At 33.5% G+C, this 144,179-nt stretch overlaps 2 protein-coding genes across 2 annotated transcripts; both read right to left on the bottom strand.

The window, feature by feature from the left end:
• Positions 1-47,900: 47,900 nt before the first annotated feature.
• LOC114327839 (uncharacterized) lies at positions 47,901-50,004 on the bottom strand. The gene is made up of 2 exons (XM_050656840.1): positions 49,561-50,004; positions 47,901-48,722 (listed from the first exon to the last, which is right to left on the bottom strand). Exons 1-2 carry the CDS (start codon positions 50,002-50,004, stop codon positions 47,901-47,903), a joined length of 1,266 nt encoding a protein of 421 aa, XP_050512797.1.
• Positions 50,005-77,113: 27,109 nt separating this feature from the next.
• On the bottom strand, positions 77,114-137,933 carry LOC114327841 (alpha-tocopherol transfer protein). The gene is made up of 5 exons (XM_028276547.2): positions 137,626-137,933; positions 106,854-106,951; positions 106,614-106,767; positions 86,508-86,812; positions 77,114-77,356 (listed from the first exon to the last, which is right to left on the bottom strand). The coding sequence occupies exons 1-5, from the start codon at positions 137,708-137,710 to the stop codon at positions 77,177-77,179; spliced, it is 822 nt and encodes a 273-aa protein (XP_028132348.1). The 5' UTR covers positions 137,711-137,933; the 3' UTR covers positions 77,114-77,176.
• Positions 137,934-144,179: the final 6,246 nt, after the last annotated feature.

Raw genomic sequence — 144,179 nt, 5'->3', positions numbered from 1 at the left:
ACTAAATAAAAGTTTTATTAGGAAGAAAGAAGTAAGCCTGAAAACAAAAATGAAATTATTTCAAACTGTATACGAGCCGGTGCTACTCTACGGTAGTGAAACAGTGGACAGTGAACGACAACATCCGTAGTAAAATTGAAGCATGCGAAATCCGATATTTACGTGCGGTATCCGGGGTCACCATACGTGATCGTATAAGAAATGAAGACATACGTGAAAGGTGCGGTGTTGGAAGGACCTTAGACAGGCTAGAAACAAAACAGTTATCGTGGTTCGGACATATGGCGAGAATGAGTGAAGGCAGAACTGTAAAGAGGGTATGAAAAGCAGCATCTGACAACAAACGACGAAGAGGCAGGCCAGCAAGAACGTGGAACGCAAATATTGGAAAGGCTTGCATAAAAAGAAATATTGGGTGGAGAGAAGCAGAAATACTAGCTACTGACCTAAAGGCATGGAGACGTCTGACTTCTCCACTTACCTCGACACCGTAAGGTACAATAGGACGGTTTAAGTAAGTAAGTAAGTAAGGAAAATTTTATCACAAGCATATTGATTTTAATAGGATTCTAAAACTAACAATTTAAAAATTTTTACTCAAAAACTAATTACTACGAACAACGCCCGAACATAGAATCAGATAACATATAGAACTATTGCACAAATACACAGAATTTGATGTACCATATGGCAAAAACATCACCCTAATTTATATTTTCAGCCAAAGCTTGTTGTTGCTTTGAAATGAAAAACTACAATAGACTACCCCAGCTATGCGAAATACCATCCGAAAATAATATTTCAACCAACCAAGATAACTATCGTTCACCCCATCCTAGCTCAGTCTCTCAAGGTGTGTGTTCGTCTTGTCCTAATCTTAGATATGAACTACAAATTTAGAATGTAAGCAAACAAAACAGTATTTTTAACCAATTATGTTTATTGTTCACTAAAGATATAATAAAAATATGACTTACTAAATGCATTAACAAATAATATATCCAAATTCTTGCCAAAAACCAACAATTTGTAGATTATACTTATGGCTTTTGGTATCTGGTTCGATGGTAACTTCTTGATGTCGAATGGTACTGCTGTTGGTTCTGCAACGGGCTCTGGGATTGTAGGTGTTTAGGGCCACCAGGCCTACAGGTGCTGGTTGGTTGCAATCTAGATGTAGTTCATTGTTGCAGTCTAGATGATTTTGTTCTCGTTGTTCTATCGCCGGCGATTGAGGGTTGTTGAAACTTCCGGAGGGAGAACGGTGATCTTTTATCCCAAAAACCTAAGAGAGATAATTAATGAAATATAAATCTTTTAATTTTGAAGCTTCGGCTTTTATACCGAAATTAATTTTACACCATCATACTGAGAGACGAAGACTGAATTGAGAGACGAAGTGTCACTGCCATGACAGTGGGACGTAGGAGGTGGCAGGCATGTTCCATATTAAAAGACAGATATCTACAGAGTAAGAATATACGGGGTACGTTCAGTACGTTCAGTTGATGATTTAAATAAAAAAGATATAATAAATATAGAATATAATAAAAGAGGGCGCCAACGAGTTTTTAACGAAGAAAACTGGTAAAACAAATAGAGAAGATAATTATTAATGAAATATTAAAGAAAATAAAGTAAAATAATTATTTAAAAATAAAATATTAAAGATGTGACTTCGGCAACGTTACAGCTTACAACAACTTACTATCATAGGCATAGTACATTTAAACCTCAGTAGTTGTTGACTGTTGTATAATATAACCTCAATAGCAACTGTTGGTTATACACACCTTTTCAACCTCTTACTTTTGTTAATATAAACATAATAGTCCTGTCTCCAGGGGGTACAACGGCCTCCTTTATTCAAATGGACTTACCCAATATCTTTTTATGTAAAAAACCCAAACATGAAGTAAAAACCATTCTATGTAATTGGTATATTTATTAAATATTTTAAAAATCCTAATGGATTGAAAAAATGTGTCAAATTCAGAACGTTTTCGGACCTATCGGTTCATCATCAGTGAATTCGAATACTTGCTAAATAGCCCCAGAACCAAACAATGGTTGAAATTATAATTTAATCTACATTATGTTGTAGTGATATTGAACAGGCTAAACTCCAATCTTAAAAGATATAACCTCCGGGAAAATGGTGAAACTCTACCAGGAAACTCAATCGATTGCGATTGAGTTTAAAAAATTTTATTAGAAGTTTTTTCGTGGGATGCATAGATTTCGAGATAAACGCGGTTAAACTATCAAAAAATCGAAAAATTGCAATTTTTGAACCCGAATGACATTTGATTTAAAAATAAAATAGCAATTCTGCTTACCGCATTTGAAAGCTCAAGTCAAATTCTATCGGTTTTGATTATTTGCATTGCTAAAAATTAATTTTTTTATTGTTAAACAAAGCTATAAACACATAGTGCTTGAGTGATGTTTTCAATGCATCTCTAATTTAAAGTCCAACGAGTAGGCGCGCCTAAATACAGCAATTTCTACGTAGCATGTATTAAAACGGACGCATTGGGCACGGGAAACACTATTTGTTTATAGCTTTGTTTTACAATAAAAAAATTAATGTATAGCAATGCAAATAATCAAAACCGGTATAATTTGACCTGAACTTTCAAATGCGGTAAGCTGAATTGCTATTTTACTTTTTAATCAAAAGTTATTCGGGTTTAAAAATTGAAATTTTTCGATTTTTTGAAAGTTCAACCGCGTTTATCTCGACATTTTTTGCTTAGAATGGCTCAAAAAATACAAAAGATGTTCTGTTTTACGAAAAATCGCTGTTATGTAATTCTTCAAGTTCTTTGTTTATGACAATCTTATCGACATCCGGATCGATCAAAAAATTCGTGTTCTACGGATCAAAATATATAAAAAAACTTGGGTAAGTCGGATAAACTATACCAACAAACATCAAAGCTAAGAAAAAAGAACAAGAAGCAGAACAAACAGTGAAATGACATGTGTTTGTATCTAGCGAAATAATAAAAATAAAAGTAATACAATAATTCAATTTCTGTAAAAATAAATACTTTTCTTAATAAAATTTGCTCCATAAAGTAGGTACTAAACGCATAACGCCTACCCTGTACTACATATTTAGACAAAAAAGCTGTTTACGCCAAACGCAAGTAAAAAATCTTTTGTTAGGATTCATCAATAGTGTTTGCATTTTCTACAGCATTGACACAGAGACAATAGTGTACCGGTAAAATTCATTTAAGATTCGATATTTAGAGTAATAGACATAATAACCGTGTGTGGTGTTATATTAGATAAGATGTGTAACATCGTGAAAAATACTTGTAAAAACGCATAAATTACTATTTTAATACGCCGTTTGTGCCGTAATTCTATTCATACATGATTTACTTTGACAGGTAAGTTTTGTTTTATAAAATATTTGTTACTGATATGATGAAAACTCGTCGTTTATACCCCGTTTAGGCTTAAGCCTCTTCAGGGTGAAGGATCCTCCGTTTCAGGAGTGTGGGGAGATTTAGTAAGCTTTTGAATGTTAGGTGATGTGTGGAGAGGCAAAGTTGCCAGTGGATGGGGTTAGAAGGTGGTTTTAGCACAGAAGCTGTAGAAGCGAAAGATAGAAGTTGCCGTAGCCCAGTAAAGCGACCAGTCAGTCAAGGAGGTTCCAAATCTGTCACCATAGAGGAACGGCTCTTAGATCAGCGTGGGGGGATGCAGCTTAGTTATCTGCGATACATTAAGGGAGTTTGTTCTAGAATTTCGTAGTACTCATCGGGTAGTTCGTTTCTGGCCAATTGTAGAAGATTGGCCGGAGGGAATGGAACTTTGTTTTTGGGGATCCCGGTGAGTATGTGACCTTGCCGATTGCAAGGGGTAGTTAGGACATATTTTGCTCTGTGGTTGTTACCATTAATCGTACGAATGACGTATTTGTTGCTGAGAGAACGTATTCTCTCGTTGATAGGGGGCATTTTTGCGAGTGGGTGTACTAATACCGACGGATATCTCCAGTGCCCCCTGAGGCACTTTCTAAGAATTCTACGTTCGCATCCGAGGATTTTATTGGTATATATTTGATTTAGCGAGGCATAGAGGAGCGCCCTGTATTCGATAATGGGCCTAATGTAGGTTTTATAGGTGTGTAGGAGAATCTTGCTAGATGTGCCTCCAAACGTTCCAGATAATGCTCCAAGGAGTTTAGCTCTGTTTCTTACCTTGTTTAAGGTGTGTTGAATGTAGTGTTACTGATATGAGACCTGACCAACTAATAATAAAATGTGTTGAATATAATAGAATATATTACATAGACAAAATATTTCTTTGTGTTTGATGAATGGTAATTAACGATTTTATTCTAATTTTAATTAATAATTAATAGACGGGGCTGTACCGTTGCCCCCCGTTAGCGAAATTATTCCGATTCGATTTTTTTGCACAAATTTACTCAAAAAGAGGTCCTTATAAAAAATCCACAGGGTGTCAGGCGGTGCCGTGGTCGAAAAATTGTTTAAACAATTTTTTTAAACAAATTCAAAAAAAAAAATTTATTTCGAACAAATTTTTTTTTAGATAATCCAGGTCATTTTGAGCAAAAAAGTCTGTTGTCATTTTTTTCTAAAATTGATTGTTGTAGAGTTATATGCGATTTAAAATTTGAAAAATGCAAAAATGGCTATTTTCAAGGCTTAATAACTCGATTAAAAATTATATTATGAAAGTTAGAGAGTGATCAAATCAAATCTTGAAATCCCTCCTTGAAAATCCTGAAGAAATTTTTGTCATTATTTTATCACAAAGCTATTATTTTTAATTATTAACAATTAGCGTTATACTTCAAGCCGTATCTTCGCCCCCGTTTCGTAAATTATTCTGATTTGTTTTTTTTTTGCACAAACTGACTACAAAAGAAGTCCTTATAATAAATCCACAGGGTTCCGGGAGGTCAGAAAATTGTTTAAACAATTTTTTTAAACAAGTTCAAAAAATCAATTTTTTCATTTCCTACATGTTTTTTTAGGTTATATGGGTCATTCTTAGCAAAAAAGGTCACTTGTAATTTTTCTCTAATCATCAATTATTATTGATTGTTGTGGAGTTATACGCTATTTAAAATTTGGAAAATGCGAAAATAGCCATATTCAAGTCTTAATATGTAACTCAATTAAAAATTATTATTATGAAAGTCAGAACGTGACCAAATCAAAGTTTAAAACCCCTCCTTCAAGAGCCCGAAGAAATTTTTGTCATTATTTTATTACAAAGCTGTTATCTTTAATTATTAACAAATAGCGCTATACAATAATAATTTTTAATCGAGTTATTAAGCCTTGAAAATAGCGGTTTTCGCATTTTTTAAATTTTAAATCGCGTATAACTCGACAGCAATCAATTCTAGAGAAAAATCAGAAGAAACCTTTTTTGCTCAAAATTACCCAATTTATCCAAAACAAATCTGTTGGAAGTAAAAAAAAATATTTTTGTCAATTTGTTTAAAAAAAATTGTTTAAACAATTTTTCTACCAAGGTACCGTCTGGAACCCTCTGGATTTGTTATAAGGATCTGTTTGTAAGTTTGTGTAAAAAAATCGAATCGGAATAATTTCGCTAACGGGGGCTACAGTACAGCCTGGATTATAGTGCTACTTGTTAATAATTAAAAATAACAGCTTCGTAATAAAATAATGACAAACATTTCTTCAGGATCTTGAAGAAGGGGTTTTCGTCTTTGATCTGGCTACTTTTGGACTTTCATCATAATAATTTTTAATCGAGTTATTAAGCCTTGAAAATGGCCATTTCCCCATTTTTCAAATTTTATATCGCATATAACTCGACAACAATCAATTTTAGAGAAAAATGACAGGCGACCTTTTTTGCTTAGAATGACCCAAAAAATACAAAAAAAAATGTTTTGTTTTGCGAACAATCTCTGTTAAGTAATTCTGCAAGTTCTTTTTTTATAACAATCTTAGCGACATCCGGATCTACTGTTACCCAAAAAAACTCGTGTTCTACGGGTCAAAATACATAAAAAACTTTGGTAAGCCCATATAAATAAAGGAGGCCGTTGTACTGGCCTTGTATATTTATCTATCAACGGAATTATTTATATTATTTTAAAGGAGGCATGCTCCACTTGTTAACTAGTCCCTGACTGTGTCCGTGAACATACTTAATTGATACATATTTTCATTACGATACAGATTTTTAACCAATAAAATAGCGAGATGACATTCTGTCTCGAGGATGGCCCATGCACAATGAACAATGTCATGTAAAATTTATTCGCTTTAACAGATTATAATTTAAACAACCAATGAATGTTGAACTGAAATGGTAAACAAATTTAAAAATTTAATATTAAATAGTTTTAAGAAAATGTTTGAAGACGAAAGCGTTATTGAAAATTTAACATCCCCAGAAATAAATCTCCGACCAAAATAACGTCAGAAAAGTTACCTTATCCCCAAATTTATTTTAAAACATTTTTATATACTTGGCTTGGTCTTTGTAAGTATGTCACCATATCTGCAAATTCTGTAACCCATTTTAAAAATAGTTATATGCTACCTGGGCACCTGAATATTTTCAGAATAGCTCAGAACTAGCTAACAATGCAATATTCAATTGCTTTTATATGGATAAATTGTTTTTTAAGTCCAAACTATTTTAAAAATCTTACTAATGCAAAGACATTTAGATTCCATTTTAAAGTACGTTATTAAATCGATAGGTGGTGGCTCAGTGGTAGAGCATTAAACTACAGATCGAGAGGTCCTGAGTTCGAAACCGGCTATTGCGTACATTTTTAAAAATTTTTAATAAATAATTAAAAGTTAATATAATTAAAATTCACATTTTATAAGTTAATTATTGAATATAAATATTATATATACCATTTTAAATATTTTTTTTATTTATATGATTTTAAATCCACTAGAAAAATTATGCCTCTAAAAAAGTCGATTACAAAATTCTAAGTCGATGACATAGAAATTGAAACAACAAAAAAGTTTATAATTTTATATTGGCTCCTATAAATATTAATGAAACAATTTTATTATAAAAAGTTTTTTTTATAAAATTGTAACTATTATTAATTATTGTAGCATTCAACATATAAACAATATCAACATAATCATTGATTATCTTTTCACGTTTCTGTCAATTTTTAATAATCAAATCAAACATTTTCTATACATATTCCTCAGATAATTTTAAGACAATTTAACCCAATTCATCTAGTCCGAAAATGCTTCCTAAAGGAGCTAGAGCTATTTGAAGATGGCGTCTAGTAATCCTTTTTTTAATACCTCTAGAACGCTTCGATGTAGAAAAATGAAATCAGGTACGTTTATTTATGTTCCAGATATACAGGGTGTCCCGAAAAGATTGGTCATAAATTATACCACAGATTCTGGGGTCAAAAATAAGTTGATTGAACCTCACTTACCTATATACACTCGGGTGCAAAAAAAATCGGTCCACTGAAAATTTGGTCATTTTTGATGTCTTAAATTTCCTAAACCTGTTGTCCGATTTAAGTGATTTTTTACCATGTTATAGCCTTATTCATTAACAATATCGCTGTAATAATATTGTTGCTAGACAGGTAAACTGTCATTGTATACCGGGTGTACGAATCAAACTGTGTTTTCTTCTCAAAGTTCGCATCACCCTGTGGATTATTCTACCGTTTATAAAATACTGAAATTAAAACCCAACTATAGCCTCAGGTTTTCTTAACATTCTGTTTTTATGTTGGAACATAATGGATAATAAAAAAGTTAGGTACTTTAACAACTGGGCATGTTGGTCATCAGTACAGGGTGTTTCTAAATAAATGCGGCAAACTTTGAGGAGTAATTTTGCACATGAAAATAATGAGAGTTTTCTTTATAATCATGTCCCCAAACGCTTCGTTTCCGGGATACGGGATGTTCAATTCTTTTTTACAAACTGACAATTTATTTATTGCTTTAATATCAGTTAAAATATGCAAATCAAATTTGGTTGGCTTTAAGACGTAGTTATTACACATTTTTTTGACATACGATTAAGAATTTTATATTTACCATTCGCGTGCATATGGGTAATATGATCGGTCATAATACCCGTTTGCGCGCTAATGGTGAACATTAAATTCTTAATTGTATGTCAAAAAATGTGCAATAACTACGTCTTAAAATCCACCAAATTTGATTTGCATATCTCAACTGGTTTTAAAGCAATAAATAAATCGTCAGTTTGTAAAAAAACTTGAATATCCCGTATCTCGGAAACGAAGCGTTCGCGGACATATGATTATAAAGCAAACTGTCATTCTTTTCATGTGTAAAATTACCCCTTAAAGTTTGCCGCACTTATTTCGAAACACCCTGTACTGATGACGAACAAGGCCAGTTGTTAAAGTACCTAACTTTTTTATTATCCAACATAAGCGAATGAATCTAAAAACAGAATGTTAAGAAAACCTAAGGCTATAGTTGGTTTTTAATTTCAGTATTTTATAAACTCTAGAATAGTCCTCAGGGTGATGCGAACTTAAAAAAAACACAGTTTGATTCGTACACCCGGTTTACAATGACAGTTTACCTGTCTAGCAACAATATTATTACAGCGATATTGATAATGGATAAGGCTATAAACATGGTAAAAAAATCGCTTAATCGGACAACAGGTTTAAGAAATTCGAGAAATCAAAAATGACCAAATGTTCATTGGATCGATTTTTTTGCACCCGAGTGTATAATAGTGCACACAAAAAAAGTTACAGCCCTTTGAAATTACAAAATGAAAATCAATTTTTTTTCATATATCGATAACTCTTAGAGATTTTTTATATAAAATGGACATTTACCATTCTTATGGCAGCAGCATCTTAAATAAAAATTAAAATGAAATTTGTATACCCCATAAAAATTTTATGGGGTTTTTGTTCCCTTGAACCCCCCAAACTATTTTATACGTTCCAATTTAATTATTATTGTGGCACCATTAGTTAAACACAATGTTTTTAAAACATTTTTGTCTTTTAGGACTTTTTGATCCCACCCAGCCACCACCCATTTGTGTATGGCTAAGTACAATTACAGAGACCTGTCAGTAAACTGAAAATGTATTTTTTATAATTTACATTTTTAGGTATATTTTGAAAAAGAAGCCACATCTCGATAAAAGGTGACATCAAAAAAAACTAAGAGGCAAAAAAGTTTTAAAAATACTGTTTTTAACTAATGGTACCACAATATTAGTTCAATTGGAACATACACAAACATTTGGGGGGTTTAAAGAACAAAACTCCCATACATTTTTTTTGTAAATATATTAAAAAAGAAGCCGCATCTCGATAAAAACTAGCTTATTGAAAAAATACTGAGAGGTGAAAAAGTTTTAAAAACGTTGTGTTTAACTAATGGTACCAAAATAATGAATTAATTGGAACTTACAGACAAGTTTGGGGAGGATCAAAACCCCCATAAAATTTTTATGGGGTGGACAAAATCTCACTATATATTTTTTAAGATGATCTTGTCATAAGAATAATACATGCCCATTTTCAATAAATCCTTTAATAGTTTTCGATATATTGAAAAAAATCGATTTTCATTTTGTAACTTCAAAGGGCTGTAACTTTTTTTATGAGCACATTTGTACTAAGGTAAGTTAGGTTCAATCGAACTATTTTTGACTTCAGAATGTGTGGTATAATTTATGACCAACCTTTTCGGGACACCCTGTAATCGATTCCATTAATTATTAATTTCTAGTACGGGCAGGGCACAATTATTTTATTGCATTTTTTTTGTCTTTAATTTTTAAGCATTTTTGAAACTGGATTATTAAATTGTAAGGTGCTCTAGTACTAACAGTTAGGTTATCTAAAAAAATCGATTTGAATTTTTTTTTTCATATAATTACGGGTCATATTAACCGTATGCACGCCAATGGTGAATATCAAATTTTTAATTGTATGTCAAAAACGCGCAATAAAAACTACTAAGTTTCATTTGCATATCTCAACCGATTTTAGAGCAATAAATTAATCGTCAGTTTGTCAGAAAAATTTCAACAATCCGTATCTCTGAAACGAAGCTTTTGCGGACAAGCAAACTGTTTTTATTTTTTCATGAAGAATTATACTTTAAAGTTTGGCATACTACTTATTTAAAAACATCCTGTATTGATGAAAGACGTGGCTAGTTATTAAAGTATCTATCTCTTTTATTATGCAACATAAGCGAATGAATCGAAAAACAGAATGTTAAAAAAACCTGAAGCAATAGTTGGGTTTTAATTCAGTATTTTATAAATGCCAGAATATTTCTCAGGATGTGGTGAACTTTGAGAAAAAACACAGTTTGATTGGTACACGCGGTATATAATGATAATATACCTGTCTAGCAAAAATAGTATTACAGCGATATTTATTAAGGAGAAGGCTATAGAAACAAGTCACTTAAATCGGACAACAGGTTTAGGAAATTCGACACATTAAAAATTACCCATTTTTAAAGCGGTGCGTTAATTTCTTGGAGAAGTGTATCTATTACATAATGTATAGTAGGTAAACTTATTAAGTTTGGAAAAAACAATTTTAATTTTATTCAAAATATGTCAAAAATTAATTTTGCTATTTACATTCAAAAAATAAGTAAATATTCGAAATCATATTGGCTAAAAAATATTTTTTATTCTGTTAACGAATATAGACCAATTTCCAAAACTTATTTTTCGTAAACCTGTAATAAATCTAACAAACAGCATCAGATACGCTGTATATTGACTTCACATCTATCAAATACAAATATCGATCAACAGGTGGATCGACGACAAGAAACGACAAGTAGAACATAATGGCGTCAGGTGATAAATCAAAACAAAACCGACGAAGTTTTTTTTTACTTTTATATAAGTACACTTCGCGTCAAAAAAAACTGGTACAAGTCTTATAACCGAAAATCGTGTTTTTCTAGTTGTGTAAATTGGTCTTGTCACATATGTCATTCTTATTTCAAGGCAACGTTGCCAGTGCAACTAAAATATTATATCAAACCAGGTAAAATCAGGGCTGTGCGGCAGATCGCAAGTTTTTAGTAGGTTTACTAAAAATTAAAACAACATCGAGCATTCTCGACTAGTCAGTCACATTTATTTAAACATGGATACTAAAAACTTCTCTTATTTATTTTGTAATGTTCCATCATCTCAATTAAGTACCCATAAATTAATTCGTGTTCTATTATAATTTATGACAGATATGACATGAATGACAGATAATAACTCTAGACATGACATTAAATTATTCTTCTTCTTCTTGTAGTTTCATGGCCTCCACCTCTTAGGTACTTGGCCAGTCCTCGTATTTAGACTAACTGGAAGGGAATCCTCTTTTCAAAGGGTCTGGATTTTTCCATATTCCCTTTAATGTTTAATTTAAATTATTATGTTTAATTTAAAATCGAGAAGTGTGAAGGGTTTCTCGGCTTTCTCGTAAAGTGTAGCACAAAACTCTTTTAGAGTTGTGGGATACTAATAAATAAAACACACTGGAAAAATTAAAATTTGAAATTAATACAAAATGAATAACTTTTACAGTGAACAAGTAGTGTGGAACTGAAATATTATGTATTACAATAAAATTCGAAACTGCTGAAATATTAAGGACATAGGTGGAAAATTTCGGCTGTCAAAATGTTCAATGTGTTTTATTAAATGTATTCATTTTTTTCGAATCATAAGAAATATAATGAATATTTTTGAAAGATTTAAACGCAGAATGAAAGATTACATTATTACTGAGGGCCGAAACTCCCTGAAAACTTCTATGTTTATTTTAATAAGTTACAAGGGGAAAATAAATGAGAAAATTTAGTGGTGTTTAATTGCAAATATTTCATTCAAAAAAAAAACATTTTATTTATTCTAAGGGACTTTCGGCCCTCGGTAATGTAATATATTTCATTTTGTGTTTAAATTTTTAAAAAATACTTATTAGTTTTCTCAGGATTCGAAAAAAAATAAATACATTTAAAACAAATAGAAAATTTTGACAGGCGACATTTTGCTCCTTTCCCCTTAATATTTTGTCATAGCTCCATTATTATTAATAACTGCCTGTAATCTTCTGGGCACTGAGTTAATTAAATTTACTGCTAAATTTTCATCTTCAGCCAAGCTTTCCCAGGTTTCTTCAATGATGGTCGACAAATGATCTCTGTTTTGGGGAATTACATTCAATTTTTGTATTTTGTTGACCATAAGTCCCCAAACGTTCTCTATTGGATTAATATCTGGGCTTTTAGAGGGCCATAGAAGAGTTTCAATGTTATTTTCCATAAGGTAATCCCGTACACGGTGAGCTGTGTGGATTGAACAGTTGTCATGCTGGAAAATAAAATTATTGTTGGGGAAAATTTGCCTAACCGATGACAACATCACATTATCTAAAATATGTAAATAATTTCCAGCATTGAATCGTTCTCCAATTTTCCAACACATTCCTAAACCTCCCCTATACATCCAAGCCCAAACATTTATAGAGAACCGCCCGGATTTATCACTTGACGAAATATAGTTTTCGTTAAACCTATTTCCAGGCGGTCTATAAACCCTAATGCGGCCATAATAACGAGATTGAAATACTTTTTCACCAGAAAAAACTACACGGTCCCAAAAATTAACAGGATCATTTAAGACATAATTTAGAGCAAATATGAGTCTACTTTGCTTATGTTCCTCGCTATACTTGTATTTTCGGGCGGCTGCACAATTTTTTAAACCAGTTGTTTTAATCCTCCTTAATGCTGTAGTTATAGATCCAATAAAGTTTGTATTCACTTTTGCTTGCCTTGCCGTGTGGAAGAGATTCACTCTTAAATAATTAGATAATGTTTGATCTTGTTGGTCTGTAGTAATAGCTGGTCTCCCGCTCCCTCTCCTTCTATCCAAAGGCTGCTCGTTTTCCCATCTTTTTTTAATGTTGATAATTGTTGTTTTGCTTCTATTGAACTCTTGAGCCAGTTGTCGGACAGACCAACCATCTTCTATTTTCGAAATTATTGTAGTTTTATCACACTTACTTAATTGACTTGGCATTGTTAAAAATTTACTTTGACGAATTTGTCAAATTTGACTGATGTCAAGTAATTAAATAAGTCATCGAGGACTGGACCTAGTCCTTTTTATATAATGTGTTTAATCGTTTAATTTTTCAGTTATGTGGATTTTTTAATATTAACTCAACCGTCTCTCTGGATATTAAATCTATTAGATACGGTTTTTTGTTGTTAATGATAAAAACAATACCTGTCTAAAAATTTTAACAAGAATCTACAGGTCGAGCAAGTCTCGTAAATTTCACGATTGCGAGCCACGCTTCACGCAACCGTGTTTGCGTACTTGTGTTTCGAGTTGCGTGGTCGTGCGGAGTTATATTTACCAGAAGAGTGGGTGGGGCCAAATTTAAATATAATCGTTTCTACTGATTCATAATAATAATATGTAGGCATAGAGAAATAACAACAAGGTTATTTGTTGTTATTTCTCTATGTATGTAGGTATACTATTCTCAATATGGTTACTGGGTGTAAAAGATAAATCTTATTCTATCTGTTCTTCATGAGTTTTAGATAATTTTAGTTGTATTTCTTTGTAATTTTGTGTTGTACAAAGATTAATTTAACATTTTCTCTAGAAGTATTAATTTAGAAAGATAATATGCTTCATTGGTGTTGTGTTTTGAAGTGTGAAATGCAAAGTAATTGTGATAAAGTCAAGATAAAGTTCACTTTTAAACTGAACTAAATAAGGTATCTGAGAGACAACAATGGTTAAATGCAATACAATGTACAGGTTTTACTAGCGAAATGAAAATTTTCCTGTCCTGTCTGCTGTAATCATTTTATATCTGGTAAGTTACAATTACAACAGTAACGATTTTTGAAGATGTTAACATTTTAATCTTATAGGAAAATAGGAAAACCAGCCGACTTAATCGATAATAACAATCTCCAGATTGGGTTCCTTCAATAAATATGGGCTAAAAACACAATGAAATAAGTTCCCCAAAATCTAAAATGGAGTGGTATCAAAGGAGAATTAAAGGAAAAAATATTCATATTGAAATTATTTATAAGGCACTGGACTGTCTTAAATTCTACAATAATACTAGGTGGGTAAATGATTTTAGACATTTTTCATTAAGAGTAGATTAAGATTAAGTAGATTTTCATTCAGTAGATTTAAGACTTGTTTACACGGGTAGAGTAATGATGCAAGTACTTGATAGAGTAGAGTAACTCTACCTGTAAAAATGCTCAGCACAGTAGAATAGCTGGTAGAGTGTATAGTTGGAGTTAAAGTAGAGTGACTAGCAACCTATGGCAAAGTAACTACTCTATGACCACCACTACTGCCAAAATGTCTACTCAGCTGCACACTCTACCCATGGAACACGCTCAATTACGGCAGAATAGAGTAGGTAGGAGAGTACATGGGGGCGCTGTCATTCTGGCTGGAATTGTGTTTTGTGTAAATAGTGAAAATGAAGTTCACCGAAGATGAAACTTTAAAACTTGTAGAGCTATAATACGGCGAATACCAGTGTTTATGGAATTTAGGTAGTGTATACTACAGAAATAAAAGTTTGCAGCAAGCTGCGCAGGATGAAATCGTCGAAAGAATGGCAAAGGGGGCTTTGGAGTAAACGAGCTTAAGCAAAAAATTAAGAATTTAAGGTGCACTTATAATCAAGAGTGTTTAAAAATACAAAAATCGGTTTCACTATACTAGCATCAGTACTATACTTGTACTCTCCTCATGTGAATGGTATCAAGCCATTTTTGGTAGAGTACTACCTCTACTCTCCTCAAAACTCTACCCATGTAAACAAGTCTTTAGAAACAGTGGAAAATGAGGTAGCTAGTAGAGTAGTAGTAGAGTAAAATATACTGGTTTAGCAAATTACAATGTTTTAAGTTAATACAGTAGCGATCAACAGGTAGCCAAAACGTGTTCCTGTAATTTTGAATATTTTTTCGAAGTATTTGGCACACGTATTCGTAAAATAATGAAGAATGGCGGTACAGAGCCCAATTTGAAAAATATATTAATATGTGGAAATTACTCTGTAATTATACAATATTTAAAAAACAAGCCTGTACCGCCATTAAGAAGAACAAAAAAATACACTTTCTTCAAATAAACTTTTTTATCCGATGCCTAGATTTTGTGTAATTTTGGAACTACTAATGAAATAAAAAATTTTAGTAGTTCCAAAATAACACAAAATCGGATAAAAAAGTTGTATTTGAAGAAAGTGTATTTTTTGTTCTTCTTAATGGCGGTACAAGCTCGTTTTTTTTATATTTATTTATTTATTTATTTATTTATTTTCAACGGGACACTGCCCAATAAGATTACAAGTTTATAAGTCCAATATACATAATACATGTGTCAATAATAATAAAACTACAGTAAAATAGTAATAATAAAACGATAATACAATAAAATATAAATATCACAAACTTAAACACATAAATCAGTTTCATATATCACAATAATGAATATCCAACAACTACTCAAACAAACAAACGTCTGAGGCCAGAGATGAATTCAGACTTCGGTGCAAAGAAATCTAGATCAGGTTGAGTGTTTGCCCATCTTAGTGCTCGAGATAAAAAGTTGTTATATGCATAGTTGGTTCTATGGATAGGAACATAGAATGTTTGATTTAATCGAGTTCTGCGGAGAGGTACATGGAGACCAACCTGCTCAAGTAGCTGAGGACACAAAACTGTTGAATTAATTATGCCATAGAGCATCCTTGCATCCTTAATTACTCGTCGGTCACGCAATGAGAGAATACCCAATTGGGTTTCAATTTGATAATAATTTAACTGATTTAACTCAAAAGGTATACCCAGTTTATATGCTATGTACCTTAAGAACTTGTGTTGGACTGTCTCGATTTTTGTTATGTAAATATTGTAAGATGGAGACCAAACACAAGAACAATACTCTAGATGAGGTCTAACTAAAGAACAATATAGTAATTTAATTGCATCAATATTCTGAAAGTCTCTAGTGCATCTTTTTATAAAACCAAGCATTTGTAAAGATTTGGAAATTTTTGATGTATAATGTGATTCAAATAAAAGTTTACAGTCTAAATTAATTCCCAAATCACGAATTTCAGTAACCCAGTCAACAGGATTATTCTGTATATTATAATTATATTCTATTGGGTCTCTCGATCGTCCAAAAGAAATAGCATGACACTTAGATTCATTCAGGGCCATGGCATTCAACATACACCACTCACTCAACCGATCAAGATCATGTTGAAGATTAATACAGTCTTCTGTATTGTTGATAAATGTATAGAACTTTAGATCATCTGCAAAAAGCAGAGGTGAACTGTGTCGGAAGCAGTGGTGTATATCATTGATGAATATGTTAAATAACAGGGGCCCCAAATGTGAACCCTGAGGTACTCCTGAATGAACCTTAATCTCACTGGAAACAAAATCCCTGATACGCACCATCTGAACTCGGTCAATCAAGTATGTTCTCAGCCACTCAAGAAGTGGACCATTAACACCCATTTGTTTAAGTTTAAATATTAAAATATTATGGTTGACCCGATCAAAGGCCTTGGAGAAATCGGTGTATAGTGCATGTACCCTACAACCTCTCTCCAATGCCTTCCTCAGGAAGTCCACAAATACTAGTGTGTTACATTCGGTTGATCTGTTATTCCGAAATCTAATTCCGAAATTTAATTACAGAGTAATTTCCACATATTAATATATTTTTCAAATTGGGCTCTGTACCGCCATTCTTTATTATATTAAGAATATGTGTGCCAAATATCTCGAAAAAATATTCAAAATTACAGCCGCAATCTTGGAACACATTTTCGCTACCTGTTGATCGATACTGTTTCCTCTTAAGATAGTTTTAATAGTTATTTATGATATAAGTATTAAAAGTACAATTTTAAGACGCGCATGTGAAAGTTAACTTGAAAAAATAATTTTATTAATGTTTTGACTTCCACATCAGATGTCATTGTCAAAATACAAAATATTCATTATTATTAGGTTTATTCTAGCAAACAGTCAAACTAGTCAAAAACCGTCAGCAAACAGTTGGTCAGTAAAAGAACATAATACAGTCACCAGTGCGATCCCCTCTACTCGCGCTGGTCCACTATTCGCTGATGGTTTCAAACTGTTTGAAACTGATGCTAGAACAAACCTATTATTATTATGCATGTCATTATCTGTAAATAATATTTCTTCTGATTGTTAATTGTAAAGGATAGAAAAATTACCATTTATTTTATTTTTTTTTTTAGAATCAGCTGAGAGAAGTGGTCTACAAAAAACCAGGAAGGAAACGGAATATGTGGCTACGAAAGGCAAAAGAAAGGTTTACAAAGCAAATGTGACACATTTTTTTGAAATATTTAGGAATATCAGTAAATTGCATTAAAAAAATGTATGAAAAGATTTTGTTCAATAAAAATGTTTATATTTATCAAGGATGTATTATTTGGTATGGCCACATATCGTCAGTGATGTAATAATACATCCTATCTGTTTTTTTTCATGAGTTTTGTAAGAGAAACTAAAAACTTGTCTTAGGGTCACCTCCTGTTTTCATATGATATTTTTTGACTTGTTTTGTAGTAAATTAAACTATCTATGAACTACAAAACAAGTCAAAACTTACATATGAACACAGGAGGTGACCTTAAAACATGTTTTTCCATCTCTCATACAAAACTCATGAAAAAACAGATAGGAGGTATTGTCACATCAGCAAGGATGTACAGTGATGAGTGCCCTAATAACCGGCAAAATATGGGCAACATATTTAGTTGTGAGATAAAAAGAAATGAAACTAGTCGAGCTGGGAAATTTAGCGAAATTAACCTTTAAATTTACGTTATATTGATCCCACCTTTACACATATCGGAGGAGTATGTCAACTAAACTTGTCACTGTGACAGTGGTAGTTTCCAAACTCGTCTGATACGTCTGAAGGTGGTACACAATCAATACAATCTAAATGTATACAATGTCTTTTTATCTCACTACTTAATACATCTTTTGTGCTATTTTGCCGGTTATTAGAGCGCTCATCACTGTATTTCTGGTATATCCAGGGAATGTCTACAAAATATATTTTGAATGTCCAGAGAACATTCGTGGACATTCATGGAATGTTCCAATAAGACATTCAGGTAATGTTTAAAATGCTGACACAGGATTTTCCTGGGATGTTCAGGGAACATGTTTTCGGGGATATTCCAGGAATTTTTCAATGTCTGTGTACCTTCTATGGACCTATATGGAATATTTTGGTGTTATTACCGCCGCACTCCACTTGCGATTTGTAATCAGGAAGATTGAACACATTGTTTCAAATACAAGTCAATCCATTTGTGACTAAATAATCATGGATTGACTTCTATTTGAAAGAATGTGTTCAATCTTCACAACTACAAATCGCAAGTGGAGTCCGGCGCTTAGGGCTACTTCCTCTTTGGTATTATGTATTATACTACATAAATCAGGAACTTTCCTTCTAAATATATGTATGCATCTTGGCCATCAAACATATTCTTCGAAACATTTTTTTAAGGGGTTACATAGGTCTTGTGGGTAAAAAAAGTGACTTTTTAAAAAACGATATCTCGAAAACTAAAATTTATTTTTATTTATAATAATTGGAACATGTAAAAGTATAGTACTTAAGGTAGTCTCAAAAAAAGTTTCAGCCAAAAATATTCATTTTTGTATAAGTTTTTTTTTGCGTTGGCAGCATAACTAAGTCCAGTCTCATCTGAAATCAAAAAGTTTCTTGTAGTTTATACCTCTGGCTAGAATATGAACGAAGGAATTAAAAAAATGAAATTTGAAGATTTTACATAAGTTTAAACACATTGACCCCAATTTTTCTCATTTTTAAAGTAGTTTTTTTTATAAAACAAAAATGACCTCAACTAATAAAAAATCCTTTGTTCATTCACTAGCCAGAGGTATAAACTACAAGAAACTGATTTCAGATGAGACTGGACTTGTTATGCTGCTCACCGCAAAAAAGGGCTGTTGTCGAAAAATTGCAGTCAACTCTACAAAAATGAATATTTTTGGCTGAAATTTTTTTGAGAGTACTATACTTTTACATGTTTCAATTATAAATAAAAATAATTTTTAGTTTCCAAGATATAATTTTTTTAAAAAGTCACATTTTTTACCTGCAAGACAACAACTTGTTGATTTCAAATTGTAACAGTTGTTTTGCAAAGTATGCTGCCCTCTTGTATTTTCTGTGTTATCTTCATCATACAATTACTTCATCTAAAAATTTTCTTCGAAAAAAAATAAACCAAAAGTTTAACCACCTTCACACCGCAGAATCAAGTTACACAAATTTTCAAACACCTCACCTGACACAGCGTCTCAAGTACGATTGCGCGAATTGGTAAATATAACTCCGCACGACCACGCAACTCGAAACACAAGTACGCAAACACGGTTGCGTGAAACGTGGCTCGCAATCGTGAAATTTACGAGACTTGCTCGACCTGTAGATTCTTGTAAAATTTTATGCCGGATGGTGAATTGGAAAACGGGCCATATTGAATGTAAAATTTTAAACTGGTGAATTCATATGGTGAATTCACTGGTGAATTTTATATCAAAACACATAAACAAAGAGGATTGAAATCTGTATTTAAAACAACTGTTAAAATTGTTCTACGAATTAAACATAACAAAATTTTGTAAAAATATAATAATTTTTCACAGAAATACGCCAAAGCTAGGCCACACACATTACCATAATGTGTATCGGTTGCGTTCGGTCACAGTAAATTTATTATAAATATTGACAATTTGAACTGTCAAAATTTTTATTTTATCATTTCTTGTTTAAAAAATAATAAAATTGATAAGATAGCCTCAGTTGAGGAGAAAGTAATAATAATAAAGGTGTTTTATTCAGTCAATAGTGTGGCAAATGTAGGTATTTTTCAAAATTTTGGAATGTGCTTAAATCCTAGAACAATTTTAGCTTTTGTTTATAATAGATTTTAATCCTCTACAAATAGCTTCTCATGACTTTTGTTGTAAAATGATTAGGGAAGCAGGAATTTAACAGTTTAGAATTTTACACTGAGTTTCCTATGGCCCGTTTTACGATTCACCACCCTGTATATTATTGAAAGTTATTTTTTGTATTTAGATTTAGTGCAATTCCATTATCTGAGCTGGCAACAACGCCGTGATTCACGAGCCATTGTGTCCAGTCTGAACACAGGTTTACATTGGGAAAAAAAGTGTACCAGTTGAAACCTCTCTACTCTGGGTATAGAGATTTTTGAAGAGAAGAACTTAATAAAGATGGGTAAAAATAAATGAGAAGAGATTTAAGACGAAAAGAAGAGGGCTTAGCTCAGAAGGGAAAAATCAAAAGTGCAGAGAGACACTAAATCTCAAGTGAGTATTCGGGCTAGCTTCAATACACCGAATATTGGCTTTGGAGATATGAGAAAAAAAATTGATAATGAAATGAGAGTAACTAGGATGAAAATGAGACCTGTTAATACAAAAATGGAAGAAAAATAGATAAGAATGCTAGAGATAAAATAATATCGAGATACAACAAAGAAAGAAGAAGAACAAAGGGCGCCAACTCGAACGAAAAACTCGGCTCTCAGAACCTAGAAGTTGGACAGGTTCGAGATTTTTGAAGTAACGAACAACAGGAACTCTATGACGCTGGTTCCAACCACCTGAAATACAAAATACTAAATATTAATCTTGTCTTGCTATGTTATATACTGGTAATACAGACTGAAATAAAACACCAACCTTAATACATACAAATATATTAATAATAAATATTAAATGTTAACACTTTACATATAACGCAACGTAATAACAGTGATAGTGGATGGGGAAAAGATAAAATAGGACCGCAAAGGCCACTCAACAAGCAATTATCCACTATCACTGGCCAAGCAAAAGTATTAAAATCAAAATCCAAATCAAAAGTCCGTCAGAATAGCACTAAGTCCTTACAACTAAAAAGTTAGTAATTATTTCCTAAATTGAACTCGTCTAGTGAGATACGTACACGACAAGAACGCTACGGTTACCAAAAATTAAGTATCTCATCTAGCAAAAATACTAATTATTATATAATTAATTTATATAAATGAGCTGGTCAGACTCTTAATATACAATGTAAAAACCTACAAGACATATTCCCTATTTGAAATCCGCGACAAACCTTTAACGACCCCTTCCCTATCAAATTTTCAAGATACAATTATTATTTATAATGATTATTGAACAAGACCTAATTTTATTTATTTGAAACTACTACTTATATTAAATAAAAAAAAAACCAACGACCTAAAACCCTATCTATCAAGAAATATGTACCTAGTTTACCTCGACTGTATGCATACAAGAAGTTTACACTGCAAGCAACTAGAGAGTACCCAAAATATGTAAATAATATAAGAAAACAACTTATCTTAACCACAGTTCCTATTTAAAAAATGTTATAAAGTCCAGATAGGAATGAATTTCCTCTTGGCACGGCAAAAACTAGTGGGCTGCTGTGGTGATAAATCCAATCCTGGCTGTTGTGAAATGGGTAATATCCAAGATATCCAATTAAAAGTAACTCTAGGGGTAAGCCATATCTGAGTTGCTTACAGTTACTGGCACATAGTTACAAGTAGTTTTCCCAATTTACGTACAGTGACTAGACTAAGTGTCTATGTGACTAAGTGACGACGTAACTAAGTGACTAAGTGGCGGAATCTACAATAAAGTTTATTAAATTTAGTTATTATGTATTTCAATAACAGTAGCAGTACATATTGAACAGGCCCAAACAAAAACATCAAATATTAGGTAGGTTAGGTATCCATATGTCATGTCAAAATTTCTGAAGTTTACTTCAATTCAGACATGACAGGGACGTGCGCATTAGATGGGCGTGACAGAAGGCTGTATAGATACTCGTTAAAACTTTTTATAAATCACAGATAAAAAAACTTAAGTAAAAAGCGTAACGATAAGGTATAAAAGATATTAGAATTTAGGTTTGGACACTAGAAAAACTTGACCTTCAATGTTCTTTTCAAATATTTAAAGGATAATATGAGCTACAATTTGGAATTTAAATTTAACACTAAAACCCTGTGGCCTTGATTGATTTTTCCTTTGTAAATGGAAATGAATATCATTATTATAATATGGATTATATATGAACTTAACTACAATGATGCATTACCACGAAAAATAATGCGAAATATATCAACAGTTTACTTACTTGGAAAGACGAAACACGCTGGCCTTAAACTTCTTTTATGTGAAAAAACCCAAAGATAAATTGAGTTTTGATATCATCGCTATTCAAAAAAAATGGTCTTAATGTTCCTTGATTTTAGTGATATATCTGCCCCATTTTACTGAAAATCTCGTCCAAATCCGCCACTTAGAAAAAAAACACAGCGTGTTCGCTCTGAGTCTGACCAAAACTGAGCTCCCGATTCGGATCGACAAAATCGACCGCCGAGGTTTTCGCGCGTGAGCAGAGAGATATCGTTCTTAAGTCGATCGACGGCGTCGCACACGGGATTTATTTAGGGGTATTTGATGAAATTTTATTGGGATTTATTTAGTTAATAGCGTAACTGCTACATTCTCCCTCATCTCCAGCAAAAAAAAAGGAAAACTCCCAAAAGTTTCCTTTTTTTTTAAGTTTTCCTGAGCGAACTAACGCTAGGGCGAACCCGAGGATGGACACAGTAAAGGAGAAACGTGGTGGTATAAAACCATAATAATGGTAGGCTCAACAGCCATACTATTTGCTGAGGAGGCGGAACAAAAATCAGGAACGAAGTCATACAGACAGTATAAAGGCCACGCGAGATATATTTAATCATATTTGCAGAAAGTATAAAACATAGAAGGGATATGTAACTGACCGACAAAGGTAACTGACCGACATAAGTTATTCAACGCGATAATTTTAATTTAGTAAAACCAAAGATTGAAAAAAAAAACAAACAATTACGCGTTAATCGCTTACATTCTAATATAATTATACAACCTTATAGAGTAAGTTAACTCTTAACACTACTTACTATCTACATTCTCATGTGTTAGTAAATCATCATTAAAACTAAATTACAGGTGTTTATTAACAACCTCTAACACAATATTACCAAGAACCATACACAACAATCAAACTATCAAATTTACCCAACACTGATACTAGAGCGAACAAATTCTACTAATCACCCGAGAATTCAATGAGGGACTAATTCATCAAGACTAGTTGAAACTACATTACTACAAAGCTAAACATAAATAATGATATGGTTCTGGATATCAACAACAACTAAAAATCAAGGTAAAAGATAATCCTTAACATCTACTCTCTTGAGCAGTGATAGGAAGACACAATCTAGGTAAAGATATGTACTAGCAAGCTCACTATACTCATGGTATAGGGTATGCTAAAAGATAAAGATATTGGCAAGCCCGCATCTACCCGTGGTAGAGGGTATGCACAAAAGGTAAAAGAGAATAAAAATCCTAACTGTAATACCTAAACTGTACTATTGACGTGGTCCAATTCTTTACTCACGACCAGCACAGAGAAGGACAGATTTTTAGGACTTTATAATAATCAAGATAAAGATAAGATATACATTCAATCAAGATATAGATAAGAGATAAACTCATCATGGTAAAGGTACGAGATAAACTCAAGGTAAAGATAAAGATAAATACATCAAGGTAAAGGTACTAGATAAACTCAACTAAAGGTAAAGGTAAAGATAAACTCACTTCTACCTTTGCATACTTAAGGCAAGAGAACATCTACTAACATAATGCTCAGTAGGGAGACAAATAAGGTAACTCACATACTCACATCCACTAATCCAAGCAAGTGGTAGAGAGAGGTAACCAAATTTAAAGTAATAAGATATGTTAAAACTCAAATCATTTAAAAGATAACAGCATAGGAGATGACAACCAAGTTAAACAGACTTACTTACAGCTGAATATCAGAACGATCCAATTCTATATGACACATTCTAATTTCAACCTAAGAGACACTCTAGGAACAACTTATAGATATTAATAGATTTCTGAGCCAAGTGAAGTGCACAAGTCCAGGGTGATCAGTCCTGAACCCACGCTAAATCCTGACACAGTTAAGTGAATACATAAGCTTTATGGGCATGGTCCGCGCGCCTGAACCATGCGAAGCCATAACTCAAAGAAAATGTTTAAATGTTTTAACAGTGTTTTCTAAGTATCCCTATAGATACTCATTTAACCCAGAATTCAACATGGGGAAAATTCCCATTTTCCATCCTGTACTCCTATGATATGCTTTCTAAAAAAAAATATATATTGCCAACAAGAAAATGAACAAGTTCATAAACTAAGATATTAACCAACATTAAGGTAAGATAAAAGGCACAACAAACAGAAATTAACCAGGTAAACAAAATAGATAGACATATCTTAAATAACAAACTGGCCCTCACAATTTAATCTTCATCTGAAAATGAACCATCAGAATTATCAGACAAGTTATGTGGACCTACAGTCTTATCCTCAAGTAAATCTTTGACATGAAACCTTCCTAGTTTCCTGCCAGTGGAGGTTTACTTCAACTCATAAATCAAAGGAGAGATAACCTTAATAACAGTGCAAGGTATGTATTTTTGACACAGCTTGGCAGATTGGAAATTCACTTTATCTGATTTGACAAAATTTTTCTTCAAAACGGAATCTCCAACTCTGAACGATAAGGCTCGCTTTCTCAGGTCATAACGGCACTTATTTCTGTCATAAGATGCTTTCAAATGTTTGCGAACATCCACATATATGTCAGGAAGATGCTGAATATCTTCTAAGCGGTGTAACTTATCTGATATTGCAGGAAAATTAGTGGCATTTTCTGAGATTTTACCAAAATAATCACCAGAAAGAGGAACATGACGACCAAACATTAAGTACGATGGAGGACATTTGGTTATTTCGTGAGAAGAGGTCCTGATAGCTTGTACTACAGAGTGGATATGAGTATCCCAAGCTCTCTGATCAGGAAAAGAATATGATCTTAAAGCAGTCACGATTGATTTGTTAACTCTTTCAGTCTGATTAATCTGAGGATGATAGTTCGCATTGTACCAGATCTTTTGTACATTATATTTAGACATGAGATCGCGAAAAGCCTTAGCTGTAAACTGGGGTCCATTGTCGCATGACACGATTTGTGGAACACCATAAATTAGGAAAACTTCATTCTCAAGATACTTAATGATCGCTGAAGTAGTTGCTTTAGACATTGTATGAACCAAAGGAAATTTTGTAAAGTAATCAACAACTACTAAGGCATATTGAGCACCTTTATACGACCTAGGATAAGGACCAATAAGATCTAAAGATATAAGTTGGAATGGAAAATCAATCCGTCGATAATTACCCATTAAACCTGGTTGGGGAAGATTTGTCGACTTACACGTAGCACAAATTTTGCATCGAGCGAGATAACTACGACTAGTCTGACGCATCTTTGGCCAGTAATACAGTTCAGATATACGACAGAAAGTTTTGTAGAAGCCAAAATGAGCTGCAGTAGGATGGTCATGAAAAGTGGCCAAAACCTCTGCCCTATTTGCTGTTGGAACGACTATCTTCCATTCCGACATTCCAGTAAGGGCATCCATAGAACTTAACACATGTTTATACAACACACCATGCTCAACTTTAAAATCAGGAAATTTACCTGGCACATTCTGGACATCATACAACATTTTTCGATACCAGTCATCTGGTTGTAAAGTAGATAAATCTAACAAGTTAATATCAAAAGTTCTAGAGAGTGCATCAGCGACTACTACACCTGCAGCTTTACGATGAACAATTTTATAATCATATTGTGCCAATTTTAAAATCCACCTAGCCAAACGAGGAGATGGGTTCTTCATACTCTGTAACCACACCAAACTACTATGGTCAGTTATGACCGTAAACGAACGACCTTCCAGAAAATATCTGAAATGCTCAATACCCGTAATTATGGCTAACAACTCTTTTTCAGTTGTCGTATAATTTTTCTGGGCTTTATTTAATTTCCTGCTGGTGTAGGCTATAGGGTGTTCTTCTCCATCTACAATTTGATAGAGTACACCACCAGATGCTGTGTTTGAACAATCAGTCATTAAATAGAAAGGCTTAGTGAAATCTGGGGCTACCATAACTGGGGAGTTGGTGAGAGCCTCCTTGATTTTAATGAAAGCTTCATTAGCTTCAGGAGTCCACACAATATTTTGTCCCTTTTTCCTATTTTGAAGTAAGTCAGTAATAGGGGACAACAAGGTAGAATAAGACTTAACAAACTTTTTATAGTAACCCACCATTCCTAACAATCGACGAACCTGGGTGGTATTCTTAGGCACAGGAAAATCACGAATAGCTGACACTTTGTCAGGGTCAGTATGTAGGCCATGAGAATCAACAACATATCCTAAAAACTTAATAGAGTCACGACAAAAGCTGCTTTTATCTAAGTTAATAGTCAAATTTGCATCTTTTAGACGCTGAAACAACTGTTGCAATACAGAGATATGAGTGTTGAAATCAGGAGTAATGACTAGAATATCATCAAGATAATATTGACAATAGGGATCTAAAGCAGGGCTTATTACCAAATCCATTAATCTACACATAGTCTGTGGAGCAGACACCAGACCAAAAGGCATTGTAGTAAACTGGTACAATCCTTTGCCACTTACTGCAAAGGCAGTAAGCTTCTTACTCTCTTCACTTAACGGAATCTGGAGAAATGCTTTCTTTAAGTCAATGGATGAAATGTATTTAGCATTTTGCAGCTTAGTCAGGATGATGCCTATACGAGGTATAGGATAAGCATCCCTATTCATCGTTATGCTGTTAAGTTTACGTCTGTCGAAACAGACACGAAAAGTTCCATCCTTCTTCTTTGTCAACCACAAGGGACTACAAAAGCTCGACGAGCTCTGCTCGATAATACCAAGCTTAAGCATATCATCCACCTCCTTAACTAAGCTTTCATGCCAGGCTTGTCTGAAGGGCTTGGACGAACCCACATCAATGTGATGTTCAATGAGATGAGTTCTACCTAACTGATTCTTCGAAGAGATAGAAGAGAAGGATTTGATGACATTATTCAACTGCTCTAACTCCTGAGCATTAAGTCTACTCATATCTTTAACTGCATCAACACAAGAGATATTAAAGGAAGAGACAGATAAAGAAAATTCAGTAAAATTCAATTCACTATTAAACGTTTTCAGGAAATCCATCCCTAGGATAACTGAATTCTTAACAGAAGGTATAACAAAGAATGTAATCATCCTTTTACATGAACTAACAGAAATCTCAGTTGTAAACTGACCTAAAATTGGTTGGAGTTGACCATCAGCTGTAGTCACTTGCAAACTCTCATCCATATCTATCTTAACATTAGAGTTCTGGAGAAATTCCAGACCTAGAGAACCTAAAATAGAGATATTGGACCCTGTGTCCAGTAAAGCTAAACAAGAATGTCCTAAGATAGATATTTCAAGGTATGGACGATTATCCTTGTTTTTTCGAACTAATAATGAATTAATGTCAACATCAATAAAAGAAGATAAGGTACTACTTGGAGAGACTACAGAAGAATCACAAAGGACATGATCGACTAACGTCCTCTTTTCGGTTGGTATCTGCCGTTCTGTGGTCTTTTGTCTTTCGGTGGGGGTTGGGATATTTGAGTGGTTGGGGCACGGACCTTCTGACTCGAGAAACTGATTTCTAGGTCTTGAGGATTTTCTAGAGTGTTCCCTGTATTTTGATGAGGAGTGGGAGTCACCCCTTCTGTCATATCCCGAACAGAATTCACATTCACTCTTACGTACACCTTGACATCCACACCAATAACAAAACAGACCTCTAGGTTCAGAACATTCAGAATACCGATGTTTGGACCGAAGACAATTCCAACAGGTAATCTTCGAATTAAAAGTAGAGATATTACCAGACCGAGAATAATTTTGCCTATCAAAAAAGGTTGATTCCTGATTTCTGAAATTTGACTGACTTGGGACACTAGATATAGGTTCAGAAGACCATGACAAAACTTCTTCTAACCTCTTACATTTTTCTGTAAGATCAGCAATCGAGAGAATGTCAGTGAGTCCCAGACTCGGATGATAACACGGCAACAAATTTTTCCTAATAATCCTTACTATATGGGACTCAGAAAGAGGAACTTCCAGACGGTTACACAAACTAACAACTTCATTGATAAAGATGGTGACTTTCTACTGGGGAGCCTGTTTACGAGATTTAATTTCGTCCAGTAAGTTGTCGTCATAGTTATAAGGAAGAAAATCTGATTTCAGTTTAGCAACTAACTGTTGCCATGAAGTAAAACTACCTCGGTTATTGAGGTACCAAGTAAGAGCTGAATCCTTAAACAAGTCACCTGCTGACGAAAAGCACTCCTCTTCGCTATTCCCACGTGCTAGACGCAGACACTCTACTTTTTCCAAGAAACCAACAACATTTTCATTAGAACCACCAGAAAAATGTACGCCCCATTTATAAATAGGAGCCGACTTAAAGAAAGGGAAGGAATTTACTGAAACACTAGAGTTATGATGAGTGGAGTGAGCCTGTGGAACTACTTTAAACTCAAGTTCGCCTTCCAGATTAAGTATCTTGAAGTTGAGAGACTTCTTAATGGCATCCTCTTCCTCATTTACCGACTCTAACAAATGAACCCTACTTGAAACATGACCTAAACGGGAAGTCAAGCGACCATACACTACATCACTATAGGAGCCAACGAAAGAGGTAATTTGGGTCTTTAGATCTGTAAGAGTGGCTTCTATTTCACGGACCTCATCAACAAAATTGAGATGGGAAGCTGACAGAACAGCATAACTACGATTTGCTGAAGCTTGCTTCAACACACCTCTCAACACCACTATTTTAGCATCATCCGTAGTCAAAGATGGATCACTTAATTGACGAATTTTTAATTCATAGTCTAGTTCAGGAGTTAAGAGATGTTCTGCCTTAAACGATGTCATTATAAACAACTGGGAAGTAAACACGAGAATGAGATAAAATGTAAGTAGGTAAAGTGTAACTTACTCTCTGTCCTCAAGTTAATGTTGTGAGTGGATACCTATACCAGTAATGTTTATTTGTTTGGTCCAGTCGTGAAATCCGTTGAAATGTACTGCTACAACTTCCGATAAACCTAAAATCGAAAAAACTTTTAATTCAAGGTAGTGATTCACTTTTAATGCTACTCCGGACTTGTAAAAATAGGTGAAATCGTTAAATTCAAGATATTTAAATTTTTAATTTTAATTTAATTCAATTTAATCTATTATTAATTATTTAACCAATCAAAACAAACAAATTTATTCAGTCAACACAGTATACTATAGCAAAACAAGTTTATTCAAGATATAGGTATAAGATAATCTCCAAAAAAAAAAACCAAATTGAAGTACAACACTGAACGTTAAAGTGAGAATCTAAAAACACAATTACTGAAACCACCAAGATAAAAAAACCAAAAATTAAAGGAGATATTTTCAAAGCCAAATGTAAAAGAAGCCACACGTTGGGTCTAGCCAATTGAAACCTCTCTACTCTGGGTATAGAGATTTTTGAAGAGAAGAACTGAATAAAGATGGGTAAAAATAAATGAGAAGAGATTTAAGACGAAAAGAAGAGGGCTTAGCTCAGAAGGGAAAAATCAAAAGTGCAGAGAGACACTAAATCTCAAGTGAGTATTCGGGCTAGCTTCAATACACCGAATATTGGCTTTGGAGATATGAGAAAAAAAATTGATAATGAAATGAGAGTAACTAGGATGAAAATGAGACCTGTTAATACAAAAATGGAAGAAAAATAGATAAGAATGCTAGAGATAAAATAATATCGAGATACAACAAAGAAAGAAGAAGAACAAAGGGCGCCAACTCGAACGAACAACTCGGCTCTCAGAACCAAGAAGTTGGACAGGTTCGAGATTTTTGAAGTAACGAACAACAGGAACTCTATGACGCTGGTTCCAACCACCTGAAATACAAAATACTAAATATTAATCTTGTCTTGCTATGTTATATACTGGTAATACAGACTGAAATAAAACACCAACCTTAATACATACAAATATATTAATAATAAATATTAAATGTTAACACTTTACATATAACGCAACGTAATAACAGTGATAGTGGATGGGGAAAAGATAAAATAGGACCGCAAAGGCCACTCAACAAGCAATTATCCACTATCACTGGCCAAGCAAAAGTATTAAAATCAAAATCCAAATCAAAAGTCCGTCAGAATAGCACTAAGTCCTTACAACTAAAAAGTTAGTAATTATTTCCTAAATTGAACTCGTCTAGTGAGATACGTACACGACAAGAACGCTACGGTTACCAAAAATTAAGTATCTCATCTAGAAAAATACTAATTATTATATAATTAATTTATATAAATGAGCTGGTCAGACTCTTAATATACAATGTAAAAACCTACAAGACATATTCCCTATTTGAAATCCGCGACAAACCTTTAACGACCCCTTCCCTATCAAATTTTCAAGATACAATTATTATTTATAATGATTATTGAACAAGACCTAATTTTATTTATTTGAAACTACTACTTATATTAAATAAAAAAAAAACCAACGACCTAAAACCCTATCTATCAAGAAATATGTACCTAGTTTACCTCGACTGTATGCATACAAGAAGTTTACACTGCAAGCAACTAGAGAGTACCCAAAATATGTAAATAATATAAGAAAACAACTTATAAAAAAAAAAAAAATTATCAACAAAAAAAAACAACTTATCTTAACCACAGTTCCTATTTAAAAAATGTTATAAAGTCCAGATAGGAATGAATTTCCTCTTGGCACGGCAAAAACTAGTGGGCTGCTGTGGTGATAAATCCAATCCTGGCTGTTGTGAAATGGGTAATATCCAAGATATCCAATTAAAAGTAACTCTAGGGGTAACCCATATCCGAGTTGCTTACAGTTACTGGCACATAGTTACAAGTAGTTTTCCCAATTTACATACAGTGACTAGACTAAGTGTCTATGTGACTAAGTGACGACGTAACTAAGTGACTAAGTGGCGGAATCTACAATAAAGTTTATTAAATTTAGTTATTATGTATTTCAATAACAGTAGCAGTACATATTGAACAGGCCCAAACAAAAACATCAAATATTAGGTAGGTTAGGTATCCATATGTCATGTCAAAATTTCTGAAGTTTACTTCAATTCAGACATGACAGGGACGTGCGCATTAGATGGGCGTGACAGAAGGCTGTATAGATACTCGTTAAAACTTTTTATAAATCACAGATAAAAAAACTTAAGTAAAAAGCGTAACGATAAGGTATAAAAGATATTAGAATTTAGGTTTGGACACTAGAAAAACTTGACCTTCAATGTTCTTTTCAAATATTTAAATGATAATATGAGCTACAATTTGGAATTTAAATTTAACACTAAAACCCTGTGGCCTTGATTGATTGTTCCTTTGTAAATGGAAATGAATATCATTATTATAATATGGATTATATATGAACTTAACTACAATGATGCATTACCACGAAAAATAATGCGAAATATATCAACAGTTTACTTACTTGGAAAGACGAAACACGCTGGCCTTAAACTTCTTTTATGTGAAAAAACCCAAAGATAAATTGAGTTTTGATATCATCGCTATTCAAAAAAAATGGTCTTAATGTTCCTTGATTTTAGTGATATATCTTCCCCATTTTACTGAAAATCTCGTCCAAATCCGCCACTTAGAAAAAAAACACAGCGTGTTCGCTCTGAGTCTGACCAAAACTGAGCTCCCGATTCGGATCGACAAAATCGACCGCCGAGGTTTTCGCGCGTGAGCAGAGAGATATCGTTCTTAAGTCGATCGACGGCGTCGCACACGGGATTTATTTAGGGGTATTTGATGAAATTTTATTGGGATTTATTTAGTTAATAGCGTAACTGCTACACAGTCTTTTTTGACGGGAAGTGTACCCAGTAAGAAAAGTTTGTTTAGACTAATAATTTTTGTATTTGTGTGATGTAATTCAAAAGTAATTTTGAAGGATTACTATCAAAAAATGTAACAGTAATTTTTATCAAAATATTTTTTTCTGTAATATCCAGATATCTTTTTAGTTTATCGATGTTAAACAGGTAAAGTATACAGTATCATTTATACTCTGGGCTAATTAGCAAAATACAAGGTATAGCTATTTGTATAACAAGGGAGGAAAGTGCTACTTTTTCTCCCGAGAATGAAGTTTACTGCCCGACGCGTAGCGGAGGGCAGTAATCATTCAAGGGAGGAAAAGGCACTTTACTCCCATGTTATACATATGGTCTTTCCACCTTCCTCAAATAACAAGTCATATTTTCATTTTTACTTAATTTATTTATGTAACTAGCCAACAAAAATTTATTAGAACGAAAACTAACAAGTAGGTACAATATAGCTGTCAACTGTCAAATATAAGTCAAATTATTAATGTAAACATTTTTAAATCAAAATAACAATTTACTGTTTTTTACCATTCTACAAAATACAGGGTGTTTTATAAATAAACGTTAAAATGTATAGATACTTACGTAATATAAAATAGATATTGTACAGGGTGTCAATAAGTTATATTTCATGAATGAAATTTCATGACGTCACTTTTACTTTTCCTCTTTAGGGAGGAAAAATGTTTTCCTTCCTAGGGAGGAAAAGTACAACTTTGCTCCCTACAATCAGGACCGGAAAAGTATACTTTCGGTAGAGGTAGGTGGAAAAAGTTATTTACCAGCAATTTTATTGCTGGAATCGAAACTTATGCTTGTAAATATTAATAATATAGGTATACAAAGTCCGAAGTCAGTGTGCTATTTTTTTATAAACAAAATGGCGACCGAATATCGTGTTTTTTCAATTTTTGCTCTATAACTCCAAAGATTTTAACTTTACAGCAAAAACACCAAAATAAAAATTCACCGTAATTAAATTCTGCAGAGAGACGTATTTTTAAAAATTTTATATAAGTAATTGTTCATCAATAATTAAATAACTTGGTAGCATAAAAGCTACTTTCATATAGATTATAAATACAGAAGCCGATAGAAACTGAATAATCAGTTTAGCAACAATTGAATTGTTAATTAAAAATTTACAGTCGCTGTGATAACCACAATAAGTACGATACATAAGAATAACTATAATTTTTGTATAAAAATGTACTGTACATATGTAATGTACTTTACAGAATTGAAATTGGACTATTTAAGCGGCCTCAGGAATATTTAAAAGTTATAAATAATTTTTTGGCTTATAAACAAATAGAATATCTCGGGAAATATTAAATTAAATTAAATCATCAAAACGGTATAAAAAACGCGGAAGGACGCTTCTTCTAAAAGAAGAAAACGTTTAATTGTGATGAGTGGTTCCTGAGATACAACCGGTTAAATTTGCCCGGCATTTACGGTAAAGATATAAACAATAGGATCATAATTTTTGAACCATCACCTTTTTATTTTTATCCTCTTTCTTTACACCAATTTTCATATCTTTAAAATAATCATAACATATACTATTATAATAAAAACTATCGCTATTACGAGTGAAAATTGCCAAAAATAGCAAAATTCCAATCAAAAATCAGGTTGGAGAAAATGTAATCTCAAAGTTCAAAATCGGTATACCTACGTTAAAAAAATGCATTATATCGGCTTCCCATGGAGCAATGTTCTTCATTCTTTTTTTGTTCCCAAGTAACTCGAGTAGAGCCATCTAACTAACGCATTATTAATTGTTAAACTTGCTTGATTATTTATTTATAAAAAAAAGAAAACTACATATTTTTCCAGTCGTAGACTTTTTTTAGATAAACTTACTGCAAGTGTACCTTTTAAAGTTAAAACACAAATATTCTCATTTGAAAGCTGTATAATTATTTAAACAATCTTTATTTAAACAAATTAAAAATTTATAAATAAACAAAAAGATATAATAAATTAATTTATTATAACAAAACCAAAGCAACTTGGACATTCAATAATGCGTTAGTTAGATGGCTCTACTCGAGTTACTTGGGAACAAAAAAATAATGAAGAAAATTGCTCCATGGGAAACCGAGAAAATGTATTTTTTTAACGTATACCGATTTTGAACTTGGAGATTACATTTTCTCCAACCTAATTTTTGATTAGAATTTTGCTATCTTTGGCAATTTTCACTCGTAATATCGGTAGTTTTCATTATAATAATATATGTTATGATTATTTTAAAGATATTAAAATTGGTAGGAAGAAAGAGCATAAAAAAAAGATGATGGTTCGAAAATTATGACCCTGTTGTTTATATCTTTGCCGTAAATGCCGGTGAACTTTGACCGGTTGTATCTCAGGAATCACTGGTCACAATTAAACTTTTTTTCTTTTAGAAGAAGCGTCCTTCTCCTTTTTTTCCAATACCATTTTCGTGATTTAATTTAATTTAATATTTCCTGAGATACTCTATTTGATTATAAGCCAAAACATTGTTTATAATTTTAAAATATTAATGAGGTTTAATAGTTCAATTTCAATTCTGTAAAGTACACGAGATAGGTGCAGTGTGTTTTTATACAAAAATAATAGTTATTCTTATGTATCGTAATTATTGTGGGTATTATAGCGACCGTAAATTTTTAATTATTAATTCAATTGTTGCTAAACTGTTCATTCAATTTCCATCGGCTTCTGGAATTACAATCTGTACAAAAAGAGCTTTTATGCTACTAAATTATTTAATTATTGATAAACAATTACTTATCTTAAATTTTAGTTGAAAATTAAAGATTTTGTTGGAAAAACCGGCATTTTCCGGGGAAAATTTTCTTCAAAATAAATCGAGAAAAAACACTTTTCTATGCAGAATTTAATTGCGGTGAATTTTTATTTAATTGTTTTTGGTGTACATTTAAAATCTTTGGAGTTATAGAGCAGAAATTAAAGAAAACGCGATTTTCGGGCGCCATTTTGTTTATCAAAAAAGTAGCACACTATCTGCGGACTTTGCATACCTATATTATGAATATATACAATCATAAGGTTCGATTCAAGCAATAAAATTGCTGGTAAATAACTTTTCCCAAAAATGGCCTGTTCTCCGATAATCTGCCCAGACTATTATTAGTTTTTCAGTGTATGGTAGCTGGCCTCTGAACTTTTCTTCTTCTTCTTGTAGTGCCTATCCGTTTCGGATGTTGGCGACCATCATGGCAATTCGTACTTTGCACACTGCCGCTCTGAAAATATTTGTAGTGGTTGTGTTGAACCACGTACGTAGATTTTTCAGCCATGAAAACCTTCGCTTTCCTGGTCCGCGCTTTCCCTCTACTTTTCCCTGTAAGACAAGTTGCAGCAGTCCATATCTTTCACTGTTCCTCATGATGTGACCGAGGTATTCGATTTTGGCTGTTTTTATTTTGATTAACAGCTCTTTTTCTTTTTGCATTCTCAGCATTCTCTGAACTTTTAATGATACTTTTTGCAACAAATCTAAAACCAGTTAATATTTCAGGAACTGTTAAAAATAGGTACCTATAGGATATTGTAATATGATACGTCTATAACATTTTGAGAAATCCAAAAATTTAATAATAAAGATATAGGGTGTTGTACTTGAAATAAAAAAGTTGATATTGGCTACTTGTTCATGACACATCTTCTATAAAAAGATTTCAGTGGAAAAAATGCGAAACTAAAAATGCCAATCGACGTGTCCCATCGGCTTTTTAACGTGACCCTGTTTATTTATAAATTTATTCCATTAAGCACTGTATACATGTCTTTTATTCATTATATTTACATATTTATCTGTGCAGTTGCCCTTATTAATCAGAATAAAAAACATTTATTGTTAAATCAGCTAGCGCTTCAAAATATTTAAAGATCTTAATTACTCCTCCAGTGCGATTTTTTTTAAATTTCCTGAGCTGTGTAATATATCCTAGTGGTAGGGGAGCCCAAGCGGGGATTTTTGCAGTTACTCGAGCGCGTCAGATTATCATATGGGGAGAACCGTGGTACCCTGCAGATGTACCTCTGACATATATTGGCTCTTAACACAGGGGAGTTCGTTTAGGGGGGCCCGAAAATAAAAATCTATCCATAAAAATACTCGAAATTGTCAAATTAAGATAAGGTAAGTTAAGTACATGCAAAACAGTGTATATTTAAAAAATCTGACGATTTGAGCGGGGCGTAAGGAAATTGGTGAGTCACAAAGTTTCACAAGAAAAAAGCGAATATTTCGCGAAATGAACGTCAAATCGAAAAACAAAAAACTGCACGTTCAACATTTTTCAAAAATCTATCGAAAGATACCAAACATGACCCCTCACAGAGAGGGGTGGGGGTAAATTTAAAGTTTTAAATACAAATCCCTCAATATTTAGCAAAATAAACATCACATCGAAAAACTGCAAAATACACTTATTTAATATTTTTGAAAAATATATTGAATGGTACCAAACGCGACCCCCCACGGAGGTGGGGTGGGGGGTTACTTTAAAATTTTAAATGGGAACTCCCATTTTTTATTGCAGATTTGGATTATCTGCATAAAAATAAGCAAATTTTATTCGAACCCTTTTTTCGAACTATGGATAGATGGCGCTATAATCGGAAAAAATAATTAATGGAAATGGAAAACTAAATTAAAAAATAGCAAGCGCCCGCTAAAATGGAAAATTTTACTTAACTTTTTTTGGTTTTAGGACCTAATAATCATAACCCAATAGGTCCCCAAAGCGCTTGAGTGACTGCACATTTAGCATACTTTGCTCCCCTACCATACACTTAGGTTTTTCGTCCAGATGTACAGTAAACTGTAAATCAACCCAGTCATAGCTGCAGAGAGTGTTATTAACTTGTGTCCTTACGTTTCTGTTACAACAAATTCAAAAACAATCATAAATTATAATTCCCAAAGCAGTCGTTCCAAACCGAAATATTTATCCGCCCAAATCGAGCATAAACTTAGCCAGAACAATTGAATAAAATAAATCAGAGGCGTGTAACGTGGTCCCGTATAATCAGTTTCCTTTTATCTGCAATTGAAAATTTTCTCCCATGTGGGGCTGTAAATTGTTCCAAACAAATTTCCGCTGATTCGTCAACAGTAAATAACAAAAGAGAATAAATTATTGCTTATAGGAACATGGCGAACTGTAAATTACTACGAGAATACCCAATAAAGCAGAATATAATTGACGGTATTTTTGTGTTCCTTTTTATTATTTTGTTTACAGAATCGTCTCTAGCACAATTTCAGTTGCCATAGGTACGTAAAAACATTCAGTTTGCCACCACCAAATCCAGTTTTATTATATCCCATTTATCAGCAGGCGACTGACATTTTTGTCATTAGAGAGATTTAAGTCACTGAAAATCAAATACTAGTAAACCAATTCTCTAGCAATTAAAAAATAAAATTCAACTTTCCAAGAAATTAACGCACCACGCTAAAAATGGGCCATTTTTGATGTCTCGAATTTCCTAAACCTGTTGTTCGATTTAAGTGATTTTTTTAACATGTTATAGCCTTATTTTTTCGATATCACTGTAATAATATTGTTGCTAGACAGGTAAATTGTCATTGTATACCGGGTGTACCAATCAAACTGTGATGTTTTCTTAAAGTTCACGTGACTCTATGGAATATTCTAGCATTTACTCAAGTAGCAATTTTTCGACGCATTGGTTGTCAGTACAAACAAATGCACTGTATATAACGTTGTCAGAGAGCATTTTCAGTTGTTTCGGCCAACGTCCCCTATCGCGACTGACATTACGATGTTACAACTTTAAGTAATACCATAATACCAATAAGTGGGTGTTTTATAATCAATGGTAATACCTTTAGTTATACGGGCAACTAATTTATTACCATTGTGACAACTACATATCACAGTTCAGTTTTTTCAACAATCGCAACGACTTAAAAACGTTATAATGCTAAACTAATTTACGCCCTGGCCGATATGGGTTTTCTGGCCGACTCTGAAGTTGTCTGTCACGACCCTAGGTGTTGTTCTAGGTGTGTGACACCTTTGCGGTAACTTCAGAAGGAGAAAAATAATTTACTTTATAACCTTATTTTTTTCTTATTATTATATGTTTTATTTTGCTGGAAATTTTCGATTTATTTAACAACCTGTTAATTTGTTTTTTAATAGCTGGTTTCCATTCCATTGTCCACTGTTTTATCAGTAGATTTGATAACCTTAATCTTTCAATCTTTGTATCAGCTTTAGTAGACGGGGTTGCCAGGTGAGTTTTTACTCTTTCAGTATATAGCTTTGCTTTCACAAAATCAGTAGATTCTTTTTAGGCCATCTAAATACAGTATACTTATACAGTAATATGCATATCCGTCCTAAATGTCCCAAAAGGAATTCCAAAAATTGGAAACCTAATTATTCCAAACCATTCGATCCAAACCACCAAATTACCATTTTTTAGCTAAAATCTACTAAATCAAAAAATTAAATATACTTAAGGATTTTTGGGATATATTTGGGATTTTTGATAATAAAAACAAGAGCTAACTTAAGGGGATAGGCGCAAAATGTCGCCTGTTAAAATGTTCAATGTATTTTAAATGTTTACATTTTTTGCGAATCCTGAGAAAACTAATAAGTATTTTGAAAAATTTAAACGCAGAAAGAAAGATTACGTTATTACCGAGGACCGAAAGTCCCTGAAAACTTCTATGTTTATTTTAATAAGTTACAGGGGTGAAAAAAAGAAAAAAATTAGTGTGACTTTTAATTCGAAATATCTCATTCAAAAGAAACGTTTTGGTTTTTCTAAATAATGCAGTCTTTCATTCTGCGTTTAAATTTTTCAAAAATACTTATTATAGTTTCCTCATGATTAAAAAAAAAATGAATAGGTACATTTAATAACTAGAATATTTTGTCATCCCCTAATTTTAACATCTGCATGTCTGGATCAAATTCTTCAAACAATTGTTTCGCATTTAACATTAGAAACACGTAAACACAACATTTGTTGTTTTGCAAAATTACATATGTTTAGATATTTTAGTTTTCCATCATTAGCTTCTAATAGGCTCACCGAATGCCAGAACTCTTCAATAACACCTGAAATACTGCTTGCACTGTTACTTGAAATCTGCAAGTTTGTTACACAAGAATCCAGTTTCCACTTTCATTTCTCTGTAACATTCATCATCTACGTCCTGAATCTTATTTTCGGTAATGACATTAGGAAATTGTAACCAAATGTCTGAAAATTAATTTAGAAATGGGGTAAATACTATTAAAAAGCAAATTTTATTTTAGTCATAACAAAATGTTGAAATATACCAAAAATCTACTAAAAAATATTGCCTAATAGAATATTTTAAAAAATATCAAAAACCTACCAAAAAAGTAGAAATCTCCTAAATGTGACAACGCTGTTAAGGAGAATGCTACACTTTTGACACTGGTCACATGACCTCTGTCACCCAATAAGAGGGTGCGTTCTAAAATGGTTGGGATAGTCGGCGCGGCCGGGTTTTGGTTGGCGATTGGACTTCTAAGTTGTCTTTTCCGTCTAGGGTTGGTAATAAGGTATTTTTTAGTAATATTGGTAATATTGTTAATGTACCATTTTGGTTTTACTTGAGATTTTTGAGATGTAAAGAAAATGAAAACACAGGATATAAAAAATGCAGGCATTTTTTGATACCTTTAAAAGCACCATCAATACATTAAATTTATACAGAACATATTTAGCATAAATTTTGACTTTTATATTAAAATTAGATTTTTTTAAATTTGCATATTTTTTGTCAAAAATGTCATAAAAAAGGAGCGCGTGTGTTTTTTAAAGGTGAAATATCCATATTTGATGGTAATCTGAGATGCGTTTATAAATTTCACATCAGGTAATTTTGTTTAAGTCCTTTATGTATTTATATAAATTTAAATACCTAATACGATGTCAAAATATAGTTACCTTTTTGGTTTTCGCATTCACCATACAGGTGTTATTATAGGTAAAAAAACATAACCAGTCTGACTCCTTGAGCAACCATTGTACGCGCAGGTTCTTTTTATAGTCGCTTCAGTTGTCTTATGCAACGCTTACGAAACGATGTTGCTTCACAGGAAGTTGCCTAGGCAACGTCAAGACAACTCAAAAATCGTCCACCAAATTAGTGCAGAATAGGGTCGTCTTCTAGGCAATAACAACGTTGTAACAAAACGTTGCCACGCGGTAGACAACGTTGTCGCGTCGACAAATTGCTACTTGGGTATAAAGTACTGAAATTATAACTCAACTATAGCCTTATGATTTCTTATTACTCTGTTTATTGATTCATTCACTTATGTTGGATAATAAAAAAGTTAGGTACTTTAACAACTAGCCTTGTTTTTCGTCAATACAGGGTGATTTTAGATAAGTATGGCAAACTTTAAGGGGAAAAAACTCTGCATGAAAAAATAATGTCAGTTTGCTTTATAAACTTTTATGTACGCTTTTTTATGTACGCAAATGCTTCGTTTCCGAAAGAGTGGGTGTTGAAACTTTTCTTACAAACTGACGATTTATTTTTTGCTCTAAAACCGCTTAAGATATGCAAATGAAATTTGGTGCGTTTTAAAAGGTAGTCACTGAGCAATTTTTGATACACAATTAGGAATTTAGTATTTTCCATTGATGCGCATACGGGTAAGATGACTCTTATGTGCGCCAATGGTTAACTATTCTACAGAGTGTTTCGAACTGTTAAAAAAACACAGTACGATTGTTACACGCAGTACACAATGACATTTTTTAGCTATCTAGCAACAACATTATTAAAGCCATTTTCTTAAAAGGGTAAACCTATACCTAACCTATACAGTTAAAGTCAGAAAACTACAATATCTGGGACATGTTATGAGGGGCGAGCGTTATAACTTGTTACAATTAATAATGCAAGAAAGAATACAGGGTAGAAGGAGTCGCGGAAGAGGACGCATCTCCTGGTTAAACAATTTGAGAGCTTGGTTTAATTGCACTTCTGCTGATCTCTTTAGAGCAGCGGTATCGAAAGTGCGAATTGCCGTGATGGTTGCCAACCTTCTTAGAGGAGATGGTACATGAAGAAGAAGATACCTAACCTAACAAAAAACACTTATATCGGACAACAGGTTTAAAATAATTTGAGACATCAAAAATGTTCCAATTTTAAGATGGTGCGTTATTTTATTGGAGTAGTGTACATACTATAAAATAGAATATTAGTTAGTCGAACATTATCCTCTGTAGTTTCTATGCTACTTGTGCCATTACTAACTCCACCTTTATATAATTATTTTCCAATAATAAAGTTAATTATTGAAAATTATAATATACTACACAACTGAAGTTTATACAACACAACTGCAGTTCTATTTACCTTACCCCTGCATTTTTTTTGCAATTTCGTCCATTAGAGTGAAAAATAACAAAGGACTGAGAACATCACCTTGTATTATACCTGTCTGCGTGTAGAATTCTAGAGATGAGCGGTTGTTCATTCTTACCTTATTACGTGTACAATTATTATACATACTTTTATTGCTTAAAGTAGCTTCGGTTTCAAATTTCTACAGTTTAATATTTCCCAGATCTTGTTAAGTAGCGTACGATCAAAGGCTTTTTCTAAGTCTACAAACATGATTAGCATGATACAGTAGGGAGACCGTCCTGTTTACTCCTTTTTGTGCGTCGAAGGTATATGTAATACTTCTCCTAGATTCAATTAATCACTATTTAAGGAACTATTCTTCATCCAGCCTCAAAAGTCCACTGCTGAACATAGGCCTCCTCCCCTCGTATCCAACCCCATCTATGCTGCGCCGCTCTCATCCAGTTTTTATTTAGCTTTCTTAAGTCGTCAGTCCATCTTGTAGGCGGTCGAACGACGCTTCTCTTGTTTTCTCTTGGCCTTCATTCTAATAACCCCTTTGTCCATCGCCCATCTGTCATTCTGGCTATGTGCCTGCCTATCTCCACTTCAACCTGGTTATCCTTTCGATGACGTCAGCCACCTTTGTTCTTCTCCTGATTTCTTCGTTTCCGATTTTGTCTCGCAGAGTTATTCCTAACAATGACCGCTCCATTCTTCTCTGCGTGACTCTTAGTTTGGTAGCCAAGGCTTTAGTTAAGCTAAGTGTTTCTGATCCGTACGTCAAGACTGGGAGGACTCACTGATCAAATACCTTTCTCTTTAGGCATGTGGGCAACTCACTTGTAAAAGTTCTCTCAGTGTTTCAAATGCTACCCACCCAAGGCCGATTCTTCTCTTCAGTTCATGAGTCTGGTTACAGCCAATCGTAGTTTCATGTCCTAGGTATTTATATCTATCTACGAGTTCTATTTCTTTCCCGCCAATACTGATGTTGTGGTTGGGTACCAAATTTGTCATTATTTTTGTTTTCGAGAGGTTTACATTTAAACCTACATTTTCTGTAGCCATATCGAGTTCCTGTACCATCTCTCTTGCCATACCTAGATCCTCAGCTACTATGACTATATAATCTGCTAAACGTAAGTTGTTTAGGTATTCTCCATCTATTTTTATCCCCTTTGTCGTCCAATCCAAACTCTTGAAAGCATGTTCTAAAACCGTTATAAAAAGTTTAGGTGACATTGGGTCTCCTTGTCTAGCCCCCCATTCTATTTTTATGCGATTACTGTTAGTATGTAATTTGACGGTGGTTGTTGCCTGTAAGTATGTGTGTGTGTGTTTAGATTTATGACCTTGCTTTGCACCAATTGGCCAGCTCAAATTTTTTTTTATTTTCATAGACACAATTTCCTAATTTTAACTGATATACATTATATTTGAATAATTACAAACATATATTACATACATTACATTAAAAATACACACTAATATTAAACACTATTACTAAATACTTATACTAAACCACTAATTGATATTAAATTTTTTTTTAGCGCTAAGACCTAAACCCGATTTTTTTTTGCTTTTTTTTGATTTTTTTTATTTTGTTTTTTTTATTGTTTTTTAATATTTATTTCTTTTTTTTATTATTTTTTTTTTGTTTTTTTTTTGTTTTTTGTTATATATATTTTTCTTTTCTTATTTTTTTTTATATATTTTTTTTTTAAATATCACTTTTCATATTTTTTAAGTGGTTATAAACAATTTTATACAAATTTATATTTCGTGTACATAAAATGGAATTTAAATTGGTGGGGAGAGTAACTCCTACTGTTTGTAGATTCTTATATAACTGTTGATTCAGCATCTGGAAGTTTGCGCAATCGAAAGCCTGTAAGTATATTTTTCATTTTGTATTACAAAACAAAACAAAAAAGGAACTATTATGTTGTCACTATTATGAAATTTGGCACATACCTAAAAAGAGGTCAAAGTGATAAAACATAATTAAAGTAGTAATTGGTCTATTTACTCAGAACTTTCGCAAATCTACTATAAAACAGAACATTAAAAAGTTAGTCGAACATTATCTTTTGTAGTTTCTATGCCACTTAAGTCATTACTAACTCCATCTTAATATAATTATATTTCAGTAATAAAGTTAATTACTGAAAATTATAATATAGTACATGTAGCGCTCCCTATACATGAACTTTATCTGACCACGATGTTAATTTCAGTAAAGCAGGAGAGCAGCAAAATTCATTGAGTCGACGGCAAATTTGACGTAAATTATGTTACCCTCAGGAACAAATTACCCCAATTTTATGCATTAATCAGATCATTATGATAAACTGCCAATATCACATTACATTATATGATTAAAATAAAGTTATGGACTAGTCTATATGTGCTCCAGATAAGGATAATTTATGTACATTTTTGTTTAAAGTAGAATAGTTTACTCTTATAAACAGAATAATGTACAGCGTGTAGAATAAAAAACCAAAACAGAAATAATAGGTATAAGAAAAAATGTGCAAATAAAATAGTTATTGGATCAATCAAATCCGTTTAATGTTTGGATCAGAAAAATGCTCGGTGCATCATTGATCTAAAACAGTGGTTCCTAACCTTTAAAGTATGGCGACCCATCTTCTGATATTTTTTCATATTCGCGACACATCCCTCAGCTATGATGATAGAAAAAAAAAGGAACATGGTCACTGTACGCTACTCAGCTACTCTAAGAGCCACGCCGCACGCAACACATCTGAAATCCGCCCGTGATCCACTAGTGGGTCGCGACCCGCTAGTGGGAAACTGGGAAACGCTGATCTAAAATAATGAAAAGATATATTTTATTAAATAGAAGATAGATAGCTGCATTCCTTATTAATTTTAATAATGTAAAGCTGGAACTATCATAACTACCTACATATTCGCAGTTATATATGTTACATACTTTAATTGTTGGCGTTACAAGGAGGTTTTTGGGTTCGCCGAATAAAGCCGGATTTATCTTAGGATCAGGACATGAGCGACATGGATGTCTTACGGGGCACGTTGAAGATTTATGTGATATGAAAATCATTGGATAGTTTATCGTACAACGGGACGGAGCGAAAACGGGGACGTGCGCCGTCTATTGTTCTGCGCGCCGTGCCATTCACGTCCAGCTGTAAGATAAATCAGCCTTGAGATCATGTCGGGAATGGTCTCCGAGGAGTCTGCTGCCCATATGGGGTATCATCTGGAGTTTTATGGAAATTCGATACAAAGTCAGTGCAAACTTATTACTTGGGTGGTTTTGGGGTCTCTGACCACGAATCTTATGACAGCGATAGTCTCCGACATATATGGTGACCAGGACAAGCCTCGTCTACTAAAGTTTCTTTAAAAATTCGATACAAAATCCGTTCAAACTCATTAGTCGCAGGTTTTTGGGATAGCTGAATATGAATATTATGTCGTTTATGGCCTCCAGGACAGCTGTGGTACAGTAGGGGACTCGCCTGCAGTGATTTTATGGAAATTTCATACAAAATCAGTCAATCCTGCTCATCACATGTTTCGAAGTAAATCGCCGACATAATATTCGTATAACCGGCAGCATTGCCGTTACGAAAATCCTCGACAATTACATGAAAGCCAATCACACAGTCCAAGAGTATCAGTCTGGTGTTCTGTATCGCAAACTTGCATCATCTGGCCTTACTTTCATCGGCTCCAACAGGATGTGGTGACTGTAAACACAACCTTTCTGTGGTCCCCTTATTTCCAGGTTTGGAAGATCCAATATTCATTGGCCTCCTTCATCTCCTGATTTATCAATCTATGATCATTTCGCGTTGGAAGTGTCCCAACAACGATGTTTGAGAGAGTCTACACGAATTTTAAAGAACGCCTTCTGTAATGGATCGTCAACAACGGTCACCATATGATCGATGTGATATTCTACACCCAATTGGGATAATTGAATCCGTCCATATATTTTAAAAACCGTATGTCCTTTTTACCGGATCCTGTACCAATACTCTTCACTATTTTATGGAATATTCGTTTTTGAGAACAATTTCCAGTGTGGAAATCTAAATGTCAAAGTTTAGATAAAATAATAATTTTAATTACAATTAATAATTGTTACTAATTTCATAGTCAAAGCAATAAAGCACTGAATCTCCGAAAAAAAAGGACAAGACTGATCTTAATAATTATTTTTGCATTCGCTTCGTGAATGCGCTAGGGCCTCGATTTTTGACCCTTCGCTTCGTTATCGAACGTATTCGCTTCTTATCTGTTTAGTATACGAAACGAATACGTTTGATAACGAAGCGAAGGGTCAAAAATCGAGGCCCAGAGGAAAATTTGTGAACCGGAGCCATGATATAATATTGAAAAACTGCATTCAAAAAATGCATGCTTAAAGTGCATTTCAAACAGACAATAAAAAAAATTTAAAACTCATCAATCATCGGCGGGAATGAGTTGAATTTTGTTACTCGGGGGTTTTTGGGGTCGCTGAAAACGAATATGACGACAAAAGTGATCTTCGGAGTACCTGGTACCCAGGGTACCTACTGTGTACCTAGTCTTGTGTAGTTTTCGGCAAATTCATTAAAAATTAGTCAAAAATCATTACTCGTGGTTTTGGGGCCGCTAACGATGAATATGACATCGGAAGTAATTTCCGGAGTAGGGGAGCAGGGGGCTAGTTGTAACAGTTTTCATAAAATCAAATATATCTTGACACCTATTTTCCCAATTATCACTAATTAAACACTAAACTCTAGTTTAACTCTTTCTGAATAAAACTGAACTGAAGAAAAGTTAAGAAGACTGTTATTTTTTAATCAACTAGCATTTTACCAAAAAAAGTGCATTGTTACAACTTACCCCGCGCTTGGGGCTAGTTGTAACATCTATTGGGGCACGTTATAACATTACGAAAATTCGAATTTTTTGGAATATTTCGAAGAAAATACCAACGCTGGTCCTGTTGAAATATGTTGCTCGACTTAATAAGGTGGCTTCTGGTGTTCTTAAAAATAAATGTAGATTTCTACTCATAGAATTTTGGACCCAATCTGGACCAACTGTATAATTTTGATACCAAGAAGAAGGAAGTTGTTTAGCACTCAGTTTCACAGCATATGGGTAAGGCAGTTTTCGCATCTTCATGGGAATTAATCCAAAATATACTTCGGTGGACTTCAGAATATACGAAGTCATTTTACTATTTTCTTCGGCTGTAAAAACTATCCCTGGTTTAGTACAACCCACTTGTACTAAACTTAATGTTTTTCTTTTTTTACACTGTACTTAATGTTTTTCTTTTTTTCTATATCGTTATATACAAGACACAGTCCGTGCTGTTTTACTTGTTTGCTTTATGCTACATTGATTATCTAAAATTTCCGCTGAACCTAACTCGTAGACTTCACTTCCTGGCTTTGAGCTGCCCTTTCTGATTTTTTTATGTTGTCTCGTTCTTTACTATTATGTACTAAACTAAATAATACGTTTTTATATTGTAGATCATAAATTTAGTAAAGACGCGTCCACACTGGAGCAACATTTTCCAACATAATACAACAAAAACTTGTTACAACATAAAATGTTTATATTTGTTGGAATATGTTGTGTTGCGTTGCATAAAGTTGGTGTTGCGATTCAACACAAGTTGTAGTATGTTGTATAAATCCGTTTCTAGCGGTAAAGATCAAAGGATAATATGAAACAAAGTGAAACATTTGTCAACATTGCTTCGATGTGGACGGATTGTTGCGAGTTGAAACCTGTTGCAAATTGAGTGACTAGACAGTAGACAGACCGCCGCGTCTATATTTAGTGATGGCGTTTAAGTGGACTTCGGAGAATTGTTTAAATTTAATTGACAATTATAGACAACATCCATGTATTTGGAATCCTAAAAATGTTAAATATAAATGCAGAGAATCAAAAAATGATGCATGGAATGCAGTTTGTTCAGCTGTAGGGTGCTTATCTCAGGAAGAGGCAAAAAGAAAAATCCGTAATTTGGTGGCTCAGTTTTATAGAGAGAAAAAAAAATATCGCAGCATGAAAAAATCTGGAGCAGGCGCTCAGTTTCATTACAAGTGGTTTGCCTACGATGCATTAGTATTTCTTCGAGACAAAAACAAAGTCCGCCCATGCAAGGAAAGTGAAGCTGAGAACGTGGTAAGTAAACACACAATGTTTTTAGATATTAACTTTTCTGTTATTAATTATTCAAACAAATAAATAGGCAATTTCAATTTATACATGAATTATAATTCAATAATTATTCTGCCACGGCACCATCCCCAAAGGTGTAACGAAAAAATCTGCAAACTCTTGCCTAATATCTTTTGCTTCAGTTGATGCATTTCGTGCAACTTTCTTGTATGAAGTAAATGTATTACTCTGAGTTTCTCTTCTCCACGATCCTTCTAAAACACGTCCTGTATCTTTATCTTCACCGTCATATGTACCTGGGGGATTGTAGGAATTTTTAGATCTTGAACTATTCCTTAAAAAATTATGCAAGTAAATGCAAGCCAAAACAACAACTTCTGCAGTTTCTGGTTCTAAAAGTAAGGGTTTTCTAAATATTCTAAAAATCGAAGATAACATTCCAAAAACATTTTCTGATATTCTTCTCGCTCTACTGAGACGGTAATTAAATATCCTTTTGGGAGACCCTTTGTCCTGCGCCCCAGGGTAGGGTTTCAGTAAATTTGGTGATAATGGGAAGGCATCATCCCCTAAAAATACGTGAGGGACTAATTTCTCACGTCCTGGTAAAGAGCTATATTCTGGAAGGTTGAGTTTGCAGCGAGTTAATAGTTTTTTGGATAATGTATTTTCGAAAACTCCTCCATCAGATATTCTCCCTTGGGAGCCTACATGAAAATACAAAAATCGGTAATTAGCATCCATTACGCCGAACAGAACAATGCTAAAAAAAGTTTTGTAATTGAAGAAATCACTTCCACTGTTTTTTGGTGCTTGTATTGCAATGTGCTTGCCATCCATGACGCCTACACATTTTGGAAAATTCCAAAGAACACTGAAACCATTAGTAATTGTTTCCCATTCTTGAGCAGTTTTAGGCATCTGAAATACAAAGATATCATTACTTATGCTAAAAATGTAGATCACTGTAGTGTTTACATTTTATACAATGTATTTTTCTTTTCAGGATGACCTTAATGACTCTTCCTCCGAAACGGATTTAGATGATTCACAAGTAACAGATTGTGATGAAGGTGAAAATGAGACCCAAGAATTTCAAGATGCAGAAAATGGCAACGAAGGCATGAAAGACTTGTATAACGATGGTTCTCAAAACCCATCAACATCTAACCCTGCTTGTGAGAAGCCTTCGGCATCTAACAAATCCTCTCAAGAGCCTCGTAAAAAAACCGTGGAAAATCCGAACAGCACAAATCTTGATGAATTTAAACACCCTAATAAAACTAGACGTGTCACACAAACACTTACAAGAAAAATCGATGATAACGCTCGAAAAGAAGAGGCATATAAAATAATTCAAGACATACAAAATAAACGACAGCGAGACAAATTCGATGTATTTGGAGAACATATGGCGTGTAAAATTAGGGATTTGAATACCACCTGCGCACAAAATATTGTAGAACATCTTATAGGTAATATTTTGTTCGATGCAACTATGGGTAAATATGATTATGGAATGCCACAATCAACTAACACATATGAGCCAATTTTATCAATGCAACCTTCCACGAGACCACAATCACATTCATCGTATTGCAGCACACCAGCTATATCACCAGCGGAGACATACATACAAAACTCTTCAGACTCCTCTACTGCTTTTGGTTCCTCAAACATTCTCGCAGAGGCATTTCAATTAAGTAACATGTAAAACTTCTAAAGTTATCAATAAAAAAGTACAATAAAGTTTACTTACCTTAACTTGGTCTTTAATTGCATTTACTAGCGCAGCACATACTTCTGGTACTATCTTTGAGATAGCTTGTTTCGAAATCTTAAATAAATACATCAAGCTGCTGTAGGAATCTCCAGTTGCCAGAAAGCGCAATGTTACAGCTAATCGTTCTTGTGGAGGTATAGCCTTTCTACAGTTAGTATCTGCTTTTCTTATCACTGCTGCAATTTTTTGCAGCAAAAATTCCATATCTGAACTACTCATGCGCAAAAAATTTTTGAAGCACCCATCGGTTCGATGTTCTAATAAAACGTCATCTTTCTTTAAATCCGATAATATTTCCTTTCCACCATATTTTTCCCTTTTCTTCAAACTTGGACGGACCCAACATTTACGCTTCCGTTTTCGTGAATCACCACACAAAATTAGAAAGCACGCGGTAGCAGTTAATAAGTCTTCCTCCATCATGTCACAAAACTACAGCAGTATGGACAGAATGTTGTACTCAACTGAATTTGTGATTCAACAAGTTCAAACATTCATTAACATTGTTGCACTAGTGAGGACAGTTTGTTTTATGTCAAAAGTTTAATAAATTAAACATTTAGCAACTTGTTGCAACATAAAATTGCTACAAGTTGCCAAATGTTGCTCCAGTGTGGACGCGCCTTAAGATTCAGCGCAATTTGTAACATGTTACAACAAGTCTCAACGTTTTGTTACAACATACCCCTTAGCACACTTTTGTATATTTATTAAAATAACTGTAAAAGTATCTTGCTAATCGTAAAATCGTTAAGCAACATCGAAGTATAACTAAATTTAGAAAAGAAATGAACACTGAAAGATTCATTTCCGTTTAGAACAATAGCGATAACCAAAATTTTATGAGAGTCAAATTTTAAATTGCCTCATCCCAATGAAGCACGTGCACAAAACTACTATTTGCAACTATCGGAGGATGGTTGGCTAGACGGTGTCATTTGCAGGGCAATAAGAGAATAAGATTGAGTCAGATAAATTAGTTAAAAACGGTCAAATAACCTATGAAAAAGCCGTGTTACTACTTACCCCTGTTACAACAAGCCGCTTGTTCCCCTACCTGGTGCACAGGGTACCTACTGTTTACCTCGTCTTGCGGAGTTTTCGGCAAAAAAATTATTAAAAAATTAGTCAAAAAAATTACTCGCGAGTTTTTGAGGTCGCTAACGACGAATATGACATCGGAAGGGATCTGCGGAATACCTGGTGCCCAGGGTACCTAATTCTTATGGAGTTTTCGTCAAATTCGTTAAAAATTAGCCAAAAATCGTTACTCGGAGTTTTTTGGGTCGCTGACGACGAATATGACATCGGAAGTGCTCTACGGAGTACTTGGTACTCAGGGTACCTACTGTTTACCTCGTTTTCTTGAGTTTTTGGCAAATTCAATAAAAATTAGTTAAAATTAATTACTTGGGGGTTTTTGGGGTCTATGACGACGAATGTGACATCGGAAGTGATCTCCGGTGTACCTCGTGCCCAGGGTACCTACTGTTTATCTCGTAACTAATGATGTTTGACTAATTGTTTAATGAATTTGCCGAAAACTCCAGAAAACGAGATAAACAGTAGGTATCCTCGGTACCAGGTACTCCGTAGATAACTTCCGATGTAATATTCGTCGTCAGCGACGCAAAAACCCCGAGTAATGATTTTTGGCTAATTTTTTAATGAATTTGCCGAAAACTTCATTAGAAGTAAGTACTCTGGTCACCAGGTATTCAAGAGATCGCTTCCGATGTCATATTCGTCGTTAGCGACCCCAAAAATCGCCAAGTATGTATTTTTGACTAATTTTTTAATAAATTTTTTGCCGAAAACTCTACAAGAGAGCTAAACAGTAGCTACCCTGGGCACCAAGTACCCCGAAAATCACATCTGATGTCATATTCGTCGTTAGCGGCCCCAAAAACCCCCGAGTAAAGATTTTTGACTAATTTTTTAATGAATTTTAATGACGAGGTAATCAGTAGGTATCCTTGGCAACAGGTACTTTGGAGATCAATTTTGACGTCATGTTCGTTTTCAGCGACCCCAAAAACCCCCGAGTAACAAAATTGAATTCATTTCCGCCGATAATTAAGGAGTTCTGATATTTCTTATTGTCTGTTTGAGATGTTTGAGATTAAGAATGCATTTTTTGTATGCAGTTTTTGAATATTATATCGTGGCTCCGGTTCACAAAGTTTCCTGGCGCATTCACTAATCGAATACAAAAAGAATTAAGATTCGTCTTGTCCACCATATAAACATTTAGATAATATATTCATTATTTTTAAATCAGTAATTTCAAAAGCATACCTTAGTACAATCGAATAAAACAGATTAGTCATTTCATTTCCGACCAAACTATTTCCCTTTTGAATATTGAATTAACCCTTCACCAGAAAATACCATCTGTTCCAAAGATTTTCAATTATCTTTGTTTTCACGCCTCAACATTTCCAATCACTATGTCAACAACAGCAGAACGTCTTCTCTCATCACCAATAACAGATCCTACGTCACCGGAAAACCGAAATAAATTTTCTTATGCTTCAGCAAGGGTTAAGTATAGTATATAAAGGGCTAAATAATGAGGTTCTGTGAAATATTTAGATTCGCAGTTAACGCAAAAGGTACAAATACCACAGTGGCGGAACGTAAAAAAAGGTATATTATTTTTTTATTATAATATTATTATAGTAGAAGCAGATTGCAGATAATATTTTAATTACGTCACACAGAGATTTTTTGGGTCTGCTAAGCCACGAGCAGTTGTAGACTCATGATACCTCTATCGCCACAAGCAGTTGTAGACTCATGATACATACCTTGTAAATTCATGTAAATCCTTGAATGGGTTCCGCAATGGCATGGGTATCAGAGAGTCATTATTCTCCTTCAACTTGCTGACACAGAGATGTTTGGATGTTAACCGACCTCTTTACGTCTGTTTTATAGACTACAATAAATCGTTTGATAAAGTAAAATATGATCGACTCATGGAAATTCTAAAAAATAAAAACCTAGATGAAAGAGATTTAAGACTAATAACACACCTATATTACAATCAGCGAGCAATAGTAAGAATTGAAAAAGAAACATCTGAAGAGATGGAAATAAAGAGAGGAGTCAGGCAAGGCTGCATACTATCACCTCTATTATTTAACGCTTATTCTGAAGAGGTAATGCGAGAAACTCTGGAAGATGAAACAGTCGGCATCAGAGTAAATGGAGTCTTAGTTAACAACATCAGATATGCAGATGGTACAGTAATAATTTCCGATAGTTTACAAGACCTGCAAAGACTCATGAGTAACATAGTAATGTGCAGTAGGGAGTACGGACTCTCTCCCAATATCAAAAAGACGAAGTTTATGAAAATTAGTAAAGTCAACCATAATACTAACGAGGTCCTGATAGTAGAGGGCCAGCAGGTCGAAAAAGTAAAAAAGTACGCTTACCTAGGAACACTTATAACAGAAAATAACTGACTCAAAAATTAAAATAGCTGTGATGATTGCCAACCTCCGTAGCGGAGATGGCACCTGAAGAAGATACCTCTAAAATCATAAATAATTAGTCCTTCCACGCATATGGATACTAACATAATAAACTACAACCTACAAAAGCCTTTTGCCTGAATATAGTACTGAGTCTGTTAGGCCATTCATCGATCGTTGTACAGACGACATCCCTATCCCTCCCTAGGAAGATTGTCTACAGCTTTTACCAGCTCCTTTAAAAATTTCAGTATCCACTTGGTCCTGGTTTGAGTTTCTTTGGGGATATATTCACAGAGATTTTCTTTTATATTGTCCAAAGCATAAGTGGTGGCAATATAATAATATTAACATCACGGCTTTGTAAGCCAATATGTATAATATTTAGATATTAAAATAAATCGGCGAGATCAACAGGGGGATATCATTACAGACAAAAACCAAGAAATCTGCATATGGACAAAATACATACAAGAAGTCTTTGATGATACTAGATCCGAACAACCTCCATCCTACATATATGATGACCACTTACCAATCACATCAGATGAAGTGGAAAAAGCAATATCACAACTAAAAGATTGCAAAGCTCCTGGACCTGACAATGCATATTATGCTGAACTCATAAAACTATTTAATACCGACGCGACGGTACTCAACGCTCAAATAATGACATATGTTTGAGCGTAGTAATACCAAGTACATGGCTGAAGTCGACGTTTATTGCTTTACCAAAGAAAACAAAATCCATATCCTGCAGTGATTTCCGAACTATCAGCTTAATGAGCTATATTTTAAAATTATTTACAAAAATTATACATCAAAGGATATACAGACTGTGCGAAGACTGTACGAGAGAGGCTCTCTTTAGTATACAAGTGCTATTTCAACGATGTAGAGACGTAAATTGCGATATTTATGCATGCTTCATTGATTACCATAAAGCGTTCGATACAGTTAAGCACGACAAGCTGATGGAGATACTAACCAATATTGGAATAAACACTTGTGATTTAAGAATTACCAGAAATCTGTACTGGAATCAAACCTCAACTAGCTGGACAGAGGCAGGAGAATCAGACGATATTAAAATCAAACGTGGGGTCCGTCAGGGATGTATATTATCACCACTGCTGTTTTACATCTACTCTGAGTAAATCTTTCAAGAAGCAGTAGATGATGTTGAAGCCGGAATTAGAATTAACGGAGAATTTATCAATAACATAAGATACGCAGAAGACACGGTGGTATTCGCACAGTTCAGAAGCCCTCTAGGAGTTAATGAACAGAATCACAGAAGTCAGCCAGAGATACGGACTTTCACTAAACACTAAGAAAACAAAATGTATGATGATCTCTAAGAAGGAACAGCAATTTGGACGAATCAGTGTGAACGGTCAACAAAGAGAAAGAGTAAAAACATACACCTACCTTGGTACGAACGTCAATGAAAACTGGGACCATCCCATAGAAATTAAATGTAGGATAGAGAAAGCAAGATCTGCATTTCAAAAAATGGCTAAGTCATTCAAATTTCATGATTTATCATTGCCAATAAAAGTCAGGTTAATGCGATGTTATATATTTCCTATACTGTTGTACGGAGTTGAGTCGTGGACTCTCACAGACGCCACCTGCAAGAGAATTGAGGCTTTTGAGATGTGGCTTTATCGTCGAATCCAGAAGGTATCTTATACCGACCACGTTACTAATGAGGGTGTTTTGCTGAGAATGCAAAAATAAAAAGAGCTGTTAACCACAATAAAAGCAGCCAAAATCCAATACCTCGGTCACATCATGAGAAACAGCGAAAGATATGGACTACTGCAACTAATCTTGCAAGGAAAAGTGGAGGGAAAACGAGGACCAGGAAGGCGAAGGATTTCCTGGCTTAAGAATATACGCACATGGTTCAACACAACCACAAGTCTTTTTTTTAGAGCAGCAGTGTGCAAAGTACAGATTGCCATGATGGTCGCCAACATCCGAAACCGATAGGCACTACAAGAAGGAAAAGAAGAATAAATCAGTAAGGAAAGCTAGCCTGAGAAGCCATAGTGGAATTTAGAAATAGATCTTCATATTTCGAATTACCATCTATTAAATACTGCAGAAGTTTTGCTATTAACTGAAAAACTCTTTTCAGGATTTTACTTACTTCTTGAGTGCCATATTATTTACATGTAGTACAGTATGTTTATATAAAAATAACCCAGGAATTTACAATTTTAATGACACTTTTTAAATCACAATCCATTTCTGAAATAAATAAAAAAATTTTAAAACAAAATAAATTATTATCTGTGATGCAATTTTTTTCGTTCTACCTTATGAATGTGATAAACTGGGCACAGTTGGAAATACCTGTAGACTCATTCATCTTTACAGCAACCAATTTAGCTATCACGGTGTGCCTTCAAATGATAATTATCTAAAAAGACCACGCTAAGGCCTATTTCATACTTTACGATTTCGGTCGTCAAGACAAACGGTCGTAACGACAGTTAGTCTTACATTCCATTAGTCCAATACAGCAATGTAAGAAGCCTTCCACACAGGACGGCCACGACCAACTGTCGTGCCGTTGCTCCTCGCCTGTCGTCCAATGTCACTGCAATGGACGACGGTCGTGTCGTGCCGTGCTATCAATGAACCACGGGCATAATTTAGTGCTTCCATTCTTCGTGTAGTGCCAGTGAATCCAGTGGCAGGTACATAATGGCAGACAATATAGATGGGGAATTTTTAATTGCACTGGTACAAAGTAGACCAGTGTTGTGGGACAAAACTTTGGATGTGTATAAAGACAGAAATGCGACAAGGAATGCATGGCCTGAAGTTTTAGTGGAGGTTAACCCTGATTTTGAAAACTTAGAGGACCAGGAGAAAACTATAAGGTTGCTAATTTGTACTTACTTTATTTTACATTTAAAGTATACTCGTAGATTACAAACCTGAATTTTTAGCCCATCAATTTCCAACGTTATGTAAACGCAACAATTTTAATTGTATTATTTTTAATGTATCACTACTTAAATAACATTTTTATTGCTACACTTTATTTAAAACAGAACATAATGTACAAATCTAATAAAATATTTTGAAATAATTATGGCATGTAATGTAATACGCATAAAGATAAAGACAAGAAGAGGAAGAAGTATTTTGATAACGATTTCCGAAGTGGAAATCGAAACATCAAATAAACTTAATCATAAAATAAAATTGTGACTAAAACTAAAATAGTAAATTGCATGAGAGACCACAAGAAAATAGCTTCAAAACAATTATTATTTTTTGTGTTATTTAATTACAAAAGATTATATCTACTTAATTAGGGTTTTTAGTAAAAATGCCTATTTTAAAGATATGTTGCTTAGCTTTGTTTATTTTACTTCTTATGGGAAACTATAGTGAAATTTCATGTTACTTCCTGTTTTAAGCAAAATACTATGGAGTATACAGAGCTATAATAAAACTCTAATAATTCAATAAATCATTAGAATTTTAATCCCTTAGGAAATTTAAATACGCACCAATCACATCTGCAGATGTTGAAAGACCTTTTTCTACGTATAAATAATATATTATGTATAATTAAGTATTTTCTATGGGAAATAAGCCACAATTTTACTAAAAAATGAATTTATTATAGTTTGGAAGCCCAAATTGTGGCTTATTTCCCATAGAGAATAATTAATTATAAAAATGCCACAAGGAAATAGCTTCAGAACAACAATATTATGTATAAATAATAAATTTTTGCCCGATTCATTCTACGCCCTGTGCTCTCTACGACAATAAGATGAATACTGTCGTAAAGTGTGAAAGTCCGATGAGCACCGTTTGTCGTGACGACCAAAGTCGTAAAGTATGAAATAGGCCTAACGGCATTGGATTCAGGGGTATAGTCGCAAATTAAGCAGTACCGGAACGTTATGACTTTGTGCTATTAATTGTCAGTGCAGTGGCAGCGGTCAATTTTCCGGTGGGTTCAGTTCCCAAGAATCTCCTCGGTGGTGGGGATAAAGAAGGGGGGTGGGCAACAAGAGTGAGAAATATTGTGAGTTTTTAAATATATAAAAGTTTTATTTACCCGTAGTTATTGAAATCGTAAAAAATTAAACTGACAAGTGACAACAACATATGTTGTACAGTTAATTTAATTTTTTGTTCAAAATGTACTTAACACATTATTAGGTTCAAGCAAAATACATTGTTCATAAATTTCTTACAAAAACTTACAAAAAATATTACCGTCTTCATCATCACTTTTTCCTGGTTGTGCTTTATGAGTTCTTGTGTCATCTGCAAAACGATGCTATTGTAGCCAGTTTTTGACGTATCAATTGATATTCCAATTACTCAGTTTGGGTCCATAGAGTTTCAAAAGCATAAGTTATGATGAAACATTTGTAGTTTTTAAGTTTGTTTTTGTTGGGGTTACTATGAGGTTCATAGGGCTGAATTCCCTCTCACACTCAGATGAACTAAAATGAATAAGTTTTGTGCAATTTAGCAAATTGTTTAAGCCCTTTGGAATATGTGAGCAGTTCTCCAAGTAATCGCGATATGCATTTTTTTGTTTTGGCGAGGTTAAGTTTGAATCTGCTGCAAAGACTGCGTTGTTTTTAAGCGGCTGTAATTTGGTTTGGGGAATTTTGTTTCAATGCGGTTTCAGTAACATTTCAGATTTTAGTAATCATTTATCAACAAATAAAAAAAAACGCAAAAAAGCAGTACCGTTCCGGTGCGTTACGGCTCCACTACACCCCTGATTGGACTACTTAAAATGCCAAAAGATGAATTTACGAAATGAAAAGAGGAAAGCACGATGTGTCTTTTAAATATCCATTTCGCCGGTTTAACAATTATTGAAGTAAAAAATAAAACACTGAGATTGACGAATCTACAGGCCGATCATCAAGATCATCAACCATCAGTAGAGAAAATTTTAACCAAAATTAAAATTAAATAGTGTATCAATATTTTAAACACTACAAGTTTTCTGGGGACCATGATACCTTTCAAGTCATACTACAGCAGGGGATGAATATCCTACTACCTCACCTACAAGAAATATTCAAAATGGTCATTCTGGATCATGATGATTTGATTATGACCAAGAGATCGATTTGATTGTCCATGGCCTATGCTTTGCTACTACATTTAGCGTTACCCAGTTGTATAAATTTCCTATAAATTTCTACAGTGAACAAAAATTTTCAATATTCAAACATATTAAAACCTTGTACTTGTCCCTTCAAAACTAGTTTTTTACCCTTATACCCGCCAACTATCTTTTCCCGCCAAACAACGAAGCTTAAAGTTGCCCAACTACCAACTACGAGTCTGTTTTTAACCATCGTCGAATGCATACTGCATTAAAATAGCTCCAAATAGTGTAGTTTTTTTCTATTTTCACCTCAAGTATAACAATATAGTTAATGTCTGTGGCCTTATCAACTAGGCAGTAAGTGATAGTGCTAAATAGTAAAACAATATCGACTGTATCAATTGTAAGTACGAAGATAATCCTAAGTACATCTTATTCATTTACCTCTCGTCAATTTCGCGGTGTTGCCATTACGTGAAAACGGTTCGCTGTATTATCAAAAACTATATGCGTGATAAACTGTCCCATTTATTTGTAATTTAAACTTGCAATATCAATCTGCTATCTCTCATTTATTCTTTGATTAATTTAACTCTTTAATATACCTATTTTTTGTTACTTTATAAACATTGTGTTTTAATTATCTATCACCATCTCCTTATCCCTAGCAAAGATTATTCCTTGTTTTACCGGATTTCCAGCTGGTCCTTCGACAAATAAAAAAAGAAGTTCCCAAAATCTGTGTGCTAGAATCGACCAGAGAATCAGCCGAGTTCGCTACGGCGAGCTCCTTAATCGCACACCAGGTGCAGTATTATACGACCGACTTCGACCAGCTTTATTCTTTAGAGAGAGGGTAAAAAGAGGAAGAGCTTTTAAAGATCTTCCTTAAAGCTCTTAAAGAAAATTTAATTTATGCTTACCATGAGGAATATAATTATCTACCTAGAAAATTAGCCAAACACTATAGGATAAGTAAAAGATTCTCCTTAACCCTCGTAAGGCGGTGCTTAGATTCTTACGTAAACGACGGTGTGGGGTGCATTTGAACCCCATCTGTATATCCATTTTTTTCCATATGTGAACGTCGACGAAATTGATTTAAAAGATAATTAAGACTTGTTTATTATACTATGAAACATAATTTTACAAAGTATGTACTCATTTCTTCTTAAAAAAAATATTATCGTTGCAAGACAAACACATGATATTTTTCACATAGTGAGCAACACAATGTTTTTACACACAATACAATTATACCGGGACTTTCGATCTTTTTTCTGTGACAAAAGTAACACCGACCTTGTCCCGTAGCTCTGTTAGCTCCAGGTGAAACATCAGAAACGTCCACAATTCAGAATATGAAATTTTCATCATTTGCACCCTACAGTCATTTTTCCAAAAAAGCATGTAAACGCAAAGGGTTTTAAATGCTGTAATGGGTGGAATGCGTTTAGAATTAAATTAAATGCGAATAAAAAAATATACAAAAATAAAAAAAAAATTATTAAAAAAGATAGGTGAGAAAAACGAGGACTGGGGTGCAACTGCACCCCGTACCGCCTTACGAAGGTTAAGAAAGCGTTCTTATTACCTTTACACTAGGGTCGATAGTGCTTTAAAATATTTGAACAAAGAAAGTCGAAGCAAAATTTTTTGGTTCCTAATTTTGTTTCCGTTCAGTTTTAACTAGATGCTTCATCGCAAACTTTAGATTATATTACAAATGATATCTACTCTTTCACAATTTTCTTGTTTTACAAATCCTTTACTAGCTGTGTACATAATATTATGTCTTTGTTATTCATTAGGACGAACGTAACACGCCGCTGAAATACAAGTTCTACCGTTGTAATTCAACTCCAGCGCCCACGGCAATTAACAGGATTACTCTCACTTTTCTTTATTTATGGTTTTAATTAAAGCTGTAGGTGAATAATTTGGAATGTCTAAATTTTCGCTCTTATGCTCTTTTAAAATTCATCAATTGCATTACAAACCAATATAATTTGGGAGTAAAAATTCCAACTGAACAGAAAATTAAGTTCCAATTTGTAGGTCTGAATGACACAATTTATAGAAAATATGGGTCACGGTTATTGAATAATAATTCTTCTAGCGCATACTGCTAAAATTGCTTTGGAGACTACTGCAATAGACTAGAATACTGCAATATTTGGGACATGGTATGAGGGGCTAACGTTATATTATAACTTGTTACAATAGGGAACTTGCACTAAAAAATTTTTTTGCATAAAATTGTTAATTTATGTTTTAATATGTTATATTCAAAATATTACGTCTTAACAATGAATAGTGTACGTACAACATCTGATCAAAGTTCCGCGCCTAAAATTTCCGATTCAAACAACTTCAAAAGCGAGAGATGGGGTCTGACGTCATAGGCCACTCGTTCGTTTGCCTGTTCGCTGGGCTATTGCATTTAATGCAGTTTGCCCATAGATAAATAATATAGTTAAAATATCTTGTTTTACTGTGTGGCAAAAATGATTTTTTCTGTGACAGGCATAATATTAACATTTTATCTCTGTTGACATGGATCAAAAAGTTCTTTTTTATGAAATTACTTTTGTCGTTTCTTGTGTTGAAGAACAAAGAAGAAACAAGTAATTTAAAAATAAACAAAAGTTTTAGTAATAAAATTAAGAGTAACTAAAAAGTATTGGTGCTACTATAGTATGCGGTCTACAGTCGGGTTTCTACTATAGCTTGCGGTCTACCGAGGGATGCGGTGTTAGTATAAGATGAGATGATAAAGATATTAACTTGTAAAATTACAATAATGATTCTTCTTATTTATGCGTATTATTAACTTTGTAAAGAAGGATTTTGTTGGCTATGTACACGTTCTACCGGTACGTCTGATAATCACCATAATCTTTTATCAGAAGGCTTTGAACACAATAATGAAAGGCTCCAGTAGGTATTAATAAACATTATAATAAAATATAATCTTTATTATAATGCAAATTGCACCGTAATCTTTTCCAGGATATACGAAATCCTTCGACTAGAGGTAGGTAGATCGAACCCACGGGGTAAACCCTATAAATACTATAATATAATGGTACCAAACTACTGTTATAAATGGTTTAAACATGCTTACTAATAACTCTTACTTATTTGCCTTGACATCTCGCATTTCTCCAATAGAATAGCTTTCACTACTTTTTATAAAAGTTGCCACCATGAAGACATCAACGGTAGGTAAGTTGTCAGACTTACCCTCGTCCATCATATTATGCGTTTTAAACTCTTTACAAAGTAGCACTCAACTTTATCAATTTCAGTTTAAAACTAAGCTGATTGGGGAACTACTTATTACAATATATAAGATGAACGTAAATAATACCTAGGAATTTTCCATTAAAGACGATTAAAATGTAATATACCCGTGATACCTACCCTAATCGCGTTGTTTCCGCCGGTTGGCCGTGGCCGGTGACGTCGAACCAATAGAAGGACGTTCAAGAGCCTCCTAAGATATTTGAATTTTATAGCATTTTCAAAGTGTCGTAATTGGCGTGCGGGTTAAAAATATTTGTTTTTTTTTCGCATGCAAGCGTTTTAAGATCATGTTACCTTATGTTTTTTAATATCATTTTAATATTTAAAAATTTATGCAAGTTCCCTATTAATAATACAAGGAAGAATTAATAATACAACTTTCCTCAAACAATCGAAGCCCTCATTTTTTTCTAAAACATTTTTTAATTTATTTCTAATTGTAATCCCTGTATTTCCGGGAATTTTTTGACAATGAGCAGAAAAAGTGTTAACAAGATTAACCAAATCACTTAATTGTAAATTCCTTTGTTCTAATGACTTTATTAGATCTGGTAAAAAACTAAAATTAACTTTTATGAACATAAGTTCTTTAGCAATTTGTACGTTACTTAAAGAACAAAGTACGTTACTTAAGCTGAAGAACAAAAGCGGAATTGTCTACAATTTGATGGATTTTTGTTTGATGCTTCTCTCTATGTCCGTCTTTATAGAAGTAATAGCGAATTTGTCGAATAAAACTCTTTCCAGAAAAATTTCTTTTGTGGGACATGATGCTTTTGTTTGTCAGTTCCTCAATTAAAAAATGAAATGTGAAAATGAATGTAACTTACGATTTTGGAACAGGCCTGGCAAAATACTTTTTCTCCACTTAGCTTTAACTCAGGAAAACACTTTATCCAAGCACTTTTTTGAATGGTAGACATATTAAATTTAATATATACCAATCACTTCAAAAACACTAAATACGATACAACGTTTACTTTAAACAAATGTTGCCCGGAAACTGACAAAATAATTATTAGACCCTTAAAAGCAGGTAGATACCTACGACTTGCTACGCTAATAAAATAATATTTTTCTGGGAACACACATAATTGTTAAATTCAGGTAGTAATGGGAAAGTCCAGATGAGCGAAAGATAGATAAATAACGAGCTCGTCCATATCGAAGTTATAAAATTCCAACTAAGAGAGGAAAATTTTAAACTTTTATATAATTTATTTTTAAAATATGCAAAATAAATCGTGTTTAGCTTAAATATGCAATGTTGTGTTTGTTGTCTGAAAATTTGCAATATATGCATCTATATGCACTTTGCATATATTCCGCTCTCTATTTATCAATAATTAAATAATTTGGTAGCATAAAAGCTCTTTTTATAGTTTATAATTCCAGAAGCCGATGGAAAATGAATGAACAATTTAGCAACAATTGAATTGTTAATTAAAAATTTACGGTCGCTATAATAACCACAATAATTATGATACATAAGAATAACTATGATTTTTGTATAAAAAGATACTGTACCTATCTAATGTACTTTACAGAATTGAAATTGGACTATTTAAGCGGCCTCAGAAATGTTTTAAAATTATAAACAATTTTTTGGCTTATAAACAAATAGAATATCTCGGGACATATTAAATTAAATTAAATCACGAAAACGGTATTGGAAAAAAGCGGCAGGACGCTTCTTTTAAGAGAAAAGCGTTTAATTGTGCTAAGTAGTTCCTGAGATACAACCGGTTAAAGTTGACCGGTATTTACGGCAAAGATATAAACAATAGCATCATAATTTTCGAGCATTACCTTTTTATTTTTATCCTCTTTCTTCACACCAATTTTCATATTTTTAAATAATCATATCATATAATATTATAATAAAAACTATCGATGTTACGAGTGAAAACGACTTCCCATGGAGCAATTTTCTTCATTCTTTTTTTGTTCCCAAGTTACTCGAGTAGAGCCATCTAATTAATGTATTACTAAATGTCAAACTTGCTTGTGTTTTGTTATAATAGATTAATTTATATATGAGAAAAGAAAACTACATATTTTTTCCAGTTGTAGTCTTTTTTTAGATTAACTTACTACAAGTGTACCTATTAACGTTAAAAATACAAATATTCTCATTTGAAAGCTGTAAATTATTTAAACAATCTTTATTTAAACAAATAAAAAATTTTGTGATAATAAAGAAATTAATTTATTATAATAAAACTGAAGCATATTTGACATTTAATAATGCGTTAGCTAGGTGGCTCTACTCGAGTTACTTGGAAACAAAAAAATAATGAAGAAAATTGCTCCATGGGAAGCCGAGAAAATGCATTTTTTAACGTATACCGATTTTGAACTTTGAGATTACATTTTCTCCAACCTAATTTTTGATTGGAATTTTGCTATTTTTGGCAATTTTCACTCGTAATATCGATAGTTTTTATTATAATAATATATGCTATTATTATTTTAAAGATATGAAAATTGGTGTGAAGAAAGAGGACAAAAATAAAAAGGTTCGAAAATTATGATCCTATTGTTTATATCTTTGCCGTAAATGCCAGTCAACTTTATCTCAGCTCGGTTGTATCTCAGGAACCACTCAGCACAATTAAATGTTTTTTCTTTTAAAAGAAGCGTCCTGCCGCTTTTTTTCAATACCGTTTTCGTGATTTGATTTAATTTAATATTTATCAAGATATTCTATATATTTATAAGCCAAAAAATTGTTTATAATTTTAGAATATTCCTGAGGCAGCTTAAATAGTCCAATTTTAAAGTATCCAATTCTGTAAAGTATATTAGATAGGCACAGTGACTTTTTATACAAAAATCATAGTTATTCTTATGTGTCATAATTATTTTCGTTATTATAGCGACCTTAAATTTTTAATTAACAATTCAATTATTGCTAAACTGTTCATTCAATTTCCATCGGCTTCTGGAATTATAATCCATACTAAAAGAGCTTTTATGCTACTAAGTTATTCAGTTATACTTATTTAAAATTTTAGTTGAAATTAAAGATTTTGTTGGAAAAACTGGCATTTTCCGGGGAAAATTTTTGTCGAAGTAAATCGGGAAAAACACGTCTCTATTCAGAATTTAATTACGGTGAATTTTTATTTGAGCGTTTTTGGTGTAAAGTTAAAATCTTTGGAGTTATGGAGCAAAGATTGAAAAAAGCACGATTTTCGGGGGCCATTTTGTTTATAAAAGAAGTAGCACACTATCTACGGACTTCGCATACCTATATTATTAATAAATAGAATCATAAGATTCGATTCCAGCAATAAAATTGCTGGTAAATAACTTTTCCCAAAAATGGCCTATTATCCGAAAATCTGCCCAGACTATAAATAAAATCTAAAATATTAATACTAAAAACTAAATTTTTTCTTCTGTTTTTTTCGCCTCAACCGTATATTTATTGATAAAATCCCTTTGTGTGTCGATTTTTATACAGAAACTTTCCGTATAACTTACAAATTCAGTTAGTTACATTACACATTTTTTACGGGTGCTCTTTACGGTTCTCCTGACCATCAAAAATCTCCTGCGGTGTTAATAGACCAGATTTATGGATTATTTTTTCTAAATCTACGCATTGTGCAAACCCGTGGCTTGAATATAAAACAAGCGGTTGAATAATTTACAAGAGAAATACGGGAAACTCTAAAAGTAAGCTAAAAAATGGAAAACGTACGAGTTTTTTCACTGCGCGAAGTGCGAAAGTAGTAAAAACTGAGATTGAATAAAAAGATTGATTGCCCGTATATATAACGTACCTACATTGGAAAACATGATTTCTAGTATGTCATGTATTACTTTTTATTTTCTGCGAGGCCTTTTCGATTTTAGACTTAGATATTTGATAGGTAGGTACTTCGTTTTTTTAAGCAAGGAAATATTTTTTAATAATATATTTAATTGTATTCTATATACAACAAATATATCCACCCATGCTTAAGAACAAGAAACAAAATCATTTTCTTTTCCCGATCTAGAAATATATAATAGACAATATCATCATCATCTTTGCCATTATCCACATGCTGGATTGATTGAGCGTCCACCCTACAACCTCTCGAGGATCTTTATCAAATGCTTTCTTAATATCAATGAATATCATTTGTACGCCATTTCTACATACCTTACATAACTCTAAATTTAATCATTAATAAAATATTTCGTTCTTGTTTTGCACATTTACTTAGCCTCTTATAAATAGAAGTCTCTCCCAATAGCATTTATCTTTTTTTTTCTGCACCAAACTCTTCCATTGTTTTCTCCTCACTGTTCCCATATCAAATACCGATCCCTTTTACAGTCCCCTATGTTTTTAAAAGTATCATTTGCTCTTTTTCGTCTCTTTTGGTCTTCAGGATTCTCCATTCTCCATGTCTACCTCTTATCACCATTCCTAGCTATGTGGCCTGCCCATTTCATTTTTACCACTTCCTCCACGATATTCTTGACTCTTGTCCTTCGTCGGATTTTATGGAGAACATGATGCCTCCATGGAGGCAGTTGGGGTAGACAAGACCGCTCCTGTTATGGTTAAGCATGCTTGTCGTTTAAGCTTCTTCAGGTTATCTTTGGTAGTGTTTTGTTGACATTTAACTAACCATACTAGTGCTCCATGCATAACCATAGGTCTGAAAATAGTCATATATAGCCAGTACATCTGTTTGAGGTCCACACATCCTGATTTTCCACATGTCTATCGGCATCTCCAATATTTTCAGATAGACGGTCCACGTAAGAGAGAGAGATTAATTGTTTCTGAAAACGTTCCACGGAGAAGATCAAGGGGACGATCACCAACTAGGTGGTCCTACCAAATAAAGAATTCAGCTGAAAACTCATTCTGCGAAGCTCTTAGAGCTGCTGAAAATAGAGACCAATGGAAAAACATTATTAGGAATATTGGAAGAAATCACGATCCTCAGTAATGGGGAAACAAAATCACTCAAAACATGGGGAACTCAAAAGAGAGATCAACGTAAGCCACTTATAATATCTAGTATTCACCTCGTTTACAGTATCTCCATATAAATCAGGCATATTAGTCCATGTGGTGATCCCGTCTGGAAAAATTTCTGATTCGGTTTCTTTGCGAATTCCTATTCAAAAATGTCCCCTTTAAACAAATATGAAGGGTGCCGGGCGGAATTTTTGGGCAGAAATTGTTTAAACAATTTTTTTAACAAATACAAAGATCACGTTTTTTTGAAACGTTTTTGAAACCAAGAAAGGTATCTTGTAAATTTTTTCAAAACTTGATAGTTTTCGAGTTATACGCGATTTAAAATCTGAAAAATGCGAAAATACGCATTTTCGAGGCTTAAAAACTCATATTTAAATTAGTATTTTTGAGGTTGCCATATACTTAAATAATTTAACAATTATTGCCTTCAATTATTGAAGTATAGACATTCAGCTTTAAGATTCTAAAGAGTCATCGCGTCTAAACTTAATTTAAATTTTTGTTTTAAATTATTAAAAATGCATGTCCATCCAATTTTTTTGCGGGTGCGGCGCGCTCTTTTCCAAAAATCTCCTATTTTCCTCCGAGAAGTATTTTTTATGGATTCTTTGGGACATTCTAAATAAAAAAAGTTTCTTGGCATTTTACTCAAAGTTAATAGTTTTAAAGTTATAATCGATTTAAAAACCGAAAATGCGTTTTTTTTGTCATTTTTCGGATTTTAAATCGCTTATACCTTTAAAACTATTAACTTTTGAGAAAAATGTCAAGAAACTTATTTTATTTAGAATATCCCAAAGAATCTAGAAAAAATATTTTTTCTACGAGCGTGCAAAAATGTCTACTTTAGTAGACAAGTCATTTTGGTTTAGAAAGTTTCACTTTTCCGCACGCGTGTTACTTTTCCGCACGCGCGTTAATTTTCCGCACGCGTTTTTTACTTTTCCGCACGCGTGTTAGTTTAGATATGTTAATTTGGCCTTAAAGTAATTATAATACATGCAATAAACTAATATTTAGATATTATTTACTAATTTCTTTCAAATATATCTTACTGTGTTCCTGTTTTAATGAAATTAACGCGACAATTCGATGAAATAAAATTATTTTGACATAATATTCGAAAGTCAAATCGGTAGACAATAACAGTCGTTTTGAATCATCGTCATGGAAACCAAGATCGTCGTCATGCTAACTAATTATATTGAAAGTTTGGTTTTGACAACCTTGTCAAAGAATTAATTTGTGTATGTATTTTCATATTAATTAAATTAATTGATTAAGATTTGGTAATTTTTTAAAGACTCTTAGAAAAAATATTGTTCCTAACTCTTGCAGAAAGTCTCTTTTCCGCACTCGACTGCTTGCCGAACTCCCGCTTCGCGTCGTTCGGCAAACTAGAGTCGCGTGCGGAAAAGAATGACTTTCTGCACTTGTTAGGAAAATAACTATTTCGGAGGAAAATAAGAGATTTTTGACATAGAGCGCGCCGCACCGGCAAAAAAATCGGTAATAAATTAAAGTTAGAAGCGATCACTCTTCAGAATCTTGAAGCTGAATGTTTAACCTTCAAATTAAGTATCTGGCAACCTCAAAAATACTAATCTAAATCAATCTAAAAGTATCAATTTTTGAGAAAAATTACAAGATACCTTTCTTGCTTAGAATAATCCAACAAACTTAAAAATATATATTTCAAAGCAAAAACGTGATCTTTTGTATTCGTTTAAAAAAATTGTTTAAACAATTTCTGCCCAAAAATTCCGCCCGGCACCCTTCAGATTTGTTTAAAGGGGACATTTTTGAATAGGAATCCACAAAGAAACCGAATCAGAAATTTTTTTCAGACGGGAGCGGTTTCACCACATGGACTATATCTAGGTTCCATTTCCTTGTGAAACTAACTAACTACTGTTTTGCTAGAATTGATACAGTTTTCCTGTCGCATCATCTAGTAAGGATATTTATTGTTGGAGTGTGATCTGGAGTGAGAGTTTTGTCTTCGTAAAGATCAGCATTTCTACTCCGTGTGTGTCAAGGAGCAAGATAAGGTCATCCACCAGTAGTGACCACAGTAGAGGAGAAAACACTATTCTGCCGTGCTAGGCCCAAAGGCGGTAACTAACATTTGATAAAATGGTGGCAAAATCGATTTCAAAATTGAATGCTAAAATTTTGGCCTGTTGGGGATTTATGGACTAGCTAATAGTTTTAATGCATGCATATATGCCCCAGTTTATTAAGGGAACCATTAATTATATTTTAAAACAAAGTTTTATATAAAAAGAGGTAGATACCGCTAAAACGTTTTATAAAAACTTACTATAAAACTAAGCCTATTAGCGGTATGTGGTTTACAGTTGAGATTGATATGAAATAAAAAGCTTTTCTGTGTATTACAGTTTATTAAATTGAAAGAATTAAAGTACTATTAAATGTTATTATTTTCTTGAGCCACAATATGACAACAACAAATTAACAATATTTAGTTGTCGTTATATCTGTTTTCTTTCAAGAGTCAATAAATACATAATATGTTATAATATATAATATATTATATTGTTTCATTAATATTAATGTGCTATTTGTTATTCAATATAGACAATTTAATAGACAACCGAACAACATACCTTGTGTCCGGTACATACACAACACCTATTTAGTATTACAATGGTATTACCTCATAATTAACATTTTTTATAAAATCTTTTATAGTGCGTCTAATAATTTGGGCAGAACTGTACTTATACTAGGAAAAAACAGAATCGTTTCAGATTGTTATAGATGTTAAAACACCTGCTGATGTTAAGCGTTTTAAAGAAATCTTCAAAACTGTGAATGTGATTGTAAACCATACTTTTGACTTTCTCAGCTATTTATATTTTGTTTCTTAGCGACAAAGGTTTGCTATTTTACCACAGGTTGTTTTAGAGCTTTTAAGATTTTTATGATCGCCGAGACCTACCATAATATTATTATGCATTGTTATATTATTGGGTATTTCACAATATTATATTCGGGTAAATACTATTTCTTACAGTAATTAGGGCAAATTTTAACATTTTATTAGTTGTATTGTACAAACTAGTTATATGTTATGATTAAAATATGATGACATTGTCTTTTAGACCGAAAAAATACCTAATTATGGGATATATAAGATTTTTAAAATATGCAAACATATTTTTGGATCATTATCCAAGTACCTGACGCATTCTTAGATAATTTATAAAGGAATAAAACCAGCATTTTTGTATAAAACTTAGGTAAAGGATTCTCAAAAGGTTAAGTAAAGATATCCCAAATCTACAATCCCGTATCTATAATAGCATTGCATAACTAGACTACTAGACATTGTCTGGTTAAACAATTATAATAGCTTGAATTTAAACAAAAAAAATGCAATCAATGGGACTACTAATCCCATGTACGACCAACAAAGGGTTTAAACATACAGAAAACTTTAAGTATGAAACAAACCTTGCGCCTGTACAGGCTAAACATAATTTTTTTTTCACCTCTTGTAATTGCTTTACAATAATTTTTTCTGTTTCTACAATATTGTCTTCAGTGGTTTCACCTCGTGTTTCACAACTCTTACTCGACTCTACTTGATTTTCTAAAAAAACAAAATATTTGAACTCTCTTTTTCTAAAAATGTTTGTGGACAGCGTGTGGATATATTATTCTAATTAAAAAAAGACATATTTTTTAAATATGAAAATATCTTACCGCCTAATTCAAGATATAAATTATCCACTTGGCGTTCATATTGTTTAGGACAACATAATTGGTTAATTCTTGAAATACTATAAACAAAAATGAAAATACATTTCAATAGATATAATAATCTCAAAAAGTTCTTACCATCCTCGCTAATTATTTCTTTTACTAACACACCTCTTTTAACTAACACAATAATTTAACCTTGTAAAGTTAGGCCGAATTTACTTTGTAATACTAAGGTGATTTGGCGGTTTCTAAATGTATGCGTAGAATTCTTGAAAGTAGATTAGCAGTAAGTGCCATATGCTAAGGTATATGGACGGCAACTGTAGCAGATACCGTCAAAACGCCATAGTATTTAACATTTGCCGCCAAATGGCTTAGAATTTTAACTGAAAAGTGTAGATACCGCTAACAAAATTGCAATTTTATTTAAAATATAATGCTTCTACAACTCTAAAGACTTTATAAATGTATACTAAATACCCTATTCTACCTAAAAATACAAAAATTTCATTTTCGATAAAAAATCAGTTCCCGCCTTTGGGCTTAGCACGGCAGTATTCCCTGTAGGCTTAGCTGTTTTGGCCAAAACCACTTCTCCTTGCCCGACTGTTAGAATCAGCCTATTTTCCAGTATTGCTTTGATCGATTTACATACGGTAGTGGATATTACTTAATACTGCTACATCATTTGGAACATTTGGTAGTTTACTATTTATTCCCCCCTTCTAAATCTAGAACGGTGACTAACGCAATATACACATTGTTATATATTTAGTAGTTAAGATCTAAGGCTACTAATATCTACCTTAGTTACTAATGTTTTTATGTTTCTAGATTAATATAATGTTGTCACTGTCATAAAATATAATTGAATAAATACTGTTAACATGTCCATTTCTTGTATATAAAATTGGCGACGAGATTAGTAGAATGGACATTAAAAAGCTAAAAAAAGTACGAGCCTGTTTACGAGGCACTCTGACAAAAACTGAAAACTGTTTACATGAACGAGAAATCACAAACGAAGAAATTGAATCCAGATTACATACGTTAGACGAAACCATAAAGAAATTTCAAAATATACAATATGATATCGAACAAGAAATTGAAGACGCAGATATAGAACAAGAAACACAAGAAAGATTTGAATTTGAAGAAAAATATACAGTGATAAAGACCAAACTCCTAATTTTGCGAAAGAAAAATGGATTAAACGACCAAGATGTTTTATGTAATACGAAAATTCAAAACATAGACCATAAGATACAATTACCAAAAGTTAATTTTCAACCATTACAAGAAACAGAAACAATTAATAACTTTACAAGGAGATTGACGGTATTTTTCCTATTAAATAACATCACAGATGAGCAAAGTAAAATTTACTTTCTATTATCTACGATCTCTCCACAACTTTATGATACTTTACATAATCTTTGTTCTCCGGAGGATCCATTAAATAAAAGCTTTGAAGAATTAATTAAACTACTTGATAACTTTATTGATCCTAAACCTAGTTTGTGGGCTCAACAACATAAATTTGTTACACATTTACAACGACAAAATGAAACTGTGGCAACATACGCTGCAGAACTCAAGAAACTTGCTTCTAACTGTGAATTTAAATGCCAGAATTGTTGTAAGTCCACAATAGATGGATTTTTATCGTTACAGTTTATCAGAGGATTGCATGACAGCGAAATTCGAATAAAAATTCTGCAAGACAGAGAAATACACACATTCTCAAAATTAGTTCAGATAGCTACATCAATTGAAATGGGAAAAATAGAAAACAATAAAATATCTGCAGACATACGTAATGAAATTGAAAAGGTGAACAAATTATCGACATCTGTAAAAAATCCTCAAAGATCATGTACTTACAAGAAAAAACATGATAATATAACATTAAAAGACTTAAGGGGAAAATGTTTCAGATGTGGACAACCAGATCATAGGTCCAACGAATGTTGGGCCATTAAAAGAACTTGCCACAAATGTCAAATAGAGGGACAGCTAGCAAACGTTTGTTTAAAAAGAAACAATGCACTCCAGATTAATGATTGTACCAGTAATACAAGTGAAGAATCTATCGGCGAAATAAACCTTGTTAAGAATGAACGATCTGAAAAATATACAATTACAATCAGTATTGAAAATAGGCCAGTTACTATGGAATTTGATACAGGGGCTACACTATCTCTTATATCACTAAAATTGTACAAACAACTGAACATTCCAAAGAAAATTTTTAAAACAGACTTAATATTAAGAACTTACACAGGAGAAGTAATCAAACCTACTGGAGTTGCTTATGTTAAATGTAACTACAAGAACCAAACCTTCTTCAGCAAATTATACATTATAGCTAAGGACGTTGATCCTTTATGCGGACGTAACTGGATGAAAGAAATAAATATTGAATTGGCAGATGTACGAAGACTACAAACTGTTGAAATACCCAAATTAGACCAACTTCTTGAAGAATTTGCAACATCAGTATCTAGATCAGACCTAGGAAAAATACCAAATTTTAAAGCTCGTTTGAACTTACAGGAAAATACACAACCAATTTTCATTAAGTCTAGAAGAATTCCATACGCTCTAAAATCGAAAGTAGAAGCAGAAATAGAACGGCTAAGTTCTGAAGGTATTATAACAAAAATCGACCATAGTAATTGGGGTACACCTATTGTACCTATTGTTAAACCTAATGGGAGTATCAGACTATGTGCCGATTACAAAATAACTTTAAATAGAGTTATTAAAGACGAAAAATACCCGATACCTATCATAGAAGATATTTTTGCCAAAATGAATGGGGGTAAATTATTTTGCACATTAGATATTAAACAAGCTTACCTTAATATGGAGATGGACGAAGACAGCGCCCTAATACAAACTTTAAGCACTCATATGGGAACATACAAAGTAAACAGACTGATGTTTGGTGTAAAAGTGGCTCCCAGTTTATGGCAAAGATTCATGGATAATTTACTTAAAGGTTTAGAAGACGTACAATGTTTTTTTGATGATATAATAATTCAAGGATCAACAGAAGACCAGCTATTACTAAGATTAAGAGAGGTACTTACCAAGTTAAAAGAAAATAACCTACGGGTGAATAAAGAAAAATGCCAATTTTTTAAAAAGAACATAAACTATTTAGTACATAAAATTGATAAAGATGGGCTCCATAAGAACAAAGACAAAATTAAAGCTATAATAGGTATGGAACGGCCTTCTAATATAAACGAATTGCGAACTTTTCTGGGTATGGCTAATTACTACAACAAATTTATTGCTAATCTTGCGTCTATATCAAATCCTCTAAATCAACTCTTGAAGAAAGATAACAAGTTTACCTGGACTGTGAAATGCGAAGAAAGTTTTAACAGAATTAAAACGGAAATTGCAAGTGAAAATATATTAACACATTTCGACCCGAGAAAACCTCTAATCATAGCCACGGATGCTTCACCAACAGGACTTGGAGCAGTCCTTTCACACATAGTTGAAGACGGCTCAGAAAGAACGATAGCTTTTGCGTCAAGAACCTTAACCAATGCCGAAAAGAATTACAGTCAGATTGATAAGGAAGCGACTGCGATATACTGGGGTATAAAGAAATTTTTTCATTTTTGCTATGGGCGAAAATTTACTTTGATTACTGACCACAAACCGTTAACATCAATCTATCATCCCCACCATAATCTACCAGAACTGAGTACAATGAGACTTTTTCATTATGCTCATTTTTTATCTGGATTTGATTATGATATACAGTACAGAACAAGCACAAAAAATGCTAACGCAGACTTCTTGTCGCGGTTTCCTGTTGAGAACACAAATACATATGAAGTAGATCAACATGGCTTATACCAAATACAAAAAATTCAGATATTAGAAATTAGCCCAGATATAATCGCTAAGGAGACAGAAAATGATATCGAATTACAGAAAATAATTAAAGCACTAAGAACAGGTCAATCTCTGAAACAATGTGGATACAACGACAATGAATTTACTTTACAAGATGACTGTATTTTAAGAGGAACAAGGGTCGTAATACCACATAAATTTCGTAAATTTATTCTTAACGAACTGCACGCGGGACATATTGGTATATTAAAGATGAAACAACTAGCACGCAGTCATGTCTACTGGAAAAATATTGATAAAGATATTGAAGAAAAAGTGAAATCATGTAGATCATGCCGTTTAGAACAAAATGAACCAGCAAAGACACATTTACATCACTGGGAAGAGCCCACAGGTCCCTGGCAAAGAATCCATATTGACTTCGCTGGACCAATTTCTGGTTCTCAACTATTCATTGTGGTAGATGCATATACAAAATGGGTGGAAATTATATCTACAAAGGTAACAACTAGCTCGTGGTGTATACAAACGCTAAGACAAATATTTGCCACGTTCGGAAATCCATATGTGCTGGTATCTGACAACGGCCGACAATTTGTTTCAGCCGAATTTAACAAATTTCTATCCAATTGCGGTATCACCCATAGAACTATTGCTCCATATCACCCAGCAACGAACGGTCAAGCAGAACGATTTGTACAAACTATAAAAAGGACCTTGCGCAGCTTAGCGGGGGAGAGCAATAGCTTAACTGATAAACTACTTAAAGTACGAACACGTTTACGTCGTACACCAGGTGTTAACGGTTTCACCCCGTATGAGCTTATGTTCGGACGAGAAATTAGAACGGATCTTCATGCAATGTTAAGAAAACCTTGCAAACGCACAACTTCCTTTCCATCAGACAGGCCTACACCTGGTAGGGAATTTGCCTTGGGAGACAGAGTTCAGGCTAGAAAGTACTGCAGTGATCAACGATGGGTATTTGGAAAGGTAATCAGACGCATAGGTTACTTACGTTATGAAATACGAACAGATGATGGTCTACTTTGGAAACGTCACTTAGATCAGCTGCTGCCAGCACCTCTAGTCTTGTAGTTGGGAATTGGGGCGGAGGACTGTTATATATTTAGTAGTTAAGATCTAAGGCTACTAATATCTACCTTAGTTACTAATGTTTTTATGTTTCTAGATTAATATAATGTTGTCACTGTCATAAAATATAATTGAATAAATACTGTTAACATGTCCATTTCTTGTATATAAAACACATTATTCATGAAGTTATTGATTATTTGTTCCTGTTGATTTTCCTTGCTTGTTGCCATTGAGAGGACGATCCCTCAATGGTTCCTCCTTAATATGTCTATCAAGAACTTTTTCTACTATCTTCAATAAAAATGATGTACTACTGATCGGCCAGTTCGTCATTCGTTTTCAACCATAATAAGAAAATTTTCAATTCGCTCTGTGTTAGTTAACACGTTGTCAGACTGAACGTCTATAGCCGTCTAATTTCGATTGATGTAATGTGACACAACGTCTATAGACGTTGCATTTTCCCTATTCTACTTTGCGAAATAAATAATATAGTGTCACAACACTTGCTTATACATTTGACGCACTGTCCGTCAACGTGTTAAGGAGATTGCTATACAGTGATGAGCGCCCTAATAACCGGCAGGATAAAACAAAAGATGGAAAACACATAAACTTGTGAGATAAAAGGAAATGAAACTAGTGGAGGTAGGAAATTTAGCGATAAAAATCTATTTTACATTCTACTTATTGTTTCCCACCTTTAGACGTATAGGACGAGTTTGACAAATGCCACTGTGACAGTGACAGTTTTAGTTGACATACTCCTCTGATATGTCTAAAGGTGGGAAACAATAAATAAAATGTAAATTTATAGTTTTTTATCACTAAATCTCCCACCTCCACTAGTTTTATTTCTTTTTATCTCAAAACTTAATATGTTTTCCATCTTTTGCGTTATTTTGCCGGTTATTAGCGCGCTCATCACTGTATAATAATTTTAAATTTTTGTAGGTAAGTTATTTTACAGTACTGTGAAAGTGAAAGGAGTAAATTCAATTTTTCCGTGATTTGGTGATTTTGAAAGTAAACCCCGAAACAGGTCGATTTTTATTTTTAAATTATGATTCTTTGGCATATACATATTAATATGTATCATACTAATGACATCATCCATATGGGGTGATGACGTAATCTATTATTTTTTTTAATGATAATAGGTGTCGTGTGCTAGCTCATTTGAAAGGCTTTTCAATTCTCTAGCCAGTAATATGAACATTAACATAATTATTTATACAGGGTGTCCATTTTTTTTTAATTAAATAAATGGACACAAAAAGAAGAATGCATGTAATTTATTTAATTCAAGATACATTTTACTACTCTCAGATAACACAAAAATTGTGTATTTTACACATAAAGATTGCTTTTCGTTTAAATTATATGTTCAAACTGTTTACTTGTGAAATAAACATGTTTTATGTTATCTTACAGCAGTGAAATGTATTTTTAATTAAATAAATTACATACATTCTTCTTCTTCTGGCAATTAACTTAATTAAAAAAATTTTTGAACACACTGTATAAATAACTATGTTGGTGTTTATATTACTGAATAGAGAATTGAATTAACTTCCAAATGAGTTAGCACACGACCTCTATTCTCGTTTAAAAAGTCATCGATTACGTCATCACGCTCCGATAGATGACGTTACTAGTATGATCTATATGGCAAAAAATCATAATTTAAAAATAAAAATCGACCTGTTTCGCGATTTATTTCCAAAATCGTCCATTCTCGAAAAAATTAACCTATTATATACTTTCATTTGTATATTCTACAATCATATTTTATAATAGGTATACAGTAAATTTATTAAACTTTTTATCTGTCTGGTTTTGTTTTTATATATATTATTCTACAGTTTGTTTATTTTTACTTATTTCTATTACAAATTTTAATTCCAAAATAGAGAATAAAACAAAAGTAACAATAATTTATTTACAAAGATAAATATTTTAACTATTATGTATATATTTCTAGCTGTTTCTGTCGTTTTTATTCATATTTAAGTTAGAAGCTATAATATCATTTATTTCAAACAGACTTTTATAGATTCTTGTATAGTTTAGTTTGTTGTATCCACCATGCTCGGGAAGAAGAAAATCTTTATCGATATGTTTTGCTAATGTTTCTTGATCCGAAAAGTGAAAATGCACCTGAAATGATAAAAACTATGAAATATACATTTTTTAATATTATTGTGTTTTCAATTTATCAATCAAAGGCAAAATAAAAATTAAATTAAATTTTTTTAAAATAACGCGGGCACATAAATTTGATACACCCTGTATATTGATCTGTAAATATTTATCAGAATTTAGTTTGGATGTAAGTGGAATTCTTTTTTAATGAGCTTTCCGATGAACCATTAAAGACTTTTGTGAATAATTAAAGTGAAAAGGACGATGTATTTAGGTTTAAAATGGAAAAAGATTGTTTACTACGGGAACTATAGAATCCACAGGTAGAGGTAATTATCATTTTCTAGAAAAATGGTTTAAAAGAAAGTCTGGAATTTTAATATCTTTGTTTCAACCCGAGTAAATATTGTAGGGTTCCCCGAAAGTAATTAGGATGGTCGGAATAATTTTGAAAATGACTGTTTGTTTGTCGAATGGAAAAGAGAAATGTTTCTGATTCTTGGCAAATTGGAAGGGGAAAAGTGGTTTGAATGTTGAGTGAATTTAAAAAAGAAGCCAGTATGTTATTGGCATCGCTGAGGAGCAGTTCGACGTTTTCGTGGATAGATAGTCAGCAAGTACAAGTGGTTGTTTGATAATGGAGAATAGTGCTGAAAAGTGGAACGAGAGACAGATCAATTTGAGACGAAATACCTCTTTGGTTCTGTATTATTGTGAGAAGGAGAGCAGAGAATTTTTGGAGTTTGAGTGAATCGAGTACTGGTCAAAAGAGGCTTTGGCTCGTTGGAGAATTGGTGCTGGTATGCTGATAGTTTTGAAGCTGGAGAACGGAGAGGGCTTTGATGAGTAGCCTTTAACATAGTCAACGAGGGAGAGCTATTTTTGGTCACGAGAAGACATCAGAGTGAGTGAAGAAAAAGGTCAGTCAATTTATGTGAAAGATATTTTTATGTTCGGAAACTAAAATTTTGAGTAAAAAGCATATGAATTAAAATTCCAATATTTCAAAAAGTAAATAGGAAATATAGGTAATCTTGCGAATACATAAATTTTATTTTGTTTAGTTTGTTTACCAAAGTCATCGGGAACAAACCGATAAATTGTTTTTTTTTATTTTTAACTAGAATAAATTTAAGTGGTAAAAATTTCATTCGGACATCTGTATCCACAGGTTTTAGATTTGATAGATTTTTAGAGTAGGGGAGCCAGGGTACGGTTGTAACAGGGTACGGTTGTAACAACTCGAATATTATTGAAACTGTGTATGGTAGGCGAGGGGCACAAGGGAAGGAATACGCAGACAACGTGTCCCGACACGATTGTCAGTGCTGCATCACCTTTCGCGCGGCAATTACACTTACAGTGGGACCTATTGTGTTTTGTCAACGAAAAGTAAGTATTTTTGACGAATTTCTTTCTGTTATAACTTAAATATTAATATTGTCACGTATTTCAAAATATGCTTATGTAATCGTCGCAGTTTAGAGATTATAATAAGCATATATGTTTTTGTATAGGTTATGCTACTTCGTGCTTGCGACAGTATTATTATCAAAATGGTTGTAACGATTTTCATCGGGACGGTTGTAACAGTAATTTTAATTTTAAACCGGCGTTACTACAGTGCATAAGCCTGACAGGGTTGTTGCAAGACGTGGCACAAGGCAGGTGGGCGCAATTACTTCTGCTGAACGAGGCTCTTTGGTCACACTAGCATTTGCAGTTAACGCATTAGGCAACGCCATTCCACCTATGTTCGTGTTTCCTCGAATTAGATATCAAGAGCATTTCATTAGAGACGGACCAGTGGGATCAATCGGTGCCGGTAATCCATCAGGGTGGATGCAAGAAAAGTCATTCATTATATTTCTTAAACATTTTCAAAAACATACGAATGCCTCTTTGTCGCATAAGATATTATTAGTGCTAGACAATCATTCGCCCCATATACATATCAACTCCTTAGATTTTTGCAAAGATAATGGGATAGTATTACTGTCATTTCCACCCCACTGCTCTCACAAGCTACAGCCCTTAAATAGATCCGTTTATGGGCCTTTCAAAAAGCCATTAATACTGCCTGTGATGCCTGGATGCGAAATCATCCAGGAAAAGTCATGACTATTTACGACATACCGGGTATTATAACTATCGCAATGCCACTTGTTTTCACTCAGGTGAATATCCAGGCCGGATTTCGAAAGACAGGTATCTTCCCATTCAACCGCGATTTGTTTCAAGAAATTGATTCTGCGCCATCGTTCGTGACAGACAGGCCTAATCCAAATGCTACTGAAGAGGTGGGCATTTCTAATCAACATAGCATTAGACTTGCACCTGATGACGAATCACTATCACCTTCGTTATTGAAGGAGGATTCATCTTCATCCAGCGCAGTAAGCCCCACTGAGCCCGAAACTAGAGCTTCAACTAAAGAATTTACTAACAGTGATCCTAAAAAGGAAACATTCATTGACCATCAAATGCTCACACCAATTGAAATATCCGAGCTCGAAGCAACAATAACACCGCCTAGACAAACATCTCTAGAACCTAGCCAAGAATGGCAAGCTGGTACAGTGAATCTGGAATCAGACATCTCTCCTCGTGATGCTGTTTTGTGTCAGTCATCAGAACCGTCTACAAGCAAGCAGTCTGTGTTCTCGCCTGAGACTTTACCGCCTTACTCTAAAGCTCCACCTAGAAAACTAGGAAACAGAGGTCGAAAAACCAAAAACTCTGCTATCTACACAGATACTCCAGAAAAAGAAGCTGCTAGAAAGGAGTATGAAGAGCGACAAAAACGGTTGAAAAATAGACGAACAAAGAAAAAAGTACTCGAATCATCTACTGGAAAGGTAATCAAAAACAAAGGGAAAGGAAAAGCGAAGAAAATGAAGATTAATACACCATCAGAAGAAGAATATTATTGTCTTATTTGCTTAGAGACCTATTCAGTGAGTCGATCTGGAGACAGTTGGATTCAGTGCCAAGGTAGCTGCAAACAATGGTCTCACGTGGCCTGTATACTGATGGAAGTAGATAGTATATATGCCACAACTGCGATGAGTCTGATTAAATATAGGAAATTATAATTTGTTTAAACTCAGATTTTGTTTGATATTTTTTATTAATAAATTTGATTTTGATCTTGTTTGGTATTTTTGATTAATAAATATGATTAAAAATAATAAAACTGATTTTATATGTGTGACTTATGTATTATTTTTGATTGTTACAACTGTCCCCTATTCGTGTTACAACCGCCCCTGGTATGGGGTCGGTTGTAACAATCGCACACACTTATTTAAATGACATATTCCCTCCGTACTATTTTACTTGAGCTATAGGTTTTGACATTAATTTAAAGACAAATGAACATTGCTTCACATCAAGGACTTTGATCGTTGCTTACAGCTATAATAGCTGTGCTATGAAGCACTAAAGGAAAATTGTTACAACCGTACCCAGTTTACCCTCTTGATTTTGATAAATAAAAGACAATTATGTATGTTTATTTTATATTTTCCTTTATTTCGTTTTTTCCTATTTTATCCCGATTAGGATCAACTAAGAGATACTGAAACCACGACAGAAGATAAGTATAACGTAAGATAATTTAGACATTTTTTTAATATTATAAAAAGGCACCCTGAGATTTTTTATTCATTTTTTATGTATGATTTGCAATAATTAAATAATTAATCAAATAAATAATAATTAATATAAAATTAATAAGAAGCAGATAATAACAATATATATGAACATTTTAAAGGGTTTCTTGCCTTTCAGTACCGAAGGAAAAAATTAGTCATTGATGAGTACAGTCCAAAAACAAGTTCTAAATTATTTCAAAACTGTATGAATCTGTTGTCCACATTTAGAATTTGTGTCAAACTTGAAATGTTGTATACATTTTAATATTTCAAATTATAGTTCTTTAGTGCGTATTTCATTTTTCTGCTTAAAGCTTAGACAAAAAACTCCTTATGTGGTGTAAATAATAGGTAGGCGAATTCATGATTAAAGGAATGATGGCCATATTAAACCAACTTACTTGTAAATGGTTAATGGGGAAAATTTTAGGAGAAAATTGTTACAAGAGATTGATGTGCTCCAATAACGCAATCTTATAGTCGCTGTTAATGTTTTTTCCCTTTTCAAGATAGTCGATGAATATTATACCATGCGCATCTCAATACTGAGGACATAACCCTGCCAGCGATTGTTGCATCTTTCCACGCTTTGGAGTCGGTTCAGCACGTGCAGTCCACTCGGCTGACTGTCGATTGGACTGATTCTGTCTGAATCATGACCCACTACTTTGCGTAGTGTAATTTGGGTTGCCTATATAAACTTGAATCGGCGAAATGGGCCTTTGAGTTATTTAAAAAATATTACATACAAATAGAAATTGGAATAAAATAGAAATGGGAAAATTGTTAATTTATAGATATTACAAAGAAAAGGTATCTACATGGTTTTCCATCAAGTCGTGCTGTATGAAAGAATTTTATAAATAATAAAATTTTGGTATATTACCTAACCACTTTAAAAATTCACATTGTAAGGCATGAATAAATTAAATTATGTAGGTAGGACCTTTTTAGCTGTATTTAAAAATGAAACTGAAAGGTTATTACTATAAAGATTGATCTGTATCTATGCTTGACTTAAATAAAACAGCGATTAGATAATATAAAAAATCACAAATTTTACTAAATTTGGGAAAGTATAGACTCAAAATTCAAAATCAATTGATGTAAAGTCACTTGAAGGTCGGTGAAAAGCTAGGGCTGACAAAATTTAATTAGTTGTTTAAACTCTAGATTTTAATTGCGAAGCGCATTCAATGAATCATAATATGATAAATCACATATTATATGATATATCACATATTATGTAATTTGTGATTTGCTTATAAGCTAATTATGTCATGTGTGAATGATCATATTATGTGACCGTAAAAATTGTTTTTAGAAAAACGCTGAAAAGAATATTTAGTGATAATAAAAATCGATATTTACTGCAGTTACATGATATTCAATATTAAAATATTATTGGATGTGATAGAATGTAGACTCTTTGTATAATTATCAATTGAACAGGGAAGCTGTTAGATAAATTTTCTGATTCAATCATTTCTACTGTTCACAGTTCTGTGTTTGCTTTTTGAGTAGGATTTCATTTTCTTGACAACGAAAATGTTCGGTGTGGAAAGAATTAATAATTGCGTGGAATGCGGAAAAGTGTATGCACGTAAACATGATTTAAGAAGATATGTAAAAAGTTCGCAGTGGGAAACCCAAATTACACGGCGCAAAGTAGTGGGTCAGGATCTAGAATCGAGTGATTGGACTCCGGTGTGAAATGATGGAGCAATTTTTTATCTATTGTAAAAAAATATCGGCGCAAAAATTCTGTTTTATTACGATTGAACAGCTTCAAACACTTCTCAGAATTATCAATTTGTTCTAGTTTTTGATCGATTGTGAGCTCTCGCAGCACGCACTTTGCACAGAGCTTTTTTATAAGAAAATTCTTACAATTATTTAACACGGTCTTTTGATATATTTACAGTATCAGATATCTGAAACAACGCCACTTTACGGTCATCCAAAATTATTTTATGGACTTTTTTGATGTTTTGGTCGGTAACAGCCTCTTTTGGGGTGTCCCTTCGTACATTGTTTTCGGTGCTCATTTTGCCTCGTTTAAACATTGAAAACCATTTCTCAACGTTTGATTTTCCTGGTACAGAGTCCGAATAATGTTTATCAGGCCAAGCCTTGGCTTCGACAGTGTTGTTTTGCGCCAAAAAGCAATGCTTTATTAAGAAACGAAAATCTTTTTTATCCATTTTTTTAAACTAACACAAGTAGCTTCACTCGAAATGCTATTCGCTGTGAGCCGATGAGTAGAGGGGATTTGACAGTTTTCGCCAACGCTGTTTGTGGCAGCTTTGTGCATTGAATTTGAACAATTTTATCAGAAAAGTACAAGTTTCAAACCGCGAGAGAGCGCTACCATTGAAACTCACAGCGAATATCGCATAAACTAAAAGTTCGACAACTGTCAAATTTATATATGCATCTTTTGAAAGTAAGGGCTGACCAAAAATCATATGTATTTAATACCAGCAGTGCCATCTATGCTCATATCTTGTATCAGCCTACGAACTTCTCATCCGACCGGTGTGCTAATCGTTGTGGTGGGCTGAAAAGGCTAATTGTTTTTGTTTTCATTATTCAATATAGTTACCTCGAGATCGATACAACGATTACAGCGGTCATACAACTTTTCAATATCATTTTATGATATAAATACCAAAGAAATTTAAAACCAGTGAAGAGGTAATTGCCTAAACTGAGGCTTATATTGAGGCTAAAGTTGTCTTAAGCCTCAATATAAGCCTCAATTTAGGCAATTATCTCTTCATTGGTGTTATCTTTCCAGCGAGCATTCCCTTGAGGTCAGAGAACAGGTGGTAGTCGCTGGAAGCCATATATGGAGAATACAGTGACTACGGAAGTAATTCGAAAGCCCAATTATTCATGACAATGTTGCCATCGTTTTCATTGATTTGCACGTTGTAGGTCGCGTAATTCGGTTTTCAGTTAATAGCCACTTTATGCTTATAGGTACTGCTATTTTCTATCTAGTGTTATTCTTTTCTTTTAATCGGATATGTGCTTAAATTAGAGACACGTGTAGGAATATCTCTAGAAACCACAACTCTCATCTATTGCCTCTGTTTCTGTACGTCCAATTTAATATTTTTTTCAAGCTGCATCGGTTCCTTCATGGTTTGTGTAAAAGCCCTCAGTAAGTTTTACCCTATTTAAGGATTCTGATGATAGCGGTTAACCCAATTGTAAGTATTATCATACTTTCTATTCCTTATTATGTGCTTATTTCCAAATCAAAATCTAAACACTTTCTAAATATTATGAATTATGGCCTGTTATGTCAATGATGAACTATGTAGAAGTACGGCGTGTTATGTTAATGTAGTATGGCCTGTTATAATAAAATTCAACTAGTAGCATATTCAGATGCTACTAATAGACACTTATAAAAGCAGTTGAACAATTAGAGAAGGAATAGAAGACAATAGGGCTGTAGAGATAAACCAGCAAAAAATAAAATACATAACGTTAGGAAAGGACGACACAACAACTTAGCAATATCTAATAACATAGAACCATAAGTTTAAAATTTTACCGCCTTTAGCTACTTGGGGAAAACCGGAAAAGAGACAAACAACGCTTTAAATAAGAGAACAAAGACGAACCTATAATATAATACCTTAATTAAATAAGACCTGTTATTACATATGGAAACAACGACGATTAACAAGAAAGAGGAAGAGCCTTCTGGAATTTAAAAGAAAAATAATAAGAAAAATATTGGGCCGCACTGTAACAAGAGAGGGAGAAATACGAATGAAAAAAAAAATGCCGAAATTGAAGAATAATTAAAGAGAGAAAATATAGTTAGATACATAAAATTTCTTCGCTTAGAATGGATAGGACATATACAGAGATGCCCATAATCAGATATGTTGAGAAGGATAACTAAATGGACACCTCTATGGACCAGCTGTAGAGGAAGATCCAGAAGAAGATGGCTGGATGATGTAGAAGAAGACATAAGAGCAATGAATGTGAAAGTACAGTGCAAGGACAGGAAAAAATGGAAAAAGTTACGACAGCAGCAAGGACACATAGCAAGCTAGAAATTACAGAAAAGTAATCCACCTTAACCAAGAATAGGATTTTGTACCCCGTGGCGTTAGCTATAATCTCTAGGGACTGTAATGCTTAATGAATGAATTATTAAATGTCCCTGTTGTGTACTCTAGCTGATGTGTACGCATCTCAGACCTGATATACATAGTTTTAATTTTTTACTCTAAATAATAATATAAACTGCATATTTATAATACCTAAGGAAAAAAATTATGACAATTTTAGGCTAGATGCAAAATTTTAAAGCAATACGATTTTGTAACGTAATTAGCTGTACTGTAACTCTATTTTAATGCAGAACGCCTTAGAGCCCGTTCACATGACAGGCGCTTAACACCTGCTGGTCTTTTACTTGAAAACCTTCACATGCCAACGCGCGTTTTAATGACCTAAAAAAACGTTCGTCAGCATGTGAACTTTCTCAAGTAAAATGTAGGTAGTAGTGATGTTCATTATAGTTACTTTCGAGTATTCAAATCGTTACTTTTGTATAAAGTAATCATTTACAGTATTCGTTACTTTGATTACTATGATTACTTCTGTATTTGAGTACCGGTAATCATATCAAGAATCGTATTTCTCCGTAGGTAGGTATTTTGTATAGGTATTCCGATATAACAACGATCTGTTTAAGGGATAAAAATGATTTGATTACAATGATTACTTTTGTTACTTTTGTATTTGAGTACCGGTAATCATATCGAGAATCGTATTCCTCAGTAGGTATTTTGTATTTTGTATAGGTATAGATAGATCTAGATCTAGATAAAAATATAGGGTTCTCGCATTCGATCTATGTTAATGACATACATTACATATTTTACCTCCATTATACCTCCCTCTGTTTCATCTTCTATCTTCTCCTCACTCTCACAGTGTGAGGCTCTGAGGCTCACACCCTTAAAACGCTTCATACAGATAACGATAATGGATAACACTCCTAAAATACCGGTCCCGTCCGTTACTCGCTGGGATACGATTGGTAGAAAGTAATCAAGTGTACTGGTTGTAGATACAATAGTCGTTACTCGCTGTGATACGATTGGTACAAAGTAATAAGAGTAATCAAAGTCAGACATGCTCGCCAAGAGCGGTTCCAGACCTGTCGGCTGGAGGAAGAGGAGGTGAGTTTAGTCGGTAGGCGGTTCAGCACGGTGAAGCGTGACGGATCGAATCCGACACACCTGGGAAACCTTCCCAGACGGTCTTTTGAAGATTCTCACCTCCCAAAAAAAAAGAGTAATCAAAGTGACGATTTGCCTCTCTGTATAGTAATCGTTACTTTCGGTATTCGTAAGTAACGAGTACTTTGTAACGAATAGATACTTTTTCAACATCTCTAGTATTTAGTGGTAATCGCGCCTTTCCTGTGAATGGGCTCTTATTTTTACCAAATAAAAATCAATACAACTTACCTGTTTCTTAATGTCCTCAGGCACGCAGGATACAATTAGTTTTAAAAAATATTTCATTGATTTTGAATTATTTACAAAGTGAATTTTGATTTCTTTAAATGGTACTAATGCCAATTTTTTAAATCCTATTTTTACGTTTCGGTAGTTGAACCACTTGGCAAACTTCCAGGTTACGTACTCAAAATCAACTATTATACAAATTCCTTTTCCTGATAAATGAGGCTCATTCTCCAATAAATATTCAAACCAAATGTCATCTAGGAATGAGATTTCTTGTATCGATATATTTTGAATATCGACATTTCCTGAAATAATATTAGATTGTTATGTTAAAAGTTAAAAAAAAACACAACAGTAAAGTTAGATTATGTGGTTTTTTTATATCTAGAGATGATATATCTTTAGAGAATAAAATATATAAGTATTAAAGATTTTCAAGAAACAGAGTGCAATAAAAACAAGACAAAAATAAGAAATGATGACAGAAAAAATACTGAGACTCATGGACCAAAGAAGAAAAGTCAGGAACACAAGAAGATCCAAGCAATAATCAGTCAGAAGATAAGATATGTGAAAACACTATTTCATAGAAGAGAAAGTTATGGAATTAAACACTATGAAATAAACACGATACATTTCGTTTGCACAAAAAAATTAAAAGAGATTTCCGGAAACAAATGAAAACAACCGCCAGTTCAGAAGTTCAGAAGACAAAAACGGACAAAGAATATTAGATATCAATGAACAGTTAAAAGAATGGAAAAACTACATTTTTGAATTAGTTGAAGATGGACGAGTAAGTCAATCATCATCGATAGAATCAGAAACAGCCAACCTTGGCAGGTTACGAAGTGGTCAGACAATTTAATTACTTAGGCCAGCGTTTCTCAACGTTTTACCATTTGCGCCCCAATTTTCCATAATTATTTTCACCGCGCCCCCCCTCGTTCAATAACAATATATCTATGCAATAATAATATACCTTGAGCAGCATGAAACCTAATAAACTAAAAAGACATTGGGAAACGCTTCGTAGTGAGTACATTAACAAACCCCGAGAATTTTTCGAGTTAAAATTAAAATGGCGTGAAAAGCAAAAATTAGTTTCAATAAAAACTTTGACTGTGAATGAAATAGCTTTACTTGCCTCTTATAAAGTCTGATATTAAATAGCCAGATCTAAAAACCTAACACTATTGGTGAAGACCTTATATTACCAACTGCAATCAAAATTGCAGAAACTGTGTTTGGAGATAATTTTGCTAAAACATTGGAGTTTATACTTCTATCAAATGATACTGTTGCCCGCCGAATTGGTGATATAGCTGAATATGTACAGGATCAGCTAATCAGGAAGTTGCGTGAAAAGCCGTTTTCGATTCAGCTTGATGAGGCAACAGTAGCAATAAATATGTTCATTTTATTGCCTACGTTCGATTTTGTGATGGCAGATTAGTAGCAGAACTACTTTTCTGCAAACCAATAGAATTGATAGCAAAGTCGCTTGCATTATTTGCTATGTTAAATGACTATATATATGAAGCAAAAATAGAGACACTGTATGATCAACAGAGAAGCTCTGGCTTGAATATTGTGCTAACTACGGTTGTAGCAATAGTTAATTATCTACATAAAAATGAGACCTTTGAAAACTAGAATCTTCTCTGTACTTTGCCAAGACATGGATGCGGTACATTCAGCATTATTATTTTATTGTGAGGCAAGCTGGTTATTACGTGGGAAATTTTTACAACGTGTTTTGAATTAAGACATGGAATCGCCATTTTTCTAGAAGAAGAAAAGAGGCCGCAAGCCAAGATGTTTCACGATGGTTTATTTTTGATGAAATTGAGTTACGTGGTTGATATATTCGAGAAACTAAATATTTTGAATTTACAACTTCAAGGGGTCAATACACATATATTTGATACGAATTATAAAATTAACGCTTTCTGTAGAAAATTGAAATTGTGGAGCAGAAATTTAAAGAAAAAAACCTAGAAATATTTGAAAATGTCGATGAATGTTTTAAAACATACCAGGTTGAAGAACAACACGTGAAAGTTGTTTTTGTAACCATTGAAAATCATTCAGCAATGCTGACAAAAAATTTTAAAAATATTTTTTTGCCGACGACGAATTAATATGTACCTAATAGTTATGAGTTGGTCGGGAATCCGTTTCAAATTACACCCGAAGAGCTCTCTACTGCAGAAGAAGAAACCTTCATAGACTTCACAGCAAATGCCGAAATCAAGAAACAGTTTAATATTAGATCCCTCTTTGAATTTTGGGCAGGGGTAAATGATAAGTTTTCTGCACTGAAAACCAGAGCGTTTCGTATACTATTACCGTTTTCACCATCCTACCTTTGCGAAACATGATTTTCCGCGATGTCTGCTTTAAAGACCAAATATAGATCGCGGCTAAATATAGAGAAAGAACTGAGAGCGTCTATTTCTAATATTACACCCTGTTTTGATAAGCTTTGCTCTGCAAAACAGGCCCAAGGAAGTCACTAATTTACATTAAATTAGTTGATTTAGTATTCAGTGCTCATAACTATGTATAGCTCCTTGTTCATGGGTATTTTATTTTTTTGTTTATCAGAATTTTGTTTTGCTTTGATTTTAGTAAATTAGTCAATGTTTTAGGTGTTTTTTTTTTATATTTTCACGCCCCCTCACTGCTAAAAGCGCGCCCCCCTAGGGGGGCGCGCCCCACAGGTTGAGAATCACTGACTTAGGCTCCTTTATTACTAACAGTGGAGGATGCGAAGACGAGATCCGTAGGCGCATCATAATGGCCAGATCGGCAACAGCCAAACTCACAAAAATATGGAAGAATACTGACATTACAAAAAACACAAAATTACGCCTTGTTCGAGTGTTAATATTTCCTATCGCCACCTACGCTTCGGAGACTTGGACCATCAAAAAAGCAGATTCAAAACGTATAATGGCATTTGTAATGTGGGTCTACCGAAGAATGTTGCGCATACGATGGACCGCACATCGCACAAATAATTCAATATTAGCCGAACTTAACATAAAAACTAGACTCAGCACAACTATCAACCAAAATATACTGAGCCATTTTGGGGGTCTACCCCAAAATCCCGACAGCCAAAATCCCGACGGCCAAAATCCCGACACGCCAGAATCCCGACAGGCCAAAATCCCGACAGGCCAATATCCCGACACGCCAAAATCCCGACAGGCCAGAATCCAGACAAATTAAAAATCCTGTCAGATTTTCAAAACTATAATACGTATAGTCGAGGAAATGAAGCTGAAAAAATGGCAAAACCTCGCATTTTTTCGTCCAGCATCGATTTGTACAAAAATTTGAGATTAGGCTTATTTCACCCTCTAGTTAATTTTCTATATTGAGCCGTTGTACGCTTTTGGTTTTTTAAGGGTGAAAACTACCCCTAAATGTAAAAAATTATAAAATAACATTTTAAACTTTAATATTGTCAACATTTGTTTCTAATTAGTTACATAACAAGTGTTTTATGCTTTAAGATAGACTATCATAATATTTCAACCCTTAAAACCACCCTTCTTGGAGCTATATATAAAAAATCTCTTATGCTAAAAGAATAATTTCGGCTTGCATCGATTTACATTAAAATTTGGGATTAGGATCATCTCACCCTGTACTTCATATTCTATAACATGCTCAATGGCGTCGATTATTTTTAGGGGTGTAAACTACCCTTATTGTCAAAAATTATATAAAAACATTGTAAACTTTAATATGGGTAAAATTTGGTTTTGATTGGCTAATAATAATGATTGTTTTATGCTTAAGGATATAATATCATAATATTTCAACCCTTAAAAACCACTCTTAAGAACATTACAATTTTTATAAGTAGATAATTTAATAGGTCTATACAGAAAAAAAAGTAGAATTAATGAATTACAAAAACATTTATGTATTTACACAGAAATACGAATTTACAAATATGTAGAAGTACAAATACACATTGTTTTTAAGTCATCTTCTTGTATATGAACCAGTTCTGTGGTATTATACATGCATTGAAAATGTTCCATAAGCGGACTATTCGAATATTTCAAAAAAAAAATGGTTTTATAAACATAGCTCCTTCATTTTTGGCGATAAAAGGTTTTTTCGAAAATGATTTTGTAGAATTTTTGAAGGACTATAAGACCCTGTAAATTAAATTCCGCTAGATCCCTTACTTTTTAATTGGGGCTGGTTTAAAGGGTTCAAATAAGGCGGTGTTTTCTCGTAAATAGTGATTTTAAACTCTCGCTTACTAATCTTAATCTCGCTTAAAATCTCGCTTACTATTACCTGTAATAAAAATAAATATATAGAATTTAATTTTAGTTATTAAAAAGTCTTTAATTTAGTAGTGTATCATTTTTTTCGTATCTCCAGCATTTTCGGAGATATTTTGAATTAAAAGGTGAAAAATACGAAATTGCATAAAATCAATTTTTATTTAAACTCCAATTTTTCTAAAATTAGGCCTTTTAAATAGCTCAAACTTCTTGGGTGTATTGACAATATAAATATAAAAGGAATTACAGAAAGGTGAAGACCAGTTTTTAATTAGGAGGGTAGTTAGGGGGTTATTTTCACCGAATTTTTCGTAGAGAAAAGCAGGTACCGAGTTTTTTTGATCATAAAGTCGCTTTATTTTCATGTTAGAAATTTTTAATTATTATTCTTTGAAAGATTTGATTGTATACTTGAAAAATAATAATTTGTTTTCTTCGAAAAATGCAAAGTTTTCCCGTTATTTGGCTTTGAATATTTCAAATTATGCATTTGACGAAAAAAGCTAACCTTTAACATGCCGTATCTCGGTTTGTGTTGGTCTTAAAGATATTATAGAAAAAGAATTTAGTTTGTGTTACTAAAAGGTACAATTTTGTATATCTGCAGTTTTTTTGATTTAATGCATATTTTTCGAGGTATTCTCAAAAAACTCTCTAAAAAACTCGATTTTTTCGTCGAAAAACTGTCTGTTACTTTCAAGCGCGAATAACTCGAAAAATATTAGTTTTACGAAGAAAATGTAAAAAACATTTTTTTCTTAGAATTAGTTTTTACATCGATTTGCATGGTTAAAGTGTAATAAAAAATTCCCTCCCCGAGATGGGGTGGCAACCACCCTCAAGGTTTTAGCGTACAGCGGCATGATATAGAAAATGATTCTTGGGCTATTTCCTACCTTCTGTGAAAATTTCAAGTAAATCCATGCTGGACGAAAAAATTGCGAGCCAAAATGCTTCATTTCCTCGACTAATAGTATTCATCTATTTTTGTTACATTACAGTATTATTTTAAACATAAAATTTATTTATATTATATATATTTATATTTAGCTAATTATACTAATATCACCTACATACTCGGAAATAAATTAAAACTGATTAATAAAACGCATTATAAGCTTTCATTTGACACCTCAAATGTCATTCTACCTGGTATAATGATATAGGAGTTGTGTTTGAGGACAGACAGGCAGACGGACGGACGGAGGGACAGACAGACGTGGATAATTCAAAGTTTTCACATTTTTCCAAAATTAGTGAAAACAATAATGGAAAAATCTTTGCGAATTAATCAGTTTTAATTTATTTGAATGCAGATGATATTAGTACTAGGTAAAATATAAATAAATTTAATGTTTGAGATAATATTGTAACGTAACAAAAATAGACGGATACTATGTATTATAGTTTTGAAAATCTGACAGGATTTTTATTTGTCGGGATTCTGGCGTGTCGGGATTTTGGCTGTCGGGATTTTGGCTGTCGGGATTTTGGGCGGCACCGCTATTTTGGACATATAGCTAGAAGAAGAGAAGGCATGGAAAGAATGATAGTTGAAGGCAACGTAGAGGGCAGAAGATCCAGAGGATTACGATGGTCGGACCAAATAAGGGACATGACTGGTTACTCGTTCTCCGAAGCAAAACAACACGCACAGGAGAGAAAGGATTGGATAGAAATAGTCAAACGACTTACATGACGCCACTACATCTTTACGAAGGAGAACAGATAGAGGAGGAGGAGGACAAGTAAGAGCCGTTATAGTAATAGTGGATACACCAGCTATTGCTATAACAGGTCCACACATAAAAGAAAGTGAGGTGACATGGGCAATATAAATGGCAAAAAATGGAAAAGCTCCTGTCCGACAAAATGAGTGCTGAAAGACTAGTGTTTAGAAAGACCCATCGAAAAAGATAGATCAAACTTCAACCGCATTGGGGCCTTTTTCAAGAGCCACAACCTGGAACAAACTAGAAATATGCTTTATTGTCACTGAAAATTTTACAATTTTATGGACAATCTTACATAGGTTAAACAAAAAATAACAATAACAAATACAATTTTCTGAAATTAGAAAAATCGTCAACATTAAAAAAATATAAGTAAATAGAGTAAAGCAAAACCAAAACCAATATATTGCAAAATGAATATAAATTGCAAATTGAACATACAACATAATAGAATACAAACATAGGAATTAATAAGTTTAAGATGCTGCATGTGACACCCAAATAAAAATAAATTTAGTATAATACATACTTTAATTAGTTACTTGCAATGCGGCAGATTCGTGCAAATATTATAAGAATTGTGCATTTAACGATATACCTAAGCATATAATTTGGACCACATACACTACACATATAAAGGTTCAAAATTAGACGTGAGGCCATCTCAGATTTTATCGATTACAAAAATGGCGGGCATTCAAAATGGTAACTATACATATGTGACTAATAGCACGATAACCTTTAAGCGAAAAGTCCGACTTCAACCAAATTTGGTATATGGGTTCTATTCTTGATGTGTAAGATCTACCTCCTGAAACGGAAGAATGGCTTTACCAAAAGTTGTGTTTTTCCTGATTTTTATGTAAAAATATGTTCCTTTTTTTCAATTCTTTCACCCTGCATATATTAATTTTTCGAAAAGGTAATACCGGCATTGAAAAGAGCGTAAAAATAGTTTTTAGGAAGTACATCGAGATTTTTAGTTATGTTAATTACTATGTAATAAATGCATAACTTATCTTCACATATACCTATGTGCGGCAGATTTGTGCTAATATTATAAGAATTATTGTGCGTTTAATGGTAGAAGCATATAATTTGGCCCATATATACTACACATACAAACATTCAGCTTTAGATATGAGGTCATCTCAGATTTTGCCTTTTACAAAAAAGGCGGGCATTCAAAATGGCGACTATACATATGTGACTTGTAGCACGACAACTTTTGAACGAAAAGTCCCACTTCAACCAAAGGACATCGCACACATCTTATGGAAAATATAATGTCACTCAAATTCAATAAAATTTATACGAATAGATTTGTTTTAAATTAACGGTCAAATCTTATCATTGCGCCAACTCCATATTTTCAATAATAAGAGCAGAAATTGATATAAATAAATCTGAAATCAAATGGATACGTACATAAGTTAGAGAGAGGAAAAATATTTTATAATACCCAAATTGTCGGTACTCCATAAATCAGCGGATTAGTTTCACTAATCCGCTTAGGCCCAGCGGGGTTTTAAGCTCTTTTGAATAGCACCCAGAGCAATAGTAATTGTAACTGACAGTTTTACTGACTCCAAAAATGTGATTTCGACAAACTTTAATTGCAATTTGCGCCGTAATTAATCATAATTATTTTTATTTATTTAGCGGATGGACTTTCTCAGTACGATAAATACACAAATATAATATATATACATATATACATATATACATATATACACACATATATACACATATACACATATATTATTCAAACACCAAAACATAATGAATGAATCTAAATATTAATGTCCAATTTACATAGCCATTCAATTGCATCTGGGGAGCATTCCACAAAGTCCTGGAGGTTTCCACGGTAGGCCCGATTTAGGCAATCTGAAACACAATGACTTATGGTCTGTCTAAGCGATCCACAATCACACTGTGGACTTTCTGCACGACCCCATTTGAACAGAGAATCAGCACATTTACCATGTCCGGTACGTATGCGATTAAGCCTCGTCCAGGTGGGCCGGGGCAGACCCGATCCGATGAAACCCTGGGTTGGGGTGGATATCTGAATATAGTCTGCTGCTATTGTTGGCATCCATCTTGTGGACCATTGCCTTTGTATATCATAGGAATCACCAATTGTTCGGGCAGTTCTGATTGGAGGATTTCTAGACCTCAGTCGCTGGTGCTCTTTTGAGATGTCTGGTATGTCTTGATGGATTGGTAATTGTATGTTGGCTACAATTTTCTGATACTCTCTCACTAATGCTGCTGTACGGCGTAGATCTGGTGGGGCATTATTGCTCAAAGTAGGCAGCCATCTCACTGGGGTTGATTTTATTGTTCCAGTGATTAATCTCATGGTTTGATTAAGTTGGACATCGATTTTGTTTGTATGTGCACTATTTAACCATACTGGTGCACAATATTCTGCCACTGAAAAAACCAAAGCTAGAGCAGAGGTCCGAAGAGTATCTGCAGAAGCACCCCAAGTTGTTCCAGCAAGTTTTGTTATTATATTATTTCTTGTTCTCAGTTTACCGGCTGCGTTTGTAAGATGGCTTTTGAAGGTGAGTGTTCTATCAAGTGTGATGCCTAGATATTTGGGGTTGTTGTTATGTTTGATAGCTGCATCATTTAGAGTTACATTGAGGGTATCGCCCGCAAGTTGGTTCGACAGGTGAAAGAGACAGGTTTCAGTTTTGCTTGTGTTAGGACGTAAGCGCCAGTTCTTAAAGTAGTTACTAAGTGTAGTTAGGTCCTCGTTTAGAGCTCGTTCTCCAGCTTCCTTACTATTATCTTGGAAGCCAATGGCCAGGTCGTCTGCATAAGCGAATTTTCTCGATTTTGTGTCAGGTATATCCGCCGTATAAAGGTTAAATAATAAAGGAGCTAGCACTGAGCCTTGAGGTAAGCCGTTGTTAAGTTTTCTAACGCTACTTCGTGCATCATTTATATATACCTGAAACAGTCTGTTAGTTAGTAGATTGTTTATCAGCTGACAAGTTTTGAGACAGGGTATGATTTTCATCAACTTATAAATAAGGCCCTCTCTCCACACAGTGTCATAGGCAGCCGTAAGGTCTATAAATATTATGGCAGATTTTTCACGTCTTTCAAAGCCAGCTTCGATGAATGTAGTTAAGGACAGCACTTGGTCACAACAGCTTCGTCCTTTTCTAAATCCAGCTTGCTCAATTGGTACAGCGTCCTCAGTGGTGTTACATATTCTATTATATAAGAGTCGTTCTAGTAATTTATAACAGCAACTGAGTAAGGCGATAGGCCGGTAACTTTCAGGCAGCTTGTTGTCTTTGCCAGGCTTCTGGATTGCGATAATTTTTGTTCTTTTAAATTCTGGGGGAAGCATAGCTGTAGTCACAATGTCGCTAAAGAATTCTTTGAGCCATTGTCTTGTTTTTGTACCAGTGTGGACTATAAACTCAGGATATATTCCATCGAAACCAGCTGCTTTTCCCGTTTTGGTTTGGTTAAGCGCTTCGTTTATTTCATCCAATGAGAAGGCACGTGAGTATTCTGATGTTGTGGGGGTATTTGATTTAAGTTGTTTAAGAGCTTTTTTTACCATCGATGTATGAGTTTTCTCAGATGGAGCTCGAGAGTTCTCAATTATTCTATTGGCTATCTTATTTGGCTCAATTGTTGATTTGTTTAAGTGTTGTGCTCTGCTTGCTTCGTCCAGTTTGCGGATCAGTCCCCATGCCTTCCGACTGGAACGGGAGAAATCAATATGTTCTACGGTAGATTTCCATTTATTAAGTCTAGTTGAATCCAGTGACTTGAGTAAGTTGTCACCGATTTCGGGATCTTCTGATTTCAAAAATTCTTCATATAGTTTTTGGCTTTCTTCCGTCCAGCCTGGGATGTACTCCTTTCGAAAACCTCGGAGGATATGTTTTTTGGCGATAGAGATAACCATTCCTAAAAAACGGTGGTAATTGTTGGCCTTTGGGTCAATGAAGCGAATGCAGGTGTCCAGCTCTTTGGTGTATTCAGGCCAATTTGCTTTGTTAAAATTCCAACGGGGTCTCGGCGTGGATTCAACGATAGAAATTTGTATGCCTATTTCGATTATGACAGGTCGATGTTGGCTGCGAGGGAAACTAGGCAGTACAGTTCGGGAGCTTGGGAGTGGTTGTAACTGTGAGTTAATCGAAACCCAGCATAGATCAGGGTTGTAGCCTTTGCGCCATCTTCTAGAAAAGAAAGTAGGTTTATCTTTTAGACTATGAATAAGGTGGATATTGTTTTCTTCGGCCCACTCCAGGAGTTTTTCCCCATTTTCATCATTGTTTTCATACCCCCATTTGTTGTGGTGACTGTTAAAGTCCCCTATGTAAACTGTAGGTTGGTTGTCCTCAGTTTTGATTACATTTGTTGGCCATTTAGTTAATGGTGGATTGTAGATGTTCTTTATGGTTATGTCATTCACTTTTGTAGAGATTATGGATACACTATTTTCGCAGCTGCAGTCCTTCACCTTGGAATTTTGTATACTGTTATTCACGTAAGTTGCAGTTCCGTAAACATTGCTGTAAGTGGCTCCAATCATGCTATATCCCGGAATTTTACTCCTCTTAAGAAGCTCGGTTTCTGATGGTGCGTGAGTTTCTTGAATAGCTATGACGTCAACGTTATTTTCTATTAGTATTTTTGAAAGAAATTCAGATTTTGATCTACTAATTCCCTCTATGTTTATTTGACATATACGGAGGGTTGGTCCGATACGTCTCGTCAAATGGTGTTGATAAACACCTTTGTAGTTTTCCATATTCCTATATGGAGATTCCTTTCCTTGCTTTTCTTTATCGTACTGGTTGCCAGGAGAGCTTAGCGGCTAGTTTGGCGTCCAAAAATTGATAAACCATTTAGCGTTACCCAGGGTGCACCACGTGGAGGCGATCTATCATTACACCCCATTAATCATAATTAAGAGTTGGCGCAATGATAAGATTTGACCGTTAATTTAAAACGAATCTATTCGTATAAATTTTATTGAATTTGAGTGACATTATATTTTCCATAAGATGTGTGCGATGGCCTTTGGTATATAGGTTCTTTTTTTGATGTTTAAGATTGAGCTCTTGAACCGGAAGAATCGGTTTACCAGAAGCTTTGTTTTTCCTAATTTTTTGTAAAAATATGTTTTTTATTTTTTCAATTCTCTCATCCTGTATATATTAATTTTTCAAAAAGGTAATACCGGCGTTGAAAAGAGCGTAACAATATTTTTTAGGAAATATTTTGATCTCTTTAGTTATATTAATAATTACCATTTAATAAATGCATAACCTATCTTCACATGTAGATACCTATGTGCGGCAGATTCCTGCAAATAATAATATAAGAATTATTGTGCATTTAGTGATAGAAGCATATAATTTGGACCACATATACTACATATATAAGGATTCAAATTTAGAATGAGGCCATCTCAGGTTTGGTCTTTTACAAAAATGGCTGGCATTCAAAATGAATCTACCGCCCATAGGTACATGTGAACATACGTTATGCATTTATTAAATGGTAATTAAAATAACTAAAAAGTTCAAAATATTTCCTAAAAAATATTTTTACACTGTTTTCAAGGGCGGTATTACCTTTTTGAAAAATTTATATATACAGGGTGAAAGAATTGAAAAAGAACAACATATTTTTACATAAAAAAAGTAAAAACACAACTTCTAGTAAACCAATTCTTCCGGTTCAACACCTCGATCTTATTCATTAAAAATAGAACATATATACCAAATTTGGTTATAATCTGATGTCTAGTTCAAAAGTTATCGTGCTATTAGTCACATATGTATAGTCGCCATTTTGAATGCCCGCCATTTTTATAAAAAGAACAAAAACTGAAATTTTTACGCTCTTTTCACGCCGGTATTACCTTTTTAAAAAATTAATATATACAGGATGACAGAATTGAAAAAATAAAAAACATATTTTTACAAAAAATCAGGAAAAACACAACTTCTAGTAAACCGATTCTTTCGGTTCAAGAGCTCAATCTTATACATCAAAAAAAGAACCTATATACCAAATTTGGTTAAAATAGGACTTTTCGTTCAAAAGTTATCGTGCTACTAGTCACATATGTATAGTCGCCATTTTGAATGCCCGCCTTTTTTGTAAAAGGCAAAATCTGAGATGACCTTATATCTAAAGCTGAACGTTTGTATGTGTAGTATGTGTGGGCCAAATTATATGCTTCTACCATTAAACGCACAATAATTCTTATAAAATTAGCACAAATCTGCCGCACATAGGTACAGTTGCGATCATTAAATAGTTTACAGGATTACGTATCTAGGAGCCGATTTTTTAAATTTTTACCCCGTGTAAACGCACCTTTTACGTAGTGACGTTACCAGTGGTGTACCTAGAATAGGTTGATTAAAATTAAAAAATTGAAATAATATAAATAATATATTTTACAAAATTTAACAAAATGAAAAGTATAGAAAGTAGTCTTTTTGAATAAACTTGATTATGGTATTAATAACGAAAATAAGGAAGTCTGGTTTTAAAATACCCTTTTATTTTAAATCTATTTTATATTAATAATTGATAAACACATCTTTGTTTGATTTTCCTTATGCACATATGGCTCACGTTTAAATCTGCAGCAACTTGCCTTAGTGACCAACTTCTTCGAGTTTGGCAACTGCTCTTGCTTTTTGCGCATCACTCAAATGCATTCGAATCATTTTGGAGGAGTTTGATATCGTTTTATTTTACTTTTCAACATTTCTGAAATTTTTGACAAGCATTGACTTTTTAAAATTTTTTGATTTTGACATTTATCAAATCCGTACGACACTGCTATTTTCGCAGTATTACAATGTAAAAATTAAAGTGTAAACTATTCAGTGACCGTAACTGTACATGTGAAGATAAGTTATGCATTTATTACATATATCTCGAAATACTTCCTAAAAAAATATTTTTAAGCTCTTTTCAATGAAAACTTTATATCTAAATTTGAAACTTTATATGTGTAGTATATGTGGTCAAAATTATATGCTTCTACCATGAAATGTACAATAATTCTTATAATGTTTGCACGAATCTGCTGCACATAGGTACATGTGAAGATACGTTATGCTATGCATTTATTAAATTTTAATTAACATAACTAAAAAGTTCAAAATATTTCCTAAAAGATATTTTTACGCTCTTTTCAATGGCGGTATTAAATTTTGAAAAATTAGTATTTTAAAACATATTTCTACAAAAAAACCAGGAAAAACACAACTTATAGTAAACCGATTCTTCCGGTTTAAAAACTCGATCTTGTACATAAAAAAATAACCTATATAGTAAATTTGGTTGAAATCTGACGTCTTGTTCAAAAGTTATCGTGCTATTAGCTATTAGTCACATAATATGTATAGTCGTCATTTTGAATGCCCGCCATTTTTGTAAAAGGCAAAATCTGAGATGGCCTCATATCTAAATTTGAACCTTTATATGTGTAGTATATGTGGTTAAAATTATATACTTCTATCATTAAATGCGCAATTGTTTCACATATCGGCTGCACTAATGTACATTACGGTAATTTCTTAGTTAGTCATTAAGAAAATCTGATACTGAATAATATGGTTTGTTAGATAGATGGGCTTTTGTCATTTTTAGGCACTTAGGGAAATATGTTGGGTTGTATAGTTTTTTTTGCGGAATATTATATAGATTTCTTTACTAACTCAGAGGACGGGATCGGTATATAGACATCAAAAGTTGAATTTCTGGTCGAGTAGTAATGATGAGGCCTTGCTGGAAAGACATGTAGGTGTTTACGAATTAAGCAAACAGTTTCTAAAATATATAGAAATGGAAGGGGACCTTTCTCTTGGTCTACGTCTTCTTTGTCCTTTTTTATGGTGTTAAATCAAGTGTATATCCCCACTGCAGACAAACCAGATTAAAATGCTCTTGAAATTTATGAACAACTGAGAGGTGGTTAGATCCATAAAATCCCACAAAATTAATATTATTCTTGGTGACCTTACCTCAAAAGTTCTTAGTGAAAATTTCAAAAATTGTAACCGTTGCTTTAGAAGCAGTGAAATGTTGTTACAATTTTATTCTAAGGAAGGAATCGTTTAAGAATAATTTTTAAAAACTACTAGCAAAGCGCTCTCACTCTGGAGAAGAAAGTACTGCAATATGGGCACCCCAATCTAAGACGGTAGATTGTACACGATACACTTCGCTGACGACCAAGCCATTTTAGCTGAAGACGAGAGTGGTATAGACTATATGCTTAAAAAACCGGAAGAGGAGTACACCAAGTGGGGCTTCACAATTATTATACACAAAACCGAGTACCTAGTTGTAGGGGAACAACCAGAAAGCCTACAAATTGAATTGGTACTATAAAAGCAACAGGAAACTTCAGATACTTGGGAGTCCAAATAACATCAAACTAAGGAACTAAGGAACCAAAAGCAGGAAGAAATATATTCCAGGATTGGCCAAGCCAGATCAGTCACCAGAGAGCTTCTTCTTCTTTTTCTTAGCCTTCTATCAGGAACGTTTGGACATATGCCTCTCCTAAATCCTTCCATCCTTCTATATCCTGAGCAACATATTTCCAATTTCTTCCGGCTACTCTTTTAATATCATCAACCCATCTCATCTGTGGTGTTCCTCTCAATCCTTTACTCTCGTAAGATCTCCAGTGTTGTATTGTTGCATTCCAACGTTGGTATTTTGGTTTAGCATTGTGGCCTGCGGAGTAGGGTGGTGCAAAAAAAGTCAAATTGATAATCCCGTATCGCTATAGTGCGGAAAAGCTGCGATTGGTAATTACAAGAAAAACAAAACAAAAATTATTAAAATCAGACTTTATCTTCCGATCCTGCAACGGGCCTTATAAAGATTATAAAAAAAATGAAATTTTATCTTTTTTTCGGAAATTTTTATTAATCCTCCATGTACGTTCTATTTATCGCTATAGTAAAATTTATTTACAGTTTGCATGGTTGAGTAATAAAAACAACAGTTTTGCGTATCTAACGAATATCTTTCTATCCCGCAAGGTCAATCAAAATTTATAAAAATTTGAAATTTTCGATGATTTTGATAAATTTAGTTTATAGTTAAACATTTAGTTACCTCATTTTTCTCCTACATTGTCAAGTTTTTTGCTTGTTTATATATTGTATGACAATACCTAAACAACCCGGAACTCACAACGAGGAGGTGGTTGCACTTCTAGCTCCACACATACCCTTCTCTCTTTACATAGAAATTTACATAGTAAATTTCTTTTTCATGTTTGTATCCAGCTTTTAAACGACAACTTTTCATTGTGATTTGGTGGTAGAATCTGGCAGCATGGACCTTGATTTAAGTGTTACCCTTATGAATCCATCTCTTGATTGGGGCCCACATACATTAGACCAGGCGTGACCAACTTAATCGGACTCGAGATCTACTGTCTGCTTTTCTAATTCTCTGCGATCTACCGACTAGGAATTTTCGTAATATTTAGGACGGGAATAGGTAGGTAGGTAGATAATTTTTTCTTGCCATCGATCGACTGACCTAGGGGTCGCGATCGACGGGTTGCCTCCCCTGCATTAGACGATGCTTCCGTGACCAACTTTAGGCACCTCTCATCAGCTTGCGTGTGTCAGGGATAGTTTTGTACATTACAGTCTGGTATGTCGCCCAATGTAATGCAAGAACTTATATCTTCATTTGACACTTCGAAGAAGTGGTGGAGAAGATAGTTTTGCAACAGTCTGCAATAGTTTTGCAACATTATATTCCAGTCTATTATTTCAGTTTAGTACCTTGCTTCAAAATTTCAAGTACTAGGGAGAAAGAAAACACATTAGAGAGCTTGAGCTAAGGAGAGTATTAAAAGCCGAATAGACTAAAGCCAAGGGCAAACGTATTAGAAATTTCATTCCTCCTACTTTAAATTTTGAAGCACAGGACTACACTGAAATATTATATTGGAACGTTGAAAAACTATCTTCTCCACCAGTTTTTCAAAGCGTTTCAAATGAAGATATGTTGCTACATTATATCAGGCAACACACCACACTGGAATGTACAAAACCATCCCTGTCATACGCAAGCTGTCTAGCGGTACGTAGAGTTGGTCATGGAAGTATCGTCTAATGTATGTGGGACCCAATCAAGAGATGGATTCATCAAGGCAACCCTTAAATCAAGGTCCATGCTGCCAGATTTTACCACCAAATCAAAATTCAAAGTTGACGTTTAAAAGCTGAACACAAACAAATCAAAAAGAAATGTACTATGTAAATAATGTAAAAAACACACACTCATTGGTTTATGGAGAGAAGGGTGTGGGGGGAGTCAAAAGTGCAACCACTATCTTGTTGTGAGTTCTGGGTCGTTTAAATATTATTATACAATATCTAAACAAGCGAAGAGCTTCACAATGCAACAGAAAAATGAGATAACGAAATGTTTTTTAATTTATCAAAACCATCAAAAATTTCAAATTTTTATAGATTTTGATTGACCTTACTGGATCAGAAGATATTCATTAAGTGCGTAAAACTATTGTTTTTATTACTCAATCATGCAAACTGTAAATAAATTTTGCTATAGCGATAAATAAAATGTACATGGGGAATCGGAATAAATAAAAATTTCCGAAAAAAGGTAAAATTTCATTTTTTCATAATCTTTAGGCCCGTTGCGGGATCGGAAGATAAAGTCCGATTTGAATAATTTTTGTTTTGTTTTTCTTGTAATTACCAATCGCAACTTTTCCGCACTATAGCGATACTGGATTATCAACTTGACTTTTTTCGCACCACCCTACTGCGGAGCTCCATTTAAGTTTGGCAACTTTTGTTGTTATGTTCTCGACTTTTGTTTTTGATCTTACCCAGTCGTCCCTCTTTTTATCTGATAGTCGTATACCTAACATTGCTCTTTCCATTGCTCTTTCTGTTGTGGCTAGTTTATTCATATTTGCCTTGGTTAGGGTCCAGGTTTGACCTCCATATTAGGGTGGAACGAAAGGATAGGAGAAAATTGTTTTCTTTCATGTAATTTTCTAATAGCACTCGAAAGTTGCCTTATCATGTCTACAAAACTACAAAATATTTTTGTTCTAGGTTTACATCTTGAGGTGCCGCAAGAGCTTTGAAAAGATAGGTTTTTAACCAAAAATACAGAAAATTTCAAATATTTTATATATTTAACCCGGTGACGTAGCTAACATTTCTTAGTCAAATATTGTTTCTATTAACAGTTAACATTGCTATCATTGCTATATGTACACATTGCTATTAGATTTCTTTAGTTACAATAGTCATCTTGATACTTAAAATGATTTTTTGTCTCAAACTTGGGCATGATATTTTGGGAAGAAATATTTGCTATAACAAAGCCATTTTTGCTTCAAGACCACAGACACTAAGAGATGATACAGTCACGAGCTTTATGTCTCTTTTCACTGAATGTGTATGACAGGGAAAACATGGAAAATCTAAACACTGTACCTGACAACTAGGGTCTCTTGCTTCACTTATATATTTTTTAAGTCCTCGTCAGTTCTATGGGTTATATGTTTTGTCATAGGAGGCTAAGTAATTTTATTCTTCTGTCCAGTTAATCATATTTATATCAATGTAAGTCATTGGTATTAAAGTTAAGCTTCGGTAAAACAAACTTCCTTATACCATTTATGAGTTCCGATCTTGCCTTCAAAAGTCGCCGCAGACCTAGCTCCCTTATATGTTTTCTCTTGTCACATTCCTTTGAATTACTGGATCAATTATTTGGAGATGTTCCTCACAAAGAAAACGTGAAAATTTGATGAGTCTTCATATATGTTTTGATCCATTTACACAAAATGGTTTCAGTTTGATATGAAACCAGACTGGGACATACACCTTCATCACATACATAGTTACAGTTTTCAGACAGATTGTTTGAAGGATTCTCTGTTGCAACATATAACCGAAGAAGGCGATTGGCCAACGTAAGCCATCGTGAATGAGCTAATTTCCCATGGGTTTTTAAAGAAAGATCAGAAGGACATACACCACTGGAGATTGCTTTGCACATTTTAAGTAAATATTTTTGATCTGTGCTTAGATCATCCTTATTCTCTAAAGTAGGGAGGTTGTTTTGTATGGGAACAAAATTGACCACATGAAGCTGGTTACAGATTTCAAGTTATTTGCCTAAAAGCCCTACAAATTCATTAAGGTCTTTAGTTTTTCAATCCAATCTACAAAACAAATGATGCAAAGGCAATTATTCATTGGTACCTATAGAACAAACAAGTAGGCCACTTCAGCGGCTTATTTAGGTTTTTTTCTATAAAAACAATTACACCATTATTAATACCGGTGTTAGTGGCAGTTCCATCAAATCCGACAGCTGTTATATTGGAAATGTTTAAAAAATTGTCCTCTTGAAAATGCTCCATTATTTTTTATAGCTTTACCTGTTCCGGAAGCAGAAGTTATAAACCCTAGAAAGGTTGATCCAGGTTCCTCTACTATTGAAATGTGCTCTTCTGCTATAGTCAGAATGTTAAATTGTATTAAGGAATGAAATAAATATTTCCTATTAAATATTTCTTTAAAAATGTGGAATTCAAGTTCAAACTTTGCCAGTTTTAGTAAAAATAAACATTGGATTGTTGTAAGTTAACACTAAAATTATCTTGAAAGAGTAGATTTAGAGTGTGTATTTATCATTTAAAATAGGAATTAAGACATTTCAATTAGTTTTTTTACCAAACCAAAATCATCGAAATTCGCAAAATTTAACTAAAAATTCTAACTTTCAACTTTTTTGCGGCACCTCTAAAAATATTTTGTTTGGAAAAATATTTTATTTGTGGCTTCACAATGGCTATAGGCAACTTTCTATCACTATTGCACATTGATATTATAAAATCATTTTTTTCGTTCCACCCTACTCCATATGTCATAATACAAAGCATATGCACTGGATAAACACTTTGCTCCTCAAGTATTGGGGTATTTTGCGGTCCTTAAGTATCCAACTAAGTTTCCCAAATCCTGCCCATGCTTGTCCTGCTCTCCTAGTAATTTCTGCACTTTGGTTCTCTTTGTCAAGTTTCAGGTTTTGGCCTAGGTAGATATATTCCTGCACTTTTTCTATCTCACTGCCATTTAGTTATACATCTGAGGTAATCTGTGTTTGTCATTATTTTGGGTTTTCTCATATTTATTTTTAAATCGACGTATTGGGAGCTGCCTTCTTTATCATAATTTGCAGTTCCTCGAGTGAGCTCGATATAATCACAATGTCGTCAACGAATCTGAGGTGGTTTAGCTTGTTACCATTAACGTTAATGCCACAGGTTGACCAATCTGTAGTTTTGAAGACGTATTCTAGGGCTGGGTTGAAACCCATCGACAGCTACATGGACTTTTATGGAATAATAAAGTAACAAAAGAAAATAAAAGAAGAATTTATAAAACAATAATAGAAAGTATTGGGTTGAACGGCGCCTAACTTAAAGGAACAAATCAAAAATTAAGGCTATGGAAATGATCTATTGGAGACGACTTGATAGGGTGAGAAAAGAAGATATTCGGATAGAAATTGGAATTTTTGTAGACACTATAGACATGATCAAATCCTAATGACTTAACTGGTATGAACACCATCAAAGAATACCTGAAAATAGATGACCAAAAAAAAAATAGAAACATGGACTGCGCCCGCTTGAAGAAAACAAGGTAGACCAAGAGGATCCTGGAGAGAAGATGTCGAAGATGCAATGACCGCCAAAGATCTGAAAACTGAAGATTGCTTCGAAAGAAAATGTTAAGAATTGGAATGCCAGAATCGGCGCCAGCTTAGAAGACTTGCTTAATGTATATACCACCAAAGAGATTATATACTTCGAAATCTCCGCATGACAAGGAATCAAACAGTTTAAAATAATAGGTGATTCCAGAACTATCTAACTAGAGTGACACCATATTTAGAAGCGGATATTGTAATAACTTTTATACTAAATACTAAACAATTTCTCTTACCTACTTTAAAAAGATATATTTGTCTATCATCCTTATCAACAGAAGCAGGGACCATTACACTAATGTTTTTGTCTATAAGTGGCTTTATTTTAATAGGAGGGTCTGTGGAGTACCATTTTGGATAAGCTAGTATGTTTTCGTAATAGTCTTTTATCTAAAATAAAATAGAATTTGGTAGTTTTATTTACAGTCAAATTATAGGATTTAAATTTAGACATTTGTCTATATGTATACATTTACCTTTTTAAAACCTAGTTCTGTGTTAAAATCAGTACAATACAGAAACCTAAGCAGGTAGGTATCCTTGGTATTTATATTCTTAATATGGTTGAGCTCATCTGTAACAAAATAATTTAAAATGAGTTTATCTAAAAAATAATACATTGATAATAGGCGTGCGGCAGCAACCCCTAAAGTGACGTTATACCGTCCACGAAAATCAACTTTCAGGCGAATGACCAACTTTTGTCATTCTTTATGTTTTCGAGGTCGCTGAATCCGAATATGAAGTTTATTTTTATGTAGAATTGGTGGGAAAATGATCAAAAATCAAATTTTATGCAAAAATGCGAAAAATCAATTTTAATGATTTTTCAAATTTAACTCGCTGTAGCTTTGGTCCCTGTAAATAGTTCCTTTTACTGTATATATTTTAAGTATTCTTGTTCTCATGATCATTTTTCAGTGCGTCATTAATTATGACGTCACATACTGTATTTTGTGTGTCGAGACTTATTTCATGTAATTATTGACGAATCTGACAGATGCCAGAATCGTACTTCGCCATAGGTGAAAAGCTTGTGGAATTAAACTAATTAGTAATTTAGTAGATTTGATTTTTACACAATATGTTAACATGTAGGTATTTTTATAAAGGGGAATAAAATTAAAAAGTAAACAATATTGTTAATTAAATTTATAAATATGAAAACATTAAAAAATGACACAAAACTATCCATAAACTGTGTTATTATCTTCTTCTCTAGGTGCTGTCTCCGCTTCAAAAGTTGGCAATCATCAGAGAGATCTTTATTTCTGAAACCGCGGCTCTAAATAATTCATTGTTATTACATCCAAACCAGTTCCTAAGGTTCTTCAGCCATGAGTTACGTCTCCTTACTATGGATCTTTTTTTTTGCATAATGACCTGGAGTATTAGATATACATCTCTCATCACATGTCCCATATATCTCAGTTTTCTTCTTATTTGTTAGTTCTTCTCGTTCCCTATGCGTAAGTCTCATTACCTCCACGTTGGCTATTCTATCTACTCATGAGATTTTTAGCACTCTTCAGTACATCTCGAATGTCTCTAGTCTCCTCACGCCAATGACTAACTTTTAACGAACTAAATTCTAAACCAAAACACAAAATAATGCACAAAAACGTTGTAAAACACAAGGGAAGTCGAATTCGAATTTCAAAATGACAGGTACACAAAATACTGACCTGAATAATAACCGTCACTTGACTCTTTGACACTTCTAAAAAATGGCCAAAATGGACGAAGTTTTCGTCAAATGTTCGTAATACGAGTATTTGATTGGCTAGAAAAAACGCGCATTCTAAATATCAACGAATCAAACGTAGGTTAGGAATATACATCTTATGTATATAACCATTGTAATGCTGCATTATTTTTGTGTTTAATCACGGAGCTACCGCTTTTTCCGTCTCATCTAACTTAATGCATTAGAGAGAAATCGAAAAACTGTGACGCACTGAAAAATGATCATGAGAACAAGAATATTTAGATAACAATGAGATTTGTCAGAAATGTTTAACCAGGGAACAGTCGCGCTCTATTCTGTCACGTAATCGGTCGCGCGTTAGATTTTGTCTAACAATACGAATTTAGACGCGAAATTACAACAAATCTTTATGTTATAGTACTTTTATTTGCTTGTGATGTTAGAAATATTATTTCTAACAATAATTAAAGCTAATTTTGTCTCACAAAAGCTATAAATTCCAAAAAAGAAGAAGAAGGAGAAAAAAGAAGAAAAAAAAAATAAACCTACGCATTACTACACCCTTCCTCGAGGCACTTACGAGTGGAAAGTTAAATTGCAAAATTTGTCATCAAGTTATCACGAAAAAGGAGAAAGTGTTAGATTTTTTCTAACGGCGCGACTGCTCACGGGTTAAAAAAATTAAATCAAAAGTCAATGCTTTGTATATACAAATGTTATACTATTTTTAAAACTTTATGATGCGTTATACGCATCATAAATGACGGTGTATGAATGAATAGAATATAATAATATAAATATTAAATTAAATGATATGTACACACAAATTTTGTTATGGCACAAATTATTACAATTATTACTAGACAAGGCGAAAACGGCGGGTTCGTTGGAAAAAATATATCCATGAGATTTTTTTACATAATCACAGTCGTGAGACATCCCAGAATAAGGTTTAAGAAGTCGCCCACGTTACTTTTTCGGTGGCAGTGAAAGGTGACGGATGTGATTCGCATCAGGAGGCAAATTTGAAACCTGTGGTGAGATCTACTAACCTTTCCTCTGTTAATAAACCTTTTCTTTTTTAATATTATTGGTATATTACATTTATATTCTTAAATTTCATTTGTATTTAACACGCTTAGATAAGAGTATAAAATATTTAAGGTAATTAATAATGACCGAGGATTCCGGGGGGACAGTCCCTCCTGACCTTGAAGGTTTTACTGGTTTTAATAGTCAAGATGTTGATATGAACTTAATGGATACGAATAAAAAAACCGAACAAAAAGATACAAATAATAAAACGGAGACTTTTTTAACTAATTTAAGTTATAATAATTCTGCTATAGGGCCATTTATTGTAATTATTGAAGGAATTGAAAAAGGGCATGCTGTAGGTCGCTATAATCATCTAAAAATTGCTAAAGATATTTTTCAATTAAAACTTAAAGATGTTTTAGAGGTTAAAGAAAAAGGTAAAAACAAATTAGGAATAATATTTCAATCTGCATCAGCAGCAAATAACTTTGTTAAAAATAATAAACTAAATGACAAATACAAAATATATATACCAAGAAACTCGGTAACTTATAAAGCAATAGCTAGGAATATAAACCCAATATTTACAGAAGAAAACATCAAAAATATGGGCGAAAGCCCTTTTAAGATATTAGATGTAAAAAGATTTACCACGAAAAAAGCCAATGAAGACGGAACAATCGAGTACTCTCCAACGGGGACCATCTTAATAACATTTGAAGGGGTAATAATCCCTAGAAATATAAAATTATGTTACTTATCAATTCCGCTAATTCCCTACATACCACGAGTCACCCAATGTTTCAATTGCCTGGCTTTTGGACACACAAAAATGCAGTGTAAAAGCATAAAAAAATGTCACAACTGTGGCAACCCACATGAAACCGAAGAAAATGCACAACAGACATGTAGAATATCTTGTTACTTCTGCAAATCGATAGAACACCAGGCTACCAGCGGAAAATGTCCCGAGTATGAAAGGCAATGCAACATTAAAAAGACCATGGTATACGAAAATATAACACATTATGAGGCCAATTTTTTGCACCCTAAGTCATATGTACCTAATATATCCAATACAGCACAAACATTTAGATTCTTGCAAACAGAATTCCCCAGTCTACAAAACAAGGGGCAACAATCGGACAATCATATACAGATAAATCAAAGAAGATCTTATATCAATAGCAGTAACATTGTCAAGTCAAAAAGAACATACGCAAATGTATCAACGACAAACGCCTCTCCTCCAACAAAGAGAGTCAGTTTTGACAAAACAGCACATAACAGAGTATTATCATACCCCAATGGAAGACAGGAAAGGGCAGAACACAGGCCACAATTTCAAAATTTTCAATCTAGTCCATATAGAAACATAGATAGAGAAGAAGATCCTGCTGGGTCAGGTACACAGTCAATAGAGTCAAATAATCTGAACAGAGTTGAAGAATATTATAAAAAATTTTTAATTACACCAATAGAACATAAATGTCAAATTAGGGATCTAATTAATACATACTTTGAGTTGTCCAAATCTTCGGAAGATTTGGATAGGCCAGAAAAGTAATCAAAATAACAAGTTATATAATCAGATCAACAAAAAATGCAGTTCTCATCTGCAAGTAACTAACACATTAGTATAAAAATGGATAACACAAACCTTAACATTATTCAATGGAACATACGTAGTGTAAACTCTAATTTTAGTAATTTAATATCAGTAATCAGAGATGAGGAACCAGATGTCATTTTACTCAATGAAACCTTTCTAAAACCGGTACATAAATTTAACATTAAAACCTATAATATAGTCAGAAATGATATGAATGAAGGTACTAGTATAGCAACACTAATTAAAAAAAATCTAAAGTACGAAATTTTAAAATGTGGAAATAACCTAGAAACCAACAAATTTAGAATAATAATAATTAAAATTCAAAAATATAATATAGTAAATATATACTCTCATCCCACCAATAAAATAAAAAAAACAAACTATCTAACCTAATTAAGGTGCTACAAGGACCGATCATCATTTTGGGAGATTTCAATGCCCATCATGTTGCTTGGGGATGTGAAATATCTGATACAAATGGTAACAATATAGAAGAATTTGTTGATGAATACAATTTTTTTATACATAACGATGGGACTCCAACAAGACTCACCAGACCAGGACAAAGGAGAAGTGCAGTAGACCTGACGATGACCTCCAGTAATCAAGCCCACAAATGTGATTGGACAGTAATAAACGACCTGGGCTTCAGTGACCACTACCCCACAAAACTAGTTATACAAAATTCCATAAACATTAATCCGGAAAACATCAATCGGGGAATGAAAAATTATAAAAGAGCCAACTGGGAAGAGTACCAGGACATATTAAACCGAACAGCAAATATAGAACAGCTGGAATATAGAGAGTTAATTCAAACAATGGAGAGAGCAGCCAATATGACTATTCCAATGAAAAATCGAACAAAGAGAAGAATAGGATGCATCTGGTGGGATCAGGAATGCTCACAAAAAATAAGAGACAGAAAAGAAGCAATTTTAAGGCTCAAGACACAATTCACAGTTGAAAACTATGTCCATGCCAAAAAAACGATAGCAGCAATAAAAAAGTTTCTAAGGGAGAAAAAAAGAGACAGTTTTAGAAAGTTCTGTGCAACGCTAAATAGAAACTCCGATATGAGCTACGTATGGAGTACAGTTAAAAAATTCTATAATTCACAACAGGGGTATAAAAAAAAACTACCCAACACACAAATCAGTGAAAGTATCTTAACAAATCTATCAGTATGCAACATAGATCCAGAATTTACGATAGTGGCAAACAACAGCATCCAGAATCCTTTCTCCATGAGTGAACTGAAACAAGGTATAAACAATAAAAAGGACACAGCAACGGGCATTGATGCAATCACTTATTCAATGATCAAATATTTACCAGAGGCAGCCTTAAAAAGCTTACTTCATATGTACAATAAGGCACTAGAGGGAAAAGAGATTCCTGAGAGCTGGAAAACATAAATAATACTCCCGTTTCTCAAACCTACCAGAAATCCGCAACTCGTAGATAGTTATAGAGCTATAGCCCTCTCATCATGTGTAGGCAAAATAATGGAACACTTTATTAAAAACAGATTGGAATGGATATTGGAAAATAACCATACATTCAACAGCTTCCAATCAGGGTTTAGAAAAGGTATGGGAATTCAGACTAATATTGCTTTTCTTACATCTTATATTCAGGCAGCATTTTCAGAGAATAAAAGTGTGTTGGGAATTTTCCTAGATATAAAAGCCGCCTATGATCATGTAAACATTTATATACTTTATAAAAAAATGTTAGATTTAAATCTCCCAATAGAACTAACTAACCTTACATTCAAGCTTCTTCATAACAGGAAAATATATGTCAAAGATGAGGAAGAAAATCTCATAGGTCCGACCTTTACAACACAAGGTTTAGCACAAGGATCACCACTCAGTCCGTTACTATTTAACATCTATATACATTCGATTTATGAAATAATACCAGAGGAATGCATTTTATTGTCATATGCAGATGATCTAGTTCTGCTAAACAAACATCAAAACCCAATCCAAGCAGCAATAGGATCAAATTTAATTCTTGCAGACATAAGTGAATGGCTAGCGAAACACAGCTTCTCTATTTCAGTAAACAAGAGTGAAGTAGTATGGTTTGCAAAAACTAGTAATAGCTACATATATCCAGAAATCGTTATGGATCAGCAGATCATCCCTCGTAAAAAAGAAATTAAATATTTAGGAGTCACCCTCACAGAAAACCTTAACTGGAACCCCCACATAGAAAACATAAGAAGTAAGGCTATTAAAGGTATTAACGTAATGAGGGCAATAGGGAAAGTTTGGTGGGGTGGGGACCCTGCCACTTTACTACTGGTATATTATGGTCTGGTGAGATCCCATTTGGACTTCGGCAGCATATTCATAAAACCATCAAACAAAAACACCTTGCGTAAGCTAGATACAGTACAATTTCAAGCCCTAAGGGTTATCCTCGGATGCATGAAGTCAACTCCTACAACAGCATTGATGGCAGAAACTGCAGAGATGGCACTAGAATTTCGAAGAAAATGGTTGGCAACGAAATTTATGACAAAAATGTACAGCATTCAAGATAATCCGATTTTAAAGGTAATCAAAGATATTAAACAAGCGTGTACTTATAAGATAGGATATTGGAAACAAAGAGAGAGACCATACCTAGTGGAGGCACTTGACCAACTAGAACCATACAAAAGTATAATTCACACAGCAAATGTGATACCCTGCTTCTCGTTCAACATGGACATACAATACACACGACTTCCCACAGTGCAATTAAAAATCAGCAAGTCAGATCATCATCAAAATATGATATTCAAAGCAGCAACAGAGAAATTAAGTGAAAACTACCTATTTATCTATACTGATGCATCAAAAAGTGGGAATGCTAAGGAAGCACAGACAGGCTACGGTGTATACATTCCCAATATCAACTATTCATACTCATCTAGATTACCATCAGCATTGAATATATGCACAGCAGAAATAGTGGCTTTTGGCAAGGGGGTAAAGGAATGTCTGAATCGAGGTATTACTGATTGTATTGTCTTTACCGACTACAGAAGTGCTATACAGAAACTAACAAAAGTTGGCATAAATGCAAATAATGATCATACCACATTAGAAACGAAACAGCTATTAGTAGAGGCAAACTCAGATAACAAAAAATATAAATTGTGCTGGATCCCCGGTCATTCAGGAATAGAGGGAAACGAATATGCTGATAAGTTGGCAAATATTGGGAGAGTACTTAATGTCCCACAAAGTATGAAAATAAACTACACAGATGTTTGGCCAATATTGAAAAGTAAAATAAGGAGGGAACATGACATATGCTGGAAATCACAGACACAGACTAAAGGGAGATGGTATTCTGGAATTCAACCCTCATTTCCAGATAAACCCTGGTTTAAAAAATTTCCCTATATAGACCGAAGACACCTGACTAATATAATAAGGATGAGGACAGGGCACTGTTGCACAGGATCACATCTATATCGACTAAAAATAAAAGATCATCCATTCTGTGAATGTGGAAGAGAGGAGAATATAGACCATATTCTTTTGCAATGTCCCATAAGAAAAGGTACACAGTTCGATCTTAGAGATGAACTAAAAAAACTAGGGGTCCCAGTTAGTTTTAATATACAAGATATTCTTTGCAATCTAACTTTTGATCAACTAAAATTAATTGTTACTCATTTAAATATTAACAAGGTCAATTTGTGAAATACAAACTCAATTGTCCCATATTTCTTTATCCTATCCTTTCCTGGGTTCTAGTCTAACCGAGGTAACATTTCGGGTTGTGAAAGCTCTGCCGTTACCCCGGAGCGAGAAGAGTTTTATCCCTATGTTGTTCTATTTGTCTAAACTAACATCTCTCATCACAGGGTATATTTCTATACGTATAAATTTGTTAGATATTATGAACGTCTAAAGCAATGATTTTAATATTTAAGAATAAAGAAACAGGAAATAAAATACTAAAATCCGTTAGCCGAAACATAACCTATCATATTAAGTAATTGTCAAAAAAAAGCGTAGAATCTTCTTGTTTGTCTTTAGAGTGCTGCAGTATTGCTAAGAGCAAGACAACTGCAACACGAAAGAAATGTGCTGGCAGATGCACTTGTATGCAAGCCAAAAAAAAAAGAAGTGGAAGTGGAAGTCGCCCACGCGAAAAGTGGTCCAAATTTTTTTTAACGATTTTTTTAATCAAATTGCAAAGATCAATGTTTTCGGCCCGGACAATTTTTTTTAGATATTTCGGACCATTCGGGACAAAAAAGGTCTGTTGTAATTTTTCTCTAAAGTTGATCGTGTTCGAGTTATAAGCAATTTAAAATTTGAAAGACGCGAAAATGGCCATTTTTAAGACTCGGTTAAAACTCGGATATAACTCGGTTAAAATTATTATTATGAAAGTCAGAAAGTGAAGAAAGTGTGAGAAATTTGTATCATTAATTTATTACTAAGCTGTTATTTTTAATTATTAATAATGAGCGGTAACATCGTATTGACACAGCTGTAAATGTGTGCGAGTGAGATGCGCCATTGGATTGCCTGAATGGCATCTCTTTCGCACTCATTATGAACGGCCGCCTAATACGTGCATGGCGCTCATTATTATTACTTAAAAATAACAGCTTAGTAATCAAATAATAACAAAAATTACTTCAGAATCTTGTAAGGGGGGCTTTAATCTTTGATCTAGTCACCTTCTGACTTTCATATTAATAACTTTTAACCGAGTTATTAAGCCTTGAAAATCGCCGTTTTTCGTTTTTTTCAATTTTAAAATGCTTTTACCTCGAAAACGATCAACTTTAGAGAAAAATTACAACAGACCTTTTTTATCCATAATGGTCCAAAAAACATAAAAAAATTTGTCCGGGCCGAAAATATTGATTTTTTGCAATTTGATAAAAAAATTGTTAAAAAAAATTTGGAACACTTTTCGCGTGGGCGACTTCTTGAATCTTATTCTGGAATGTCTGACGAATGTAATTATGCACAAAAATCTCATGGGAATATTTTCTCCAAAGAACCCTCCGCTTTCACCTTGTCTATACAGATATCACAACATTCTAACTTAAATTCTGCACAGTGACAGACATCATGTTCACACACATTTTTTCCTTGCGCGAACAAAAATATTTCTGGAGCAGTTCCATTGTCGTATATCCATCGTAGTAGTCATAAGAGATAACTTCATCATAAACTATCATTTATTAATTTGAAAAGTTAAATTTGAAAAGTCATATAAATTGATTTGTCGCATTTTTGTATAAAATTTGATTTTTGAACATTTTTTACCAATTCTAGATGAAAATAAATTTCATATTAGGATTCAGCGACCTCGAAAACATAAGAAGTGATTAAAATTTGCCATTTACCTATCATGGCTGCTTTTTCGATTTCTAAGCCTTAAATTAGGAGTGCGACGCTGATAAATAAACTTGAAATATGGTGATACTGTGTAATTTTTCTCCACCGAATTGCATGAATATTTTTGGATTTAGGTTCCCCTTACCCTCCCCTTACTTTTGCACTTGTGCTGTTGGTAGTTTCTACTTGGGGGGAGAAAGCCTCCCCTTCAACATACGTTCAAAATATGTCCGAAACTGGATAAACTGACTAGTTCTAAGCAATTTTGTTCTATAGACTTTTTTCATAAAACATTCAACTCTTCATCATACGTAACGATAATGTTCTTAAAACTGTAAACAACTATACCGGGTGATGAATTGGAAAACGGGCCATAGGAAACTCAATGTAAAATTCTAAACTGTTGAATTCCTGCTTCCCTAATTATTTTACATCAAAAGTCATAAGAAACTATTTGCAGGAGATTGAAATCTACATTGAAAACATTTGTTAAAATTGTTCTACAAACAATAATTATTCAAAATTTTGTAAAAAACCTAATAAATTTTAAACAGTATCACGCCAAAGTTCGGCCACACACAATGCAATAATGTGTATAAGGTTGCATTTGGTGACAATGAAGTTATTATATTAACAATTTGAATTGTCACTTTTTTATTTATTTTAATAAACTTGATTAGATACCCTCAGTTAAGGAGAAAGTATTAATAATAAAGATGTTTTCTTCAGTCAATAGTGTGCGTACTGTCAGTTAAATAGTAACACCTAATGGGGCAAATACATTATATTTTTCAAAATTTTGGAATATACTTTAATCGTAGAGCAATTGTAACTTTTGTTTATAATACAGATTACAATCCTCTACAAATAGCTTCTCATGACTTTTGATGTAAAATAATTAGGGAAGCAGGAATTTAACATTTTAGAATTTTACATTCAGTTTCATATGGCCCTATGGTCCTATGGTTTTACGATTCACCACCCTGTATAGTTCTTATTATTCTTCTTATTTTTTTTATTTACTTAATAATATGTTTTTACTTATTCGATCGAAAATATTGTGCTGGTTACCAACTTTTGACTTTTGTGCACGTGAAACTAGAGTGAATGTAAATAATGTAGGATTAACATCCCACGTCATAGAACACAAATATGTTTATTATAAATCACAGGCAGTCGATGAGAGTACGAACAGGTTATTACCTCCGAATTCTATCCTACTGCATGGATTTTAATTAAATTTTAGGAATAGCCTGAAAATATCTCCCTTTTCAAAGTCTACCCTATGCTGACGTGTGCTTTTGTCTTGGGGGCGGTTCCCACCCCTTCTCGGGGGTGGAAAATTTTTTGGTTAAACAACTACGGAAGTTGCTAGAGAACCTAATTCTAAGCAAAAACTGTTCCATATTTTCTTTTTTTGAAAACTCGATACTCTTGAGATATTCGTTGTTGAAAATTGGCCATTTTCATTGAAACATAACACCTTTTCAAACGGTTTTTTTGCGAATACCTTAAAAACAATGCATCTAACTAAAAAAATTATATAAAACATTTTTGTAGCTCATAAAAAACAAAGAGATCCGTTCCTTCTTCAATCTTCTAGTTATAACACAAAAGAGATATGGTAGTAAAAAGAGTTTGTTTTATTGGTGAATACTCAAATCAGTGTATCAAACTTGAAATAACAGAGAAACGGTCGATTTTAGGTGTATAATGCTACTAGTACCTTTTATTGTGTTTGAAAATTCCTTTCAAATAAGCAATTTTTAATGTCGATTACATTCAAACTAAGCGAGATATGCTGCAAAAAATTGATGACTAACGAATTTTAAGAAAAAAATTTAGAAGCATATTTACCCCCTCATCCACAAGAATTTAAATGCATCGCTTTCCTTCTACAATACATTTTAATATAGTGTTATTTTTATGTTTAAAAAGTTGAGCGGGTTTAAAATGAATGGTTTTTGAAAAAAATAAGATCAAATTATAGAGCGCATATTTAAATTCTCTTAAAAATCTTTTTTTCTCCATGTAACTTGAAACTGATAAGAGATACTGTTATAAAGATATAATTAAAATGTTTACCTAGAAGAAACCTACATTTTTGTATGGCATCTTTTTTTTTGGCATCTCTTATCATTTTCTAGTTACATGGAGAAATAGGAAGATTTTTAGGAAAATTTAAAAATGCGCTCAATAATTTGATCGTATTTTTTGCAAAAACCATTCATTTAAAACCCGCTCAACTTTTTGAACATAAAAAGAACACTATAGTAAAATGTATTGTAGAAGGAAAACGATGCATTTAAATTCTTGTAGATGATGGGGTAAATATAGGCTCTTCTCATTTGTTTCCTAAAATTCGTTAGTCATCAAATTTTTTACAGTTTATCTCGCATAGTTTGAATGTAATCGACATTTAATATTGCTTATTTTAAAGGTCTTTTCAAGCACAAATAAAGTTATTGATTGCATTATACACCTAAAATCGACCGTTTCTCTGTTATTTCAAGTTAAATACACTGATTTGAGCATGCACCAAGAAAACAAGTTTTTTCACTTACCATATCTCTTTTTGTGTTATAACTAGAAGATTCATAAAGGACAAAATCTCTTTGCTATTTTATAAGCTACAAAAATGTTTTATATGGTTTTTTTAGTTAGATGCACAGTTTTTAAGGTATTCGCAAATAACCGCTTAAAAAGTTGTTATGTTTCAATGAAAATGGCCAATTTTCAACCAGGAATAACTCAAAAAGTATTGAGTTTTCTAAAAAAAAATTATAGAACAGTTTTTGCTTGGTATGAGGTTCTCTAGGAACTTCCGTAGTTATTTAGGCAAAAAATTTTCCACCCCCCAGAAGGGGTGGGAACCGCCCCCAAGACAAAAGCACATATCGGCATAGGGCGACTTTGTTTCTTGGGCTATTCCCTACTTACTGTGAAAATATCACGTAAATCGATATAGTAGGATGGAATTCGGAGCCACATACCCTCATTGACTGCCGAAAATTATAATATAACATATTTTTAAGTAATTTAAAAGTGCAAATAAAAATAAAAATATTTTTACTAATACAAAAATGGGTATATTTGTAACATGTTCCATAATTTTCAAATTACAAGGCTTAATAATATCATTTTGATCTGTAAAAAAGACGCATAATAACGTCGAAGACCACTGGAAGTTGAACAAAAATGCAAGAAACAACCAAAAAGTATAAGACTAATAATAAACGCAAACAATAATGGATGATTATTATCATTCCAATATGAAAATTTACTGAAATATTACACTGAAATTATTTCATTAAACGTATCTTCAGAAAAATTCAGAAAAACAAAAAAAATAAAATCCGTATTATTAAAATGCTGAGAACGAATAATTATGGGACCAGGTGCCTATTAGTATAGTATAGTTGATCCAAAAGATGGCGTAACCCAGACATCCAAAGTGAAAGTTATCCTTCAACACCAAATTGTTCTATATGGTCCACACAATGTCCAGAAAAAAGTCACACCATTTTGAGCATCGGGTTTGGGGAGGAGAGGGGGGAGAAATCGGTAAATTCGTAATTTTTTAAGTTTTTCGCCAATATTTCTAAAACCATGCGGTTTAGCATGAACAACCCTCTATACAAAATTATTCTACATTAAATCGGAAATAAAAAAGGCCCTATGCATAATCTTTCTAAAATGAATGGTTCCAAAGTTACGGAGGTAGTATGGTATAACTGGTCCAAAAAACGGCCTAACCCAAACATCCAAAGTAAAAGTTTTCCTCCAACACCAAAATGTTTTTTATGGTCCACATATTGTTTAGTAAAAAATTAGACCATTTTGAGCGTCCGGTTTGGGAGGGAGATGGGAGAGAAGACGGTAAATTAGTAGTTTTTTTTACGTTTTTCGTCAATATTTCTAAAACTATGCTTTAGCGTAAGGAATATTCTATAGAAGAATATTCTACATAAAATTCAAAACAAAAAAGGTTCTATACATAATTGTTATAAAATCAATGGTTCCAGAGTTACGGAGGGTGAAAAGTCGAGGTTTTCGATACTTTTTATATTTTTTGGGCAATATTTATGATATAACTATACCAAAAACCCAGACATCCAAAATGAAAGTTATACTCCAACACCAAATTTTTCTATATGGTCCACATAATGTTCAGAAAAAAGTCACACCATTTTGAGCGTCGGGTTTGGGGGGAGAGGGGGGGAGAAATCGGTAAATATAAAAAGTATCGAAAACCTCCACTTTTCACCCTCCGTAACTCTGGAACCGTTGATTTTATAACAATTATGTATAGAACCTTTGTTGTTTCAAATTTTATGTAGAACATTTTTCTATAGTACATTCCTTACGCTGGAGCATAGTTTTAGAAATATTGACGAAAAACTTAAAAAAACTACTAATTTACCGATTTTTCCCCCATCTCCCCCCCAAACCGGACGCTCAAAATGGTGTAACTTTTTACTGAACAATATGTGGACCATATAGAACAATTTGGTGTTGAAGGAAAACTTTTACTTTGGATGTCTGGGTTAGGCCTTTTTTTGGGCCAATTATACTATACTACCTCCGTAACTTTGGAACCGTTCATTTTAGAAGGGTTATGCATAGGGCCTTTTTTATTTGAAATTTAATGTAGAACAATTTTGTGTAGAAGATTGTTCATGCTAAACCGCTTAGTTTTAGAAATATTGACGAAAAACGTAAAAAACTACGAATTTGCAGATTTCTCCCCCCTCTCCCCCCCAAACCCGACGCTCAAAATGGTGTGACTTTTTTCTGAACATTATGTGGACCATATAGAACAATTTGGTGTTGGAGGATAACTTTCACTTTGGATGTCTGGGTTTGGGTCTAACTATACCGTACTCTATGGTTTTTTTTTAACCAATAGAAGTGATTAAAATTTACCGCGCTGTGTTGTTTGTTTGTAATAATTGGTCCAACCACAGGCAAGTTTACTCCACTGCTATAAAATTTTGACACTAATGACATTTATAAAATTTTGACACTAGTGACATTTCATAGGGTAATTAAGCTATATCGGCGATTTTTGTGTTTTCTGTGCTATTCCTTTAATTTTTAGATTTTAAGTTTGCTTTTATAACTCTTTAGCGACGTATTAATTTAATATAATATTTATGGGTTACCGTTGAGGGCCGACTAGATCAACCAAAAAAGAAGATGTATTTGGTTATTATTGTAGTGACTTTCTTCGGTGTGAATTTGTCTTTTTAGTTTACTCCTCCTGGTTAAAAATAAACTATAGAAGACCATCGCTCACATGCTTTTAGTGTTCAGCGACCCCAAATATCATCAAGTAACAAGTTTTGCCTGATTTTGTATCGAATTTCCACAAAACTTCAGGAGACCAGGCCCATCCTTCGCTTAAGGTGGTACCTTAGTGACCATGGCGTCATGTTATTCGTCTTGAATGTCCCAAAATCCCCCGAGTAGTAATATTGAACTCATTTCGTAAATATTTCCGGTTTTAAACGTAACATTTTTCATCACTTCGAAATACATTTTGGAAAATGCATATTCCTTGTTCAATAATGCGGTTTTATCACTTTAGTGTTAGAGTCTGTACTAATTTTCCACCGAATTTTCAAAGAACTCGAGAGTACAATGCCCTTTCTAGGCATTTAGAGACCATCACCGTCATGATATTCGTGATCAGCGACCCCAAAAATCTCCCAAGTAAAGATTTTGCATTGTTTTTGTATCAAATTTTTAATCACCTCCAAATGCATTTTGGAAAATTCATTTTCCTTGTTCAATAATGCAATTTAATTACTTTGCAGTTCTATTTCAAGACATATTTGCTGCTCTACAGTTTTTCTTTTGCATAACGAATTTTGCTTCTGATTTCTTTATTGATTTTGTCTTCAATGTTTTTAATTTTCTGTTTTGAGCTATTCCAGGTCAAATCAACACACTTTGAATTAATTTTTTTCCTGACATATTTAGGGCCGGTTGTTCGAACGCTAATCAACATTGATCACTATCAAATATTTAATTACTCTCAAAACTGTCAATGTCAACTTTGGTTGGGTTGCTGAATACATAGTTAATTGTAATTATGAGATTAGTTAGTCAATTAACATAACAATTATTAACATAATTGATTAACTAATTTCATAATTGTCATCAATAATTATATTTTCGGCAACCCAACCAAAGTTGACATTGACAGTTGTGACAGTAATTAAGTATTTGATAGTGATCAATGTTGATTAGCGTTCGAACAACCGGCCCTAAGATTTTGTTAAAATTAAGGGCCGGTTGTTCGAACGCTAATCAACAATGATCAGTATCAAATATTTAATTACTGTCACAACTATCAATGTCAACTTTGGTTGGGTTGCTGAAAACGTAATTGATTATAATTATGAGATTAGTTAATCAAATAACATAACAATTATTAACATGATTGATTAACTAATTTCATAATTGTAATCAATAATTATGTTTTCAGCAACCCAATCAAAGTTGACATTGACAGTTGTGACAGTAATTAAATATTTGATAATGATCATTTTTGATTAGCTTTCGAACAACTGGCCCTTGAGTATTCATAGTGGATGATTGGGTGAAGAAAAATACAAAATTTTTAATTTTTATCTCAAGCTGTTTACGAAATATCCAAAACACCTTACTTATACATAATATGACATAGAGTAGATAAAAGTTCTTTTGTGATTTTTCTCTAAAGTTAATGGTTTTCTAGTAAACAATTTAAAACTGAAAAAAGAACGAAAGATGACGATTTCCAAGGCTCAAAAACATAAGTATAAAATCATAAAATCATCATTATTGAAATTACGAAGTACCTAAATTCAAGTTCAAACGTTAATCTATCAGTTCTTGATAAGCCTTTTGGACTTATTTAATTCTGAAACAGTTTTTTTAGTTGTTAATGCCCGTCTCTCCATAAGAAACCTTCCTCATTAACAATTAAAAAAATATGTTTTAGAATAAAAAATGGCTAAAATTCTTATCGGGACCTGATAGAAAAACGTTTGAACTTGAATTTATGTACTCGATGATTACAAAAAACATATTTTTTACTTGTGTTTGTGAGCCTTGAAAATTGTCATCTTTCGTTCTTTTTTCAGTTTTAAATTATTTATAACTCGAAAACGATCAACTTTAGAGAAAAATTACAAAAGAAAAATTTCGTTTAGAATGATCCAAAAAATCTGAAATAATATCTGCCCGGGTCGAAAATTTTTTTTAAATTCACAAAAATTGTCATTTTTTAATTATTAATTAAGTATAGTTAGAACAAGATTAGATCGGGCAACCCTTGTTTTTTTGTAATTGATAACATTCTAAATTACATATTCAATAATTTTTATCCATTAAACAGATCGGTGCAAATCGACCTTATATCGGATGCTCTACTATAAGGCTCTTACGAATTGAATGCAACAAGTTTCATTGGGGCGCATTAACTATAAAACTTAGTAGGTTTATTGCTTTATTTTCTCGCATATTGTAAGAATAGCAAACTATTTTCGTCTTTATGTGTAACATTTTAAATCAGTTTTTTGTTACGAAAATAGGGTGTGATTTGTGTTAGTCGATCACCGCAATTTTAGTATAAAATAACGATGTTTCACTCAAACGATAAAATAAATGTGCAAAAGTTTTTTAATTTGTTTTTTTTTTCTGTCGGCGTACAACAATCTATACCTTCGGGCTCCCTAGCCACCACAAATGTACTTGTGTGAATACGTAAATCATATCCCGCATATTTTCATTCGTAAAATGATTGTGACGAAGTATTTCTCCTCTTAATCGAAAAAAGCAATGATTACTTTAAAAAAACTCCACAATACACTAGACTCTCGTAAAAATAATTCACTTATAAAAATGGCTATCTGACAGCTCAAAGCACACTTTCCACAAATAATATTTGAAATCTGCTGACATTCATGATATTTCAAATTCAACAACTGTTAAATTGCATTTTTATAAAAACGGTTAGTTAATCTAGAAATATTTTTAACTAATTAATGCAATGTTTTAAAACATGTCAGAATAATATTTGTGTTTTTTATTAATTTAAACATGGCTTTCTAAATTTATCAGTACGATAATTTACTGAAATTTCACATCACGTATGACAACCGTAACTTTAGAATGTACGTAGGTACGAAATTATTTAAAATAAAATTGAAGACACTCATAGGAGTGCCGACAGAAGTGAAAACTTGTTAGTAACTACGAGCTCTGTGCTTAATCTCCATCCAAAAAGAAGTGCTATATTGCCCTATGCCATTTATGTATGCATGCACATAATTTATATACGTAAAAAATATATTTCAGCGAAGTGATGACGGTCGCAAATTCAATACTTTTTTCTCATCCAAGAAGTGCACAACGTCCCTCAAGAAGTTTTCACTTCAAACATGTATTTCATCGAAGCGATGATGGTCGCGATGACGTTCGCTAATTTAATACTTTTTCCCATCCAAAGAGTTAACAACGTCCCTAGAGAAATTTTCAGTTCAAAAATTTTTTTCTTCGAAGCGATGAAGGTCGCTAATTTTTCCCCATCCAAAAAGTGCACAACGTCCATCAAACAGTTTTCACTTCAAATATTTATTTCGTCGAAGCGATGATGGTCGCGATGACCGTCGCTAATTTAATACATTTCCCATCCGAAAAGTGCACAACGGCCCTAAAGAAATTTTTACTTCAAAAGTTTATTTTGTAGAAGCGATGACGATCGCTAATTTAATACTTTTCCCCATCCAAAAAGTGTACAACGTCCCTAGAGAAGTTTTCACATAAAAAAATTATTTCTTCAAAGCGATGACGGTCGCAATGACGGTCGCTAATTCAATACTTTAGGCCCCTAAAGAAATTTTCATTTCAAAAACGAATTTCATCGAAACGATGACGGTCGCGATGATGGTCGCTAATTTAATATATTTCCCCATCAAAAAAGTGCCCAACGTCCCTCAAGAAGTTTTCACTTCAAAAATTGATTTCTTCGAAGCGATGACGGTCGCCAAATTAATACATTTTCCCATTCAAAAAGTGCACAAAGTCCCTAAAGAAATTTTAACTTCAAAAAATTTTTGGAGTTTTTGTGAAGGGCAAGTATAGGCCGGTGAAGGTATACATTTTGAAAAAGACTAAGTTTTCACTCTAATGGCATATAACATATCCCACCAGAATGAAAACAATGGGAACCTTCTCTGGTTACACCTCCGAGGCTTCTACAATTTGCAAGCCATACGGATGCTGAGACTAAGGAAGATGAGGGAATTCTACAATTTACAATTCACGTCACATCTGCTCAGCGCGGTAAAGTTCCAACGAGACTGGTTCCCTTCATACTCCACACAGAGTAAATGTAAATCAAAAATGAATAACCATTTTCAATTTCGTTACAAAACGAAAATACAGCCGAACCATATTCCAGCCCAATCAGAGAGTGCTGCAAGCACCTCTACCGGTTTCGAAACTTATTAGTCTCTCATCAGGAGGCACATATGCTGCTCTCCCTGATCCAACCAAAACAAACCCCAGCGTGCAGTCCCGAATTGCAACGAACGAAATGGCATAGATGCCCTAGCGGCAACTGCTAGCAAAAGACTAAGTTTTCACTCTAATGGCATATAACATATCCCACCAGAATGAAAACAATGGGAACCTTCTCTGGTTACACCTCCGAGGCTTCTACAATTTGCAAGCCATACGGATGCTGAGACTAAGAAAGATGAGGGAATTCTACAATTTACAATTCACGTCACATCTGCTCAGCGCGGTAAAGTTCCAACGAGACTGGTTCCCTTCATACTCCACACAGAGTAAATGTAAATCAAAAATGAATAACCATTTTCAATTTCGTTGCAAAACGAAAATACAGCCGAACCATATTCCAGCCCAATCAGAGAGTGCTGCAAGCACCTCTACCGGTTTCGAAACTTATTAGTCTCTCATCAGGAGGCACATATGCTGCTCTCCCTGATCCAACCAAAACAAACCCCAGCGTGCAGTCCCGAATTGCAACGAACGAAATGGCATAGATGCCCTAGCGGCAACTGCTAGCAAAAGACTAAGTTTTCACTCTAATGGCATATAACATATCCCACCAGAATGAAAACAATGGGAACCTTCTCTGGTTACACCTCCGAGGCTTCTACAATTTGCAAGCCATACGGATGCTGAGACTAAGGAAGATGAGGGAATTCTACAATTTACAATTCACGTCACATCTGCTCAGCGCGGTAAAGTTCCAACGAGACTGGTTCCCTTCATACTCCACACAGAGTAAATGTAAATCAAAAATGAATAACCATTTTCAATTTCGTTGCAAAACGAAAATACAGCCGAACCATATTCCAGCCCAATCAGAGAGTGCTGCAAGCACCTCTACCGGTTTCGAAACTTATTAGTCTCTCATCAGGAGGCACATATGCTGCTCTCCCTGATCCAACCAAAACAAACCCCAGCGTGCAGTCCCGAATTGCAACGAACGAAATGGCATAGATGCCCTAGCGGCAACTGCTAGCAAAAGACTAAGTTTTCACTCTAATGGCATATAACATATCCCACCAGAATGAAAACAATGGGAACCTTCTCTGGTTACACCTCCGAGGCTTCTACAATTTGCAAGCCATACGGATGCTGAGACTAAGGAAGATGAGGGAATTCTACAATTTACAATTCACGTCACATCTGCTCAGCGCGGTAAAGTTCCAACGAGACTGGTTCCCTTCATACTCCACACAGAGTAAATGCAAATCAAAAATGAATAACCATTTTCAATTTCGTTGCAAAACGAAAATACAGCCGAACCATATTCGGGACTGCACGCTGGGGTTTGTTTTGGTTGGATCAGGGAGAGCAGCATATGTGCCTCCTGATGAGAGACTAATAAGTTTCGAAACCGGTAGAGGTGCTTGCAGCACTCTCTGATTGGGCTGGAATATGGTTCGGCTGTATTTTCGTTTTGCAACGAAATTGAAAATGGTTATTCATTTTTGATTTACATTTACTCTGTGTGGAGTATGAAGGGAACCAGTCTCGTTGGAACTTTACCGCGCTGAGCAGATGTGACGTGAATTGTAAATTGTAGAATTCCCTCATCTTCCTTAGTCTCAGCATCCGTATGGCTTGCAAATTGTAGAAGCCTCGGAGGTGTAACCAGAGAAGGTTCCCATTGTTTTCATTCTGGTGGGATATGTTATATGCCATTAGATTGAAAACTTAGTCTTTTGCTAGCAGTTGCCGCTAGGGCATCTATGCCATTTCGTTCGTTGCAATTCGGGACTGCACGCTGGGGTTTGTTTTGGTTGGATCAGGGAGAGCAGCATATGTGCCTCCTGATGAGAGACTAATAAGTTTCGAAACCGGTAGAGGTGCTTGCAGCACTCTCTGATTGGGCTGGAATATGGTTCGGCTGTATTTTCGTTTTGCAACGAAATTGAAAATGGTTATTCATTTTTGATTTACATTTACTCTGTGTGGAGTATGAAGGGAACCAGTCTCGTTGGAACTTTACCGCGCTGAGCAGATGTGACGTGAATTGTAAATTGTAGAATTCCCTCATCTTCCTTAGTCTCAGCATCCGTATGGCTTGCAAATTGTAGAAGCTTCGGAGGTGTAACCAGAGAAGGTTCCCATTGTTTTCATTCTGGTGGGATATGTTATATGCCATTAGAGTGAAAACTTAGTCTTTTGCTAGCAGTTGCCGCTAGGGCATCTATGCCATTTCGTTCGTTGCAATTCGGGACTGCACGCTGGGGTTTGTTTTGGTTGGATCAGGGAGAGCAGCATATGTGCCTCCTGATGAGAGACTAATAAGTTTCGAAACCGGTAGAGGTGCTTGCAGCACTCTCTGATTGGGCTGGAATATGGTTCGGCTGTATTTTCGTTTTGCAACGAAATTGAAAATGGTTATTCATTTTTGATTTACATTTACTCTGTGTGGAGTATGAAGGGAACCAGTCTCGTTGGAACTTTACCGCGCTGAGCAGATGTGACGTGAATTGTAAATTGTAGAATTCCCTCATCTTCCTTAGTCTCAGCATCCGTATGGCTTGCAAATTGTAGAAGCCTCGGAGGTGTAACCAGAGAAGGTTCCCATTGTTTTCATTCTGGTGGGATATGTTATATGCCATTAGAGTGAAAACTTAGTCTTTTGCTAGCAGTTGCCGCTAGGGCATCTATGCCATTTCGTTCGTTGCAATTCGGGACTGCACGCTGGGGTTTGTTTTGGTTGGATCAGGGAGAGCAGCATATGTGCCTGCTGATGAGAGACTAATAAGTTTCGAAACCGGTAGAGGTGCTTGCAGCACTCTCTGATTGGGCTGGAATATGGTTCGGCTGTATTTTCGTTTTGCAACGAAATTGAAAATGGTTATTCATTTTTGGTATACATTTTGGTTCCGACGAGAAAGTCGGTGATTATATAAATAGAACTTAGCTTCTGCCAACAAATCCTATACTCCCGTGCCCGAACGCTTTTTCGGCGTAACCACTGGGTGCGTGGCGCACAATGTGCGTTCATTATATAGCAGAATATAGAGGTAGAAATGCAAGTTTCTGTCGCCTAATAACTAGAATCATATTGGCGAAGGGCACAAACCCTGGAAAAATGTCTGGTCATCTAGGTTGGGGATGAGCAAAGAGGAGGTAACCCTTAACTGCAAAAAGTACAAAACGATCGACGACGACGTAGGCGAAGAAACATGGACTACGCACTCGGTATATGGAACGTCCTAAAAAATAAATCAGAAGCATACTACCCAACAAGCTCCAAAATATAAAATACATAATATAACCAGCAGTAATACACGAAACTTAATGGTTCGGACACGCAGTAAAATACTAAGTGACACAAAGATACATACTATGTAATGGAGAATACAATATTATACAGTGCGTCCATAAAGTAACGTATAAATTCATTATTTCGTAAACCGGCGATTGTAAGGAAAAATCTCGAAACAGGTCTATTTTTATTTATAAATTACAATTTTTTGGCATATATATCATACTAGTGACGTCATCCATCTGGGATTGATGACGTAATTTAAAAGAAAATTTTATTAATAAAATTAATTGAGACAAAAAGAAGAGTGCATGTAACCTATGTAATTTCAAATTCTTTTTACTGTTGTCAGAAAACAGGGGAAAATATGTTTATTTGACAAATAAAGATTGCCTTTCGCTTAAATCCAATGTTAGAGCTGCCACCCACCACCTGCCTCTTGGAAAATTGAACATTACGTTTATGCGAAAATCAATGTTTATTTTTTAAATAAACTTTTTTATGTTTTTTGACAGCAGTAAAATGTACTTAGAATTAAACAAATTAGATACGTTCATCTTTTTGTGCCAATTAATTTAATTTAAAAAAACATTTTTTGGTCACCCTGTATAAATAATTATGTTAGTGTTTATATTAGTAAATATAGAATTAAATACCCTTTCAAATGAGCTATCACACGACCCCTATTAAAAAAATCATCGATTACGTCATCACGTCCAGATAGATGACGTCACTAGTATGATATATATGCCAAAACACCGTAATTTAAAAATAAAAATCGATCTGTTTGGGGATTTTTCCTTAGTCGCTGGTTTACGAAATAATGAATTTATGCGTTACTTTATGGACGCACTGTATAGCAGAAAAGACAACAAAAACATAGAGTTCGGGATAGCTTTCATAGTAGTTGATAGTAAGAGGAAAACCCCATATTAGATTTTAAAGAAATAAATGAAAAATTATAGGTATGTTCCTACAAACTGTCAAACTAGTCAGAAAACGTCAGCAAACAGTTGGTCAGAGAGAGAACATTAATAAAGTCATCAGTCCTATCCACTCTACTCGCTCTGGTCGACTATTCGCTGATAGTTTCTGACTGATTTGGCCGCTTGTTGGAACAAAACATATATAAACTAAGAATAAAGACAAAATTAGTTAAACTCTCATCCATTATCATACGCTGTCCAATAGATGAACCTAGCATAGAAATAAACAAACAGTTTTACGAACAACTAGAAGAAGTAAACGATAGCTTATCGATAAATGATATCAAGATTGTACTAAGAGATCTCAATTCACAATTAGGCAAAGAAGAACTTTTCTTAGGAACTATATATTGGTAAATTATCACTCCACTCAAACACCAATGAAAACTAGAATTACTAATCAACTTTGGCAGTAAAAACAACATGATCAATGATCATAGACTTGACTTTTTTCCCACACCGTGATATACACAAAGCGACATGCATTATGCCTAGTTGAACAAATGCGAACCAAGTTGATTATATTTATCTTGATCAACAAAATGGAGGCAATATAAGCGTATCAGAGTTGAATAGCCGAAGAAGGCATGGTGCGGATCTGTCCACCTCGTAGTCCATATTTATAAAATATAGTAGATACAGAATTCAAAGATAAATAAGGGATACACAAGATTAAACAACAGAACAAATAGACATACAAGCATTTAGACAAAGAAGTGTCAAACACAACTGTGAAACAAGAAAATATCAAACAGAAATAACATAAACATTTACAACTACAGGCAGTCATTGAAGGACATTGGAAAGAAATTAAAACAACAATCGTTGACCCAGCAAGGAAGATCATAGACACAAAAAAGAAAAAGTCAAAAAGAGAAGGCCATAGAGAAAACAAATTAAGGATACAAAAAAGATATGAACAGAAAAACCGGAGAAAGAAGAGCAATCTACGAAGATGCAAGACAAAAGACCGCTAAAATGTGTCTCTAACAGAGAAAAGAAAATACGTGAACGTGAATATACAGAAAATTCAAGAGAATATTCAAAATAACGATATAAGCCAAGCAGCACACCAAAGCGACATGAAACGAAAAACATGAAACATGAAACGAAAAACATATTTCATGAAAAGAAAACACTGCTAAACAAATCTCAAAGTCCGCCTACCAATGAAATGAGTGTGATTCATGCTCATGACACATTTTTATTTTCGGAAAGTTTCATAAATGGCCGGACATATATTTGTTTAGCAGTGGTTTATTTCCATGAAACGTAATTTACGTTTCATGTTTCTTTGATGTGCCTAAGGAAAGCCTATAAATATCTACGTGATGTGTTCAATATGCAAAAAAAAATAAAGTCAATGATAAACAAGAACAGATTCAATATCTCACATAACGGCATCAAAGATAGCAATGGAAATATAATCTCGGATTCATCAACAATCTTATCAACATGGAAATCTTACATAGAAAAATTATGCTAAACTGATGATTAGCAACACCATGTAGGAAGAGAAACAGGAGCTTATATCCTTAAATGAAAGATAGAAGAAGCCATTGCAGCACTAAAAAACAATAAGGCAGCAGGTAGCAACCAAGTACACTACCAAATACTAAAGATAAATCAGACAAACCGTTCTTTGTTTTTTTAGTTGTAATTTTTAACAACATAAGATATTCTACAAAGCAGAAATTGACGACAAGGATATTCAAATTGTGGCAAACAGCAAGAGCGAACATAGGCAATGAACCTACTGAAAGTGTGGAGATCAAAAGAGGTGCCCAACAGGGTGTCGAGTATCTCCTCTTATGGGCGTATACTAGTTCGCTCCGGCGCGCGGCGGTCAGATTTTAATACCCCACAGATAAAGGGCATAGTAGGTAAATTCGCTCCGGCCATATATTTCTTGGAAAAGATAGTTGAATAATGGCTTTACTGGGTACACAATGAATAATAATGAATAGCCAGGGTCAGCTTAAATAGATAATGTTGCCTTCATAAAGCAGGTACTTCGATACATTTTATAAATAAAATTTTTAATAAATATTTCTCAGACTTTGTATTTACCTAATACAACACTACTATCATTGTTTAAAAAGAATGAGTCTTTTTAAACAATGCATATAACACTACTTCTTACTTAAAAATATAGTAAAATTGTAACGATAATATTATCAATAAAGTATTATGATGTTAGAGCTCATATTCCCTTGTTCAATATTTGATTGGGTTTTTCCGTATCAGAAGTTGCAATTGATATATTTCTTTGAAAAGATTGGTAGATAATTAGAAGTCTACCTGAAATTTTATGATAAGAAATAGGGGTGGTGCGAATCTTAACATTATTACTTTAGTTCCAGTTTGAATGTCGTTAAACCTAGTTCATGATGGAGAAATCTGAAGTAAGTGAAATGTTAAGTGAAAAGGGCAAGTCAATGTTAGTTATTGACAATTGCAAATATAACTTCCATAAAATTCTTGCTAATAATATCAAACGTTGGCAGTGTGTAGAAAGAAGTTGAAAAGCATTTGTTAAAACTTTAAATATTTGTAACAGTGTAGTCGAATGTAGTCATAACCATACCCATGAAAGTTTATCAAAAACAGTGTTAAAGCGGCAAAAATTAAGTAATGGTGTTAAGCGGAAGGCAATGGACGATATGTGTGAAAAAACATTGAAGTTGATACATAGCGAAATTAAACAATTTGGCACTAAAAGTCTTACGGTAGAAGATGTACATTTGATTAGAAAAATATTTATAATGGCAGAAATCAAGTTATTCCCAAAATTCCGAAGTGCGCGCAGAGGAAGTACATGACTCGTTAAACTCCGTGGAAGTGACAACAAACCAAAAAGGACAATTTTTATTGAAAAATGATCCGGTAAAAAAATTTGTTGCTTTTTCTGGTGTATCTAACTTAACATTTTTAAGTAAATTAGAAACAATTTATGTTGATGGAACTTTTAAATATTGCACAAAATTTTTTACTCAACTATTTACAGTTCACGGACTCGAAAATGGACACGATGTACCGTTGGCATTCTTTTTGTTTTCAAATAACTTGGCAAATTCATATGTGACTGCCTTAAACTGTTTAAAGACGGAGTGTCAAAAATTGAACTTAAATTTTAGTCCCAAGGTTATGTATGCCGATTTCGAAAAAGCGATCCATGCAGCTATAAGTGAAGTGTTTCCATCTGCGAAAATAAAAGGATGTAGGTTTCATCTCGGACAATTATGGTGGAGAAAAATTCAAAAAGTTGGTCTGGCTACTGAGTATTCAAAGGACAATGAAGTCGGGCAATACCTTAGATATATGTTTGGTCTACCTTTCCTAGATCCATTAGAAGCAGGTGAGTGTTTTGCTTTAGACTTAAGTGAAATATTACCAGCACAACACCAAGCCGTACAACAATTTGCTGACTACTTGGTGGACAACTATATTTCTGAAGAGGCAGACTTCCCTCCTGAGATGTGGGCGGAAAACAGTTCATCACTTGAGCGTACAGCCAATGTCTGTGAAAGTTTTCATTCTAAATTTAATTCGTTATTTTACAATCCGTAGCCTAATATATTTCAATTTTTAGAAGTTTTAAAAGATATTTCAAATTGACACTTATATAAAAATACGAAGTTCTGTGAAACCAAAAAAAGTGTACCGAAAACTACTTCAAGAGCGTTAAAAATTTGTTGATCGCAAAATAGCGAAATTAAAGCAAAATAAAATTAGTAGATTTGATTTTGTCAAATGTATTTCATTTAGATTTCTAGCGAAATAAATGTCTCGTTTTAATGTATATTTGTTTAATTTTGTAATGGTAGAGGATATTCCATATTAAGTTAGTTTTTACACTTGTATTGCTTTCTTATTATACCCATATTTTAGAATAAGCACAAACATTATTTCAGTAATTTTTAAAAACAATTTAAAATTTCTAATATAATTTCTAAATCAATCACTAATATTTTTCAATATAACAGTAATGAGCACGCTTATAACCGGCAAAATAACGCAAAAAATGGAAAACATATTAAGTTGTGAGATAAATAGAAATGAAACTAGTGGAGATGGGAAATTTAGCGATAAAACCTATAAATTTTAGAACACAATTAAAACTTCTCCTGTTTCAGTGTTCCCATACATCAAAGTTTGTCCGACTAGACACCGTTAAGTTATTAACCGATTTTCAGCTTGCTATTAATCAACTTTTTTTGGTACGCGGGATCTAGGTCTGTATCGGAATACCTATACAAAATACCTACCTACTGAGAAATACGATTCTTGATATGACTACCGGTACTCAAATATAAAAGTAACAAAAGTAATCATAGTAATGAAATCATTTTTATCCCTTAAACAGATCGGTAAAGGTCGTTGTTATATCGGAATACCTATATAAAATACCTACCTACTGAGAAATACGATTCTCGATATGATTACCGGTAATCAAATACAAAAGGAATCACAGTAATCAAATCATTTTTATCCCTTAAACAGATCGGTAAAGGTCGCTGTTATATCGGAATACCCATACAAAATAGCTACCTACTCAGAAATACGATTCTACATATGATTACCGGTACTCAAATACAAAAGTAACAAAAGTAATCATAGTAATCAAAGTAACGAATACAGTAAATGATTACTTTATACAAAGTACGTACCTACTGAGAAATACGATTCTCGATATGATTACCGGTACTCAATAACAAAAGTAATCATAGTAATCAAAGTAACGAATACTGTAAATGATTACTTTAAAAAAAGTAACGATTTGTAACGAATACTCGAAAGTAACTATAACCAACATCACTATAGTAATCCTTACAAGAATTTCTTTATATTAGCATAAGTAATGATTTTAACGACTTGAACCGGTTTAAAATGCATATTAAAAAAAAAGATATGATTTTAAAAAATCAGAATTTTTAAAATTATCGTAATTTTCATATTCTTTTGATAATAACTCCAAAATTACTCAATATACGTAAAAAATGGTATATAACCAAATTTAAGTTTTTTCTGTGCCAAACATTTTATCGGTTTCACAATTTCCGTTCGGTAAAAAATAACTGAGATATAAACGTTTAATCCTTCTAGGGTTGAAAGGAGACGGCGTATTAAGAAGAATATCATCTTCTACATTTTCCACCATATTTTAGATCGACTTCTTCTCTGACGACGATTATTGTAATTCTTCTTCTACGGCACTACAGCCCAAATTGAGCCTTGGCCTCCTTTATTTTTTGCCTCCACCCTTGCTTGTCTGTGGCTGCTCTTCTCCATACACGTACTCCTAAAAGGGCTTGTGCGATTATTGTAATTGACGGTAGCATTTTCGGTATCTTCACTGCCATTCTGTTGTGTCTAGTCATATAGTTGTTAGGTTCTTCTTACTACTAGCATGTTGGGTTTTCTTACTCCTAGTATGTTGGGGTCCTTATAAACTTTCTCAGATCTTTATCTGTCCTTTAGATCTAACCGTCTTTCTTCAGTTTTCCTCTAAATATTTTTCTTAGTATTCTTCGTTCTCATAGCTGCACCATTTCTTGTTGTTTTGTAATTAATGTCCATGTCGCTATAATGCAAGCTACTATCGGCCTAGCAAATGTTCTTTATATATTCTTAATTTGGCACCTCTTAATCCGTTTTTTGCACACACTTTTCCGTTTTCATTAGTCTATTTTCAATTTCTGTTTTATATTTGGTTTTCGTGCTATAATTATTGTTCCTAGTTATTGGAGATTGTGTTACTGGACCAATTACATCATTAACCCTAGAAGGACCAAGAAGTTAAAAAGTATCCACAACATTGCATTACATCCGATTTTCTAAATACCTTTGTTCCTAAAAATCTCAAATATTTAGTGGTTGTCGGCGTACTACTGCCCTATTAGGTGGCCTTATTATTAGCTTTCCTATAATTTAATTCATTTCCTCATACTTTTATAAAAACTTGACAATGGACTATAAATAATCCCCTTGAATGTGATAATTCAATCTTCAACACCATCCCAACACCTTCCCAAAATGAAAAGGAACGATATCATTATTTATGTGTCAAATTAGCAAACTCTAAAATAAAAAAGGCCAATAAGTGGGCAAAAACAACCATAGTTGGTTCAAAATGCAAGTATGTATTCGGTAAGCACAGCAAAAAGTCAAAAATGTTTTTGTATCCTACGATGATGCCAATTCCACTGAAGCCGAAGACTCTTGGTAAATTATAAATTCGTATCTTTTACCTGTTCCATTAACGTCTAGGAATAATATAACGTTTTTGATTAATTTATGTGTGGACATTTATTGACGCTCCTTGGTCCTCACTGTTTCTACTAAATGGTTGGTCCGACGAGAAATAAAGCTTAAATTTTGCTGCGAGAACCATGTAACCAAGGCAATTTAACCTGTTATCTTAAAAAAAGTAAGGCCTTTAAAATATTAAATTCAACGTAATTTAATAGCCATTGGAATTTTCTTTCAAATGGTTTTTAGATGAATCTGATAGCGTATAAACTGACGGACTTTAGGAAAACAACAATCTCATATTTTGGACAAATTTTTAAAAGTAAAATTTTTAAACATTTTTGAGCATAAATTTTAATGCTATCAGCTTGTTCGGGGGCTCATTTGATAGATATTTCTAAGTACTTTGACAAATGTATACTAAGTTTATGTTATAAAATGCATCATTTCCCGGTATTTAAGCTTGAATACTTAGATTTGGGTAATATCCGAAAAAAAAATATAATATTAAATTACCTATAACTCACTTTTAATTAAGATTAGAAGGTTTTTCTAATAGGGAGTTTATTTCATTTGTTGTTAGTTTCAATTATGGTAATAACTTTCTTAAAAAAGCTTATAGTTTTTAAGTTATTTATGCAAAATCTGTAAAAAACATGCATTTTTCTGACGAAAAATTAAATTCTTTGATCTATAATAACTCTAATAGTTTTGATTTATTTTAGTAACTTTATATAACAAATTTTGATTAGAATTTGTCCCTCTAACGAATTATTGAGTTATTTTTAATAAATAGTTTTTTTACCCACGAGAAGGGGTGGCATCCACCCCCAGAGTAAAAGCGCAAGTTGGCATTATGTCACCTTTGTTCCATGATATATCTTCTAACCACTCACCAATTTTGATGCAACTCGATGGAGGTTCAACGAAATCGAAGGTAATAGTTCATATCCACCTTCAGTGACTGTACTAGATTTATTTTTCAATTTTTGATCACAAATACGGATAGAAATATTAAAATAGAACGCCATTTTAAAAGTTTTTTATATGACTATGTTTTTACAGAGGCCCATACTAGTCACAACAAACAGGATTACTGACAGATGTTATTATCAAATACTTTTTTTGCTTATATCCCTGAACTAATCGGCTGAATACACAAATACACATTATATCTTCAAATAGTGTTATTATGATAATATTATAATGTCGTCACTACAGCTACTGATTGTTAAAAACAATAGGACTAGGTTTAATTGTATCTTGAGGTTTCCTCTTTATCATACTCGAGTTAGATATATTTTCATTCAAAACACTCAGAGTATTTAAAATAAATTCATAGTAAAAATAATGAAAACGAGAATTTCTCAATGCAAATACTGTGGAATATAATATATACCACTAATTTCAGCTATAAAAAATCAATAAAAAAATGTATTCAACACCAATAATAAACACTGACTTACCTTCTATTCTTTTTCTTAAACTTTTTATAGCGTGTTGTTGATCTTCTGTAAGAGGAGGAATCTCCTTTTTCGAATTACTAGGCATTATTTTCTTTGACGATATTATCTTTGCACTACACACTACTTTTTAACTAACTATAATAATATTATGGAATATTGGAATACTGTGGAATATTAAATTAACATCCACGTACTCTGTTCTGCTCTGGGATTGTACAAAATGATTTAAAAACAACGTAAATTGCCTTTGGGATGTCTCCGTCACGTTTAAGCAGATAACACTGATCCGGAGGTCAACAAATAATGTTAACTTTACATACATTAATTTATTGTTGCAACATAAGATAAAATGCGAATTTATGTTAAATATAAACAACAAGATTACCATAAATATTTACCTTTATAAATTAAATTAATAGTAACGTAGAAAAAGATCAATGTCTCGTTAGAACTAAAACGAAAATTTTCCATGTTATTTGAAGGCTGTTAGAAGGTTTTATCGGTCATTGCCTTTGTTAGTTTGGTACTTATTTGGACATTGCTATACTTGATGTACAAACAAAAGATATACCTGCAAACTGCAGACTAAAATCTCAGTTATTGTTTAAGTTTTTAAAAAACACGACGAGATTTTTTTATTGAAAATAAAAAAGGATCAACTAATTGAAATTTAAAAATATACCAAGTGACATAGAAATTCTTTGCCCCTTGATGATTGCACTTTTTTGCTGCGATTTTGGCCACCACCCCACTGATGCCTATGTTTTACCGCCATAATATAAATGCAACGTACCATGCCTGGTCTTAAACCCCACAATTTTGCATAAGTGAAGTTAGCCATTAACATCTAGCTACCATTAACGTAAATACGGATGTCTTCGATATTCGTTCTATCAGCTGATTCTAACAAGTATGTCTTGAATCTAATATTATCCCAAGACTTTACTTCTTCTTCTTCTTCCTTCTTGTATGTAGGCTTTAAAGCCTGTTTCTTCTTCAATATTAGCCTCCTAAATTGTTTAAGTTATCGCACCATTTTTTCTTGGTCTGCCAATACTTCTTCGTCCATTTGGTGACTTATCTCGTGCTATTCGTACTATCCTATCCTCTGCCATTCTACTAATGTGTTTGTTCCACTCATGTTTCCGTTTTGTCACCCATCCATTTATGTCTTTTACATTGCATGATCTTCTTATGCTTTCGCTTCTCTCCCTATCCAACAGACTTTTCCGTGATATTCGTCGGAGTATTTTCATCTCTGTTGTTTCTAGTAGTCGTCTCGTTTTAGATGTGTCATGTCTTGTCTCCGCCGTGTATGTCAATATAGGTCTAATTGCTGCTTTATAGATTCTTGCTTTTGTGTCTTGTCTTAGGTGTTTGTTCATCCAGATTGTGTTATTAAGAGATCCAGCTGCTTTACTTGTTTTTAAGCTTGACTTTACTTCACTCACCAGATTTAAATGTGTACCATTTAGACTTGGAGAACTCAGTGCTTCTAAATCCTCCTTTATATAAATTTCATGATATTTTACTTTAGGGGACTGATGTTAAGTCCGATATTTAAAGTCCATTCTGTAACTACGCTTAGTTACAGAGCCTGTTGCATTCGGTCTCAGACTGTGGCTGTAAATTGTCCGTGAGCTAAGATGACTAGGTAATCCATATAGCCCAGGACATGATGCTTAGCGTTATTGAGTTTAGCTATCAGATCATCCATGGCCAGATTCTATAAGAGAGGAGATAAAGAGCAGAAGAGCGACGAACGCTCTTCTGCTCGGGATCATATTATGAAATGATCGTATGAACAACGCAAATTGCCTTTGGTGTGTATTCATAACGTTTAAGCAAAAGAAAAAAAGAATGGTATAGCCATATAAACAGAATGGGAGAAGGAAGACTGGCAAAGATAGCACAAGACAGATCACATAACGGCCTAAGGAGTATAGGAAGGCCAAGGAAGAGATGGAGTGACAACCTGGATATCTGATGAGGAGGCATCCGAAGATGAGAAAGAGGCGCGAGCCTATTAAGGAAGCAGGAAGCAAAAGAAGAAGAAGACGTTTAAGCAGATAACACTGATCCGGAGGTCAACAAATGTTAAATTTACGAGTACATATATTTATTGTTGCAACATAAGATAAAATGCGAATTTATGTTAAATATAAACAACCAGATTACCATACATAATTACTGTACATATATCCATACGTGGGTGCTCCGTACTCAGTATAGCAGCTCCACATAATATAATAGTGGATCACTTCGATCCAACCGGTTTGCGGTTTATATAGGGTGTCCCAAAAGTAGCGGAACGGTCGAATATTTCGCAAACTAAACATCGGATCGAAAAACTGAAAAATACGTTTTCAATCATTTTCAAAAATCTATCCAATGACACTAAACACCAATCCCCACTACACCCCCTGGAGGTGGGGTGGGGGGTAACTTTAAAATCTCAAATGGAAACTCCCAGTTTTTCTTGCACATTTGGATTCTTTACGTAAAAGTAGGCAACTTTTATTCAAGACAATTTTTCGAACTGTTGATAGATGGCGCTATAATTGGGAAAAACCATTTATCCTGGTACCATAGGTAAATTATAGAAACGATCTATTATCTCACGAAATACACTTCCAAATGAGAAACCAAAAAACAGATTTTTAATATTTTTCGAAAACCTATCGAATAACAACAAACATGACCCTCCAACCCACCCCCTGGAGGTGGCGTGGGGGGTAACTTTAAAATCTTAAATAGCAAACCCCACTTTTTATTGCAGATTCGGATTCGTCATAAAAAATTAAGCAACATTTATCCGAAATAGTTTTTTAAATTTTTGACAGATGGAGCTAATAAATCGTATTTTTCTAGTTAAAGCGCCATCTATTAACAATTCTAAAAAATGTTTCGAATAAATGTTGCTTAATTTTTCATGACGGATCCGAATCTGTAATAAAAAGTGGGGGTTGCTATTTAAGATTTTAAAGTTACACCCACCCCACCTCCAGGGGGTGGGTTGGAGGGTCACGTTTGGTGTTATTCGAAAGGTTTTCGAAAAAGATTAAAAATCTTATTTTTAGTTTCTCATTTGGAAGTGCATTTTGTGAGATACTAGACCGTTTTTATAATTTACCTATGGTATCAGGATAAATGGTTTTTCCCAATTAAAGCGCCATCTATCCACAGTTCGAAAAAATGTCTTGAATAAAAGTTGCTTACTTTTACGTAACGAATTAAAATCTGCAAGAAAAACTTTGGGTTTCTATTTAAGATTTTAAAGTTACCCCCCACCCCACCCCCAGGGGGTGTAGTGGGGATTGGTGTTTGGTGTCATTAAATAGATTTTTGAAAATGATTGAACCCGTATTTTTCAGTTTTTCGATCCGATGTTTAGTTCGCGAAATATTCGACCGTCCCATTACTTTTGGGACACCTTGTAGGTAGGAGAGCGCATGCCTTATCCATTTGAGCAGCTACACCTAGCATGGAGCACCCACGTATGCATACGTACCTTTAGATGTTCTGTAGGTCTAACTGCAAACTAAAAAAAGACTAAAAAACTCAGTTACCATTTTTAAAAACATAAGGAAGTTAAGATTTTTATTGAACTTATAAAGCAATTGAAACTTAAAAATATAACAAGTGACACAGAAATTAGAGCACTCATTCATTCTTCTTCTTCTTCACGTGCCATATCAGAATTTATTATCCGACGTTGGCAATCACCATTGCGAAGGCTTCTCAATCTTCTGCAATATGGAATAATTGTCCTGCATTTGATATTTGAGTCCATTCACGAATGCTTTTCAACCAAAAAACTTGTTTTCTTCCTACACCTCTACGGCCCACTATTTTGCTTTTAAGAATCAGTTGCAATATTTTATATCGACTTCCCCTCACTATATGTCTCAGATAAGACATTTTTAGATGTTTAAGAGGAAACAGTAGCGATCAACAGGTAGCGAAAACGCGTTCCAAGATTGCGGCTGTAATTTTGAATATTTTTTCGAGATATTTTTCACACGTATTCGTAATATAATAAAGAATGGCGGTACAGAGCCCAATTTGAAAAATATATTAATATGTGGAAATTACTCTGTAATTAAATACAATATTAAAAAAACGAGCCTGTACCGCCATTAAGAAGAACAAAAAATACACTTTCTTTAAATAAATTTTTTATCCGATGCCTAGATTTTGTGTCATTTTGGAACTACTAAAATTTTGTATTTCATTAGTAGTTCCAAAATAACACAAAATCTAGGCATCGGATATAAAAGTTTATTTGAAGAAAGTGTATTTTTTTGTTCTTCTTAATGGCGGTACAGGCTCGTTTTTTTAATATTTTATTTAATTACAGAGTAATTTCCACATATTAATATATTTTTCAAATTGGGTTCGGTACCGCCATTCTTTATTATATTACGAATACGTGTGCCAAATATCTCGAAAAAATATTCAAAATTTCAGCCGGAATCTTGGAGCGCGTTTTCGCTACCTGTTGATCGCTACTGTATCACCTTAACAGAGCACTCATTACATAATAATAATAATTATTATTATTAGATAAAATTAACATGAAGTAAAACTCCCTAGTGTAGTTGGTATATTTAATAAAAATTCTAAAAATGTTTTAAAAATCCAAACGGATTACGTTCAAAACGTTTTCGGACTTATCAGTCCATCATCAGTGAACCTAAAAGTAAGTAATCTCACTTAGTAAAATTGAAAAGGGTGAAATTTTGAATGTTAAAAATTGAAAAGTGTGGTTACGATTACTTACTCTCTGTCCTTGCTAAATAGCCACAATGCCAAACACTGGTCAAGATGTATGTTCAAACTACATGGTGAAATCTGATCTACAATTTGGCTTACATTGGATGCCAACGGATTAGTACTAGGTACATGATGCTCTACTCCATTAATTAAGAGATTTTTTTTTTATTATTAGGTCTACATTGAACTACGTTTAGTCTGTCAATGATTTAGAAGGAAGTTGAAATACTTCAAATGTCAGTAACATTGACATCCAGGAAAGGGAATTTTTAAGGTATTAACCAAAGTCAAGATCCAATGTGGTTACGGAAATTTAAGTTTAAGACTGTGTTGGAATTTTAATTTTTAATATTAGAATTTAATTTTACTATTTTTATAAAAATATTACAACCATTACTATAAACCCGACTATAAAATTAAATTTGATCGAACTTATTGTCATAATATGGTAATGAAAACAAAATGTAAGATAGAATTATTGGTTAATGAAAGTTAATAATTTTTGGCCTAAAATTTCCAAAATCTCCTTTCATACTAATCATTTACTCTACAACCCCCAGTAACACCAACACAACTAATTCACCCTTTGCCATTTTCTCACCCTACTTTTCCCTTCATAAATCATTGACCTTATCTATTTGTCTATTCGCCGCTTGGGTCTTTACTTCGTTCGTTGGTCTTTTCCAAAATGTTTTACTACGCTATTCATTTAATTCTTCTTTTTCATACAAGTTCTTTTTCCTTTTTATTTTATTTTTCTTTTTCTTTTTATTTTTCATTTTTAAAATTTTTTTAAAAATTTTTTCTTAAAAATTCAAAATTTTAATATGTTGCATTTAACTTTCTAGCCACTCTAATCTCTAACTTTACAACTTTATTCTTATTTTACTATTTTTAACTTTTAATTATTTTCCAAATACAGTTTGTGTCTTGTGCATCCGGTTGACGCACTTCTTTTGAATCTTTTGTTCATTTACACATTTTATCAACTTCGTTTTAATTTAACAATCAAATAATTCCATTTTCATTTCTATGCATAATGTTATAATATTTCCTATATTTTTGACTATAACTAACACATTTTCACATTCCGTCAATTATTTATATTTTTCACTTAACAATCTTATATCAGTTACCTCAATTCTCACCAATTTTTTTTTAAATAGTTAATTTCATACAGAATCAATATCTTACTAGACTTATACAACCAACATTACAGTTAACAAATTTATATTTCTATACACACTAAACAACTGTTGTATCACTTCAACGTTTTAACTTTCACCCACAAGGCTATTTTAGGCCAAAAATTATTAACTTTCATTAACCAATAATTCTATCTTACATTTTGTTTTCATTACCATATTATGACAATAAGTTCGATCAAATTTAATTTTATAGTCGGGTTTATAGTAATGGTTGTAATATTTTTATAAAAATAGTAAATTTAAATTCTAATATTAAAAATTAAAATTCCAACACAGTCTTAAACTTAAATTTCCGTAACCACATTGGATCTTGACCTTGGTTAATACCTTAAAAAATCCCTTTCCTGGATGTCAAGTTACTGACATTTGAAGTATTTCAACTTCCTTCTAAATCATTGACAGACTAAACGTAGTTCAATGTAGACCTAATAATAAAAAAAAATCTCTTAATTAATGGAGTAGAGCATCATGTACCTAGTACTAATCCGTTGGCATCCAATGTAAGCCAAATTGTAGATCAGATTTCACCATGTAGTTAGAACATACATCTTGACCAGTGTTTGGCATTGT

This window comes from Diabrotica virgifera, chromosome 7, assembly GCF_917563875.1.
Source record: "Diabrotica virgifera virgifera chromosome 7, PGI_DIABVI_V3a".
Taxonomy (NCBI): Eukaryota; Metazoa; Arthropoda; class Insecta; order Coleoptera; family Chrysomelidae; genus Diabrotica; species Diabrotica virgifera.
Note: the sequence above shows the minus strand (reverse complement) of the source record. Positions and strands in the feature narration are given on the sequence as shown.

Coding starts and splice junctions, on each gene's coding strand:
- LOC114327841 (XM_028276547.2), bottom strand. CDS start 137,710: ATGCCTAGTAATTCGAAAAAGGAGATTCCTCCTCTTACAGAAGATCAA. Junction 106,952..137,625: donor TTTAAGAAAAAGAATAGAAG/GTAAGTCAGTGT, acceptor ATTTTGTTACAG/ATGAGCTCAACCATATTAAG. Junction 106,768..106,853: donor CAGAACTAGGTTTTAAAAAG/GTAAATGTATAC, acceptor ATTTTATTTTAG/ATAAAAGACTATTACGAAAA.
- LOC114327839 (XM_050656840.1), bottom strand. CDS start 50,004: ATGGAGGAAGACTTATTAACTGCTACCGCGTGCTTTCTAATTTTGTGT. Junction 48,723..49,560: donor CAATTAAAGACCAAGTTAAG/GTAAGTAAACTT, acceptor TTTGTATTTCAG/ATGCCTAAAACTGCTCAAGA.